The sequence below is a fragment of the Chanodichthys erythropterus genome, chromosome 15, assembly GCF_024489055.1.
Source record: "Chanodichthys erythropterus isolate Z2021 chromosome 15, ASM2448905v1, whole genome shotgun sequence".
NCBI lineage: Eukaryota > Metazoa > Chordata > Actinopteri > Cypriniformes > Xenocyprididae > Chanodichthys > Chanodichthys erythropterus.
Window position 1 is genome coordinate 3634291 of NC_090235.1, and position 132505 is coordinate 3766795.

At 36.1% G+C, this 132505-nt stretch overlaps 4 protein-coding genes across 16 annotated transcripts; 3 read left to right on the plus strand and 1 right to left on the minus strand.

The window, feature by feature from the left end:
* Nucleotides 1–3228: 3228 nt before the first annotated feature.
* si:dkey-240h12.4 (death-associated protein kinase 2) lies at nucleotides 3229–28326 on the plus strand. The gene is made up of 12 exons (XM_067411371.1): nucleotides 3229–3336; nucleotides 8191–8359; nucleotides 9458–9679; nucleotides 10140–10278; nucleotides 10790–10919; nucleotides 16919–16967; nucleotides 17924–17950; nucleotides 22170–22322; nucleotides 23049–23094; nucleotides 23210–23299; nucleotides 24045–24131; nucleotides 25127–28326. The coding sequence occupies exons 2-12, from the start codon at nucleotides 8298–8300 to the stop codon at nucleotides 25205–25207; spliced, it is 1086 nt and encodes a 361-aa protein (XP_067267472.1). The 5' UTR covers nucleotides 3229–3336; nucleotides 8191–8297; the 3' UTR covers nucleotides 25208–28326.
* Nucleotides 28327–28879: 553 nt separating this feature from the next.
* On the plus strand, nucleotides 28880–98847 carry arhgef2a (Rho guanine nucleotide exchange factor (GEF) 2a). 3 transcript variants are annotated; one of them, XM_067411368.1, is made up of 29 exons: nucleotides 28880–29109; nucleotides 41548–41610; nucleotides 41725–41930; nucleotides 43002–43176; nucleotides 44072–44177; nucleotides 44626–44665; nucleotides 44753–44894; nucleotides 45634–45666; nucleotides 61442–61604; nucleotides 70431–70498; nucleotides 70676–70739; nucleotides 71297–71426; nucleotides 71893–72002; nucleotides 73116–73259; nucleotides 73926–74176; nucleotides 74604–74729; nucleotides 77725–77842; nucleotides 78036–78284; nucleotides 78437–78513; nucleotides 81717–81892; nucleotides 83923–83990; nucleotides 84360–84548; nucleotides 86010–86108; nucleotides 86213–86262; nucleotides 86680–86721; nucleotides 88878–88928; nucleotides 89053–89364; nucleotides 95144–95339; nucleotides 97482–98847. In XM_067411368.1, exons 2-29 carry the CDS (start codon nucleotides 41575–41577, stop codon nucleotides 97550–97552), a joined length of 3492 nt encoding a protein of 1163 aa, XP_067267469.1. In that variant the 5' UTR covers nucleotides 28880–29109; nucleotides 41548–41574; the 3' UTR covers nucleotides 97553–98847. The 3 variants fall into 3 exon arrangements, with proteins under 3 accessions (XP_067267469.1, XP_067267470.1, XP_067267471.1); XM_067411369.1 differs by lacking the exon at nucleotides 45634–45666; XM_067411370.1 differs by lacking the exons at nucleotides 28880–29109; nucleotides 41548–41610; nucleotides 41725–41930; ... (3 more) ...; nucleotides 44753–44894; nucleotides 45634–45666 and adding an exon at nucleotides 56982–57280 and having other exon boundaries at nucleotides 97482–98842.
* A 4009-nt stretch (nucleotides 98848–102856) lies between these two features.
* Nucleotides 102857–124738, plus strand: tpm3 (tropomyosin 3). 11 transcript variants are annotated; one of them, XM_067361403.1, is made up of 10 exons: nucleotides 102857–103101; nucleotides 104383–104508; nucleotides 113785–113918; nucleotides 114023–114140; nucleotides 115073–115143; nucleotides 117123–117198; nucleotides 118879–118941; nucleotides 119309–119378; nucleotides 119628–119706; nucleotides 120612–123403. In XM_067361403.1, the coding sequence occupies exons 1-10, from the start codon at nucleotides 102988–102990 to the stop codon at nucleotides 120613–120615; spliced, it is 855 nt and encodes a 284-aa protein (XP_067217504.1). In that variant the 5' UTR covers nucleotides 102857–102987; the 3' UTR covers nucleotides 120616–123403. The 11 variants fall into 11 exon arrangements, with proteins under 11 accessions (XP_067217504.1, XP_067217501.1, XP_067217500.1 ...); XM_067361400.1 differs by lacking the exon at nucleotides 117123–117198 and adding an exon at nucleotides 115520–115595 and having other exon boundaries at nucleotides 120612–123399; XM_067361399.1 differs by lacking the exons at nucleotides 117123–117198; nucleotides 119628–119706; nucleotides 120612–123403 and adding exons at nucleotides 115520–115595; nucleotides 123413–124738.
* A 1732-nt stretch (nucleotides 124739–126470) lies between these two features.
* msmp2 (microseminoprotein, prostate associated 2) lies at nucleotides 126471–127082 on the minus strand. The gene is made up of 3 exons (XM_067410932.1): nucleotides 126974–127082; nucleotides 126723–126831; nucleotides 126471–126648 (listed from the first exon to the last, which is right to left on the minus strand). Exons 1-3 carry the CDS (start codon nucleotides 127080–127082, stop codon nucleotides 126471–126473), a joined length of 396 nt encoding a protein of 131 aa, XP_067267033.1.
* Nucleotides 127083–132505: the final 5423 nt, after the last annotated feature.

Genomic DNA, 132505 nt, shown 5'->3' on the forward strand with positions numbered 1-132505 from the left:
TGCCATGTTTCAGAGGCGCGCGTCTGACTGTTTCTATAGAAACCGGTACTTCTAACGGCTGCCGCAGTGACGCGATGACTTTACCTTATCTTAGAAGGCGGGACTTATTCCGCCATATTGCGCGTTACACTCTCTCCCATTCAAAACAATACGAGTGACACGTCTTGTGTTATTCTATAGTCTTTGGCGATACACAGAACCATTGGGTGAAGCGGTCATAGCCGTGTTTTATCATAAATAAAACACAGCTATTGACTAATCAGAATCAAGAACAGGAACTAACCATTTTATAAAGTTACTTACACAATGTGTGTCTGATATAAATAAAGCGTGTCATCTAATTATTATGGAAAGTATTGTTATTGCTGCTTCTATGTACATCAGTGTGTATTTTACAAACTCTAAATGTATTGTTTTGTTAGTACTTATGTGTATTTAAATGTCTGAAACCTAAAATAAACATTATAGTTGAAAACACTGCATATTTGTGATATATGAAAAGCGCAGAGTCTCTGGTTTAGCGACAGCCAAAGCGCGCAAGCACATTTGAATTTGGCAGTTGATCATGTGGTGTACTGAATGTTCTAATCACACCGGCGTGATCATACGCGTCAAAGGGTTAATTACATGTAAAACTTCAAATAGTTACTATAATTTATTCCAGCTTTACTTATACATTGAATACAGTAGCCTACTGATTTTATGAACTTACCTAGTTTTGTTGGTTGTTGAGCCTTTCTATCCTAAATGTTTATGACAAGGCTACGTCACGCCCCGCCACATTTAAAAGAAAATCGATACTTTAAACATACTGTACAAGACATGAGATGTGTGACAGCTAGCTAGGTGTGTGACATGAGGAAATGGCTAGCATCAATTACTTTGGAAGCCTATAGCACTGACTCCGCCGATTATATTAAGAAATTAACTCTCAGTAATGGTGAGACATTGCCCCCTATTTGTGCGTGCATCTCTGTCATGACATTGCACAGAAACACGTCTATAGTGATACAAAACTATAAGCTTATCTACCTCAAGAATCGCACAGTTACTACCTGGCTGGTGAGTCATTGTGGGTTTTATTTCTTTTGCGGTTGTAGGCTGTAAGGACCTTTTGAAATAACTGAAAACATTTGGCAAGGTGATATGGAACCAGGCCCGGCGCCACGAGGGGGCAAAAGAGGGCATTGCCCCTTCAGATCTGATTTGTGCCCCGTCAGTTTCAATTCATGCCCCTTCTCCCCCAAAACGCGATCGATTTTAACCCTTTAATGTGTACAATCACATTTTCAACCACATAATGTTTATTTGAGATTTCAGAAATTTAACAGACATTAGGCTATATATAAAAAAGACATTTATAGTTTGTTAAATGCAAATTCCATACACTGATATGGAAGCTGCAATAATCCTTTAAATTATAATTTGATTAAGTTTTTTTATTCATATCAGATACTCTACATTGCGTATGAAACAATAATGTTTACTCTCTTCTCCCAGTTCACCAGCCACTTATGTTTAGCCTATTTCGGGAAAAATGGATGCATTTATGTGATGTCCGACAGAGATGTTTTATCATGATCATAATGGTGTTTAAACAACAAAACACATTCGCTTCCACATATTTGACAATCGGAATATATCTCATAATTCATGATATAGTTAACAATTTTTTAATATTTTGAAAAAAAAAAAAACGAAATAAATGTGATACCTGTCATAGTGTGGCTGCATAATGCATCACCAAGGGACATTCAAAAATGCTTAACGTGAAAAACCCTAAACGTGGCTTAATGTACTAAGACAGATTAAAAGACCAAACTCAGAAAACATCATACTAATAAACCATATTACTGTACAGCAAAGCAGACAAGCCCAGAATATGAACAAAATGCGTTTAATTACATGTTGTGTTTTCCTCCCATAGAAAACCGTTAGGCTATAAAGATGTCGCTTAATGTAGCCTAAGTGATATTAAAAGATCAAATTCTGCACAAATCAATTTTTATGTATATTATTCTATTTTACTATTCTAGTATAGTATTTCTTTATGGGAGGAAAACGCTAATTAATGTGTAGCTAGTTAAACGTGTTGCGTTCATATTCTGGGCTCATCTGCTTTTCTGTTTGTAGTATGCTTTATTAGTATGGTGCTTACTAAGTTTGGTTTGTTAAAATAACACTGTCTTAGTAAATTAAGCCACGAGAATGTCCCGTCGGGGAATTTAAAATAATGTTCTAAAATAATGGTGGCCTTAAAGGGATAGTTCACCCAAAAATGAAAATTTGATGTTTATCTGCTTACCCCCAGCGCTTCCAAGATGTAGGTGACTTTGTTTGTTTCTTCATTAGAACACAAATGATGATTTTTAACTCCAGCCGTTGCCGTCTGTCAGTCAAATAATGCGAGTGTATGGGAACTTCTACTATAAGAGTAAATAAAACTTGCACAGACAAGTCAAAATTAAACCCTGCTGCTCGTGACGACACATTGATGTCCTAAGACACGAAACGATCGGTTTGTGCGATAAACCGAACAGTATTTATATCATTTTTTAACTCTAATACACCACTATGTCTAACTGCATTCAACATTCACTTAGTAAGGTCTGATCGCGCTCTGACAACGGCAGTGATGTCTAGCACTCATTGAAGTATATGCGTGAAACATCACTGCCGCTGTCAGAGCGCGATCAGACCTTACTAACGAGTGCTGAAAGCAGTTGGACATAGTGGTATATTAGAGTTAAAAAATGATATAAATACTGTTCGGTTTCTCGCACAAACCGATAGCTTCGTGTCTTAGGACATCAATGTGTCGTCATGAGCCGCAGGATTTAATTTGGACTTGTCTGTGCAAGTTTTATTTACTCTAGTTCCCATCCACTCGCAATATTTGACTGACAGACGGCAACGGTTGGAGTTAAAAATCATCATTTGTGTTCTACTGAAGAAACAAAGTCACCTACATCTTGGATGCGCTGGGGGTAAGCAGATAAACATCAAATTTTCATTTTTGGGTGAACTATCCCTTTAAAAGAAAACTTACGCATGGGGCTAATCAATAATATAGAACCCCCCTCCCCACAATATTGTATTGTTTACTAGAAATTCAATTAAGTCAGTTATATAATAAATCAGTAACATAAATACAGATGGTAACTTAGTGTAGAACGATAGTGTTAAAATGGCTTGCCACATTCGGGCACTGCACTAACATGGTCAACACGAGCGTTTCCTTATTTCAGTACGAGCGCTTCTGCAGCGAGTGGAGCTCCAGAGGAAATACCGTCCGTGAAATAGACACGACACTTCTTTTTGACGGATCTGTGCCAGGTATGTCACATAAATCGACCATTTCGTCTGGTTACAAGGGATTTGATATGGAATAGGCTGTCCTAAATGGAAGCAATTAAGGAGATAGGCTATAAATTAAAAAAAAAATGTACGTATGTCGCATTGTATGATAGAAGTTTTACTAATAAAGAAATTGACATTAATTTAATCTTTGCATCGTTATCGTGACAGACTTTCAGGGGCGTAGGTGAGGGTCTCAGAAACATCGCAGTGGAATATTGAACACGACGCACTAGAATGAGACACGAACAAGTTTCCACACGCAGGTTTTGGTCGTGTTCAGCACAGAGTTGACAGGAGACGTTCTTACTAATGTTTATAACGTAATATTTGTAAAATTATTGTGTGATATCTTTTCATTCCGTGTGGAATTTTCTGTTATCGTCAAACCAAAGCAAACTAACACTTTGAACATTCTTTTTCCCCCCTCATTCACATTCACTTTCAAAATTTGTCAAGACCAGTTCTATGAAAAAACCCATATGCGAGTTTCAAAACTTGAAGCTGACTTTCACTGACTTTACTGTGTTGTTCAAAATGAATAGCAAAAGTAACTCAGCTTGTTAAACAACTAGTTGTAATATCTTGGTGGTTATCACCTGGATCTAACTAGCAGGGGCTGGCTAGAAACCCTCCCAGACCCTGAGGGTAATCAGTTATACCTGATCTTCCTTCTGGATTTAGGGGAGGGGGGAACAGAAATAAGAGTTTGTCTTGACCATATTTGGTTTACAGCACATTGATTTAGCTAAACACTCCATTAAAGTGGGTGGTTCTTGGTTACATGTGTAATTTTGTCCTCAAACTGTAAAACATGTTGTCAGGTAACCTAAAATCTAAATTATCTGGTTTTATTCAAGTCAGAATAGTTGTTTGCCAGAGGGGTTGGGGGGTTCCTGGAAGCTTGTGTGATAGTTTAATTTCGTTTCATTCCCAGAATATAACATTTCTCTTTTTCCATTATATATTTATTTATTTCATAATTTTCTGTTGTTGTTTTCCTCCTGTATTCGTTATTGTAGGGAAGAACCTCAAGCTCTGGGATTTTGATCCTAATCAAGAATGAGATCGTTATTTTGTTTGTTTTATGGCTGGAGATCTGATCCTAGATTCAGCAGGCAGTTTCCAAGTCTTTGAATTGCTCTTCAAGTTCTTTCTTTGATCTTGCATAGAATAGAATGAAAGCATGCTCATGCTCAAATTTCAGGATTCACACACAAACCCGCAGGCTGTCAGTCACACATTACACTCAGATGAGTTTGCAAAAGAAAGTAGCTAACGTAAGGTGAGGGAAGATAAGCTGTATCCGTACATAGTTTTAAAGCTAAAATGTTGCGAAATGCAGTAATGATGCAAACATTGCCTTCTAGCTAAAGCTGGAACTAATTGCTCAGCCTAGTTTTGAGTGTGTAATTTGACACAGCTGAGTGACTGTTGCTCCAATGAAGTAAAAGGGGAGTTTTTTTGTTTTGCAATGAACACTATTGTTCTGCTCTGTGGCTGGTATGTTACTGTAGGAAGCTGAAGTGAGATGGGTGGGGTGTTATTTTGGAAAAGAACTGTTTGATGCAGCCTTTCCATTTCTGTTCCATTCCCTCTAAACAGAATTGACATGCACTTTAAACAATGCAATTAACATGCGCTCTAGACATGCTTGGAATGCCCAGTGTGCTTTGTAAACTTCAGTTTGGCACACAGAAAGTGCTGTTGGCCATATAATCACAGAACAATGCTATATTCAGGAACACAAGATCATGTGCGTTGTGATTGCAAGGGTATGTAGAGTGTTTTCTCTAGAATCTAATGTTTTAATGTCTTTAATGTTATGTAAAATAACTTTTTTCAAAAGACACTCCCTTTCTTTTTTTGTTCTTTTTTTCTACTTCTAAGCAGTGAACTGTGTTAGGGTGTTCTGGATGGTTGCTAGAGCATTGGGTGTTCTTGGTTGTTGCCAAGATGGCACTGCTATATGGTTTCCAGGGTGTTTTAAGTTTGTTGCTAGGGCATTTCAAGGAGGTTGTGAGGGCATTGCTAGGTGGTTGCTAGGCTGTTCTGGGCTGTTGCAAGTGCATTGCTATATGGTTGGTAGAGTATTCTGGGTGGTTACTAGTGCATTGCTAGGGTATTCTTGGTTGTTTCAGGGCATTGCTAGGTGGTTGCTAGGGTGTTCTGAGTTGTTTCAATTCAAGGGCATTGCTGTATGTTTATTAGGGTAATTTGGGGGGTTACTAGGGATTGCTAGGGTGTTCCTGTTTGTTGCCAGGGCATTGCTATTGGCGCTTTTTGGTTCGGCAGTTTACTTTTCCACTGCAGATTAGTACCCAGCGGTTTAGTACCGCTTCAAAGTGGGTGGGATTAGAGATATAGTTGTGCCACCTTTACTGCCGTGGATCCACTCCTTGGCAACTAACGAGATTGCACATCATCTACTAACCACGATACAGCTATTTTTTTTTCAAGTTGCCCACGACAGTCGTTTAAAGCAAGTCATTTAAAAAAAGTAGTTTTTAAAAGTCGCACAAACAAATGATACTGCGGTGGCTGTTACTGACTATTTTTAATCTAGCGGCTTTGGTGTCTCGTGTTTCAAATCCAATGACACTGGTAGTGATGATTCTCTCTGACCAATCAGTGATCTGCAGTGTTTAAACGTCACATTTGGTATCGGTACGGCACACTCCACCTCCACCGAGGTGGTACTATTTAAGCGAGCCATACCATTCCATACCGAGCTGTCCAATGCAGTGGAAAAGTGCCAAAAAGTGAGACGTACCGAACCGTACCATGCAGTGGAAAAGCACCATATGTGAATGTAAGGGTGCTAGGGAGTTGTTGGTTTGTCAAGGCATTGCTATATGATGTTGATCCTGGAGCAATCAACCAATCAGATTTGACAGTTTTTGTCAAGTTTAGGCATACAAAAAGGGTTAGGGGCTTCTTGTTCACCTATCATTTCCCTTTGATTTTAGGAAAAAGTTATGGGTAAGGTTAGGCTTAGGGGCAGTGATGGGGTTAGGACTACATTTTTGGACAGGAATGTTGTTCCATGATCAACAAAAGATGTAGCTTGGAAAAATCACAGCAACAGTTCTGGGTGTCTGTTAAGAGTAAAGTTTAGTATTTTAGATTTGGGGTTTGTTAAATAAAATACGAGGAATAATAATAGCGATGCTCCTCTCAGAGTATTTTAGTTGGGGATGTACCAAAATTTCGGGTATCAACCGAAAAAGCCATTTAATTAGCGTTTCTTCAGTATCTATTTTGTGCGCACAACGTGGATAAGCTACAGTAGTTAATCGAGACAGCTAACTATAGGGCTGGGTTGACAGTATTATTTTCTCGATTTGAATCGGTAATGGTATGGATTCTTAAATTTAAAATCTTTTAGTCTGTGCTATTTTCTGTTGATACGAATGAGAACTTTACAAAATATTTGTAGCATGCCTGCCATCCAATAGTCGCAAAAAGCTTTGTAGATACTTTGTTACTTTTAATATGAAGCAAAGACTCATCTCAGCTGTTTCACCCGGAGAAAGACGTCAATAAAATAGCTTGTAGGCTATATAGTGTCACTTAGCCTAACATTACATTTACATCAAGAAAGCTATATTCAGAGTCCATAAACTCATTAGCATAACATATTCATTGTACTTTTACTTAATCTTTTATGTCTTCATTTTTTAATGTATGTTTTAATAAATCTGTCATGAAAACAAGTTATTACAGTTTATTGTTGTTTAAATGATTATATTTCACCAAAAAACTGGAGTAGAAACAATGCTGTTATTAAAATGTTGATATAAAAACTGCCTTATGTGCAATTTAAATGTTTGTACAACTCAGTTTTAGCTATTTTAGTGTTGATTATTTAGTATGTTCGATTAAATGATTATTAATTTAATATTTATTTTCAGTTTTCTGTCAAGTGCATTCTGAAGTTTCGGTTTCGATGGTTAATTTTCAGTTCTGTGCATCCCATATTTTCATGTTTGAATTAGTGACATGATAGATTTCTCCAGCTTGTATTCAAATCAGATGAACTGCCATTTGCAGTTGCACTCAATGCATTCACATCACATTTACATTATTTAGCTTATGCAAATAAACACAACCACATCGGCTGTGTTCATGAAATGTGAAATCATAAGTCTCCAGTATCACTCCATTTAGATTTATTACTCACATTTTCTCATCTCAAATGGATAAATGATAGATTATATGGATCGACAGGCAGTATGATAGAAATGCCAAAATAATACTTTGTGTATCTTGTCACTCCATAAATAATCTTTCTCCTCTCAAGTCCTCCTCATTCGTTTTCTCATTTCTTCCTCCCCTAGTAACTAACTGTGTTAGCCATTGAAACTAATTACACAACAACTGAATGTGGGAAAGGGTCTCATTATTTAAGAATGTGTTAAGATATCCATGACTGAGGTCTTTTAGGAAGTCTCTCACAGTATGTTTATACTCTGTATTGCACATTGTGACCTACACTTGGCCAAAGTTTAAAGGACTGGTTTGTTTACTTGTGACCGACTTGCCTAGAGCATTTAGTGCGACATTCTTTCTCATGTATGTAGTGCTGACATATCAAAGGGGTTTGGATTCCAGATGTTTACCATTTAGGGACTCGTAAATAATTTCCAGATATCTCTCCCTTTCTGTTCCCAGCTAGTTCTGCTGTGCTGTCAGAGCAGCCTTTAAAGTCATCAGATACTTGCCAAATGATTGTGCAAGTTTAGTTAAATGCTGAAGGAAATATATTCAGCAGGTTTGGAGATTTTTTATGGAACAGATATAAACCACTAACTACCATCCTCTGTGTTTCAGATATGGATCAAAAGCTAAACTCAGTATGAGCAATATACAGTAGCCCATAGCTTTCCTTTGGACATTCACAGACAGAGGACAACGAAGAGAGAGACAGAGAAAGCAGCATGGCTGTCTTCAAGCTGGATAATGTTGAAGACCTTTATGAAATTGGAAATGTTTTGGGAAGGTAAAGAGATGTAAAACAATTCATTTTTTCCTCTGCTATATTATTTTTCCTTAAAGAAAATATGACAGTATCATGGTATATACTGGCGTTCAAAAGTTTAAAGTCATTAAATTATTATTACTAATATTTAGTTAACACTTTTAATCAGCACTGAGACATTAAATTGATCAAAAGTAATAGTAAACACTTTTACATCGCTACAAAACAGTTGCATTTTAAAATGCTGTTTTGTTTTAATGTTCTACTTATCAAAGAATCCTAAAAAAGCAGCTCAACTTATGATTGATAACAATAAATATTTGTTGAGCAGCAAATCAGCATATTAGAATGATTTCTGAAGGGTCATGTGACACTGAAGACTGGAGTAATGGCTGCGGAAAATTCAGATTTGCCATCACAGGAATAAATTCCATTATAAAATATTTAAATTTTAATAATATTTCACAAAATTACTCTGTTTACTCAATTAAATGCAGCCTTGGTGAGCATAAGATTAACATTAAAAAAAATCGTATAGATCCAAACTTTAGAATGGTAGTATTTATCATAATATAGCCTACAAATAATATTATATAAAAGTATTACGATCATATACATTGGTCTTCAAATAGTATAGTTTCCAATATATCCATTTAATAATTATAAATCTACAAAAAAATAATGTAAGGTTCATTTATTTATTTTTTAAAGTGGTTTTAATTGGTTAATTATTACATTAATATGTAAATAAATTATTATTAGGCTGAGAAAAAGTAAAGAATCTAAAATAAATATAATTAAAATAATTTACAGTGCCATCTATATTAATAATTTTACTATATTATAATATACAGCTGGTGCACTAGGCATACATTGTACTGTTATGATTATCTCTTTTGACTAATAAACTATGTAATAGTTTAGTTTAAGTTTATCTACAACCCTAAACAAACACACCTGAACCAGCTAATCAAGTCCTTCTGGATTGCATGAAAATCACAAGCTGAAGCAGGTTTGATATAGAGTTTGCAGGGCAGTGGGCCTCCAGGTGCAGGGTTGAAGCCCTTTGGCCTTGTTCTTATCACTCATCTCTGTTCATTCTCTCTCTCGCCGTCCCAGTGGTCACTTCGGGCAGGTGCGTGAAGTGCGGGAGCGGGCTACTGGCGCTCAGTGGGCGGGGAAGTTTCTGAAGCTGAAGCGAGGTGTAGGAAGCAGGCTGGGCCTGGAGAGAAAGAGTGTGGAGAAGGAGGTGGAGATCCTACAGGGCCTTCAACATCAAAACATCATGGCTCTCAAAGATGTTTTCGAGAGCAGGGCAGAGGTGGTCCTCATCGTTGAGCTGTGAGTATATGTGTATGTCTGAGGTACACAAAATAAAAAAGAGAAAAGATGGAGGAGGCTTTTTTATATAGAAAACAATAGAAAGTGATAATATGATAAATATTATTTTAAAAAATGTCCATCGTATTTTAGAGTAAAATCAAAAGTAAGAAATGAAATATATATTTTGCATTAAGGAAATGTCTGTTTTTTTTTTTGTTTTTTTGTTTTTTTTACCTCTTTTTATATTGTGAAATTCTTTTCAGGACAATTAAATCAATTTACCCTCCACCAAAGGTGGATATTTTTATTAAAATAAATAAAATTATTAATAGCATAAATTAAATTAAATTACAATTAAACCTTACATTTTTAAATAATACAATAAAATATTTTTTTGCATTACACCAATGATGATGACCTGTGGTTCTTGTTGGCCTTATCTTTTTTTTTCTTTTTTCTTTTTTTTTTATATATATAGCATAAAGGGTGGAGAACTCTTTGATTTCATTGCTGAGAAAGAAAACCTCACCGAGACGGAGGCCATTGAGTTTATGAAGCAGATCCTGGAAGGTGTCCGCTACATGCACCAAAAGAACGTTGGCCATTTTGACCTGAAGGTAGGAAGGAAGCCCAGGTCTATGGAAAACTCTTAACTAAATAAGTCCGAAAAGTGAACCGTTCAACCACATGAACAGTTTCAAATGGCCTTCAAAAGTTAATTTTAACTCAGCAAGCATGTCACTTCCTATAAAGATTTCAACATGGCAATGAGGAAGTAGACTGTGTACCTTTCTCTCCAAAACTGTCACCTCTGACCAAATTTAGACACTTCCTGATGAAATATTGACACTTCAAGCACAACCGTATTTATATTTTGATTATGTGTACATTGTGAAAATATCTGTAATATTTATTTATATCTGTGTCTATATCAAACTTTACTGAGATTCTCAAAGAACTCACATCAGAATTTAACTGAACTAAAACCTGCATAGAAAAACTACGTTAGGGTTAGATGAATTACAACACAAGTTAAATTAAATTACACATATATTTTACAATAAAAATCAATAAACGTTGTGTGAGTGAGACTAAAGACATATTTTTATCTTCCTTTTTGTTCTTCAGCCGGAGAACATCATGTTGTCGGACAAGCACGCACCCAAGCCAGACATCAAGATCATTGATTTTGGCATGGCTCATCGCTTCATTCAAGGAGAAGAGTATAAGAGTTTAGGTGGAACCCCTCAGTATATAGGTGAGTGGCTCAGTCTGTTTGCTTTTGACTTCAAGTAAATGTGTGTATGTAAAGGCCATAAAACTACGTAAATATGCAAATGCAGACCTGAAAGCTTGTCCAATACCACAAGCATGAGATATGCACTACAATTTAAAAATTCAAAAGTTTGGGGTCGGTAAGACTTTAATGTTTTTGAAAGAAGTCTCTTATGCTCACCAAGGCTATATTTATTTGATCCAAAATACAGTATAAATAGTAATATTGTGAAATATCATTACAATTTTATAATATGTTAAATAAATGCTGCTGTTAAAGGTGCCCTAGAATTGAAAATTGAATTTACCTCGGCGTAGTTAAATAATTAGAGTTCTGTACATGGAAATGACATACAGAGAGGCCTCCTTATGTAAATTAGATTTTTGCAAAAGACCTCTGAAGAACAGGCGAATCTCAACATAACACCGACTGTGATGCAACAGTCGGAATCATTAATATGTACGACCCCAATATTTGCATATGCCAGCCCATGTTCAAGGCATTACACAAGGGCAGTATTAATGTCTGGAGCTGCACAGCCGAATCATCAGACATTATGCAGGTAAGCAAGCAAGGACAATAGCGAAAAATGGCAGATGGAGCGATAATAACTGACATGATCCATGATATCATGATATTTTTAGTGATATTTGTAAATTATCTTTCTAAATGTACTGTTAAATGTGGTAAAAGATACCATTGTTTCTTACTGTATTCACGGAGACAAGAACCATGTCGTTACTTTCATTATTAAACACTTGCAGTCTGTATAATTCAGAAGCACAACTTCATTCTTTATAAATCTCTCCAACAGTGTCTAATGTTAGCTTTAGCCCGTTAGTTTGAGCACAGTCTCAAACTCATTCAGAATCAAATGTAAACATCCAAATAAATACTATTACATGATCTGATATGCTGCATGACGAACACTTTGTAATGATCCATTTTGAGGGTTATATTAGCTGTGTGAACTTTGATTATGCAATGTATTATAGAGTTGCAAGCTTGGGGCGGGGAGCGCAAGCATTTAAAGGCGACGCACAAAATCGGCGCATTTCTAATTATGCCCCAAAATAGGCAGTTAAAAAATTTAATAATAAAAAATCTATGGGGTATTTTGAGCTGAAACTTCACAGACACATTCAGGGAACACCTTACACTTATATTACATCTTAATTCCCAAAGGGTTCTAGGGCACAAAGGTAGGGTAGGCAGTTTTGAAGAGGCTAGCAATAGCAAGCTAGCTTTGAAAGCATAATATCCCACCCTTCATTCAGAGCATCTCCAAAGCCACGCCTCCTCCAAAAAACATGAACGCGCACAGTCAGAGCAGAGTCTTCAAAGTGCCATGAGAAATGGTGTTGGTAGAGGGTTGAACACAACAGTCTCAGATTACCTCATGTTTTGGTGTTGTTTGTTCAAGATAAGTTGACAAGGCAGGTAGGACATCCTATCATAGGATTGGACAAACTTTTTATGGTCTTGAGACTTCCATAGAATGAATGAATGAAAAAAAAAAAAAAAAAAAAAAAAATATATATATATATATATATATATATATATATATATATATATATATATATATATATATATATATATATATATATATATATATATATTTATATGTATATATATATTTTTGCTGTCAATCGATTAAAAAAATTAACTAGAATAATCACATATTGTTTTCTGTGATCAATAGTGATTAATTGCAAATTAAAAACACTTACGTTTTTTAATATATTTTATAATGTAATAATTTCACAGTTAATCTCCAAACTAATGTAGAAACATAAAGACAGTATATTTTAAATACTTGTTTAATGACATCTTTTTATGAATGAAGGCCAGTATCACTGATATTAATACTGCTACTGATGGATGAAATTGTTTCCCCCCCCCAATTTTAATATGAATTATAGCCATTCAACATTACAGTATAATTGAAAGCTATTCTTTTTTTTCTTCACATAAACTCATAAATATCATATTTACCTGTGCCCTTTCTACCTGTCTAACAGATAAATATACTGAAATTGAATAAAGTTACCAAACAGTCTTTTGGTGTGCTTGAATGGTTTCAAAGCATTTGCATGAATAAGAGAGTGATCATATAGTTTAACACTAGCCAAAGGATGACAGAAAACAGATGCTACGTTAATTGCAATATTAAATATTTTTAATACGTTAAACTGGAACAAATTAATCGCATGTGTTTACGTAGTAACGTTGACAGCACTATTATATTATATTATATTATATTTAGGCCACTTTAAATATTTATTGCTATCACGATGTGAATAGACGTTCAACCAGTATAACAAAAAGTGGTTCTGGAAAAAAAAAAATGCCAACACTACCTTTAATAAAAAGTTAAAAAGAGCAGAATTTATTTTAGTCTTTTTTGTCAATTTAATGCATCTTTGCTGTAATTGAATTTATTATGTTCTTTAAAAATATAAAATCTTACTGACCTGAAATATTTGAACAGCATTGTATACTTAATGTTCATATATGGCGGTAAAAAAACCTCTGTCATCGAGGGGGTGATAAGAGTTACCTTCAGATGTCTGTGCTGTTAAACCAGTTTTGTTATTATTTAAGCAGCTAACAATAAATGTGTCAACAGCTGAGTGTGTGTTTTTGTAACTGTTCAAGCTAATAGCATCTGCATTTATATAACTGCGTACAGTATTTTTTTTGGTTTGCATCTGCTCAAGTGCGTGTTTGACTCAACACTTGCCTCTGTCTCTGTATGTGTGATGTTCCTGCCTTTAGCAATATGCACAAATTTTAGTTCTTGCCATCTCCATGGAGACGATCTAACTTCAGATGGCAGCACTGCGTCAGTTCAGCTAAAAAATGAGTGGTCAGGAACAGAAATAACTATTGTGAGATCACAAATGTGATCTCACTGCTGATGTACTGCAGAAATGTCCTTGAGTGATCTAACAGCTCATCAGTTCTGTTAAACACAATGTGTCTGAAGAAAACATACTGACATAACATTCTTTGTTTGGCCTGCTACTCTTACCTGTGCTCTTTTAAATATCGTCCTTGACATGAACATATATTTTTTCTGTGTACTCTCTAACTGTGTTCTTCAGGAGACTAGAGACCAATATTATTTTTACAACCAATACAAATAGGGGTTATTTTTAATACTGACATGCAGAACAGATTTTAATTTCTGGCACAATAATAAATAGCCAAATCGTTAGATTTTAACAGTAAAATTGAATTATAAATAATGTATTCAATAAATAAATGTGATTAATATATTATTACTAGCTGTTGTCAGATAGAAAAACACTTTATATAAATAGATTTTTAATATGCATAATTAATATGAATATTAAATTTATTCAATAAATAAATGTATTTAATATATTATTAAATATAATATTTTTACTAGCTGCTGTCAGATAGAAATACACTTTATATAAATAGATGTTTTAATATGCATAATTAATATGAATAATAAATAATACATTATATATAATTTATTCAATAAATAAATGTAATTAATATATTATTAAATAATAATTTTACAAGCTGTTGTCAGGTAGAAATACACTTTATATAAATAGATGTTTTTTTAAAAATATGCATAATATGAATATGAAATAATACATTATTTATAATTTAGTAGATATATTTAATAAATTAATTATGAATGTAAATATTATAAATATCTTGAATTATAAATAATGTATTCAATAAATAAATGTGATTAATATATTATTAAATAATTATATTTTTACTAGCTGTTGTCAGATAGAAAAACACTTTATATAAATAGATTTTTAATATGCATAATTCATATGAATATTAAATTTATTCAATAAATAAATGTATTTAATATATTATTAAATAATCATATTTTTACTAGCTGTTGTCAGATAGAAAAACACTTTATATAAATAGATGTTTTAATATGCATAATTAATATGAATAATAAATAATAAATTATAAATAATTTATTCAATAAATAAATGTAATTAATATATTATTAAATATAACATTTTATATTCTAGCTGTTGCAATAAAAAATACACTTTATATAAATGCATAATTAATATGAATAATAAATAATACATTATATATAATTTATTCAATAAATACATATAATTAATATATTATTAAATAATAATAATATTTTTACAAGATGTTGTCAGATAGAAATACACTTTATATAAATAGATTTTTTTTTTTTAAATATGCCTAATATGAATATTAAATAATACATTATTTATAATTTAGTAGATATATTTAATAAATGAATTATGAATGTAAATGTAAGTAGAAGACTGTGAATATTGGTATTGGGCAAAGCAAGTATAATTTTTTCTCCACATGAGCCTAAGCAAAAGTAGAATGCTACTTGATATTAAAGGAACACTCCACTTTTTTTGAAAATAGGCTCATTTTCCAGCTCCCCTAGAGTTAAACAGTTGAGTTTTACCATTTTCAAATCCATTCAGCCAATCTCCGGTTCTGGCGGTACCACTTTTAGCATAGCTTAGCATAGTTCATTGAATCTGATTAGACCGTTAGCATAGCGCTTAAAAATGACCAAAGAGTTTTGATATTTTTCCTATTTAAAACTTGACAAATAAATCGTGTACTAAGACCGACGGAAAATAAAAAGTTGCGATTTTCTAGGCTGATATGGCTAGGAACTATACTCTCATTCAGGCGTAATAATCAAGGAACTTTGCTGCCGTTCCATGGCTGCAGCAGTGCAATGATATTATGCAGCGCCCGTGAGCCCCTGCTTGCACAGGGAACGTGCCTTGCAACCATGGAGACGTTTGTGAGAGACGCTGCGTAATATCATTGCACTGCTGCAGCCATGATACGGCAGCAAAGTTCCTTGATTATTACGCCTGAATGAGAGTATAGTTCCTAGCCATATCAGCCTAGAAAATCGCAACTTTTCATTTTCTGTCAGTCTTAGTACACGATTTAACTACAGAACAGTCAAGTTTTAAATAGGAAAAATATCAAAATTCTTTGGTCATTTTTAAGCGCGATGCTAACGGTCTAATCATATTCAATGAACTATGCTAAGCTATGCTAAAAGTGGTACCGCCAGAACCGGAGATCGGCTAAAACTCAACTGTTTAACTCTAGGGGAGCTGGAAAATGAGCCTATTTTCAAAAAAAGTGGAGTGTTCCTTTAAGCTGTTCCCTTTTGTTCAAAGTGACTAGCACTTTACTTATCATGAGGACATCCTTTGTGAACAACTAGAGGTTAAGTGTTTTCTAAGCACATATAGTGATTGGCTGAATTGTGATCTCAATAACTCACCAGTTCCTGAGTCTGCCCTACTTATGGCTGACCTATCCTCAGTGATTAAGTTAACACCACCACTTTGTCATTTAAAAAAAAAAAAAAAAAAAACACTTTAATTTGATAGACTAATAGGTTTATCCACCCAAAAATTAAAATCATTCATTTACTCATCATTTACTCACCCTCATGTCATTCCAAACCTTTTGTCTTTTTGCGTGTCCTTTTTGGGTTGAACTATTAAGTCATTTTCAGTCACAAAACAATTAGAGATTACACCTTCATCTCTGAAAATGCTAACTAAGGCAGTCTGTTTGTTAGTCTGCTACTTCAAACCAACAAAAAACAACCCTGCAGATTTTCTGTCAATGTAAAGTGAAGCTTTGTTCATATGAAACTCAGTAGGGAACAGAGCACAATCTACTGTGGTTCATGTGAGGACATGAACATGTGCTGTTGATCTCAAAGAATGCACTTAATGGTATGAAGTTTTTTTGAGTTTGACTTCTCAAAAATGCTTGCTTCTGTCTGGCGAAAGCTCTCTCAAACTTATGATTAATGTCATAAAATGAGATAAGTGCGCTGTTGCAACTGAAAAAATGCTGAGGGCTTTACGAGAGTTGGAAAGTTTTATTTTAACTTTACATTATTTTTCTCCTGACTTAAATCTTTCCTTTTTTCTCAGGCCCTGAGATCATCAACTACGAGCCTCTCAGTACAGCATCAGATATGTGGTAAGTCTTACCTGCTTAAATTAGTAACAAACACTCAAACGTTCATGCAAATATAAGGTTAGTGTGCATAAGGGAGTTTTTAGGCATGCTCAAACTTGATTCGCCTTCTGCAGATATCCCCATGTGCTTGTTTAAGTGTGTGCACCTGTCTCAGCGTGCATATATATTTGTACATGCGACTGAATATGGATGTCATGTGTGAAACATTGTCAGGAGGCAAACTATTTTGGCTTTTGACAGAACGCAGTAGCTATCATCTGCTGTGCCAAAGACAACAACTCATGTCTGGTTAGCATAATATGTGTTCGGTTTACATCTTAATCATTCCTGAAGCTCAACTGGTAGAGCATGGCACAAACAAAGCTGGGGTCATGGGTTCAGTTTCCAGAAAACACTTGAAAAAAAAAGTCACTTGACATATAAAAGAAAATATTAGATAAATAGTGAATTTCTACATCAAAATGTAAACTCTGTGAATTATATTTTATTTATTTTAATAAATATATATTTATTTTATTAATTAAATGATATATATGAAATGGCTTAAAAATATGTTTATTTTGGATATAATAGTTAATAGTTGTGTATAGTTGTATATAAACATTTTTATTTTAATATGTTTAAAAAAATATATATGTAAAATAGTTAATAATAATAGTAATATGTTTATTTTTTATACCGCCTTTCAAGAACCTAAGGTCGCTTCACAAAATTAATACAATCAATTGACAAACTAAATATAACAGACAGTCAGAAGGGACATTCAGAAGAACAGAAGTTTACAACAAATAACTACAGATAATTAACATATAATAAAAATGAATAAATAAAATTAAAATAGTTTTATTATGTTACTAATATTTATTTTTGGTTTGCATGTCGAATAGATCAGACTTCTATACACAGGCTTTAAGATTCATAATGATGATTAATCATGCTCTTGTGATGTTTTTCAGGAGTATTGGTGTCATCACCTACATTCTGTAAGTAGTCTTTTATTGTTCATCATCATATGACAACACTCCCGACAGCCAAATCCTTTATGAATCATTCTGCAAAAAGTCTGTTCCAGATATTCAGATTTTCAGAACTGGGACATAAATTACCTCTGAAATAAAGCCTCCCTTTGACAAGCAATGTGCTTTCTTGAGTTTATAGGTCAGGTCCCATGGGATGAGATCAGTTATGTCAGAAATGAAGCACACCAGATATGGAGTAGATAACCAACTGAATGCTTAGTAATAGCCTTCGGCTTTAAAGGATTAGTGCACTCCAGAATTCAGAATTCCTGAAATTTTACTTGCCCCCATGTCATCCAAGATGTTCATGTCTTTCTTTTTTTAAATCAAAAAGAAATTAAGGTTTTTGAGAAAAACATTCCAGGATTTTTCTACATATAGTGGACTTCACCAGGGACCAATGGGTTGAAGGTCCAAATTGCATTTTCATTGGAGCTTCAAAGGGCTCTACACGATCCCAGATGAGGAATAATGAGGAGTCTTATCTAGAGAAACAATAATTTTCTTAAAAAAATATGTACGTTTTAACCAGAAATGCTCGTCTTGCACTGCTCTGTGATGCACCACGCATTACGTAATCATGTTGGAAAGGTCACGCGTGACGTAGGCGGAAGTACTGTGGTAGTGCAAAAAACTCATTTTCTCCCCGAACTTCAAAATCTTCTGACATTGTTGTTTTACCCTTTTTGTAAAGGCAATTTGACGTTCACTTCGTAAATACTGTAAAAAAAAATTGTTGTATCAACTTAAAAAATAAGTGTTCATTCTGCCTTAAAATTTAAGTTTAGTCAACTCAAATATCCACTTAGTACAGCTTCGCATTTCAAGTTGACTTGTTGACAAGTTGACAACTTTCTCAGTTGGACACACCAGGACGTGATTTAGTCACACCTTTTTTTTTTTTTTTTTTTGCCACAACATGGGATTAATCAATGCATGCTGATGAATAGTTGTCTTAATCTGCATACCCTAGTTTTGCACTGATGTAAAAAGACTGACAGTGACATGAGACCTCATGTTGGCAAAATGTTTTAATCTTTTAACTATCAAATCAAAAAACTATTGGTCAAAAACAGAACGGTCTGACTTTATATTTGTGAAATTATATGCTACACAAAAAAAGCATGAAACAAAAACAGCAGACAGGATGAATGTGATGCAAATTCACTCTCTGACAGCAGGTGGCGCTTATGGAAGAGCAGTGATACAGCGTTTACTTGGTTACTGCTGTAAACAAAGCAGCACTGCGTGACTAAATAGCTACTTTAATTGGAGGTAAGACAAAAATAAAATGCCACTGCCATCGAAACTTTTCTGAAGACAGCAAGTTCCCTTCAGAGATATATTCATATAACCCCTCACTATTTACCTTTACCACTGTCCCAGTAGCTCCTGAAAATAACAGAAAAATAAATACAAAAAATACAGTACAGACACTGGAGAAATGTAATGTATTTTTGTACTCATATTTCTGTTATTTTCGGGGGCTACTGGAACAGTGATAAAGATCTACCAGTCAATCGTGACTAGTTGGCTCGTCCTTTCCACCAACATCCTTGACTTCCAAACTTTGCTTTTTAAAGTATTCAGCTATTGACCTTTTCATTTTAATATGGCTTATTTCCTAAATTTGCTGAATTCCTAATTGGCGCATTTCATCATCAGCGTGTACATTCGCTCTCTAGCGGTTAATAAATTGAACTGCATGTGTCTTGCGGAAAAACATTGTAGCCGGAGCAACCTCTTTCTGTTTATGTCTATGACGAGTCATGCAGGTACTGGCCTACTTCGCAGTGGTGCCGACCAGACCACTGTAAATAGTCCGAATATAAACACTTATTATAGGCATACCATAGTGATTCAGGATAAGACAAAATTCCGGTTTGGAAAATGGATTCATGATCTACTCGTTCATTATATATTACTTTTGTTCATTTTGAACACAAAAAGTTAGGGATTGCTGCATTTAAACTGCAATTTGGACCTTCAAATCGCTTGTAGCCATTGAAGTCCACTATAGAAAATACTGAAATGCTTTCCTCAAAAACCTTAAAGGTGCTCTATGTAAGAATGACAGCTAGTGGTTGAAATGGGTACTGCAGTCCAAATTCAAAATATTGTTTGCTCCGCCCCCTCCTCCTCACACTCGACTCTCTCGCGGGTCGCCAGTTTGAAGACACGCAACAGGAGCAAGCTCAATTGACATTGGAAGGCGATGAGACTTACTGTAAGATAATTAGTTGATTTATTGACAATTCGCTGCATTAGTTTTCCGCCAACATGCTGTCTTGCACAGACCAAACAAAAACAGAAATTCCAACACAAACGCAAATTTCAAATTAAAATAACTGGCTGTAGCAATGGTTTTCAGAGAAACAAGTATGTGAACTCAGCATGTTTAATAAATATCTGCAAACATGGTATTTTTATGCTTTAGAACAGTCAAAAACTTACATAGCACCTTTAATTTTTTTCAACTGAAGAAAGAAAGACATAAACATCTTGGGTGACATGGGGGTAGGTAAATTATCAGGAAATTCATTCTGGAGTGAACTAATCCTTTAAGCGGGAATAAAGCAGTTGATCTTAAAGATGGTGTGCGTAATTTTCCCCTCTCGCAGATTATCGTGGAGAGATATGTCAGGAATAATGCCTGTAGAAACTATTGTATTTTGATGGAAACTATAGACCATTTCAAACACGTAAACAACAAACGCATTGTATGACTAGTCTTGAAGTATTCCAGTGGTGCCATTTTTAAATCTTAGATCTGATATGTGCATAATTTTAAGTCAAGTGATAATGGAACACTCAAGGGGTTTAGAAAAACAATTGAAAATAAACAATGATGTGGAATTACCGTATCCTTTAAATTTTCAGAAGGTTAGTTCCGGGCCTGGGGAGCATCCAACCATAGAGCAACATAGACCTAATTTTAATTTTGATGTTCTTAAAGGATTAGTTCACTTCTGAATGAAAATTTCCTGATAATTTACTCACCCCCGTCATCCAAGATGTTCATGTCTTTCTTTCTTCAGTGGAAAAGAAATTAAGGTTTTTGAGGAAAACATACCAGGATTTTTCTCCATATTCACGAGTTTGTGTGCCCATATAATCTTAGCTTAAGTGGTAAACAGATTTGGCTTGCTGTCTGCTATAGAGGGGCTCGGAAAGAATATCCTACTCGAGCTCCGATTAACCCCCTATAACAGGCAAAAATAAGTACAAAAGGAGGAGAAGGGGAGGAGGAGGGATGCCAAAAGAACTAACAACGGGAAGAGGTAAGATGCTGGTTTAATACCTCGGTATTAATTGGAAGATTAGATGGGCGTACTCCTCCCGAAATTACGTTTATTAACTTCACTAGTAGATTTCAGTGAGGTTCACCGGGTTGAAGGTCCAGATTGCAGTTTCAGTGTTGCTTCAAAGGGCTCTACACAATGCCAGACTAGGAATAAGCATCTTATCTAGCAAAACAATATGTCATTTTCTAAAAAAAAAAATAATAATTTATATACTTTTTAACCACAAATGCTCATCTTGCACTAGCTCTGTGATCTGCATGCATGATGTAATCACGTTACAAAGGAGGTCATGCGTGACGTAGGCGGAAGTACCGATCCAGTGTCTACAAAGCGGATGTGCAAAGATTAAGCCAAAAGTCAATATCGGACGATTTTGAATTTAGAGGATAAAATTAGATTAAGGTTTTCGCCCTACTTCCGCCCACTGACCTTTCAACATATTGCGTGGCGCAATGCATGAACATCTTGGATGACATGGGGTTGAGTAAATTATCAGGAAATTTTAATTCAGAATTGAACTAATCCTTTAATAGCGGGTTTAAATCAATTATCGCAATTCCACTGTGCATTGAGTGCCTCCTGCTGATCCAGTAGCTTTATTAACATGGCATCTAATGCACAGAAGCCATTGGCATTGGCATTGACATCCAGTTGTCATTGGCATGTGCCAGTGGAAAGTGGCATATGCGACTAAACAAATATATCAAATATGCCTTAAACTGACGAATAGCCATTGAAATGGTCTATATTTGTCATAATACATTTTTTATGAAGGACTTAGTGTATATCTGCAGTATTTACCCCCTCTCTCAGTTCTCTAGGCAAACATTTGCTCCCAAGTTAAAACATTTGTTATTCATGTATATTTATGCCATCAGTTTGAGTGGCCTGTCACCATTCCAAGGGGAGACAGATGAAGAGACGCTGAGGAACATTGTGGCAATGAACTATGAGTTTGAACCTCACCACTTCAGCCAAACCAGCAACATGGCCAAAGACTTCATCCAGAAATTACTAGTTAAAGACCAGAGGTAACAAGAATTACAGTCATTATATTTGAATCATTGGGATTATCTATCTATCTATCTATCTATCTATCTATCTATCTATCTATCTATCTATCTATCTATCTATCTATCTATCTATCTATCTATCTATCTATCTATCTATCTATCTATCTATCTATCTATCTATCTATCTATCTATCTATCTATCTATCTATCTATCTATCTATCTATCTATCTATCTATCTAATCTATCTATCTATCTATCTGGTTGAGATTTCAAGCTGCGATTTTAATCTTTAAAGGGATAGTTCACCCAAAAATGTAAATTATGTTAAAATTTACTCACCCTCAAGTTGTTCCAAACCTGTATACATTTCTTTGTTTACAGTTAAATTACAGTAATGTATACATTTCTTTGTTCTGCTGAACACAAAGGAAGATATTTTGAAAAATGTTTGTAACCAAGCAGACCTTGGCCCCTATTGACTACCATAGTAGGAAAAAAAATACTATGGTAGTCAATGGGGGACGAGATCTGCTTGGTTACAAACATTTTTCCAAATATCTTCTTTTGTGTTCAGCAGAACACAAAAGAAATTTGTACAGGTTTGGAACAACTTGGGTGAGTAAATTAGTGAAAAAAAATTCATTTTTGGGTGAACTATCCCTTTAACTATCTAAATCTTTTGTCGAATTAATACTTTTTAAGGGTTAAATATTGTTATTTGACTTCTGTGCATTTGTATTTAGTGAAAGAATGACAGCAGAAGAGTGTCTCATTCATCCCTGGATTAAGGTGAGATGCATAAACTTTCCTCTCTTCTCTTTTCTCTATTTTCTGGCATAACTATTTGTCATTTTCTCAGAAGGATTATTTCATTAACTGTTTTCCAAATCCGTTTCTCTTTTAGCCTCTCAATAGAACTCAGATAGCCAACAGGAACCGCTCCTCCATCAACATGAAAAACTTTAAGAAGTTCAATGCAAGGAGGAAATGGAAGGTTGGTGTTTGTTTGTTAAACAGCATTGCTGTGGGTTTTGTCTACATGGTCAGAGAAACACGCTATTGGCTGGAGTTTGTAGACTGTTGTCACCCGCAGACCAACTTTCTTTGCTACTCGTGTGTCTCACTGCATGCTTTGTCTTTCATGTCTTTCTGTCTCCCTCAGTGAATCTCTGTCCCTCCTGTACTGATGAACATCTAGTATCATTCTTCATATCAGCCTTTAATTTCCAAATTCAGTGATTTTACATTTAATTAGCAGCCATGTTTTTACATAATGTGAGTCTTTCTTGATGATGCACACTCTTTTTATTTGCTTTGATGCCAATGGTAGCATGTCACTACCATGGTGTTTTTTGTTTTTGTTTTTGTTTTTTTTTGTTTTTTTATTAAACATATATAAAATAATTTGTAAAGGAATTCATGTAACAACAGTTGTTGTCATGACGAGGGGCTCTTAAGCTCTAAAAAAGCACCGTAAAAATGCCTGTGAAAACGGTTGCTTTAAATGTCTGGTTGCTAACACTAACTTAGCTGACTCAAATGACTTCTCTGACCTAACAGACCAATGAGTAAAGAGAGACACCTGCTGTTCAGTAGAAAACTCTTGAGTCATTTTGTTACTCTGTCATAATGCATATTTGTTGCTCTTTTTCTTTGATTGTGACAAATATTTTGTGGAAATACACTGTAATATTTATTAACTATGCGAATGTTGTTGATTTTTTCATCTGACACTATAGATGTCCTTTAACATGGTTTCGGCTTGTAATCGGTTTTGTCGACTGCAGTTACTGTGTAAGGCCCGTGGTCCGGAGCAACAAGAACTGGTAAGAATCTCATGCAAACAGGTTCATATTTCCACCAAACATACTTTTTAATTTTAGTTAAATAATTAAGCGGGTAAATAAAATAAAACCCATCTTTGTACCTTTTTTGTGACATTTTTTAAGAATAGTTAAAGGGTTAGTTCACCCAAAAATGAAAATTCTGTCATTTATTACTTACCCTCATGCCATTCCACACCTGTAAGACCTTCGTTCATCTTCGGAACACAAATTAAGATATTTTAGTTGAAATCCGATGACTCCGTGAGGCCTCCATAGGAAGCAATGACACTTCCTCTCTCAAGATCCATAAAGGTACTAAAAACATATTTAAATCGGTTCATGTGAGTACAGTGGCTCAATATTAATATTATAAAGCGACAAGAATATTTTTGGAGTGCCAAAAAAAACTAAATAACGACTTATTTAGTGATGGCCGATTTCAAAACAATGCTTCAGGAAGCATCGGAACATAAATTAATCAGTGTATCGAATCTGCTGCCATCGGATTTCAACTAAAATATCTTAATTTGTGTTCCGAAGATTAACGAAGGTCTTACGGGTGTGGAACGGCATGAGGGTAAGTAATAAATGAAATACTTTTCATTTTTGGGTGAACTAACCCTTTTTGTATGTTCTTCAAGCATCTTAGAGATGTTGCCATAGTTCTTCTGGATTTAGTGTGTCTCATTTTGTTCTGTTGTCAGACTCCTTGTGCATACAAAAATCCCACTTTGTGGATTATTACAATTAATGGCAAAAGGAATGTTTGGAAATGTAACCTGATATTTCCTAGTGACACAATACAGCAAAAGATATAAATAGCTGGCTTATTTTTGTGAAAATACTAACGTGCCTAAGACTTTCACCTAGTACTGCACATGAAAATGAAATATAACACAATAATAATATTATTTAAAGAGAGAGAAATAAGAGGAAGATGTGTTTAATTCTTATAAATAATACAATGCTTAATTTTCCTGGTGTTTTCCAATCAGAGAGACTGTGAGAGCGATCAGGAGGACACAGGCACAAAACCTGCGTCCCTCTTACGCAGACGTCTTAGTAGCAGTTCATAAATCTCACTGGTAGAGGGAGTCTAAATCCACAAGCATCTCCCTGTATCGAGGCGGCAGCGCTCATTCAATCTGCAGTACTTCATAGTGCCAAGATGCCAAGAGGGGGAGACAGAGGCCGCAATCCACAGGATCTCTTCTCTCATTCAAAGGCCTTGAACCTCAGTGCATGTGATTGCCCAACCACCAGCTACACATCCAGTTACAATGGATGACATAATCTGAAAGATGGACGGGGCCATGAGATCATTGTGGTTTTCTATACTAATATGCAAGCATGTTCATAGAGTTCTACCTCTGACAGACTGAGTGTGATTCATTTACCTGAAGTGCTGTTGACAGGAGGGTCAGGTGTCTTGAAGGAGGTTCCTACAACATTACGTTTACCTTTAACAATTTTTTTTTAACTTCAGATTTATTTCAGTGGGATTGCAAAGTTACTATAGGGACCATTTATGTAGTTAAGCTATATATACTACAGTTCAAAAGATTTGGGATCTTTTTTTTTTTTTAATTATTGCTTTTATTCATCAAGGATGGATTAAATTTAAGTGACAGTAAAGAGTTTTATATTGTTACAAAAATATAAATGCTGTTATTTGGAATTTTCTGTTCATCAAATAATCCTGTAAAAATGTCTCACAGTTTCCACAAAAATATTAAAGGAATAGTTCATCCAAAAATGAAAGTTCTGTCATCATTTACTCACCTTCAAGTTGTTCCAAACCAGTATTCACATTCTGAAGAAAGTTTGTAACCAGGCTGATTTGGGCCACCATTGACTTCCATAGAAGGAAAAAAAACACAAAACTATAGAAAGTCAATGGTGGCCCAAAGCAGCCGGGTTACAAACTTTCTTCAAAATATCTTTGTTTGTTTTCAACAGAACAAAGAAATGTATACAGGTTTGGAACAACTTGAGGGTGAGTAAATGATGACAGAATTTTCATTTTTGAGTGAACTATCCCTTTAAGAAGCTCAACTGTTTTCAACATTGATAATAATAAGAAATGTTTCTTGAGCAGCAAATCAGCATTTTAGAATCATTTCTAAAGGATCATGTGACACTGAAGACTGGAATAATGATGCTGAATATTCAGCTTTGCCATCATAGGAATAAATTATATTTATTAGACAAAACATCAAAATGGAAAAGTATTATTTTAAATTGTAATAATATTTAAGAATTGTATTTTGTGTTTTTACAGTCTTGGTGAGCATAAGAGACAAAAAAAAAAAAAAAAATCTTGCTGATCCCAAATTTTGAACAGTAGTGTGTGTATGTGTGTTTATATATATATATATATATATACATACATACATACATACATACATACATACATACACACACACACACACACACACACACACACACACACACACACACACAGTCCCGTTTATACCTGGTATTAACATTCATTCAGCAACTTGCAGTTCTAAAAGAAGGTTTATGATTTCATGTACATCACTTACTATGTCATTGTGTTACTGCATGTTAATAAAGCACAGCATGTTTAAAAAAAAAAGAAAAAAGCACAAAAAAATGATGCCGATTACATGGACTTTAAGCTAACCAGATTTATTTTTATAACAATTATTACTCATTTTAGTGGGGCAAAATTAATTTTGAATTTTAAACCCTTGTTTAAGCACAATGATGGTAGACAGGCGAGTAGACGATCCTTTTAACGTTTACACTACAAATGCAACATGGTCACGTGTGTTTCTGACTACCTCTGAATATGGCTTGAGTGAGTGAACCGATCATGAAACCTTTTGCACATCATTTAGTACAGACCAACCAAGATGGATCTTAAAACCAGGTGTAAACGAGATCATAGTTTACTGTACTTAAAGACAAACAAACAAACCAAATTTTAAGAGAGGACTTTTGGGCTGAGTGCCTTAACCTACATATCTTCTGAAAAACTATTCTAAACCAATACATGTTCTCCTGTCCTGAATTAGACTTCCAGAGACCAAACCGTATTCCCTATATTGATACCATATTGTTGAGATTCAACCAGCTGCCTTTTTTCTTCACATGGCTGAAATATTGCATGAGTGCTGGCTGACGAGTGTAATACCTAGTAGGCATCTTCAGTACGGTCATCTCTGAGCAATGATGGTATTAATTTATGACATGAACAGATATATACAGCTGTTATAAAATGTGTTTGACATGTAAAGCAGTTAACAACTTTACAACTTATTGACTTTACTCACTGAGTGTGATCAACAGAGATTTCATGTGAAGAGCCACTTTAAATGTACTTGAATTGCGTCATGCGGTGTTGAGCTTTATGAAACGCTTATTCTAGACACTAATTGTTGCCTTTACTGTCATTCTCAAGAAACTATATTTATATAGATATAACTAACTATAAACTATATATAAGTTAATTGTTGATAGTGCTTAACTAATATTTTTAATTTGTATGTGTATATATATATATATATATATATATATATATATATATATATATATATATATATACACACACACACACACACACATATGCACACATTAGTCTATTTCAAAGGTCTTCCTTGTAGATAAAATCAATGTTCAGTTTGAGAAGTCTTCCATTATCCAGACATTAGCTACAACACTTTACCCTCTTACACTCTTGCCTATAGAACTTGTCATGTGAATATCGCACAAATTAATATTATATATTGCTGTCATGATTTATTTTGTAAACTATACCTGACTTGCAATGAATGTTACCGTGTCTTCTGTTATCTAACTTTTGCCTGGGTGTTGTAATTCCTGTAATATTATGTAACATCACAGTTTAATGTATCAAATATTTCAACAGACCACTGTTTGTATCAGTAACATTTAGTTTTTTTGTTTTTTTTTTGTTATGTTTATTTATGTTTTTAAATGGAGCATGTCAGATTAGCGAGTGTGATTTTTGTTTTCTCTATGTATCAAATTTTCTTATGCAGTATTTGTGTGTTTCGTTTGCTTGTGTATTTGCAAATGTATAATGATTTGGTGTGTGTTTAGTTTTTTATATAATTTGATACTATTGTCTTAGCTATAAAAAAATGTCAGTGAGTAATTTGGTGCATGCGTTTTTTCCTATACAATTTTAATGTATGTCCTGGTTTGTTTTGATACTGCTATGTGTAAATTAAAAGCAGTTTGTCCTTTAATTTAATGTCTGATCAAATTTGTTGCACATATCAGGGTTTCCATCATCATGAAAAGCCAGGAAATATCGGGGAATTTCAAAAGTGTGATTTCCAGGGCTGGGAAATCTAATAAATTGACAAAACATAACATAAAATACGAATGCTATAGCATGATAGTATTCCATCACTGTGCCTAACCCGAAATCTTACCCTAAACATACCCTTAACCTCTTTATATGTAACATTATCCCTAAAATCAAGTTTTGACCCTCAAACAGGCTTTTAAAGGTGTATCAGAAAGTGAGGACCGGCCAAAATGTCCTCACTTAACTATCTTTGTCCTCTCAAACCGGTCATTACAAAGTTGTAGACTACAAATAGGGTACACACACCCACACACACGCGCGAGTGGAGTGTGTTTTCTAAATTATATGGCCATAAATACAGTCCTGCTACAGCACACCTGGACCTGTGACCTCGTCACGGATGTGGGCGCGGCGACGGCGCCACGGTCAGAGGCCGCGAGAGCGAGCACAGTTACTCCCGGCGAACGAGGATATGATGATGTACTTTACCGGAGTTTGTCCGGGAATTTCATGATTAAAAACGTCTCGGAAACCATTTTGTCAACGCCGCTTAGATAAAATGAGCACACAAAGAGGATTTTAAAGGTTTTTGAAGAGGAAGTAAACATCGAGGAGCGTCTGGGTGAAATTGAAAGACGTTAGGATATAATATAAACAGAACATCACAGCAGACAGGTAAGTTATTAAAGTTTATTAAGTGGGACTACTCAATGACTGTCTGGTACAGTTAAACAATCACATTGTAAAGAGCAAATAAGTAACAGCAGAACACAGGCTAACTAACGTTAACTCTTTTAAGTGCAATTACTTCTTCTTCACTTCTTCTACTTTACCAAAATTAATGAAAAGACACGAAAATGTACATTTCCTGCAGTATAGCCTACAGTTTTCTTTTTTAATAGTTCGGAGAACAAAAATGTTTAATAATCCCTTACGTTTGTTGAATAGTTAATTATGCGTGTGCATGTGTGCGCATAACCAGTTCTGTATTCTTTCTGTAAACAATGACGGCAGTTACGAGTGAAGAAAAGGATTAGGAGAATGAAATTCTATTTGGATGTTGAGAATGTGTAATTGAGTGTGCGAAAGAAAGCTTTTTGTGTCTGGCCCTATATCTGTAATCTCCAGGGGCCCCTGTGCTACCTGAGACCTTTGTGAGGGCCTGCTGGTTTTCTTGCCTATGGAGTCCTGTTTAAAAACATGACTTCATGGAGAGAGAATGAGAAAAGAGGACTGAACTAGGGAAAGCAGAGGTTAGGGGTGAAATTGACACAGAAAAGATCATGAACTAAGCAGGATCAGGATCTTTTTGCTTTGGAGATGGTGACAGATGAAAGTGTAACATATATTAAAAAGACAAACATCACTTTCTAAAAGAATGCATAGGCAAACTCTTAAATTAATACTCATATATAGCGTATAAAGATAAAATAATTTTTATTTAAATGTCATTTGAGATTATAAGCCATTTAATTTTATTTATCCATTATTATTTTTTTTATATGTATTATTATTATTTATTTTGTGTTTGTTATCTTTAAAAAAAGTAAAGTAACTTAAAAGGAGACAGAGCAGTAAATGGCAATGAAATGACATTTAAGGCAATAAGAAAATGGGAAATGATGAGCAGAGGTCAGTGAACCCAATGAATGTGTGTGGCCTGACTGAGTCTCAAGTGTGTTATTGGTGCAGTTGTTGTTGACGGCGTCATTATGTGGGGGAGTACCGTAGAAGTCAGCGTATCATAAACACTGCTGCAAATATGACCAGAATGCTTGCTTGGAAGTCACACAGTTCCACTTCATTGTGCTTAAAGATCTGGGGCCGGATGCATAAACTGCTAAGACTAGTCTTACAAGTTAGTCATCAATTTTTTTTTAAGACTATTCATAACTTAGATAAAAATGTAGATTGGCCTAATTTGATACTGAAAAGTAGGACTGACTGCATCTTGACTAACTGCTAGTGTGTCTAGTGTAGATCTTAACAAAATGGCTATGTTTACGCAGATTCTCAGAAACAGTTGATCTGCTTGTGAATACATTGATTTCTGATCTTTTGAGGTGAGGTCATTTCCTTTGATAAATATCAGTGCTTTTGATCTTTTGACCTTTTAAAGTTTCTTGAACTAATGCCTTTACAATGAATCTTGAGATTATTTGAATATGACACTTTATATATTTGAGAACTTGAAGTGCTTTTCATCAGTTGATCTTGAATTGTTCAAAGTCAGGAAACCCCTTAACCTTGGCAAACAGAAATCTAGTCATTAGTAAGTGCTATTCAGAGCTCTGTATTACTTAGAACCCCCTCTGAGACTACATGTGGCCTTCTTCTCAGCGAATAATAAAAGGAAGAGGAGATAAATAGAGTTAAGGGTGACAAAGGGAAGGGGGTGGTGGGCATGTTTATAGTCACTTGGTGACTGACAGCACACAAGCTGGCGAGGGGGGGTAGACATCTTCAGAGAAATGGAAGTAAAGGCCTTAATGTACTTTAAGCGAAATAAAAGAATGAACTGATGTGATGCCATTTAGAACAATAATAGGCCAAAATGAAGTTCATTTCCGGAGTTAGAAGTTCCGAAAAAGTTAGTTTTGGCTGGTAAACACCTTCCAACTACTAGTCTGTGGTGTACACATGTACGTAACAGGTAGGTGATGTGCTATGAGTCTCCACCTTCTTTGATGTGGACATCTTCTCTGTTTCATTCCTTCTGTTCAGTCCATTAAGGTCAGATGCGAGTAAAAACATAGCTGCTTTAGTAGAAATTGAAGTTGTATTTTATTTGACACTGTGACACTGACATTGTTTTTTATGTTTAATTCTGTGTAGCGCTGCTTCCTTTAGCAAAATATTTTAACGGTACACAAAACTCAGGGTTCGGTACGTACCTCAGTTTTGAAGTTACGGTTCGGTATGGGTTCGGTAGTGTTTTACTAAACAAATTGTGTCTGTCTTTATAAATAAATTAAATTATAACTAAAAGTTTCTTAAGGGATAAAAACAATTAGCAAATGACTGCTAATGCTATAAACTGTATAGGGAGCCCTTACTTGATCATTACTATAATATTAATAGTTAACAACAGAGCCCAAACTATTTCCTAAATTCAACTGCTATTTATTTTTAGATATAGCCTAATAATTAACTAATCAACACTCCAATGACAAATTGCATGCAAACATGCACATAAGGCAGTTTTTGCAATAACTTCTAAATTTAATTATAAAATTACATTTTTACTCCTATTAGTTGTTGAAATATAATAATTTATACACAGTGGCTGTCATTTTCATGACAGATGTATTTAAACGTACATCAAATAATCAAGACATCACTAACAGTTTAAGTAAAATATAATTAATAGTGCAAATATTAAGCGAAAGAGTTCATTTCTCTGGCGAACTAAGAATCTTTGGACACTGAATGGTTTTTCTGAGGTAAATGCCACATAACATTATTTACAAGCTGTTTTATTGATTTCTGCTGTTGAAACACTTGAGCGATTACGCGAGATATGATCAGATTTTCATTCATGTTTATTCTGTAACTAGTACTGAAGAGGAAGGGATGATTGCTTTCACTTGAGCTCCGTGCCGTCGCTTGAACTGAGGCGCCTATACTGAGATCTGTCACGCCACATTATAGAGCATTAAAACAGCATTTTCTGTTTGATGCAGGTCACTATTCACTGTCATGATGTGGACAATAGGGCTGGGGCTAGGCATGTGACGGTGTCAAATTTTCATGTTGCGATTAATTGCTGAAGCTTTTATCACAGTATACGGTTTTATCACTATATTGAAATAAGTTGCAAAAAAAAAAGTGTTGTCATAGTATATCGTGATATATCGTATTACCGGATAGCGGCACATGTCTAGCTGGGACAATATAACTATGCATCGCAAATCAAGAAATGATTCTGTATCAATGCTGATTTTTTCAGGATATATCGTGATTCTCTCTTGAATTGATTCTGAGCTTAGTTTTTAACAGCAGATGGCACTGCATTAGGGCTGCAACGATTAATCACGATTAATCGTTTGCAAAATAAAAGTCTGTGTTTACGTAATATATATGTGTGTGTTCTGTGTATAATAATTATGTATATATAAATACACACACATATAGGTATAAAGTTTAGAAATATATGCATGTATTATAAATATATATATTTATATATATTTTATATTACATATAAACATAAATATTTTGTATATAAATATAAAATTTTTCTTAAATATATACATGAATGTGTGTGTATTTATATATACATAATTATTATACACAGAACACACACATACAGCTATGGAAAAAATTAAGAGACCACTTAACATTGATTTCTGAACTTGGAGTGGTCTCTTAATTTTTTCCATAGCTGTATATATTACGTAAACACAGACTTTTATTTTGCAAACGATTAATCGCGATTAATCGTTGCAGCCCTACACTGCATACTTTAGAAACAGCCATAATCCTTACACATACCTCTTGAACCTTCTATAAAATAATCATTCATAAAGTTCAAAAAGGTTGACGCGAATTACAAGGGTGTTTTCAGTGGGCTGTTTACATTAACTTCACATCCTAAAAGCATTCTGAGGTGCAAGTACATTCTCAGATTCAGTCGAACGCTCTTCAGCACTCTTCTTTGTGAGCTTTTGAGCATGCGGTTAAAAAACTGGTGTAGAGCGCCATCTGCTGTTAAAAACTAAGCTCAGAATCAATTCAAGAGAGAATCGCGATGTATTCGGAAAATATCGGAATATCGATCTACGAATTGCGATATTTGTCACAGCCCTAATGGACGTGCGTAAGTGTTTTTTTTTTTTATTTATTTTTTTTTTATCCTTTTTGTGTTCTGAAAAAGAGAGAAGGGCATCCAGCATACAACAACCCCAGAGTGAGTAAATAATCACTTTTTATTTTAGACTGAACATTTTTAAAGGTGCCCTCGAATTAAAAATTGAATTTATCTTGGCATAGTTAAATAACAATAGTTCAGTACATGGAAATTACATACAGTGAGTCTCAAACTCCATTGTTTCCTCCTTCTTATATAAATCTCATTTGTTTAAAAGACCTCCGAAGAACAGGCGAATCTCAACACAACACCGACTATTACATAACAGTCGGGGTGTACGCCCCCAATATTTGCATATGCCAGCCCATGTTCCCAACATTATGAAAGGCATTAGACAAGGGCAGCCAGTATTAACGTCTGGATCTGCACAGCTGAATCATCAGACTAGGTAAGCAAGCAAGAACTTAGCCTCAAACTCATTCAGAATCAAATGTAAACAATATAACAGTATATAATACTGACTACATAATCCAACGCATGCATGCCGCATGCATGCCGAACACTTTGTAAAGATCCATTTGAGGGTTATATTAGCTGTGTAAACTTTGTTTATGCACTGTTCAAGGCAAGCGCGAGCTCCGTGGGCGGAGAGCATGAGAATTAAAGTGGCAGCAGCATAAATCGGCTCATATTTAATGATGCCCCAAAATGGGCAGTTAAAAAAATTAATTAAAAAAAATCCATGGGGTATTTTGTGCTGAAACTTCACAGACACATTCTGGGGACACCTTAGACTTATATTACATCTTGTAAAAAAACATTTGATGGCACCTTTAAAAACATCTCCTATTGTGTTCCACAGAAGAAAGTCATACAGGTTTGGAACAATATGAATGAGTAAAACATTACAATTGTAATTTAAGTGAACTGTCATTTTAAAATATTTTGTGTCGGTGCATTGGCTTCTTTGATGGCCTAATTCATAAAATTAGTCCTGCAGACTGACTATAATTTTCTATTTACCAGGCGACCACAACCAGTTGCAAAATTTCCCTCACTTTGATTCGGTTGTAAAATGAAGTCATCAGATTATATTTCTCTGCAGTACAATTCAAAGGCTCTGTTGAAATGTCAAAAGTGCAGTTGCCTTGGTTTTGGATGCTAATTCTGGTGACAGCTTTCAGGTGAGTCATGAACTGAGCGCAGTGTGCCAGTGATGCACCTTCAATCACCACTGATTCGACTCACACACACATGCGTATGTATACACACTCGCACACAGCTGCACGACCTGTAGTTCACCCTGACTCACTGCACACATCCTTTCTCCCATTGTCCAGCATGTTTGCTCTTTGGGAGAGGGACCTAGTGTGAACATGACATCAGTGGATTCTGAAAGAAGGGAGGGGAATATAAAAACATAGGCTGTAAGAAAATCGCAGGACATTTAAAAGAAAGCTTGGACAGAAAGTTGCTGCCTTTGAGCCATCAAAACAAAATGTTGTGTGATTCATAGAAAGTAATGAACAATACAAGCTTTGTCAAGCGGTTGTACTAGAAGCAGGTTTTACCTTGCATGTAGGTTTTTTTTTACTTTTGACCTTTTGGCAACAATACTACAGTTGAAAACTTTTAATGTTTTACACTCACCGGCCACTTTATTAGGTACAGCTTGCTAGTACCGAGTTGGACCCCCTTTTGACTTGTCTTAATTCTACGTGTTATAGATTCAACAAGGTGCTGGAAACATTACTCAGCGAATTTGGTCCATATTGACATGATAGCATCACGTATTTGCTGTGAAGTTTCAGCTCAAAATACCCCACAGAGCATTTAATATAGCATGTCAAATTTGCCCCGATTTGGGTGTGAGCAAAGACACAACAATTTTTAAATGACGGCATGGCAACAACACTCTACTACAACAACTCTTCCTCTTCTCTAAAGCATCCCAACATGGCCTCGCCTCTTTGTTGCGTGTTCTCGGGGGCAGGGTTTATGTACATTTTAGGGTTTGTGATGTCCTTAAACAGAGAATTCTTTAAAAGAAAAATATCTCCCTTTGCATTAAACTTTTAGCGTCCTACATTTGCAGACGTTGTTTTACACTACATTACACACTAACTAAAGTTAGTAAAAAAGTGAAATCGTAAACAACCATTCACACTTCGCACAGTCTGGTGCGATTGCTCTGTTAGTGCGGTTCATTTGAACATGTGAACGCTGCCGTCTGAACCCTGGTGCGCACCAAACAAGCGGACCCAGACCGCTGAAAAGATGGATCTCGGTCTGCTTCCAAACGAACTCTGCTGCGGTTCGAATGATATATGAACGCAACACGGACCAAAAACATGTAAAAGAACCAAAAACAGGAAGATGAAACCCTAGAAAGGACAGAATCCTCACGCATATCGTTTTTTCACATCGCAAGTTTGTCCATCACAGGCATCAGATGCGTGTCTCCTCTCAGCAGATCGTTTATTTCACGAGTTCACACTTACAAAGAAGTCAGGTAAATAAATTGGTAAACGTATTTGGCGTTCTGTCCGGGGAGAGGGCTCCGAGCTCGGTAATCGGCCCGAACACAGAGTAACCAAGAGAGTGTGAGGAGACGGGGTGGTGGAGGGATTCTGGAAACTGTCGAGGATCCTTGGGTGAGTTTTGACTGCGATTATATACAGGCCTGAACTCATGCCGATTGGGTAGATACGTTGATTACAGATTGTTGACAGCTGGTTGAGATGACGTAATCATTAAGATGACGTAATGATTGGGTAGATTATTTGACTTGTTCCTCCTGAACTACGTTAATAAAACATAATGTGTGTGACAGAGGGATTCTCGCCGCTGTTTTGACTCCTTTACACATTTTTATATTTATATACATTATAAACATGTTTAGATCAATTTTAATGCATCCTTGCTGAATAAATGTTTTTTTTTTTTATTGTATAATATAACCAAATGTTTTTTGTCAGCAACCCCCCACAATCTAAATCATATGAATCTATTTTAATTTTTTTTTCTAAAAGTCATAAGTTAATATTCCATCCCAAACATGTTTTTTTTGTTATCGTTTTTTTAAAGCATCCCAGCTAGCACAGCAATGTTGGCTTAACCAGTGGTGTACCTGAGGCAGATTTGTTTATTTGTCCAATGGCAGATGGACAGAGTGATTCGGTCTTTTTTTTTCCATTCCATTGCAGTGTTAGAGCTGCAGAAATCACCTCACCTTTAAAGACATCAGATATGTTCAATAAAAAAAACCTCCATCCATTTCCACGCCTCTGTTGAGCAATGAAACTGGCTTTAATTTGATCTATTCATTGTTTGGGGTTAGACTCTTAAGTTAGGGTGGATACAGACAGAGGAAGAGAAAGAAGGTCAAAAGTATGCAATAACGAATAAATATATCAGTGAGAGGAGTGGAAAAGAGGCCCAAGAGCGGTGGAGGAGTGAAAGACTGAGAAGGAGGGGTAAGAGGGTGTATAAAAGACAGTTGCTGTTCTCGTGTGTCTGGAGGAAAAAAAATGTGCTGGCTGCCTTCACAGTGACAAAACGTGATTATGTTATCATCAGTAATCTTGTGATGATCTTGTGGAATTTTAAATGTTATGACAACTGAGTCGAGCAGATTCCACAGAGAGTCCAAAATGTACTTTTTGCCACACCCAAAGGTGAAAATTTAGCAGCCAAAATATCAGCTATAAAAGTATATTTTTTGCATTATTTTATTATTAATATATCTATTAGTTCTTATAACCAATGTAATCAGTGATTTCGCCCTTGCATTGTGACTCCGGATGAGAAAAAAACCTTTAGGCATCCTATGTAAACTTTAGATTTTTCACTAATATTTTCAGATCTAGCCTATTCATTGAATCAGTTGATTCAAAAATGAATGATTCATTTAAGAATCAAATTGATTTTGGTTTTTTAGTTGAACTCCTTGACTCACGGTGCGTTCCAAATGGGATATATCACCCTCCGAAGGGCAATTTGGAGTGAAAACAATCATGGCCACCAAACCAAAGTGCTCTTCAAAGGGCCCTTCGGAATGAAGGATTACGAAGGGTATAACTGACGGACATATAACTGGGTACAGGAGAGCCAAAACACGCTACTATACATAAATTTTGTTATCATTTTAGTGGTATTTGTATTGGAAACCCTGACTTGTTCAGAAAGGGAAATGGTAACCACTAATGAACATACAGTAAGGTAAAAATGTGGTGGACTCTTGGCAAATGAAATGAATACATTAGGCCAATAAAACAAACAAATAAGTTTATTAAATATGCATGACAAAATGTGCATGAGAACAAATAATTTAGAACTACATGACATGAATTATGCATAGGCAAAATGTATTCATTTAAAACCAATTGCTTATAAAGTAATATCCATTGGCTGTGGTGCGATAAACCAAAAATAAATAAATAAACTAACGTTAAACAAAGGCACAGCTTCCACAATCTACTCATCGTTCAGAGGGAGTTTTTTTGACCCATGCACCCTTCATCCCTTCGAAGCTCTCACTCTAGGTAAACCCTTTGAAGGGATTAGGGCATAGGGATGAGCCCTTCCGAATGGAACGCAGGGTCAATTACATGCAACTAACCCAAACAAAACCCTGTTCCTAACCCTACATTTAGTAAATTAATATTACACAATATGTATAATTGCACTGTAACTAACAAGGACACCTTAAAATAAAGTCTAACAAAGATTGTCGGTGAATTACGAATTAAAATCAGTCTATTTCATCACATAGACTTTAGAAGGCTATAAAGCCCATTTGTCATATGGAGCACTTTTAAGATGCTTTTATGGTGCTTTTGTTTCCTTTTTGAAGTTTGATCAATCGTGTCCCCATTCATTGTAACTGCCTACTTTGTTTTCCAATGTTTAAAAAAAAAACGCTGTGAGTAAATTACATGATTTTAATATTTGGGTGAGCTATGCCTTTTAAAAAAAATTGTGATGGTAGAAATGTACTGTTTAAGAACAAAGATGCGTAATTGATTAGCATTACACATAGTGCCACAACAGTTTTGTTGCTAGGAAACAAAATCATGAACTTCGATCGCAACAATCTCAACCTCTACATTCTCTTTATATAATATAATGATAATAATAATAATCCTTACATTTATATAGCGCCTTTCTGGGCACTCAAAGCGCTTTACATATTGAAGGGGGAATCTCCTCAACCACCACTGTAGAAATTATTTCTACAGTCAGTTTAATTTCTCTCATTGTACGTGCTTGCATACACAAAGGTGTGGAACAGAAGTAATGACAACCTTATCTTGACCTGTTGGCAGACCGTGTCTTTATGGCGTGTACATTCATAGACTAATTATGTGCAGAACATTACTAACTTTTAATGTGTGTTGCAAACTGGAATACTAGAGAGACTGAAACCATTATTCATAAGAGGAAATGCTTTTATATAGGCCTATGTGTGCTTCACAATGCATTCCTGATAGAATGGAAATAAAGAAAAGGATGGAAGAACAACTTCAGACGGTTTCAAAACAGTGTTATGTAATATGAGATAACCAGACCGAGGGGAAGAGGGAGGTAAAATAAGAGATAAACAGTGAAAACATGAACGAAAGCTGTTTCCACGTCATCACTTACTTTCCATAAACTCCCTGGGATTGGAATTAAAACACTGTGAGGTTACGACACATTTTTACTAAAAGTGCAATGACCCCGAAAGCTTTTATAATTGGATGAATTCTGTCATATGCTGGACTTTTAATGCAGCTGTAAACTGAACTGTGATGTAATAACAGATAACAAGCTTATTTACACATCCTACAGTTGTTACACATCCTAGCAATACATCTAATTAACTGGATGTATAGAAGTCAGAAAAATTTGATATGACTGCATAAACCTGATCAGGGCTGTCCTTAGGGTGGTGAAACTGGTGTGACCGCACTAGCCCGCGCTTTAGGGACCCACCCCTCCAGAATGCGTTTGCAAATGGACCGACCGAGGGGGGGCCGCTTCCTCTAACTCGCATTGGGCCCTGCCCTATGCTTGGGACGGCCCTGAACCTGACTACATTTAACAAAACGAGCACATCAGTTTCTGCCATGGAAAAAAAACAACAACAACATAATTGCAACTTTTTATCTCACAATGCGAATTTATATCTCACAATTCTGAGAAAAAAAGTCCGAAATTCCTTGTGAGGGGGAAAAAAGACTGCCTTTATTTTGTCTGAATTGCGAGTTTATATCTTGCTATTCTGACACTTATTTAGTGGTGGAAACAAGCTGATACAGGAGAGAACTGAGGCATAGCTAGAGATTTTTGACTTGGCCTGAAAAGAGCTACCTAGCAACCATCCAACACACCTTGGCAACCAGATAACAGTGTGTTTAAAAAAACAAACAATGTTCACACACTTTTGTGTGCACACTTTTGTAACCATATAATTTCCTGGCAACCATTCATAGCATTGTGCTAGCAAGTTTTGCACCACTCACATTTTCTTCAATGTAATAATGTTGTTATTAATTACTTATATAATTTACTGTACATGTACATCACAGGTATATCAGTGTTGGGGAAGCTACTGTGAAATTATAGCGTGTTAAACTCCAAAGACTGTTAAACTTCTAGTCACCTGAATGCATTGTAAAATTGGTATTATTTTAAATTAAATGCCTAATGGTTTCTTAAATTGTATTACTTTTGATATTCACTTTATTCTCGCCATGAAGATAGCCTTGCTGCTGACATGGCATTAAAAAAAATGGTTCGGATCTGTAGCAGATGTATTGGATATGACTTTTTTTTTGTTATGTTTGTTTGTTTTTTCAACTATTTTACCCAAGCACATTCTTAAAGAATTACTTCACTTCAGAATTAAAATTTCGGCCCCATGTCATTCAAGATGTTTATGTCTTTCATCAGTCAAAAAGAAATTATGCTTTTTGAGGAAACATTCCAGGATTTTTTTCCATATAGTGGACTTCAACATTTACCAACAGGTTGAAGATCCAAATTGTTGTTTCTGTGCAGCTTCAAAGGGCTCTACACTATCCCATATGACGATTAAGGGTCTTATCTAGCTAAATGATTGGTCATTTTCTAAAAAAACCCCCCAAAATGATATACCTTTTAAACACAAATGCTCATCTTGCACTATCTCTGTGATGCACCATACATAATGCAATCACTTTGGAAAGGTAGGCAGAAGTACCGCGGTAGGACGAAAAAATCTCATGTTCTCCAACTTCAAAATCGTCCAACATCATTGTTTTAGCTTCTTTTTTTTTTCTTTTTTTTTTGCAAAGGCCGTTTGGCCAACATGTCCTCCAACCAATACGCCCATATAGGTCATTTGTCACTTCCCTGAAATACGACCCATAGGAGCGTTTGGTAAAGTTGCGCCCCTATCGACAACAGGACACTTTCATTTTAATGCATTGTACCATTTTATCTACGTCATATTTCGGGTTTCGCATAGCTCAAATTATAGAGCATTGCAATATGCAACAATATTCAGTCATGTGATCGTGGGTTCGATTCCAGGGAACGCACATGCTCATAGAGTGTATATGCACTATAAATCACTAAGGGTAGGTTTAGGGATGGGGTAGGTGTAGGTTTAGTCATTAATAAAAAATGAGTTTTGCTAAATGCAAATAGGACAAATGGTGTAAAAAGTCCACACATTGCATTTAAATGAACACATATTAATTGGTAATGACAGTCATACGTTATTTCATGGCAACAGACTTAACACGACACTGTCATTATTTTTACACCAGCTAGAGGGCGCATGACTAAAACGTAAATATAGATCGTAATAATGTGCTTGAAAAAACTATCTATAGGGTCTTTTTTTTGGAGTCTGGTTTGACTTAGTTTTTGCACGTTCGCTTTGTAAACACTTGCTCGGTACTTCCCCTACGTCACACGTGACTTTTCCAGCATAATTACGTAGTGCATGGTGCATGGCAGAGCAGTGCAAGATGAGATTTTGTGGTTAAAACGTTTTTTTTTTTTTTTTTAAGAAAATGACTGATTGTTTCGCTAGATAAGATCCTTATTCCTCGTTTGGGATCGTGTAGAGCCCTTTGAAGTTGGTAGCTGTAGAAGTCCACTATATGGAGAAAAATCCTGGAATGTTTTCCTCAAAAACCTTAATTTCTTTTCGACTGAAGAAAGAAAGACATAAACTTCTTGGATGACATGGGTGTGAATAAATGATCAGGAAATTTTAATTCTGAAGTGAACTAATCCTTTAAGGAATAGTAATGTCATATTTTGATCTGTAGGGGGAGCAGTGAAGCTATAATCTGAGTATGGGCCCTGAGGAGCTGCCTGACCTTATGGACACGGTAGGAAATTGTGTTTCTGTGTGAGGAAAGAACTGTGTATGTTAACATGAATTGTTCAAATGAACACTTTACAACACAAACTCATTTGTTCATTTTCTTACTCATTACACTCAGATGTCGAGAACTCCTCCTCCCTCTCCTCGTCCTTCATGTTCTTCATTCTCACCTCCTCACTGCTCTCCACCAATCTCTACTTGTCCTCCGGCCGTGACCTTACGCTCCCCTGCTACTCGTCACCTGACTCAGATCGACCCCTGGAGGAGACACAGCTGGGAACCTGGAGCCGTGGCACAGGGATATCCACCTAATGACACGCGCAGGTGAAAACACATTTACCTCTGTGGCACTTCAGTACTTCAAAATGCTCCAAGTGAACTCTGCCTGAATTGAGAAAAAAAAAAAAAAACAGTTCTTTAAACCAAAATATTTAATATTACCATGATAGTTGTGGTCTTTTTTTCCTTCTTTTTTTTTTGAGAACTATGGTTGTATTATAGTTTTTATCTTTAGTAATGTATTTGTTGTTGCAATAGTCCATGTACAGCACTTTGGGGTGCACTAGCTGTATCAGAAATGTGCTTTATAAATGAACTTTAAGTTATCGGACTAACTTAGTGGACAATTTGAATATAATCCAAATTGTATAAACATATTCTGTCTCTCTCTCACGCACACACACACGCGCACACACGTGGTTTACGGGAACTCTCCATAGGCGTAAGTTACTGTACTGCATAATACTGCACAAACTGTGTTTTCTATTCTTTTAGACTATCCCATCCATAAACCTACCCATCAGGAAGTGTCCTCATAAACCATGTTTACGTTGTAGTACCCATGTCATTATATACATTTGTGTCCTCATAAACCATATATACAAGAACACACACACAAACACAGAGACACACACACGCATTCGTCCAGAACTGTGCTGATATAGGGCCTCTACTGTGTCTCTCTGTGGACTATTATTGTGAGATCACTACCAGCCAGTGCCAATGTATTCAGTGAGGAGACAGAGACTCACACACACACAGACATGCATGGGTCTCTCCGGTAGGGAGCTAACATTACACTGCAGTTTGGGTCGTTTTCTGGTTAGTGTAACTGACTTAAAATCAACCCAAGGAAGAGAAACAAGTGAGATTGAAGCTTTTAAAACTTTAATGTATTGAGTTTGTATATATGTGTGTGCGTTTACATAAGTATGTGTATGTTTGTTTATGTTATTGCAGATGTACTGTGGAAGTTATAATTTGTGGTTGCTCTGTAAAGATACTTATCAGACTACAAAAACAAATCTGACCTACAATTACTTGCCAAGAGTTATTGTATCATGTCATGCAATAACAATGTATGTGAATTTAGTGTTGATTCTGTCTCTTTTTCAGTGTGAGTTTAGAAGATCTGGACCCAGATGAGATGTCTTTAGTGCTGAACGGTGCACTGAGGTCAAAGAGAGCCCGTGAAGTCCATCGCAGGTCTATCACTCAAGCCTCCCTGACGTCACTTACAGAGGAGGAAGTTGGTGCAGAGTATCAGGAACATCATCGATCAGTGCTGGAGGTTAGAACATGCGCACACAACTAATGAGCTGTATTGCTGTGTGTACATGAAACTTCTAAGGCAGCATCCTTGCTGAAACTGCAAACCCCATAGACAATATAAATATACATAAATGTACATTTTTTCTTTTGACTTTCAGAGATCAAGGTTCAGCACCTCATTTCACTGATCATATTTTGAAAAAGGGAAAAAAACTAACAAATTTAAAGAGTTTCAGACTGTATTTTATGTATATTTCTTAAGCAAAATAAAATAACGCTGCTGACGCATTTGGATTTACAGTAGATGGCAATAAATTCGACCCATATTTATTTACATTATCAAACCAATATGTCAGAGGTTATTTTATGCAGGTTATGAAGTGTTTTAGGTTCTTCTCATCATGTAAGTGCATGTTATCACTTCGAGAAAACCAATGACAAAAAGAGAAAATGAAAAATATTTATAGATGATTGTACTAATATAATGCGGTATGAACCATTTATGTTAAATATGGTCTGAAAAATCTATAGCTAGGTTTGGAAATTTTAGTCTAGAAAAGTAGGGAATTTTGAAATGAAAAAAAAAAAACGTGTAGTCCTGAATGACTGCTGAAAATTCAACTTTTTTTCTTTTAATACATTTTTTTGATAGCAAAGTTATTTTTAACTTTTAATAATGTTTCACAATATTATGTTTTTGCTGTATTTTGATCAAATAAATGCAGCATTAGAGACTTCTTTTTAAAAAACATTAAAAAATCTTACCGACCCCAGTTTTTTGATCGATAGTGCATATGAAATATTTTTATTTTTTATTTAGGCAAGTCTGTTAACTAGTATGTTTTTGTTTGTTTGTTTGTTTGTTTGTTTGTTTGTTTGTTTGTTTTTTCATTCTTTCTAAAACTTTGTCTCAGGAGCAGTCAAATCAGATGCATGGCTGCAGTGTCTCCGCCCCCAGCCTGTGTATGATGCAACAGATGCCTAAGAGCTCCGCCCCTCGTCCACGCTCCTACTGCCATGGTCAGTTAAGTGTGTTTGGGATTTTCCATTCATAAGAACTCATTTAAATGAAATTATGAATTCTTTTTGTTGTTAAAGTTTTATTATATACACTACTGTTCAAAAGTTTGGGGTCAGTAAGGTTTTTTTTTGTAAGAAATAAATTCTTACTGTTTTACTGTATTTTTGACCAAATAAATGCAGCCGTGGTGAGGATAAGAGACTTCTTTCAAAAACATTAAAATTCTTACCAACTCCAAACACTTGAATAGTAGTGTACTTTTCCCTGTTTCTTTAAAATAAAAAGTGTTATAATATTTTTATATTCACTGTTTTTGACTCTTTATTTCTGCCTTGTTCTGAAACTGAAACTAACGGTGAGATGACGGCATTACATCATGTGCTTGTTCAAGTTTTATTTCCTTAAATTAATGAGAACCTTTTTCTTGTCTTGTTCGATGTGATCTAGAGAGTGTTTCGTACCACCAGATTGGAGGTTCATCTCACAGGTGTGTGTTTTAATCAGGCAATGCCTTTTGACATATTGTAAATATCTATACTTTTAATGCAACCATTTCACCTTTTTTCTGGTACAGTATAGACAGTGAGTATGCTGCTCTGGGCTGGGATATAGAAAGAGGACAAATAAAGGCTGAGGGGGATGAAAGCAAAGACGCATCAGGAAATCCCCTGGGACGAACGCTGAGCTTCCTACGCAAGATGACCGCAATTCGCAAGGTATGGGCCCAGCTTTCTTTGTCAGAAAGCAAATCAGTTGACGTTAATTATGATTTCTGCTGGGTGGTTGTGTTAATCTTTCATCAGAAGTGAAGTGTTACCAGTTGCATGCAGCATTTTATTGCAGTGGAACCAGACGGTGTTATTTCAGTCCAACAGAGGGCAGAGTGAGACAGTCGTGCTTATTAGAGAGCTTGATAATTGACATCAAACCTTGTGTGTCCCTTCTCCACTCGTTTTGTCTAACATTTCAGTTTCTGCCTTTATTATTAGTTCTTGTTCTAATGATAAACAGTTTAAACTTTCATTTAGCTCTCAGTTTTAATTCCACAGCTCTGTTTATGCTCAGAATGAGACTCCAGCTTGCCATGAATCATAAGAACCTGGCAAATGCTGACTCACTGTTGCTAACTTAGAAGCCAGCTCCAAAATTGATAAGAAACTGCCACAGATTTTACAGGTTTAATGTCTTATCAAAACCATAATAATTTCTTTTATTAAATTCAAAAATGTTTCAAAACATTTTTTTTTTAAAGTAAATCAGAAAGTCCCAGCGATTTGATGAGGATGCGATGGCATGCAATTGTCTCGCTTTTTTGTGTTTGATAGACAGCCTTTCTTCCTTGGAGCACAAAAGATATTTTGAAGAATCTTGGTAACCATTTTGGTTACCATTGACTTTCATTGTATGGACAAAAACTCAGATGTTACTCAAAATATCTTCTGTTATGTTCTACAGAAGAAAGAACGTCAGGTTTGGAAAGACATGAGGGTGAGTAAATTATGACTTTTTTCATTTTTGGGTGAATTATCCCTTTAAGTTTCAGTTAGTTCAAGCAATCCATTGGCTGGTGTAGGAAACGTCGGGAAACCCATATGGCTGAATGAAAAAGCAGCTTTTGTAGTTTTAAGGATGGATAGAGGTCAAAACATTATCTTTGACCCAGTTTACTATGACACACGAGGAAGCAGGATTTTATGGTTGAGTGATGACAGGTCTGAAGATGACATTGTTTTTGAGTCAGTATCACAGTGAAAACAGCCCTTGTTTGCTCATATTAGGGTTAGTCATGTTCTTGGACTGTCAAATCTGTAGAAGTCTGTTTCAGAGTAAAAATAATGTCAATTAGGAGAATGTTTACAGTGAGACAAAGTTTACAATGAGATATGATTTTTTTTTTAACTACACTAGCCTTCAAAACTGAGCATGTTCACATTTATTTGAGCAAAAATACTGTAAAAACTAATATGGTATATATATATATATATATATATATATATATATATATATATATATATATATAAAATTTATTTTTTTTTTTCAGCATCTTTACTTTAGTCTTCAGTGTCACATGATCCTTCAGATATCATTCTAATTCTAATGCAAGAAACATTTATGACGTTTGAAAACCATTGATCTTATTTTTTATTTTTTTTTTGTGGAAACTGGGATTCTTTGATGAATAGTTTAAAAGAACATAATTTATTTGAAACACATTTTTGTAACAGTGTGAAAGTCTTTGCTGTCACTTTTGATCATTTAATGTGTCCTTGTTGGAAAAGTTTTAATTTCTTAAAAAAAAATCTTACATAGATATAAATATAAATTATATAAAGTAATTAATATAAACATCTTATTATTATATTTTAATCTACATCCCATTGTAAACCTAAATTACTATTATTATTATTATTATTATTATTAGGGGCCAAGCACCGAAGGTGCTTAGGCACCTATTGTTATTGTTGGCGTTCCGTACGCTTATTATTCTTCTTCTTCCGTTTCTTCTTCCGCTCTTGAAGTCTATGGCAGCCCATAGAACCGCTTGCGGGAAAGTTGTGAAATTTGGCACACTGTTAGAGGACAGTCTGACCTTTGTCCATAGCAAATTTGGAGTCTCTAACTCAATCCCTCTAGCGCCACCAGCTGTCCAAAGTTGCACTTATGTTTATGTTAATAACTTTTGAACCATAAGGGCTAGAAACAAATATCCCTTTTCCTCTGATTCCTTAGGTCAAGTCGAATTGATTGCACCCTATGACGTCATTTTCCGTCATGAAAATTTTTCCGCCATTTTGAATTTTCTGAAAAACCTACTTTTTCGAACTCCTCCTAGGCCGTTACTCCGATTTTCAAAAAAATGGAACCAGATCATCTTCAGACCATGCTGACAAAAAGTTATGGAATTCAAGTTGATTCCTCAAACCGCTTTCGAAAAACATGTGAACGAATTGTACGTAGTGCTTGCGAAAATAGACATAAGGCTGTATCTCCGCAACGCTTTATCGTATTCAGACCAAACTTGGTACATGTCATCACAAGCATGACCTGAGGCAACATGCATCGTTTCGGCGCAGTGCCACCTAGTGGTGCGGAGATATGAAAAATGGATATTTTTGCTTATAACTTCTGATGGGTTTGTCAAAAAAACAAAAATTTGGACTCGTTGGATTCGGGGCATCATGCCGAGTCGAATGATATCCAATTTTTCCATATTGGCCGTTTTAGCTGTCGGCCATTTTGAATTTTGTGCTAAAATGCTGTATTTTACAAACGCATTAGCGTATCGTTATGAAACTCGGTATGGGTCATCAGAACAATGCCCTGAAGCAGCCTGAGAAGTTTCGGACCAGCGCCACCTTGTGGTCAAAAGTTATAACAAAATTTACAAAAATGCTAATAACTTTTGTCTATATTAACCAATTGTAATGAAACTGGTCTCAGTAGATTCCTTGGGTCATGCTGAGAACAAAGATATCAAATTTGCCATAGTCAGCTGAAATTCCTGTCCGCCATATTGTTTTACTTTAAAAACCTACTTTTTCGAACTCCTCCTAGACCGTTGCTCCGATTTTCACCAAAATTGAACCGTATCATCTTCAGACCATGCCGACAAAAAGTTATGGATTTCAAGTTGATAAGTCAAACCGTTTTCGTATACCAGAGCAAAACATTTGAGATATGATGCAAAAATGACTCTTGAAGCTGTATCTCTGCAATGTTTTATCATATTCAGACCAAACTTGGTACGTGTCATCACAAGCATGACCTGAGGCATCATACAGTGTTTCGGCGCAGCGCCACCTACTGGAGTGGAGATATGAATAATGGCTATTTTTGCTTATAACTTCTGATGGGTTTGACCAAAATTCATAAATTTGGTATGGTTCATCAGGACAATGCCCTGAAGGAGCCTGAGAAGTTTCGGACCAGCACCACCTTGTGGTCAAAAGTTATAACAAAATTTACAAGGCATGATGCAAAAACGACTCTTGACGCTGTATCTCTTCAGTGCTTTGACATATTGACACCAAACTTTGCAAGTGTTATTGTCACCTCACTCTGACCATACGACAACAATTTGGACACAGCGCCACCTATTGGTCGAAAGTGATGAAACAGTAAATCCTCATTTTTGATCATTTTTCAGCTCTTTTACCTAAAATGATCTTAATAGGTCTTTAATTGCTCACTGCTGCTGTTGGTCTGATGCTCACAGCCATGTTGGCTGGCTTCTTGTGCTGTTTTTGTGCTTGGCCCCGTAATTGCTGCTTGCAGCTATATTTATTATTCTTCTTCTTCTTCCGCTCTTGAAGTCTATGGCAGCCCATAGAACCGCTTGCGGGAAAGTTGTGAAATTTGGCACACAGTCAGGGGACAGTCAGACCTTTGTCCATAGCAAATTTGGAGTCTCTAACTCAATCCCTCTAGCGCCACCAGCTGTCCAAAGTTGCACTTATGTTTATGTTAATAACTTTTGAACCATAAGGGCTAGAAACACAATTCTTTTTTCCTCTTATTCCTTGGCTCAAGACGAATCGAACGCACCCTATGACGTCATTTTCCGTCATGAAAATTTTTCCGCCATTTTGAATTTTCTGAAAAACTTACTTTTTCGAACTCCTCCTAGGCCGTTACTCCGATTTTCATGAAAATTGAATCAGATCATCTTCAGACCATGCTGACAAAAAGTTATGGAATTCAAGTTGATTCCTCAAACCGTTTTCGAAAAACTAACGAACTAATTGTACGTAGTGCTTGCGAAAACAGAAGTAAGGCTGTATCTCCGCAACGCTTTATCGTATTCAGACCAAACTTGGTACATGTCATCACAAGCATGACCTGAGGTACCATGCAGTGTTTCGGCGCAGCGCCACCTACTGGTGCGGAGATATGAAAAATGGGTATTTTTGCTTATAACTTCTGATGGGTTTGTCCAAAAATCATAAATTTGGTCTCGTTGGATTTGGGGAATCATGCCGAGTCGACTGATATCCAATTTTCCCAATTCGGCCATTTTGGCCGTCGGCCATTTTGAATTTTGTGCTAAAATGCTGTATTTTACGAACGCATTAACGTATCTTTACAAAACTTGGTATGGGTCATCAGCACAATGCCCTGAAGGAGCCTGAGAAGTTTCGGCACAGCGCCGCCTTGTGGTCAAAAGTTATAACAAAATTTACAAAAATGCTAATAACTTTTGACTGTATTCACCAATTGTAATGAAACTGGTCTCAGTAGATTCCTTGGGTCATGCTGAGAACAAAGATATCAAATTTGCCATAGTCAGCTAAACTTCCTGTCCGCCATATTGTTTTTCTTTAAAAACCTACTTTTTCGAACTCCTCCTAGACCGTTGCTCCGATTTTCACCAAAATTGAACCGTGTCATCGTCAGACCATGCCGACAAAAAGTTATGGATTTCAAGTCGATAAGTCAAAATGTTTTCGTATACCAGAGCAACGAATTTGAGGCATGATGCAAAAACTACTCTTGAAGCTGTATCTCTGCAATGCTTTATCATATTCAGATCAAACTTGGTACGTGTAATCACAATCATGACCTGAGGCATCATACAGTGTTTCGGCGCAGCGCCACCTACTGGAGTGGAGATATTAAAAATGCCATTTTTGCTTATAACTTCTGATGGGTTTGACCAAAATTCATAAATTTGGTATGGGTCATCAGGACAATGCACTGAAGGAGCCTGAGAAGTTTCGGACCAGAGCCACCTTGTGGTCAAAAGATATAACAAAATTGACAAAAATGCTAATAACTTTTTTTCTAATTGCTCTCTACTGCTGTTGGTCTGATGCTCCCAGCCATGTTGGCTTGCTTCTTGTGCCATTTTTGTGCTTGGCCCCGTAATTGCTGCTTGCAGCTATATTTATTATTATTATTGTTGTTGGTAATAAAGTCACAATTGGAGAAAAGGAACACAGTTACCTTTATTTATTTATTTATTTATTTATTTATTATTTTTAATTTTAAGCAGATAACACATAAACCTTCCCATGTTCCAGTTCAATATAATGTGTCATTCATCACATACACCCTGTTATCATTAAAACCCATACTCTTATCATTATAGCTAAAGGTCTGTTTGAATTGCGGGCCTTTCCATGACATCATACCACTAAAAATCACACACACACACGTTCTGTGTGGATCTTGAGGGAGCTTCGACAGAATTGGCGCTCATGATTACTCGTCCACTTTAGGGAGTATGATTTTAGTGCCAGGCCTGCAGGCTCCAACACAAACAGTCCAGCAAAAGAAGGAGGAGTTTTATGAGGCAGGCACTTTCTTTATAAAGCAAGCTAGACTCTTCACTTAAATAGTCTTTTTCTTTTCCTCGACTTTTTAAAACCCTAATTGCCACATTATTCTGTCTGAGGTTTTGTTGAATGCTCTTCTGCTATGCATTTTTTACCATTTGATTATAACACAACCATATGATCAGCTGGGAAGCACAGACTGATGTTCATGTGACTAAACTTCCTTGGAAAACACTTTCTGCTTCTCGCTCTAAGTTCCAGACGCTTACATACGCTTACCCACACAATTACACACGGGTCCAGTCAGCTGTTTGGAGCCTGATCTGAACCCATATACACACAAGGAAGGAGCTTGTGAGAGGACAGACCACGGGCACTATCTTAAAGCAGCATGACTGTTTGTTTTTAACTCTGTCAGCCTTTGGGAATTAATTATTTACCAGTGAGTGGGAACAATTTGGACATAGGCTTCAAAGACTATTTAATTACACCAAGTTGATTACGTGGGAAGAAAAAGTAACCCTTACAAAAAGTACCATGGTGTTACTACGGTTTTGTGGGTGTAGTAGAACATTTTCCTTGATTTAACAAAAACTTTCAAAATGCTTTCCACTATTTGTCAGATTGTATGGACTGTAAACCTTTTAGCTTTTGAGGTTTTTACATTTTAAAAAATTTCAGACAAGACTTTGCCAAGCCAACATAAATGTCCTGACAATCTTTAAGTTATTATTTGTAGTGAAACCTGTGCAGCGAATATAAATGAAGTAATCATAAAACACCATGGTATAGTGAAGTTCCATCTTATTTAGTGGTACCACCACAGTACAGGGGTTTGTGTGTGTGTGTGTGTGTGTGTGTGTGTGTGTGTGTGTGTGTGTGTGTGTGTGTGTGTGTGTGTGTGTGTGTGTGTGTGTGTGTGTGTGTGTGTGTGTGTGTGTGTGTGTGTGTGTGTGTGTGTGTGTGTGTGTGTGTGTGTGTGCACGGCGTGTATGTACAATGATTATTAGCTGAAAAGTAAACAGTCTGGCAGAATCATCTCGTCGTCTGGCCTGTTTCCTCCTGCCATTATCTTTAACTCTCAGATGTCCCCTCTGTTTTCTTTGTATCTCTCAGTTGCTTTTTTTCCCCCACCACTCTCTTTATAAGCTAGTACTCTTTCTCTATTCTGCGCCACTTTTTATTTAAGTCTTAGAAGATAAACTTTGTGCATTACACATTACAGAGTTCCTTTCTTACCAGAATTACATAAAATACATTTCATCAGATGGAAAATACCCAGAGAATGCAGATGGACACATGTGCTTGGAGTATTACAGTATTTTTTTTTACTGGCAGTCATTTTTACAGCAACTGTGTCCCCCCCCTAACTGTCGACCATTTTCTGGGCTGTTTACTCCAACTTTTTGGGAGGCTCATAGTCACAGAGGGGCCCACAGGGTGGAGCACAGGGCATTTTTTAGGGTTATAAAGCCTTTGCACTGATTTGGCAATCCCACCACAAGAGAAAACATCTGTGAGACATGTGTCAGCGAGAGCCCCTCCCACACCTCCACTCACAGAGTGGAATCTGAGTTATTTTGAAATGGAAAAATGAATGAGAAATAAGGGAATGCAATATTAGATAAGGTTATCTAGTGTTATTATTGATTAATGAGTATGTGTGAAAAATGAAAAACAATCTGACTTTTGAATGATATATATATATAAATTATATATATATATATATATATATATATATATATATATAATATTTATTTATTTATGTATTTGTTTTTTTAATTTTTTTATTCAGCAAAACAAGCATTCAACTGATCATCTAAAGTGAAAGTAAAGACATGTATAATGTATGAAATGCATAATTTTTCACAGTTATAATGAAATACAAGATTTGTATTTCAAATAAATGCTGAACTTTCTATTCATCAAAGAATCTTGAAAAAGTTTATTGCATTTCAACATTGATAATAATTAAGAAATATTTCTTGAGCAGCAAATCGGCATATTAGAATGATTTCTGAAGGATCATGTGATAGTGAAGACTGGACTAATGATGCTGAAAATTCACTGGAATAAATGATGTTTAAAAATAGATTAAAAATATAAAGTTGTAGTATAATATATTATATATATATATATATATATATATATATATATATTATATATATATATATATATATATATATATATTTATTATTAAACCAAACCAAGGCCCTTGTTGCAAGTACATTCAAAATGCAACAAGAACAAAATAAATTGATAAAAATCATCCATTTTATGTATTTTAAATCGTTTTTCCCCACATTTTTTACTAACTAAACAAGAAAAATGTATTGTTTAAATATTAAAATATTTAAGCAAGTTTAAACATTTAAATTATTATATATTGGCCTGTATAAAATCACAAACATATCATGATTGTTCAATATGTCACGCATGTTTGTGAGAGACAGACTTTTTTGTTTTTGTTTAACTCCTCCCTAAACTCTATGATTGATGCTGCATCTCACTTAGACAAAATTAGAAATACACTCATGAATACAAATGTGCACACACACACATTCACCTTAAGGCATCACATTGTGTTGTGTGACACAGTCTGTGCTGAATGACAGGCCTCGTGAGCTTCAGCCTCCAGAACCTGGTCATTATCTCTGCAGACACACACACACACACACATACAGTCCTCACTAGAACTCCTACTGTCATATACACACACAGAAAACCACATTTTCTCGTCTGCCGCAGAAAGCAGTGCCTCCTCTATAGAGTGGTAACCCACAGCAACGCTCCCTCTCTCTCTCTTTCATTCTCTCTCTCTTTCTATCCATCTATTTCAGTGTGGAGTCATGGCCACAGCTAACACCCACTATCATTGTAACTACCAGCTTCAGTGTAATGCAAATTGTGATACAAAATGCGCATAACACATAGATGAGCTCTGTTTCTTAGACAGCATAAAAGGTTAGATCAATCTATGACGAAGGAACTTTTTAACTCTTAGATCAGGAGACCTACAAATCTTGATTTGTTTAATTATCAACTATGTCTTGGATGTTTCTTCCAAAGTAGGATCAAATTAATCAAGTTAATTCTTGGCACAAACTATAAAATGAATGTCTATAGCATCCCTGACTTAATTTGGCTTTTGAAGAATTTGATTAGAAATATTTCAGTTCATATTGATTTTGCAGACTTTGTGACTTTTGAGTTTGAGACCGTTTGAAACTTCTAGATCTCTTCGGCCATGTACACACTGCAGCTAAATTTGATGCTCAGTTTACCATTTTTGTGCCTAATTCTGTTCTGCACATGTTCAGTAAAACATAAATCTTCTGAGATAAATGAATGATGAATAACAAGATCAGCCTATTTGATCTGCAGTCGGTGTACTCGTTGAACCGGCACTGATTATGAAGTGGCATCTCGCTTATTAGCATTTGTTAGCATAGCTTGCAGCAGATCACATCAGCAGTATCCAGGCACAGAGGCAGCCCTCTAATACTCAGTGAAGAGAAGAGTATTCATCATTATTGATTCGGTCAGGAGTGCTGCAGGGGCTGAAATCCGACTGCTAATAAACTGGTCCCATGCCACAGATTTGTTATTACCAACACAAGGAAGAAAGATTGTGTGCATGAAATTAAAGAAATCGTGAGTAAGAGGGAGAACAAGTGTTGAAACACTTATGTGGAAGTCCGCCCACAGTGCAATCTGTCCTTCCTTGGAGACACAGTGAACCAAAGAGAGAGAAGGACTGAGAGAGAGAGAGAATGGTGGTTCACTATTTAAAGTTGAAGAGCTGGTGGATTTCACAGAAAGAGCCGCCATATACTCATTTTCTACTGTAATAGTGATGGTGACTGGTGGAGGGGATGGCTTTCTGAGAGACAAACAATGACGTAACTGACTGTTTTACTACAGTCGCACCAAACAAGGTTTTTGTTTGAGTCCTACTATTTACTATCAAGTAATTTAATAAAACATACAAGTATATAGTGGGATATATTAGGCAGCAAGTGAACATTTTGTCCAAGCAGGAAAAAAGGGCAAGCGTAAGGATTTGAGCGAGTTTGACAAGAGACAAATTGTGGGCATGTTTTCGTTTACATCACGTGGATGCCCAGGTGCCTGTGCGTCGCTTACCTGGGGAACACATGGCACCAGGATGCACTATGGGAAGAAGGCAAGCCGGCGGAGGCAGTGTGATGCTTTGGGCAATGTTCTGCTGGGAAACCTTGGGTCCTGCCATCCATGTGGATGTTACTTTGACACATACCACCTACCTAAGCATTGTTGCAGACCATGTACACCCTTTCTTGGAAACAGTATTCCCTGGTGGCTGTGGCCTCTTTCAGCAGGATAATGCACCCTACCATAAAGCAAAAATGGTTCAGGAATGGTTTGAGGAGCACAACAATGAGTTTGATGTGTTGACTTGGCCTCCAAATTCCCCAGATCCAATCCAATCAAGCATCTGTGGGATGTGCTGAACAAACAAGTCCGATCCATGGAGGCCCCACCTTGCAACTTAAAGGATCTGCTGCTAACATGTTGGTGCCAGATACCACAGCACACCTTCAGGGCTCGAGTGGAGTCCATGCCTCGACAGGTCAGGGCTGTTTTGGCAGCAAAAGGGGCACCAACATGATATTAGGAAGGTGGTCATTATAATGTTATGCCTGATTGGTGTATTTATTTATATATATATATATATATATATATATTACACACACACACATACGCTGGAGTATTTGTGTATTCACTAGGGGTCAAAGGTTTGAAATAATTAAGACTTTTAATGTCTTTTAAAAGAAGTCTCTGCATTTAGAAGATATATATATATATATATATATATATATATATATATATATATATATATTATATACATATTCTAATATTCTAATATGCTGATTTGTGGCTCAAGAAAAATGTCTTATTATTCTCAATGTTGAAATCTGCCTCATATTTTTGTTGAACCTGTGATACACTACCATTTAAAAGTTTGAGGTAAGTAAAATTATTAATTTTATTCAACAAGGATGCATTAAATTGATTCAAGTGACAGTTAAGACATGTCTTATACATTTCTATTTCAAATAACTTCTGGAGTTTTTTTATTCATCAAAGAATCCTGAAAAAAAAAAAATTATATTATATTTTTAAAAAATTAAGACCGGAGTAATGGCTGCTGAAAATTCAGCTTTGCCATCTCAGAAATAAATCTTCGCTTTAAATTTTATTCTCCAACTCCCAATCTCTGCTCGTATAACTCTGGTCCTTCATTTGTTCCACAACCAGATTATGTAGACCAGATTATGTAAGTCTGAGCTACAGTCAGTATTGTTTGACGAATCCAAAATGACTAGATGGGACTGTACATCTGTTGAAAGATTTGACCTGCTTTAATCTTGCTTTAATCTGCTGAGAGATTTAAACCATGCAACATATTTAAAAAAGAACAAAGAAAACACAGGAGCAGCCAGTCTCTTGCACGCTTGTATGAATGTGCCTATATAAACTGAAAACCTTGCCGCCCACTGTAAACTTTCCAGGCTCCCCTCATAACCCAGCCAAAGTCTAAATACACTGTTGGCATGGCGACAGATGTGGCCAAAGCAGAAAAAAAGAATCTCCCCTCCTCTCCCCTCGGCTCTGTTCCCAAAAGAAAACGTCCACCATTTTCTGCTTTTACACAGAGGTAATCACTGCAGAGGTGCGTGCAGAGCCACTAAAATACTGCAGCATTTAGAAATGGATATATGATTTCAAAGTTATAGGTTGCAACTAAATGTCAATTTGCATAATAAATTAACTCTAATTCTGTGTATCTCGTTTCATTTTCATTTAAGCTGGTATGATTTTACTCATGGGTGCTTTTTGCCGGCATACGCAGACCACAATGTTTCCGAACATTAGTGTTAGTTCCTTCTAGATCTCTCTGAGAAATGCTGAATAGGTGTTGGTGCTAAAGTTGACGTCATTGTTTGAAAGAGTTCAGCCACAGGGTTTGAGAGTCTCCATTGCTGTTGTTTATAGCAGCAGCATTACATCATGGTAGCATTTGACTATTGTACTTAATAGACAGTAGTTTTTTATTATTATTATTATTTTACATATGATATCAGATAAGCATTATGAATACATTTTATAATATGTAATATGCCTTCAGTATGCTTTCAGAAAGGTAACACAGATGTCATTTTTACAGTTTGACATTACAGGACTTGTGCTTAAGGGGTTTGGCTTTAATATATTTTTCTGGATGAATGTAACAAACATTTAGAAAGAGAGAGAGACGTTTACTTCTTGAATTGAATAAAAAAGTAATATTTTTAGTTTAGAAATATTTACAATATGCTCTTTTTCTATTAACCATGTTTTAAATTAACCATGTGCAATTATTATTATGTTATGCTCATATAAGCGTTATAGAATTACAGTGAGAGTGTTTTAATAAGGGTAGAGGCGGTCTGGGATAGTCATTTTGCGCTTCCTGAACGAGGCAACACCGTTTCACTGAAGGGGAGGAGAGAAAGAGCGAAAGAGAGAGATTGAGAGTGAGGGAGGGAGAGGAACAACGTATTTCTCTCAAAGTTATAGCGCTGCGCTGCTCTGTCAATGTCTTCTGCTTATTAAAACGCTGCTATTACACATACACGGAACCTTAAGGAACTTTTATATCTTAATTAATGGGATATACATGTGATTTTGCCGTAAGAGGATTCGTTTTTCTTTGTGGTAAAGACGTTTAAAATATCGCAATGTCTCGAGTAGCGGATCTGTCGAAACTTCGCCAGGAAAGGATGAGAGAGATCAGTCAGCGGGTAAGTACAGCGACGCGTGTTTTAACCAGCTTATCGCAAGAATTAAAACAATTCTGACGCTGTGTTTGAATTGTCCACTTAATATTTGTTCGTCGTGGTTCATAAGGGATTATAGAAATATTAGGTTTTGAAAAGTATGCTTTAAGTCAGTTCATTTCAGTTCAATCCAACTTTATTTTTATTTTCATAATACACTACTTCAGAAAAACAGTGTGTTTGTGACAATAAAAATGCGTCAGTTATTAACCTAGAGGTTGGATATAAACGTAGGCAAGGAAATACAGTCATTTGCACTTAAATTGCTGCTATCCTCTTCCTTATCGTTATAGAATGAGGGTTAAAGGGCCAGACGGACTAAAATGTTAATGTTGCTGTTGTTTGACAGTGAATAATGCTTTCCAGGACTGTAAGTTTATGGCTTTCATGCAGTGTGATGTCATCTTTGGTATGATTCAAAAGCAGCACAGAAGCTGCATATACCAGGTACATTACACAGGAATTACAGTTGTTGAAAGTAATGTTATGAAATTAATGTCTTCATTGTGAGATATAGAAACATGCATATGAAATTAAACATGAGCAATTATAAAGTTTAAGGCTGTTCTGATGCTGCATTTCAGCAAAGCAGTGTCACTGTGGTCTTTAATGAGGGTTGAGGTGGATCAGAGCTGCATACTTTAATGTGGCATTTCATATTTACACAGAATTTGGAGCCAGCACAGAGCCTGCTCAGAGCAGTTTTAACTCTGCTGTGTAAAGACACCTTGATTAAGAGGTTGTATGCTTGTTTTTGGCACTGTATATGCACCTTTTTTTGTCCAGTTATTAGCTTCAGTATGAGTTTGAGTTGTGTAGGTGTTACTGAGTGGGAATGTTGAACAACAGACTGTGTGTGTGCGTTCAAGAGAAAGAGCCAAAAGAGAGGTTGCCATAGAAATCGCACTCAGTTAAAGCATCAATTCCAGGTTCAGGTCCGAAGGCAAGATTTTTTTAAATAGCGAGATGCTTTTTTGCTTACACACATGCACACAACATCTCACCACCTCTTCTTCTATTAAATGGTGATGTCCAAGGTTAGACATGAGTTTGAGCAATTTAAATGTAAGCGAGAGCAGCTGCTAAGTTGCCAAGCCCTTGTATTTACCCTGTTCTGCAGAGATAAATTGATATAATCGTCTGATCTTGGTCAATTTTTGGCCATTACTAATGCCCACTTTGGAGGAGCGTTGACAACCTGCTACATTTAAACAGTACCACAATTCATGAAATTGTAAAAATACCAAAATGGGAATTATATCGGCATTGGCTATTGAAAGAATGGATATCGGTCGACTGCTACGGTCCTGGTCGCTGTAGTGTAAATTGCTTTCGTATGAAAATGTTTGCAAAGAATGTCAATGTCAACTAATCAGTCATGGTTCCCCATAGGCCAGCTATATCCAGGCCATCAGGCCACAGCAGGCTGAACTAAATCTGGAGCTGGGACTATTCAAACTGGAGCACCAACGTTAAGTCCTGCCAATCTCAGCCTATTTCCTTGACGGGAGATGACGCCAAACTTTAGACAAGCTCGCTGAACCTAGACAACAATGTGCTCGGGGCACATAGCACTCATGTTTTTGTACAGAAAGTTTGATTCAATGTCAACTTTTAAGTGAATTATGACCACCGAGGTTGTTTTCATTTTGCAGGCACAGCGACTTTTCATTAGCCTGACATTATTTTTTATAAACACAGACTTGGAAATGTTGGCTGCTCCTAGTTTGTGCCTCTGTAGTTTGTAATATGTGGAGTCATACTCAAGTTTAGTTGTAAAACAGTGTCACTTTTTCAAACCCCACCCTGGCCACATGCTTTGTTCTCAGATTTAGCATAAACTATTGCAACTTCCCAAATCTGCAGAGATGACCGCACATACACGTACCAAACAATGCCGAGGCATCCTGGAAGTTCTGGTTATGGACAAACTAGGTAAATTTAGATTTTGTAATTTAATAGCAATATCCTACAGGTATTTGGACAGCTACAAACTAATACACTAAGCGGTTTTTATAAAACATTATCTGTTGCTTACTTCCAACACATGTCCGTGTTCCTATGGCAACCTTTACTCATGCCTCCTGCAGATTAGAAAGAGGAAGTGCTCTCTCATTATTTCCTGCTTTGCATGTCAACAGAGAGGCCGATTATTAGAATAAGCAGACTTATTCTGGACCTTAGCGTCCAGAATAAGTCTGCTTATTGGACCTTAGCATCTCTATTTTCAGAGGTGAAAAAATATGAGACATCTTATAAAAATTATAAAATATAAAAGTCATTTAAAAAGGGATACAGACCTTCTAGACATTAGATATGGTTATTGTTCAGCTGAATCTTTATTCTGAAATATCTTAAGATTTCTGTTCACATTTCATGTCTGGATGTTTATTTTTATCTTTCCTTCATTTTCCAGTTAACTCATCATAAATATGTATAAAAGAGGAAGATTTTCAGCTTGGGCCAAGTAGAGCTTCTAGTAAAATGCTGACTAGCATATTTACCAACACCAGTGGTCAAAGCTTTTAGAATCGAGAACAATGACTCCAGAAGTACACAGCTTAGTTTACAGAGTTGCACTGTTAATTGTGCAAAATGGATGCCTGGACTTATTCAGTTTACCTCATTTAAAGCTGCAGTGTCTTTTCGAATTATAAATGCTATATAATTACTCTGGAGCCAATGGAAAATGATTTAATGACAATGCTGATTGGTCGATGGCACCACAAGAACATACACAGTCTTAAATTCTAGCAAATATCCTGTCAGCGAATGAGCTGTGACGTCTAAGGCAGCAGACAGGAAAATATAAATTGTAAATATTTAATAATAATATGGAGGATGTTTTGCTAGTTACCGCTCTAAGTGTAAAATGGCTTAGATGGTTTGCTGAAAATAGTCTAGTCAGCAGAGTGAGCAAAGATGGCAGCTTGTATAGCTTTCTCCAGGTATTATATACCTTTTTGGTTCTAAAACAAACTAAAATGAGTAAAAAATATTTTTCTGTAATTGAAATAAAGCTGAAATAAAATATTTGAATGGAAAAACATATAAAATTAAAAATGTTGCCATGGCAAATAAATTAGATACATATAAGTTGAAGTACTTAAATTACTAAAACTGAAATAAAAAATAAATTAAAGCCAAATAAAAAAAATACTAAAACTTAAAAAATTAAAATGAAAACTAAAAATATTAAAATCAATGCTAACATAAAATATTATGCATGTGCATAATATCACTGTTTTCACAAATTCACATGCACTTTGAAACCCGTTTTCAAAAGTTTGCATTTTCAGGGCCCCAAATGAACGGATAAAACGCATAAACGGTTTCCCGTTTTTGGTTGAAAACTGTCAACGGCCCCATAGATTTTTTTTTAAAAAGACTTTCCACTAACATGCAATACCTGTCTCCACTAGTAAGCTCAACCCACATCAGTTAGCCTATTAGTAGATTGTCAAAAAAAGACCCTGAGAGGGTCAAAGAGAGGACAAAATTATATGAAAAAAAAAATGAAAAAAAAAAAATGATCAAACTAGGCATGCCCATAACAAAGACAAACAAATAGACGAAGTTACTGTATCAGAAATGAGATCCATTGTTTGCTTAACCCACATGAGTGAATTTTTATAGTGGAGAGCCGATGGGCTTCATTTGTCTTTCCCCTGAAGGCTGATAAGTAAAGATTAGCTTTTTCAATGAAAAACAGTTCACAGGCATGAATGTGCTTGTATGTGTTTTCGTGATGAAATCTTTTACCAAGGAATACAGACCTTCTAGACATTCAATATGGCCATTGTTTGGCTTATTTCTTCCGAAATTGTGTTGCAAGTTCTCTTTTGAGTTCCCTGTTTGTGAACTCGGTCTGTACCAGTTCGGTAGTTGAATCGGTTACACAATAGAAACTGAGCTGCAATAGCGTCATCATTGTCTTTTTTGTGAGTGTTGATTGTTTGATTGTCCTGTGACCAGCTCAAAGTTTTGTTGTTTTTTTTGTTTTTTTTTACAAGACAATGATTCTAGGCTAATTTTACTCTGGTGGAGATTATTTAAATGTATCGTACACATATATTATGATACCATGCATGATTAATTTATTCTGAGTTTTTGTGTTCTGATTAGAATAAGGAGAAGGAGCGCATGAGGGAGCGGGAGAGAGAAGCCAGGGAGCGAGAGGCTCGCTACAGTAATGGCCACCTCTTCAACTCTCTCACCGTGTCTGGAACCACACTCTGCTCAGCCTGCAACAAGAGCATCACCGCTAAGGAGGCCCTCAGTTGCCCGAGTGAGTCACACAGACACACACATATACATCGCACTCAAAACCCACCAACTTTACTAGTAAAAATATTTAAAAATAATGGATTGCAGATAAATACAACGTTTTGTAGTTGTAGATGACATTTTGTAAACTCAATTTTAATCATTTCTGTGGAAAATATTAGTGGTGTTTGTTGTTCAACTCAATAATTGAATGTTCTGTATGGTTGCCTGGGTGTTGCTAGAGCGACATGAGTTGACATGTTGCCATGTAGTTGCTAGGATGTTCTTGGTGGTTTTAGCATGTTGCTATGTAGTTACTAGGGTGTTCTGGGTTGTTTTAGCATGTTTCTATGCTGTTGCTAGGGTGTTGATATGTCTGGCACAAATCTAAAGGCTCAGATATACTCACGGCGAACAAACCCTTCTTTTTCGTTCTTTATTTGGGGTAAAAAGAAGTTTGAAATGCGTGAGCAGTGGTATATTGTTATTGAACATCCCATACTCCACCCATACTGCTGAGAGCAGCGTTTAGATAAATATGTAAATATGTGCTGCATGCTTTCCTCCAAATAACAAAATAAACACAAAACAAAAATAACAGTGGTGAGAAAAAAGCAGTTAATAAAGCATGTGATCATAGCGACGTGGATATGTTTGCACCAGCTCTGCAATTCAGCACTCCATAAAGCCGTGTCACGTTTATTTATATAGCACTTTATACAATCGATTGCTTTAAAGCAAGCAGTTTTACAGTATTAACCAAAAAAAAACAGTGACCGTGTTGCTTTCAATTCGAATTACAACTTCATTTTCTACTATAAAGTAGCTCTCCAGTGTGTTCGTGTTTTTACTGGCATCTGACCTCGACTGACTGAACAGAAGAAATGATTTGGAGAAGATTTCCATGTCAAAGAAGGCGGAGCCTCATAGCAGACCTACCTGTTACGTAATTGACACAGACCAAACTTCGTTTTGGCCTGGATTTGTTCAAAATGGTGTCACACCAGTTCGTTCTTAAATTTAACTTGAAGTGATGAGTATCTGGGCCTTAAGGAGACGACTCACAAGTCTCTTGGATATTCTGGTTTCTTTCCCTTCTTGAATGCAAATCTTTTGGATATTTTCTTTAATTTTGTCATTTAAACACTAAACAGCATACCTTTTCCAGTCAAGTCGATGGAATATTCTGGATGGTTGTCAGGGTGTTGCTAGGGCGACGTGAGTTTATTTAACCTGTTTTGTATGTGGTTACTAAGATGTTTTGGATGGTTTCAACATGTTGCTTTGCATTTGCTAGGGTTTTGCCAGTCAATCCTCAAGCATCTATGATATTAAGGATTCCGTTCTCTCTTCAACGCCAATCTATTGGATATGTTTATTCATTTTATCATCAAGACAAAAGTAATAGCATACCTCTCCCAAACAAGGGTATGTTTATTCATCACACTGATAGGATGGTTTTTGCAATGCAGTTGCTAGGATGTTCTGGGTAGTTTTTGCATATTTCTATGCTGTTGATAGTTCTGAAGTGTAAAAAGCCAGTTACCAAGTTTATAGGATATTCTAGTTTTTGACCCTCAAATGCATTTCTATTGGATTTTTCCCTAATTCTATCATCAAAATGCTTAGAACAGCATACAGAAGAAGTAGATGTTTGTTCAGTAACACGATAGGATGTTGTGGATGGTTACCAGGGTGATGCTATGCATTTGCTAAGGTGTTCTGGGTGGTTTTAGCATGTTGATATGCAGTTACTAAAGACCCTGATACAATTCGAGTGAAATCAAAGAATCTGGCGGAAACGAAGTTCATTTCTGGAGTTCGAAACAACTTGCCAAAGTGAACTTCCCAGAAAAGTTCGCCCTGGCAGGTAAACACCTTCGAACTACCATTAGTGCATGGCGATTACGTAATAGGTAGGTGTGCTCTGAGGCTCTGCATTCTTTGATGTGAAAATCTTCCCCAGTTCATTTCTTCTGTTCAGTCCCTCGAGGATGGACGTTTGCGCTTAAACTCACCGGAGAGCCACTTTATAGTTGAAAATGAAGTTGTAATTCTAATTGAAAGAGACAGTGACACTGTTTTTTCCAGGTTTAATTCTGTAAAGCTGCTTTTAAACAATATATTGGAATAATCCTGACATGTCTTGACTGGAATGCCGAATTGCAGAGCTTGTGTAAACATTCACATAGCTATGATCAGATCCTTTCTTAAAGGGTTGGTTCACCCAAAAATGAAAAAAATGTATCCCATAATTTACTCAACCTCAAGCCATCCTAGGTGTATATGACTTTCTTCTTTCAGTCAAACACAATCAGAGCTATATTATATTAACATTATAAAGCTGGGAAGAGCCAGAATATTTTTAATATAACTCAGATTGTGAATTATATACACCTAGGATGGCTTGAGGGTGAGTAAATTATAGGATGATTTTCATTTTTGGGTGTACTAACCCTTTAACTACTGTTTTCTCATAACTGTCATTTTTGTTGTGTGTTTATTTTGTTGTTGAAAGGAAAGTATGCAGCACATATTAACAAATTAATCTAAACCGCACAGCATATGGTATGTTGGCTAACAGTATACCGCTGCTTACGTATTTTGAACTTTTTACCCCAAAGCGAAGAAAGAAAAACAACTATATCAGGGCCTTTAGATGTACTGGGTGACTTAATTATGTTGCTATGCGGTTGCTAGGATGTTGACAGACCTGGTGCAAGTCTAAAGAGCCGATTTCCAAGTCTCTATGATAATCTAGTTTCTTTTCCTTCAAAACAAATATATCTGATTATTTTTCAATACTTTCATCATCCACCTGATGAAATTCTTATCAAAACAAGTCAAAGCACTTAACAGCTTACCTCTTCCAAACAAGCCAATTGATTGAATGTATATTTCATGCAGGTCAGACACATGAATTATTCATTAACTTTGTACTGATGTTTAATACTTGTCATTAAGGGTTGTTCAGATTCCTAACCGTAAGTATGATAAGTGGTAATTGTGATTAGACACTAATGATTATGAGTACAGTATAAAAGCATTACCATTCTTAATGTTTGCTTGCGTCCTCTGTTGATGAAAACCCCAAGAATAAAAGTTTCTGACGAAATACTAGGAGGAGCTTATTTGTGATCCTGCCAATCACAGCGCAGAGGCTATAAAAACAGCTGCTTACCTCAGTTTTTCCGATGATTTTTCCTGCTTTCTTCCCCCATCTCAACTCCCCCGCTTTTTTTCCATGATTGTCTCCAGGACTTTGAGCTCAAGACGAACATCATGTATAAGCCTCTTTATTACTTACAAGCCACACCTGTCTACTCACATCCCTCTTTGACATTACATCTATGTGCAGTCCTGAACTGCTGTTTTGAGTCTTATTATGTGGTGAAGTGGAGAGTAGGTGGAATATTTTTAGTGGCTGGTCTACTGCGGCATGCCAAGATAACACACACACACACACACATCTTAAAGTTGGAGGTCTGGATAGTTTGTTCTACAGAGAGAGCCCTGCGATGGAAAGTGTTTTCACCACATCCATGTTATATAATATATATATATATATATATAAAATATGTGTGTGTGTGTGTATTAAAATTCATGATGAAATGCACAAATGCCATTTCACCACAGTTATCCACACACATACCAGAACATGAACATGACGTGTAGCTAAGTACAGTGTCCCATACTCGGAATTTGTGCTCTGCATTTCCACCATCCAGACTACACACGTGGTAGTATGTTTTTAAGGGGGAAGTACTTCATTTTTATTACGCGCTATATATATATGTATATATATATATATATATATATGTATATATATACACTAGGGGTTGACTAGTTGAATCTAATGCTCTGCTGTGACACTTTAAAGGTGCCTTAGAACTTTGTTTTACAAGATGTAATATAAGTCTAAGGTGTCCCCTGAATGTGTCTGTGAAGTTTCAGCTCAAAATACCCCATAGATTTTTTTTTATTCATTTTTTTAACTGCCTGTTTTGGGGCATAATTAGAAATGGGCCGATTCAGGGTGTGTGGCCCTTTAACTCTCATGCTCCACACCCCCAAGATCTCGCGCTTGCCTTAAACAACATTAGAAAAAAGTTCACACAGCTAATATAACCCTCAAAATGGATCTTTATAAAGTGTTTGTCATGCAGCATGTCTAATCGCATAAGTACAGTGTTTATTTTGATGTTTACATTTGATTCTGAATGAATTTGAGGCTGTGCTCCGTGGCTAACGGCTAATGCTACACTGTTGGAGAGATTTATAAAGAATGAAGTTGTGTTTATGAATTATACAGACTGCAAGTGTTTAAAAATTAAAATAGCGACGGTTCTTGTCTCAGTGAATACAGTAAGAAAGATGGTAACTTTAACCACATTTAACAGTACATTAGCAACATGCTAACGAAACATTTAGAAAGACAATTTACAAATATCACTAAAAATATGATGATATCATGAATCATGTCAGTTATTATTGCTCCATCTGCTCCATTTGCTATTGTTCTTGCTTGCTTACCTAGTCTGTTGATTCAGCTGTGCACATCCAGACATTAATACTGGCTGCCCTTGTGTAATGCCTCAATCATGGACTGGCATATGCAAATATTGGGGGGCGTACACCCCGACTTTTATGTAACAGTTGGTGTTATGTTGAGAGTCGCCTGTTCTTCTGAGGTCTTTTAAACAAATGAGATTTATATAAGAAGGAGAAAAATCAAGAAGGAGGAAAGTTTGAGACTCACTGTATGTCGTTTCCATGTAATGAACTCTTGTTATTTAACTATGCCGACGTAAATTCAATTTTTGAATCTAGGGCACCTTTAAGCTTGATGTCAACTAGTCGCTGATCATGCGATTTTGACACTAATGACATAGCTGCCTGGCAGAAGACATCAGGCAGAAGACCTTCTGACTTAATGTGCTATATCTTTTCTAACTGATCGGACCTAAGGTTTTCTTCTAAATTACGATCAAAACTCCAAAAAATCCCATAGATTTGCATTAGCTTTAATACTAATCCTGTCCTAAAGAGGAGGCCACAGGATAAGAAATCTTTCAAGTCCATTTTCACGCCCTGTTTCCATCAGTTAAAATGACAAATAAATGCATACATGCAGAGCGCTCCACAGGTTGTTTGTTTATGACATCTGGATATTCTATATTTATCAGGTGAATGCATGTTTTATACAGTTTATTGTACAGGCAAGTTAATCGCCATTCTAAACTAATATGCTGACGCACACACATACAGACAGTAGCTTGCACATCACGTGCAGATTGTGCGCAGACAGAAACATTCAGTAGCGCAGAAAATTACTGTCAGCACTTTTCTGTAATTTATCAATAAAATAGCTTATAAATTCACAGCTTCACTATCAGTAGAGAGGCACTGCACATGGCTCTCTCACTAATGCATTCAAATAAATATAATCTAAATAATGACCCTAGACAAAATAACTTATAAAAATAAGCTGTTATGTAGGATCAAAAGCCTTGTATTTTTATTTTATTTAATTCTTTATTTGACAGGGACAATGGACAATAAAAGAGTACTGCCCCAGAATTAGCTACAGAGCTAAATTTCATCTGCTGTCCCTGTAGGTAGCGTTGTGTCAAATGCCGCAACTTCTAGTTTCTCAAACAAACATCAAAGATTGTTCTCATACTTTAGTCTCTAGTTGCAAATTGTGGCATGTTGCAACGCATTACCATTTCTTATGTTTTTATTACTAAACGTTATCAGTGATTAGTCAACGTCGACTCAACTTTAATCACATAACAGTCAACTTAAAAAAATAGGAGGTCGTTCAACCCCTAATATATACACATACTGATTTTAAAATGCATGATAAAATGACACAAATGGCATTTTACAGACACTTTTACTCATTCTTAAAGCAATGTTCCTGGTTTAGTACAAGCTTTATCGACTGACAGTGTTTGTGGCATAATTTTGATTACCACAGAAGATAATTTTCAGTTAAAAACACTGTGGTTAAACAGGGTGATGCACTTCAGTGGTTTAAAATCAGTCAAGGGTTGAGCTGTAAAGCTAAAAAAAAAGTATTTTTGCATTAAATTTTGAGAGTGTGTATTTAACCACTTAATTCTGTTAACCATATCTGATTTTAGCTGCTATTTATAAAAGCTTGAGAAACAAGTCAAAATGAATATGCTACAAATGCAGTCGATACAATTTAACTTGCAGTGAACCTGAACAATTCCTTTAAACACATTTACATGTGAATTCTGGCACACTCTCACACCCTTTCCTGTTTTGCTGTGCTCATCTTTCAATTCTGGTTCTCTGTTTTGCTATTGTTTCAGCGTCTTCCTTATTTTGTCATCAAGATCAGATTTAAAGACCAGACATTACGAGCCACTCACAGATGAGCAGCTTTGTGCTCGGCTGCTTTGGTCTGGGCTCTGGTATTGATTGCTCTCTCTCTCTCTTGCTGTGTATGTACCGAGGCTGGAACTGCATGTTCATCACCCACACAGGCTCTTAGTGCAAAGGCCTTACGAACCAAATACCTTTGAGTGGGAGATCAGATTTACACTTTACAGATTTGCACGTATCAGCACTGCATGTACAGTATAGAGGTGTGAATCTTCTCTTGCCTCATGATTCGTTTCGATTCAGAGGGTCATGATTCAATTATAAAATGATTCTCGGCGCATCACGATGCATCTTATCCTCCAATTATTTTATTATTAATAATTACTATATTAATCATCACATTTTGTTATTTTATCATTGTTATTAAAAATAAGAACAAAGATGCAAATATAAGAAACAAAATTAAATTAACAGTAATTTCACATCTAATCAGAAGCATTCAATTAAGAAAAACAAATAATCAAATACAAAAATAATCACAGCATATTCTTTACTGTATGTATTCATTACAAATTAATTTATTATTATTATTAAGCTACATAAGTAGTTCAGTCAAGAGCAGTGAATGATTCCCTTTTCTCTTTTATTGTTTGATTAACATTAACACAGGTTTATTATATTAGGACCTAATGCAAGGTTATTTAATGTTACACATTAGATGTTTTTTCCCTAACTGTTAATCAAACGTTCACTTAAGACATAACAGATTATGTTTGCGTGAATATTTGCAAAGACAGATATTTTGATATAGGCCTACTGTAATTGTGTGTATCTGACCGTTCAAGCGCATTACGCTGCTAAATAGAACGATTATGTTCCACCGCTCTAATAAGATCTTGTTCAAAAACAGCTGGACAGAACGCAACAGAATGCAGAAGTATCAATGCGTTTTATTCTGATACGCCTTTTTAAAAAAACACTGCTAATGTGAGACACATGCATGCATACAGATGTCTTTTGCAGTTGCACTAAGGCTGTAGCGGAAATTAAAAGGGCATGAATTTCATATTGCAAATCGTCTAGCATTTATTTGAAATAGAAATCTTTTAAAACATCATAAATGTTTTTACTGTTACTTTTGATCAAGGTTTTAAGGTTACAGACCCCAAAACTTTTGGATAAGAAAGCTAGTGTATGTACTTATATAATATATTTATATTATTATATTATTTTTATTTTATTTATTTATTTATTTGGTAACACTTTAGTATGGGGAACACATGTTAACTATTAATTAAATATTATTATGACTTTTCCCTCAATAAACTCCTTATAGTTGTTGTAGTGGTTAAGTTCAGGTATTGGGTAGGATTAAGGGACGTAGAATATGGACATGCAGGATAAGGCATTGCTTTATAAGTACTAATAAACAGCCAATAAGCAGGCTAATAAGCAACTATTTAAAAGTGATAATTGTTCTCCATACTGAAGTGTTACCATATTTTTTTTTATTTAAAGAAAAAAATCATAATCAAGATTTCTTTAATTCTCCTAGACAGCAATGAGACTAAATTGAGAGCAAAATGAGACCTTAAGTGAAGTCTTCTTTTTAGAATTGTCATAGTGATCTCAACACTGTGTTCAGATTTGCCAAGACACCATATTTGCATTCGGTCATTTTCCAAAATGGACTCAAACGTTACTTACTATACAGTTTGTCTCATTTGTGTCTGTTTTTTAAATAAATTGTTCCTCTACAGTTACATTTCTGAGATGCACTTTTACTTAAATTGGGTGATTTAGACTCGTGTAGGTGTGTTTTGTGGGTAATCGGGCCAGGGAAACCCCACCGGAGCCCCCGTCCCTCTTCCTTCCCAGCCACCCTCAAAACAGGAAGCAAAGCCGTTCTGAAACAATAGGGGTTCAGAGACAAAAGCAATACAGCGTAACCAGAGAAAATGTTCAGGGACTAGTAGCATGCTGTAAAGGAGATCTAGAACAAGCATTTTAACACAGACATGGACAGAGGTCAAGAGGCAGAGAAAGAGAGGAGAAAAATGGGTATGGTACTGAGATTTACTTAATTATTTACTGTAATATTGTAGAGAGGAAAAAGAAAAAGAGGTTAGAGTACGGGAATAAAAGGGGAATAACTTGGGGAATTTAATTTTTTTTTTTTCATTGTTTCCGTATCCATTGTAAGCTGTTTGCTGTGTTTGAGAACTCTGTGGTTGGTTTTCTAATTGGTTTAAGCTAAAGAATCATCTTAGACCAACAACAAACCAGCTACTAGTCAAGAATGTTTCTGGAACATAGTGGTATGTCAAGCAGCTCAAGATTAAGAGTTATTGCAATCCCATAACAGAAAGAAAGTAAATAAAATTCTGTTACGTAATAAATGTGACGATCACAATCATCACATTTAAATGTGATTGTATGAAGATTATACTATGTGCGATAAAATGGTTTTCCTGTCTGTTCTTTTTTTCAGCTTGTAACGTCACCATCCACAACCGCTGCAGGGACACGCTACCAAACTGTGTCAAAATGAAACAAAAGGTGGGATATTAGTGCACACATGTGTCACATGGGTTACATGGACCACTGACATGCAGACACTGGCTTTGATTCATGGTAGGATGCAGAAGAAATGTATCTAAATTGGGTCATTTTTTAATGTGGTTTATGCATAATATTTAGTCTAAAAATGTCATCTGTCTGTATGTGACACAATAGCAACAGAAAATGGCGCTGATGAGGAACAATTCAGCCTATCAGAATGTGACCCTGAGGAATAAAGGTGAGGAAACAAGTGCGTTTTTACATCTGGTGTTAACATCTGATTCAATTACAAGTGGCATGCGTGTCCTGTGACAAATTTGATTAGATATCATTGAGGGCATCATGTGATCTTGATTCCCCAAAACTGATTAAGACCCAGCTAACAGAGACATTCTGGCAAGGTTCTCTCAGAGTTATCAACAAGTGTTCTTTCAGTAATTTTAATAGAATGTTTGTTCAAAGTGATCTGGACTTTAAGTGTTCGCAAAATGTTAGCACAAAAACGTTTTTTAAACATTCAAAGAACATTCAATGTTATAAACTGGAATGTTCCCTTAACATTCAAATAACCAAGAAAAAAAAAATGTTTTAAACGTTTGAAAAACTGGATGTTTTGAACGTTCAGGGATCCTTTAGAAAAACGTTTCCAATATCTTAATAGGAACATTAGCAAAACGTTCTTAGAACATATTTTTGTTAGCTGGGTATCAGGAGTAAATGGGGTCTACCTTTCTTTTTTTCTTTTTTTTTAAGTCTAAACACGACATTGCTCTCTCTTTTTCTGCCTCTCTGAAGCCCATTTAAAGGAAAGGCCGAGCTCTGCCATTTACCCCTCAGACAGTCTTCGTCAGTCACTACTCGGATCGCGTCGCGGCCGGTCTTCCCTCTTGCTTTCCAAGAGCGTCTCCACCAATAACATTGCAGGGTGAGTGACAGAAATGACAGAGATGCATAAAATTGGCTCTTGCCTGTAAAATAGTTTAGAAATACTGTAAAACATGCAATCACATCAATATTTTGTCGTGAAATATCTATAAAGAGTCACGCAGTTCTCATTGCTGTGTAATTTTTATCTTTTTGTGTTTTTGTGTATGTGTGTGTGTGTGTGTCTATGTCTGCTTTAGTTTAATGTAAGCAGTTTTGTTCGAATGTTATTTATTAGTCATTATATTCACTTTACTTTATATTTTATTTATTAAGTCATTTAATATATTTTTATTTTAAATTTGTTATTTGTATTTTCTGTTTCTGTGGTGATTATTATGCCTGCCTCACATTTTGTTGTTGTTGTTGTTGTTGTTTTCTTTCTTTTTTTTTCTTTTGCATGTGATTGCATGCATATTTGTACATGTGTATGCATGCGTATGGCCCATCTGTGCATGTGCGTGTAGGACTCTGAATGATGACTATCCTCTGGGGCTGCGCAGGATATTGTCTCAATCCACAGACTCACTCAACTTTAAAAGCAGGACCATGTCCATGGAGTCACTCAATGATGAGGGTGAGACACACACAGCTACAAACACTTAAAAATAGTAGACATACGATAAAAAAGGCCGCATTTCCACTACATGGTTTAAGTGACCCAATTACGTTTTTTTTCCTCCAATGTGACACAGATCTGATATGATCCACGAACGTGTAAGCAGGGAAAAAACATTCTCAGATCAATCTCAGGCCTCATTTAAATTTGGAAATTAATCTGATATGAATCGGATACGTGCATTTGCGTCTGCCGTGCATATTTCCATCAATGCAAGTTATACGTCATTGAAAAAGTGACAATGGCGACAACTCAGGTGGACACCAACTGCGATCACATGACTCTTTTCAATTCTGCAATGGAGGTTTAAGGTGTGCTGACCTTTAAAGATGGTGCAGAAAGCTTGTATCATTGTGTCTACGAATTTTTGCAAATTGCACCGTTTTTACTTCCTTTTCAGACTAAGCTTTTCCGGGTCAGTACGTTGGGTTGTTTCTCCAAGTGTATAGTGTAAATACAGATGTCAGATATGGGTCACTTTTAAAAGATGCAAATTGGTCATCAAAAATCAGATATAGTCAACAAATCAGAATTGGGCATGAAGACCTGCAGTGTAAATGCAGCCATTGCAGTCAGTAATTTTTTTTTTTTTTAAAGAAATTAATACTTTTATTCAGCAAGGATTCTTTAAATTGATCAAAAGTGACTGTAAAAACATTTATAATGTTACAAAAGATTTATATTTCAAATAAATGCTGTTCTCATAAAAGAATCCTGAATCAGAGTTTCCACAGATAAATTAAGCAGCACAATATTTTCAACATTGATAATAAGAAATGTTTCAACAAATCAGCGTATTAAGATGATTTCTGAAGAATCGTGTGACTGGAGAAATGGTTGTTGAAAATTCAGATTTGACATCACATGAATAAATTACATTTAAAAATATATTTATTAATTAAAATAAAGCAGTAGTGTACCTTTTACCTCATGAAAAAAAAAAAAAATATCATGATGAAACACTTTATTTAGGCCTATATATTTTTAATCCCCCCAAATTCCATGTTTGGCCAACCTGTTTTCCTGCAAACTGAAGGTATAATATAGAAATTGTATTTCTTTTGCTTTTAGGAGAGGGCTACTTCAACTCTCTGCTGGAAGATCTAGAGTTTGAAGGCCGGGATTTTGAAGCAGATTCCTGGAGCATGGCGGTAGATTCCACTTACTTGCAGACCCACCGTAAAGATGTTATCAAGAGACAGGACGTCATCTATGGTTAGAAAAAAAACACAGATCTAAGTCTTGAATTGAAGTATGTTTATGACTGTAAATTGGCCTTTGACTTTGAAATCCAATTAAACACTTTTCCGGTGCTTTTCCAGACATTGTATTTGTTTATTTGCAAATGAAAACAAACAGATTGAACATCTAGTCCTCTTGGCCTCAAATTGTACTCCATTAATGTCTTTTTTTTTTAAATATACATTTTAATTCTGTCCAATAACAATATAAATAGCCTATATTAAAATTCTATACAAATTTTTCAAAATTGCTAAAAAGAAACAACAAAAAAACAAAATAATTTTTAATGCTACAAGTGAATTTAACCACTACAGCATTACATTGTAAAATGTGAAAAATGGACATTCACTTTAAGATTTGAAATGATGATTGTTTTTTAAGATTAACTTTAAGTAAGTGTTAGATGACTAGAAAGATAATCTAAATGTAAAAATTCAAGAAATTAGCAAATGCTGAGCATTCAATACCAAAGTACACAAGATTGTAACATATGGAATAAACAGTACTTCAAAACCTCACTTCATTGTTTTCATTCACATCAAATTTAGTATGGTATCTACCCTCAATAAGGGCAGTGGGATACAAAAAAACCTTTTAAATGTTGCTTTTTAGACCTCAACCTCTTTGATATAATTTCAGAGCTGATCCAGACGGAGCTCCATCACGTTCGAACCCTGCGGATCATGGAGGGCGTGTTCAGGCGCGGTATGCTGGAGGAGGTGCAGCTGGAGCCGGGGGTCGTGCATGCACTGTTTCCCTGCCTGGAGCGCCTGTTGACGCTGCACACGCACTTCCTCACACAGCTCCTCGACCGGCGCGTTCACAGCCTGCAACCCGAAAGCACAAACAATTTCACCATCACTCAGATCAGCGATGTGCTAATAAAACAGGTAGGAGTGCATTTGCGAGTTTAGGTGGGCGGAATGGGTACATTTTTCCAGCCTTAAGTGATTTTCGATTACCATATCTGTTTTGATTTGAGTTTAAAATGTGTCAATAATTAGAGCTGTCAATTTAATGCATTAATGTAAAAAATGAACACAATTATGCAATAGTGTCACATTTTAAAAATGTTTTTAAAACTAATTTAACTTAAAACAGTATGTTAAAAATCCTTATATAAATTCATTTCATGAGTTTGGAGGAGAAAAGAATGACGTCTTGTAGAGGGCGTGAAAAGTCAAAAAAGAAAGAAAGAAAGCGCAACAAATGGAAATCAAAACGCCATTCTCTGAGTGTATGAGAGTGGGAGGCTGAAAGCTTTCAAGTTTCAAGGAACAAAATGTTCATAGTGCACTGTTTGTGTGTGTATGTCAGTTCTCAGGTCAGTTGGCAGATGAGATGCTGAAGACGTACTCTGAGTTCTGCAGTCGTCATATAAAGGCTGTCAAACTCTACAAAGAGCTGCTGGCCAGAGACAAGAGACTTCAGCTCTTTATACGGGTAAGAACAAGAATGACCAACGAGGGTGTTTGTCCATGTGCGTTATGTGTTTGCATAACCGGGTCAGGTGTTGTCTCGTGTGTTTCAAGTGGGAGGATAGAGTGGTACTGAGTGATGAATGATGGTGGGCGGGTACATTAATGCATTAAATGCCTGCAGACTCTCATAGATGTGTGAATCATCAGATTTTCAGGTATCATGATTGTGTTCAGTTCTTTCTTTCTTTATTTTAGTTCATAGTATAGGACAGTCACGATAACAAAACGAGTGAAATTTCACGATTATCAATAGGTTGTTTGCAATCACGTGGTTCTGGTGACGCGCAAAATACCAGTGGAGGGCAAGCAGTGAAAATTAGAATGGAAGAGATGGAGAAAAGTCCTTTCTGTGCTGGTTTAGAAAAGTATAAACAGAAAATCACAACATATGTTGGACGTCATCCTTATGTTATGAAGAGGAGCGACTTTTCCACTGAATTGAAAGACTTGATTGCCATCAAGGAGGTAGATATAAAGGATGTAAAGCTGCCATCACGCCGTGTTCAGTTCTAGTCTGGGTTTGTTTATATCGCGCTGCCTTTCTACTAGTGAAGTTAGGGCAGTATTTTGATTTTCTGTCGTGATTGTGGAAAATGTCGCCATTGTAGCTCATTATTCTGAATCGAGAATTGCAACAGGAGCTCACATCATCGTTCAAAGAAAAAACTGGACGGTGTAATACAATTGTTGCCTTTTATACGTGTAAAAACACGCTAAGGGAAGCAGGTTGAGGAGGTGACGGAGAGACGCTGTATATCTAATCTAATACTGTCACTGATTTAACCCACTCCCTATCACTCAATAAAATAATCATATAGCTGAGTGTTATTGAAAGTTTTGTCTTTGTTGTTGAATCGACTTCTGTCAGCTTGTCAAACATTTATTTATTTGGACATTTTCTACCATATGATGGCTGAAGCAGCAGCGCATGACACTGTTCTCATGGTAACCAGATCAACATTGTGAACGGAATACTAAAAAACTGAAGTGAAAACACCAAATTATCATTCAATGGGATAAAATAGCTTCTCTTCCCTGCAAACGATAGCATGAAGAATGTGGATATTTAACCAAGTCAAAAACAAATAAGGTAAGCAGGTATCCATATTCATTTCAGTATCAGCAGACGCAAAACGCTAATAAAGGCGACAACTTTAAAAGGTAAAAAACGATATAAGTTATAAAAAATGGTAAAAGTTATGTAAACGATATAAACCCCTTCTGGGTTCTCGATTTTATCAATTTGAGCAACCATAAACGACGCAAAACATACGAATTTTGAGTTTTAAAAAATTTTCCTATATAGAAAAATCACTCCCTGCCCTCCAGACTCATTCGCGCTGCTGCTGTGACGTCATGTGCAAACAACCTATTACCACAGTAATACTAATATGCTAATGAATGCACTTCTTTATTTAATAAGTTAAATCTATCTGTCTGTCTGTCTGTCATCAAAGGCAATTTTCATGGCAAGCTTTAAAAAAAAAAAGTAACTGATGAAATGAAAATGTATACTATATTATATATTGTGTAATAATTATAATATTATTATTATAAGTATTTGTGTATTTATTTATTTATTGCTATATTAGCATCATAGTCTATTTTCATGGCAAGATTTTAAAACAACATACTGGCTGAAATGAAAAAATATACTATATTATACGGTCTAAATAAATATAAAATAAACACTATAAATTAAATTTGTTTTAAGTGCTATTCACTTTTTGAAAGTTTTCAAGTATTTTAACTAGGGGTGTTAAGTGATTAATTTTTAATCAAATTAATTACATGATGTGGTAATCAGTTAATCTAATTAATTGCACATCAAATTCGGCTGAGAAATTACCCCAAAAGTTAATTTAAAGTAATTCTTGTGTTAAATGACAAAAGCATTAAATAGACATTACAAAAATAAGCTTTAGAAAAATAAAAATTATTTGATTCAGCATAGAATATATTAAACATAAACTTTTAGGCTTTAATGGCCATGAGGGTGAGTAAATGTTGACAGAATTTTTGGGTGAATTATACCTTTAAAGTTTTTTTTGTTTGTTTCGCTGTACCACCCGCAGTACACATACCTTTCAAAAGAGACCAAAACCATGCATATACTCCAAATGGTTCAAGAACAGCTTGAAACTTACTTTAGGTATGCCTTTTTTTTTATGCGTTTTAGGCAAATTTTACAAGAATGCTAAGGGGTTAATGTGGAAATATGAAATAATTATTCATTTTTTTAATGAAATGCTAAATAAGAAACTAAAGCCGCCAGTAGGTGGCGGTAAATGTCTAAATGAGTAAGTCATTGAGTCATTCATTCATTCGATTCGTTCAAACAGCTGATTCAGGAATGAAGTAAATGGCTCTCTTTATGAATGAGCCATTGAATCATTGGTTCACCCGATTGATTCGCTCAAAATGCGGATTCATTCTGAAATGAAACACTGCTGTGTGTTACTCGGAGACATACAACAATTTTGCTTTGGATTTATAGATAATATTTTCGTTGACAAAATTGAGCAAAAGCAGACAATATTGTGTAAAATATAACACTAAAATATAACACAATATTAACTTCTTCTTTATTGAACTGTTCAATATGAAATCAATATCACATTTGAAATCAATATCAAAAACATCTCTCGTCTGATATTACATAACTAAATCTTGATATAAATATGGGGCATTTTTGCCCTAAAATCTTGAATTTTAGGGGCATTCTAACTGCATTTTATAGGCTACTTAAATTAATTCTAGCTCATTAGACATGACATTATGGTGCTTGTCTTAAACCAGTTTCCTTATGAGGTGTCGATACACATCTGGCTGACTAGACAGTGAGGCAGCATGGCAGCTGCTGTGGGTTTTGAATGCAGTTTTAGAGAGTGTGTATATAAATACAGTACACAGAGGCAGAAATGGTTAATAGTCACTGTTGTTCTGTGTCCTCTCAGAGGGTGAGTCGGGGTCCTCTACTGCGTCGTCACGGGTTCCAGGAGTGCATCCTGTTGGTCACTCAGCGCATCACTAAATACCCTGTCCTGGTGCAACGTATCTATGACAACACCAAAGGTGAGATGTGGGTGTATGTCGCCAATGTCAATATTAACTATTTTTAAACAGCTTCTCTCCTCCACCCTTCTCCATCTGTCTATAAACTACTCTGTTCTTCTGTTCTTTTCAAGTATCATAATGGTGACATAATGGTCACATTTTAGGGGTTATGGACATTTTAATGGACTGATTATTGTGTGTAACAATGCAGACAATCCAGAGGAAGCTTCAGGTCTGTCACAGGCACTGACTTGTATACGGGAGCTGCTCAGTTCGGTGGACCAGCAGGTGTTGGAGCTAGAAAGGACACATCGTCTGCAAGAGATCCGCTCCCGGGTTGACCCGCGGGCTGAGGCCAAACTCCGCTCTGGAGCCCTGTTCAGACCGGCCGAACTGCTCCGGAGGCAGCTGATACATGAAGGCACGCTGCTCTGGAAAACGCCCAGTTCTCGGCTTAAAGGTACAGAAGACTGTGGCTGGTTATGAGGAAGTGTAATGTGATGTGTCATTGTAAGATGGAAATAGATAGACACGCTATTGTATTCGCTTACATGTACTTGTGCTTGTGGGTGTTTTAATGTACTGTATTTCCCTTTTTTCTTTAATTTGTAGATGTTCAGGTTCTGTTGATGACTGACATTCTAGTATTCTTGCAAGAGAAAGATCAACGGTACATCTTTGCCAGTTTGGTAAGTTACTTTACTTGCTAAGCTACGTATCCTTATCGCTAGTGCTTATACCAAGGGTTGGGGTCTTTTAAGTATTAAAGGGGTCATATGATGCTATTTTAAAGTTCATTATTTTGTTTATTGGATGTAATGGAATAGGTTAGCATACTTTAATGTTCAAAAAACAATTGATTTTCCACATAATGTACATTATAACAGCACCTCTATTCCCAGTCTGTCTTGAAAAAAACGGTTTCAACAAAGCCCCTCCTTCCGAAAAGACAGAAGCGCTCTGATTGTTGTACTCTCCCAAGTTCTCCTCCATAAATTCCCTTTACACAGGCTAACTTTTGGGTTGTACTGCTCAGGAACAACATTATAAATTGTCATATATAATTTTGTCAATTTTTGGAAGACCAAATGAAGGGATTTTGCTTTTACATCCAAACATACGGCGATTCCACGACATGTACATATTATACATATTGTATAATAATTTAGCTCTACATTTGAATATTCTATTTAACTCTTTACTCTTATTGTACTCGTTCATTCGGTTCTCGCACAGGATCCTCGCACTGGCCATTCATTAATTATGCAGGCCCACGATCACAAACCCGCCAGTCTTGGTCACTAGACAGAGGTAATTGACTATACCGTTTAGAAGGCCACTTTCATGATTGCTCTGTCTAAAGTATTTGTTTAGTCCCCATAGATCTGTATACACTTGAATTAAAGTAACACTATCTCTAGTCAGAGGTCATAACCACTACTACAGATAAGCTGACCAATATTACTTCTCTCATAGTAGCTTTGGTTTGGTTATGCCATGGTTTCCCATGTACACTTAGCTAGAGTAATATTACATTAAACAGAGGTAAGGCTCACCCTATTTAGGTTGGTCTATCAACATTTTGTTGTCCTAAACGGAAATTCCCTTTTTAGCCTTTACAGTCTAAGTACACTTGAACTAATGCCAAGCGTTAGTCGGAGCTCTAAAATCACAGTTGGTGTGCCCTACTCACCACTCAAAATTGGACTTTAGTCCATTACTGACCTGACGCAGATTTGCGGTAACAATGGATACATCGTAATCTACTGAAGTCAATAATTTCAGAGTAAATCAGAATAAAATCAAATGTGACAATTTATTAGTCAGGTAAATGTATCATGCCAATTACATAATCAATTCAAAGATAATCAATACAAAACATCAAATGCTCAGAAATAGAGTAAGATGCATACCTGACATTAGATGAACACTCAGCAATGTGGGCTCATCTGAATACAGAAATTGCCCAGAGCCTTCTGCAACATTTCTTTAAATACTCAGACAAAGACAAAACATACCCCAATGTGGGGCATGAACTTATAATCAGAATTTGCATTGACAAGGGTCACAGACCTAAGGAGTTCGCAGCTTGTTGTGGAACAGGAGGTAGTTTGGATGAAGGACCCTGGGAAAGGGGTACACCCACAGTTACAACCAAAGTATCTCTAAACTCTTCAAATCTTGAATACCTTTGGTTTGCTTCCATGTAGACGAGATTGTATCAGTTGCACTGAGAACTGGTACCAAACATGTATAGCATTCTGTGATTGTTCACATTAAACCATATAGATTTTGGGTGAATTTCAGGTCATTTCTGCATGTAGAGAGAAGAGATGAGGGAAGAGGGGGTGAAGAAAAGGAAATGTAGATTAAGGCAGATGTGAGGTGTGATTGACTCAGTGTGATTGTGTCTCGGATGGGGATGTTAACTTTGCAAGAGAGAGTCCAGATGTTATTTCCTTTGTTTTCTCAAAGATGTATGTAGCTTGAGTTCAGCAGGTGGATTGATTGGTCCAGGTTTTCTACCTGTGGTTGAGCACAGCATGTGCGTACAGTTCATAGTCAATCTGGGCCTTTGCGACTTGTTCAGTTAGCATGTCATTCCTTCATGGAGAAACATCTGCTTCTGTGGCACTTTTCCTAAGACGATAATCTGACCCTCCTTGACCAATCCTGTCATCTCCAATGGTATGGTTGTCTGGGCAGACTTCAATAGGTGAAGGGGTTCTCCTTTGTTACACACTGCTTTGTGTGAGACACCTGAAAGACATCTTAATGGCCACTTAATGACTGAACATTTATGAACGTAATGAACTCAAAACCGTAAGGAAATGCATAAGAACACAGAATGCAACAAAACAAAAACATAAAGTTGGTTCATGTCAGCAAGTGCGATTGGTACATCTGGTCTAAAGTGTTTTTCAAGGTCATGTATGGTAGGGTGGTCCCATTTAACATCAGATTCTTCACTACCACTGTGATGGAGTTTAGTGGAATTTAAGTATCCTTGGTCTGAATTTCCCAAATGAAATGTAGCAAAAAGTCAGTATAAAGGCCAGAACACACCAAGCTGATGCAAACGAACTAGTGGCGACAAAAGCAGACTGTGGGGTTGGCTCACGTCACGTCAGTTCTGCGCCAGCGTGAGATGAAATGCCTTTCCGAAACAGCAGGCGGCAGTAGCTAAACAGCCAATCAGAATGATCAGATGGCCTGACGAACCGACGAGCTCCAATGCCGATTCAACATTTCGAATCGGCCGAAAAAAGGCAGACGGGGATCAACTTTAGCCGACGGTGCGGAACACACTGAGAAAACTTAGTCAGGCCGACGAACAAAAACTGCTCGACGCCCGACCATCAGCTTGGTGTGTTCCTGCCTTAACTTTAATTTAAGTAGATGGTATGCATCAATAAACCACATAATAACAATAATAATATTCAAAAACAATTATGAAGGTATACATATAATACTCACTGTGTTTGTTCAGGAATACTCCTAGGTGCAAGCCACCTATGCAGAAGTGACTTGGAACATGCTTAGTCATACAAGAATGGAGATTGTCTATTCCTTGCAACATTTTGGTGTGTTTGTGCTGTATGTCATGCTGGCTAAGTCATAGTCGATGGCGTGGTCAAATTATAAATTTTGTAGTTGATTGATTGAAGTACCTGCACTCCAGATCTATCCGTTTTGATAATGTTTTTTGTTATCAGTGATATGTTGGGAAATCAGGGGCCCTCTGGTTTTGATTTCAGGGGGACTTTAAAGGTTTTCATGTAACTCGTCCTATGATACCTCAAATTGTGAGACCCAAGAGGAATTCGCTATTACTTTTCTAAGTGATTCATTTGTATAACAACTATATCTCTTTTCTTCTCATTCTCTGTAGGATAAGTCTGCTGTAGTGTCACTGCAGAGTCTGTTGGTCCGAGACATAGCCAACCAGGAGCGAGGGTTGTTCCTGATCAGCAGTGAGTCCAGTCCACCTGAGATGTACGAGCTCTACGCAGCCTCTAAAGATGACAGAAACACTTGGATACGGCTCATACAACAAACCATCAGCAGGTACATACATGTAAACACTCTCTTTAAGGCCCCAGTATACTTCAAACGAAATCGAAGAACGAACTGATGTGACGTCATTTTGAACAAAATCAGGCCAAAACGAAGTTCGTTTTGTGTTCTTTTTTGAAGTTCGAAACGGCTTGCCAAAGTGAACTTTCAGGAAACGTTCACTCCAGCAGCAAAACACCTTCGTACTACCATTGGTCAGTGACGATAACATAATAGGAGGTGTGCGCTGAGGCTCCGCCTTCACACGCATGGGCACGTCTCTGATTCATTTCGTGTATTTGAATTCGTCGAGGTATGAGCTCCGTGGGTGAAAACATGAAAACACTGGATAGCCACTTTATAGTGCATGAAGTTGTGCTTGTAAAAAAATGAGGCACTAACACTGTTTTCATGTTTGATACTGTTAAGCTGCTTGATTTTAAGCAATCTATTGAATAAAGTGCTATATGAAGACGTGACGTGACGTGACGTGACGTGACGTGATGTGACTGGAGTGCTACTTTGCAGAGCTAGTGCTAACATACCCATGCTGTTATGGTCAGACCAGACTCTTTTCTTATGCTGTCTATAAAATTGTTTGCCGTTCGCTCATTTTTGTTGTGTTTATTTTGTTACTGAGAAGAAAGTGCATGGCACATATTTACATATTCATCTAAATGTTGATTTCAGCAGTGTGGGCGGCGTCAGATGTTCGTTTACATCGCTGGTCACGCATTTTCGAACTTCGATTTACTAAACGAAGAACGAAAAAGAACTTCGTTTGAAGTATACCGGAGCCTTTACAGTCCGCACTGCACTTAAAGTTACCATTTAACATTTTTAAGGACCTCTCTCTTTGGAGTGGAATTAGAAAATCACATGAAAGCACTTTCTTTTAAATTCAGGACACTGGAGTGGGACATTTTGAAGGGATATGTCAGTTCTGTGGGAAGCCTGAGTTTCCAGTAGCTTTTGTTTACATTATAACCCTGCAAAACCAAACTTGACAGCCTGCTTTATAGATCAGGGGTTTCATTTCATTTCATTCAGTGATGCTAAGGACCCCCACATGCTACGATCCACTTACAAAGGAACCCCTTCCTAAAATAAAAAGGGAGCTACATATAAAAAATGTATTTATTTATTTATTTATTATTAAAGGCAACAAATTCAGTAAATATTAACATTTATTTATTTATTTATTTATTTATTTATTTATTTATTTATTTATTTATTTATTCCTCATAATTATAAATTAAATAATATAAAATTATTATTATTATTATTATTATTATACACACTACTACTACTACTACTAATAATAATAATAATAATAATAATAGTATATTTTCTAATATTTATACTTATTCATAATAATAATAATAGTTATTATTATTATTATTTGTTTTTATTTTATTACTTAATTTTATTACTTAAAGATAATTCTCAACTACACTAAACAAAGACGATACTGGACAAATTAACTGAGGAAACTCGAGGCTTAAATACATGGGGAGAGTAAACAAGATAAAACATAACAGAACTAATTAACAACCAAGGAAACTAACTAAGGAACACAGGCAAACCAGAACAGGGAAAACTGTTTTTATATAAATATTTATTATTAGATTTTTTTACTGTTTTTAATAAACTGTTTTGCTGGCTTTCCAGCACCCTCTTGCTGCCCCCCCCCGGGAACTCCCCGAAGTACAGTTTTAAAAACCCCTGCTATACACAATGGCAACAGAAACCACTTTCAAAATGAATAAATTCTCACCACTTCCTTGAAAAGAAAAAACTAGCAAACAATGTACAAGCATTAGCACAATATTTTCATTTTAGATAGTATTTTATTGGACAAAAAATATATATTTGGTCCATTTTCCCAGAAGACAAAGGCTGTACATTTAACATTTTTATACTTGTTAAAAGTGGGGAAACTAGCATAAAGATGACTTCAATGCTAATGGACATCAGCTAACCATTTAAAATTACCATTTCTAATTGTCATTTTTCTTTACCATCATTGTTTTGTCACACAGCTGTCCATCAAGAGAAGAATTCCCTCTCATAGAAACAGAAGACAAGGCCCTTCTGCGGAGACTTAAAGGTTTGCTTTAAACATTAACACACACACATATTCACACTCCCAACACTGGAGCAAACACTTTCTCTTTTTTTTTTTTATATTTTTTATTAATCACTACAGTTGCGTTAAGCATTGAAGGACTGAAAGAAGCAGAAAATTGTTTTTAAAAGCTCTTCTTTCACCTATCTGTCCAATCAATTGGTTGCCTGTCACAAGACTTTTTCTGAAAATGAACGTCTATTTAGTAAAAAAAAAAAAAAAAAAATGTGGTCATGACATCTTTACACAGAATTTGAAAGTGGAACAAGGCCACTATTTTGACAGCTGATGTTGATATTTTACTGTACTGATCTTTAATCAGCACTTTAATCTTCATGCTCTCTGTTTCAGCTGATATCCAGCAGAAGGACAGGGAGGTGTTAGAGCTGCTTCAGGAGCGGGTCACCCTGTTCTCTGACTTGGCGGAGGTCATGGGAGGTTACGAAGTCATGCTGCCGTCCTGTTCCAGGAACCTGTTCAGAGCCGAGTCTTCTCAGGCACTGCGCGGAGAACAGCTGCTCACACAGGCCATCACTGAGGGTAAGACAGACAGGATGTTACATTCGTGGCTAAAACAGGGTGTTCCACCTGCATAAGGCTTGTTTCACTCTCTAGTGCGTATTTATTTCACTGCCCATATGTGACCCCGCCTGTGAAATCCCTGCTAAAGTCACATAATCTAATTATGTGATTAAGAGCGTCAAAGTAGTCATAGCCATAAAATCGATAAAAAAAGGTAAAGTGTGTATTGCTGTAAATGGGATTTTTGAGTACTCGCATTTTAATTTATAACATGATAAATACTGTAATTAATTATTTATTGACACTACATTTTATTATTTTGTGCAAAAAAGTACTGGAAGTTGGCTTCCTAAACATTGATTTCGATCGTCTCTGGTTTTACTTTCGGCACAGAAACACCTGCTGATTTAAAACCCCCTAACAAGTGAAGATTCACACCTCTAGTGATGACTATTAACTGTATACAAAGTTTGAGTCTGACCTGTTAACTTGGTAGGGTTTTTTTGTGTGTGTATGTGTGTGTTTGTGTCACACCCGGGTGTGCAGTATTTTATAAGAATTCATCGTCAATTATTCCGCTTATACTACGGTTACAACACCTAAAGACACTGTTACGATATTGTATTTTAAGACATTTCTCAGGTTTTTGTCCTTAAAACACTCTTTTGTGTGGGACTAATTTCTTACGAATCTCATCCCAAGCCTCCGTTGCTAATTCCAAAACGTCATTTCAGAACAAGTAACGGAGGCTTGAGCCTTGATAGCAAAACCTTGAGCCTTATTGACAAAGTTGAGAGAGAGAGAATAAGCATATGTGAGTTAGCCTACCTGAGTCTGTGCATCTGTCTCTACTAATAGCGAATCTATAAGTTTATCTACCTCAAGAACCATACAGTTATTACCTCGCTGGTGAGAAAAGTCATGTAATTCGTCAGAGCAGCACTGACAAAACGTTTTTGTGCATGTGTGTCCGTACTATACAGTACGTGTGTACGTTTGAAAGAGAAAGAGAGAGCAGGAGAAAGTATGCGCTTTCAGGACACAATAAAATGTATTTTGTGGCAAAAACCATGACTATAATTTGTTGTTTTCATCCTGTTGTTTACTATATTTATTTGCTTGGTCAGTGTCATTGTGGGTTTTGGTTGTTTTGCGGTTTTAGGCTGTAAGACCTATTGAAATAACTGAAAACATTTGGCGAAGTGATATGGAACTGCAATGCGACTGCTAGAACTACTTTAGCCATGCGTTTCCCTGAAAATAATAGCAAGCATTCAATAATTGCTAGCATTCAAGCATTCAACAGCCCCATAGTATAAAATACTCTGCACTTTCTTTTTGTAAAAGTAGAAAAAGTTTTTTTTTTTTTTTTTTTCCTATTTTGAAAAGTTCACCAATCATTTTAGATAAATGCTTTGAGCTCATGCTTCATAATATCTTGTAAAATGTCATGATGGACCTTTCTTTCTCTTTCTGCAGTGGACAGATTGACAGAGCTGATTTTAGGAACCAATTTTGAGGTTTCTCTGCCCTGCAGTTCCAACGGTCATCACAACCACACTGGAGTGCTAGTAATCAGTAGGTGTCAAAAACAAAACATGCTATATGTAAATATATGTGCCTTTAGTGTGTCTGAAAATACACCCATTTATCTGACCATTGTGCTTCCTCCATTCTTCCAGATGGACAGGAGGTATTAGTCAATGGCTCTCAGGAGAACCAAGCTGCTCAGGTACACAAGACATTATTTTGTAAGAAAATATGCTTGATCTATGTTAGTGAGATGTTCATTATCACCTCCTCTGGCATCCACATTCGCCTGCGTCAAATATGTTTCATGAAATGTAATAATTATGTACATAATAAGATGGTTCGATGCTATTACTGTGTTTTTATGTAATGCTGAAAAAAATTAGTCATTTTCCGAGCCCATCTGAAACTCGCAGGTTTCCATAGCAACCTGAATCTACCAAAAACTCTCCATCACGACTCACCACTGGTGCTTGAAAGCTGCGCTTTATCTCCCTTTTCATCGACACATAGCAAGACAGTGCTTTTCAATGTGTGCTGACAAATTAAAGCTCTTGAATGAAACTGCTGGTTCAGAATTATGATTGTGTGAATAATACAAAAAATTGTTTCTGTACAGGATGGCAATGGAAATCAAATGGAGGACAAGACTCCAAGTGAGGTACTGACATTTAGTTCAAGACTGAGCTTAATATGTGCTATCTATGGATGTGCTGATTACATTTCTGGGCTGAAAATATAACTGATTGTTTTACTTTTTGCATTTGAACTCTTTAAAGGTGCCCTAGAACTTTTTTTAAAAGAAGTAATATAAGTCTAAGGTGTCCCCTGAATGTGTCTGAAGTTTCAGCTCAAAATACCCCATAGATTTTTTTTTTATTCTTTTTTTTTTAACTGCCTATTTTGGGGCATAATTAGAAATGAGCCGATTCAGGGTGTGTGGCCCTTTAAATCTCGAGCTCCACGGCCACGGAGCTTGCGCTTGCCTTAAACAACATAAAAAAAGTTCAAACTGCTAATATAACCCTCAAAATGGATCTTTACAAAGTGTTCGTCATGCAGCATGTCTAATCGCATAAGTACAGTGATTATTTTGATGTTTACATTGATTCTGAAGGAGTTTTAAGCTATGCTCTGTGGCTAACGGCTAATGGTAACGTTACACTGTTGGAGAGATTTATAAAGAATGAAGTTGTGTTTATGAATTATACAGACTGCAAGTGTTTAAAAATGAAAATAGCGACGACTCTTGTCTCCGTGAATACAGTAAGAAACGATGGTAACTTTAACCACATTTACAGTACATTAGCAACATGCTAACAGAACATTTAGAAAGACAATTTACAAATATCACTAAAAATATCATGATATCATGGATCATGTCAGTTATTATTGCTCCATCTGCCATTTTTTGCTATTGTCCTTGCTTGCTTACCTAGTCTGATGATTCAGCTGTGCACATCCAGACGTCCTGCCCTTGTCTAATGCCTTTCATAATGTTGGGAACATGGGCTGGCATATGCAAATATTGGGGACGTACACCCCAACTGTTACGTAACAGTCGGTGTTATGTTGAGATTCGCCTGTTCGTCAGAGGTCTTTTAAACTAATGAGATTTATATAAGAAGGAGGAAACAATGGAGTTTGAGACTCACTGTACTGTATGTCATTTCCATGTACTGAACTCTTGTTATTTAACTATGCCAAGGTAAATTCAATTTTTGAATCTAGGGCACCTTTAAACTAGAGTGACTAGCAAACTGACTACTGCTTTTTATTTTACTGACAAATTAGAAGATCAAAGGTTTGGGATCAGTAACTTAAAAAAACAGTAATACTTTTATTCAGTAAGAATGAATTAAATTGATCAAAAGAAATTTACAATGTTAAAAAAGATTTCAAATTTGGATCTTTTCATCAAAGAATCCTGAAAAAATGGTATCACAGTTTCCACAAAAATAATAAGCTTTAAAACATTGATAATAAGAATAAAGTATCTTGAGCCGAAAATCAGCATATTAGAATTATTTCTGAATGATCATGTGACGCTGAAGACTGGAGTAATGACTGCTGAAAATTCAGCTTTTCCAACACAGGAATAAATTACATATTAAAATAGTTGGCGCTGATAGCCTTGTGGTCAGTGCACTGACATGTGGCGTTGTTGTGCTTCAGGCAACCCGAGTTTGAGTCCCGGCTCGGGGACCTTTCCTGATCTCCCGCTCCCACCTCACTTCCTGTCCACTCTATACTATCCTATCACAATAAAAGGCAAAAATCTGTCATTTTAAATCATAATACTATTTCACAATATTACTGAATGCATAGAATGCAGAGATCTCAAACATGCTTTTAAAAGCTAAATTACTTGAAACAGCATCTTGAAAATGCAGAATTCATTGCAAAAAATGCTAAAAATAAATACATAGACCACAGAAAAAATGTGAGAATGTGTACTGTTTGAACGGCCCAGAAGTCATATTGTTGTTTATAGCAGATAATCATAATAAAAATGAGTCCAAATCAATATAACACAGACTTCGGAACTTGAAATCTTGAAAATCACCTAATGATGCATGAGACTGGTTACATCTAAAAAATGCACATAAAAACAAACTAATAGTCCATAACAAATGATTAGGTGAAATTGGCTGCAATTCCATTATTGGTACAAATGATTTTTGAATTAATTTTCCCAGTTATCTCCTGCATCATAAGCCTCCTATAAATATTACAAGGACACCCAATCTTCTAGGCTTATATAGACTAGTGTCAATACATTGATATGATGCATCAGAGATGTGTTTTGTGTTTCAGGAGGTGTCGCAGAGGCTGGTGAATCTCAGTGCTCAGTTACACGCTCTGCAGGTATGTGCGCATTGCAAAATACATTCATCAAATCTTCTAAGCACTTGCATACAAACAGGATCTGAAATAAACTTAATGTGAATAAAATGGCGAAATATAAAATTTAAAAAATGTGCTCTCCTAGGGTGTGGTGATCCGACAGGACTCCATCTTAGAGCTTTGTCTACGAGAGAGCCCTATCTCCCCGGCCACCCCAGGGGCTCGTACAGTTCGCTCTTTGTCCCGGGATAGTGCAAGTGACATGGGTTCACTGGGTGAGCTGGCCCTGCTGCAACGGCAGCACAGTCTGCTGCAGGAGGAGCTCGGACGCCTCAGGGGAGCTGAGGGCAAACTCAGGGACAGCGAGAGGGCAAGAGCCCAGCTGGAGAAACAGCTCAGGGATCTTAAGACCCATAGCGCCACTCTAGGGAATGGAGCTGGAACTACAGGATCACAGGTGAGTTCATTTTAGAGTATAAGTCTAAAACGGATTTAAAAAAATGTTTTTTACATTTTCAACTTTCTTTAGTATGTAATTTTGCAGTTTGAGCATGAAAAAGGTCTGCAAGGTTACTAAGTCCATTCCAAAGAGAGTTATTCTCTATATCAGTAGTCACTTTTTCTGAACTCCCTGAAACACCTCTGTTGTTCCTCGATTTCCGGGAACGTACACGTCACAATATCCCTCATTCAAATAATTCCTGCCCAAAGCATACGCAAAAAAGGGACGAGGCCTGGTTGAGTTGTGTTAGTAGTGTGTTACGACCAGTGATGGGAATAACGGCGTTATAAATAACACGCGTTACTAACGCAGTTACTTTTTCCAGTAACGAGTAATCAAACAAATTACTTTTTCTCCCGTTACAACGCCGTTAGCGTTACTGACAAAAAAATGCCGCGTTACTATAGTTGAGCTCACCGAAGCGGTTTTCATCCGAGTAAGCTCTCTCTTAGCCATAGGACCTGCAAAGTTTTTTTTCTCTGGTGTGTGCTGCGGCTACACAGATATAAATTTAAACTGATAATAATGTATGATGCGCTGTGTATGTGTGTGTCAGAGCATGCGCAAAGCGCAAGCTCAAACCAGAATACCCTTTTTGTTGCTTGATCGAAATGTGAAATGAGTTTTTTTTTCTAGTCTACTAGTAGTTGTTCATTTAAGCTATTAGTTGACTAATCACATTTATATTAATTTAATTTCTTAAATACTGGAGAGAATAAACCATAAGGAGCGTTTACATAATATATAGCACTCAAGGGCACGCATAATTGCCATAAAGAACCGGCAAAAGTAATGATTATGAGTGTGACAAAAACAGCAAGGAGACATTTTAATTGTTTATTAATAAAGTAATGTTTTCTGAATCAGTGTCGGCTGCAAAGATGAAGTTGACATTGCTGATTCTCATTGCTGATCATCTGCTCATATGGACGCGCTTAGAGAGATAACGCACATTTCATTCGGATTAGGCTACATAATCAGAGTAGCCTCTTTCTTTTCGTGTTTAATTACTTCATTTTTGTTAAAGTAGATATTTCAAGCATTCTATAGATATATTTCTCATGTCTGCGAGGCAAGCAGCCTCTGAGTTTCGGTTCATTTAGCCTGTAAGACGCGCTCCAGTTCACGAGCCAGTGATCGCGCCCGCGCCTCCATGTCATTATTTTGTTGTCTGCTATATTTGCTTGTTATATATTAAATCCAAGCAATTGGTTGATGAAACATTGATTAAAATTAAGATACAATTTTTACAAAACGAAATTCACTTTAAAGAGAGGCTTTTTATAAAACAAAACTTAATGAAGTGTCTGACCCACTCCATGTCTCCCGATATATTTGCGCATCTTATGATGCATCTTACTCACGCTGTTCACTTTTCATAATCGAATAAATGGATTTAAAACATAACATAGGACTACTTAAACATAAATATAAAACTACGTTTTCTTTAATGGCTACCAACAGAAATTTCATGTCGTGAGCAAGAGCGGATCATGAGTCAGGAGTCGCATCAAGAATAATTTATTCTCAGACTTATATGTAATATTGGGGGCATTCAATTTATTTGGCATATTTTTTTTTTAAGTAACACAATAGTTACTTTCCCTGGTAATTAGTTACTTTTATAATGATTGTTACAGCCACTGCCATAACACAAAAGAGGGATAACACAACGGCTCGATCAAAAGGGGAATTTATTAATGAAACGAAATATAACAACAAGTGGGAGAAATTAGACAGGAAAAATAAAAGGGATAAACACAAGAAGAGAGCGCAGCTCCGGCTCGGGACGGCCGCTCAAGTTCCGCCCCCGAAGTGTGGAAACTTGACTTCCTTTAAGCACGCGTAAATAGTCCACAGGTGTAAAGGATCTGCAGAATCAGGACAGAGGTAAATCATGCTTTTCCTGCGTCCTGCCCCTAGAGGGCAGGCAAATACGTAAATACACATGCATGTAACACCTTCATCCCCGAAAGGAAAAACCATCACCACAAGAAAGTGCATCTATTAAAAGACACCTTTCCAAAAACATACGTTACCCACAGGCCTATCCGATCCGGGATAGTGCGTCAGCGACCACGTTGTCCCGACCTCTGACATGTTTAATGTCAAGGTCGTATGGCTGCAGATATAAACTCCAGCGCATGAGACGCTGATTAAAATTGCGCATGGAGTTCAAAAAAGTAAGCGGATTATGATCACAATACACAAGGATCGAATAACCGCTGGACAAATACACCTCGAAATGTTGAATCGCAAGAACTAATGCTAATGCCTCCTTTTCAATAGTAGAATACTTTAGCTGTGCAGCATTAAACTTTTTAGAAAAGTAACACACTGGGTGTTCCACATCATCAGCACCCTTCTGCTGGAGGACAGCTCCCGCCCCAACATCGCTAGCATCCACCACGACACTGAACTGTTGTGAATGGTCAGGTGCGGCCAACACTGGGGATGAAATCAACAGAGATTTAACATTTTCAAACGCACACTGGCATGCATCAGACCACTCAAACCGAACTTTAGGACTCAGCAAGTTGGTGAGAGGAGAAACCACAGTTGCAAAGTTTCTGCAAAACGAACGATAGTAACCCACCATTCCTAAAAAACGTCTCAATTGCTTACGATCCGTTGGAGGTGGAAAGTCACAAATGGCCGCAACCTTTACAGCCACTGGCCGTACTTGACACCAATTCTGATTGCAAATGAATTCTGTGTAACGGAACCTCCTTAACTCCCATTTCAATACCTCGGACTAGAGCAGCACTACCCGTGGCAGTCTCCTGTGACAACGGCAAAATCCTCCCTCCAAAATAAAAGAAAGACTGGCCCCCGTATCCCGAAGAATACGAACAGGTACAGGCTTACACAAACTGGGAATAAACACAGTTCCACAATGCAGGAAAGGTCCATAACCAGTTTTAGGGAGACAGGCATCACCACCAGACTCAGGCGTAATGCAGTCAAATTTCGAACTGGAATCAACGGAGATCAAACCAACAGATTTTGTATAAAACTTCTTTTTAAGAACAGGGCAGTTTGCAATTAAATGACCAGAGGCCTTACAATAAAAGCAATATCACCATTCGAAACAGTAGGCTTACCATTAAACGATCTGCGAGGCGACACAACAGGTGGATCAACAGGAACTTTATCTCGTGGTTTTTAAACATCCTTAAACGTGATTTTATGCGTTAAAACGAAGTCATCGGCCAGAGTAGCAGCCTTGTGGAGCCTATCTACTTTTTGTTCGTTTTCATAAGTAGCAAGGGCGGAAGGTACACAACTCTTAAATTCCTCTATAAGGATTAATTGTCTAACCTGCTCTCTACTCTCGGCTTTTTGAGACGCGCACCAACGATCAAACAAAATTTCCTTTTCACGCGCAAACTCAACATAAGTCTGATTCGAAAGTTTCGTGTATTGTCTAAATCGCTGTCTATATGCTTCCGGGACTAACTCGTAGGCTTTTAATATAGCAGCTTTAACAATCGTATAATCAGCAGATTCTTCAATGGACAACGAAGCATAAACCTCCTGCGCCTTACCGGTTATCACGCATTGCAAGAGCAAAGACCAAACATTTTCAGGCCACCTTAATGAAGCTGCAACCCTCTCGAAATGACAAAAATACTTCTCAACGTCCTTCTCACAAAAAGGAGGGACCATCCTCCGATTTCGGCCGACATCAAAATCATCAGAGGCAGCGTGAGCAGCCTTAGAGCTCATCTCTAACTCCATTCGTTTCAGAGCAAACTGATGATCAAGTTCACGCTTTCGCAGCTCTAATTTACTATTCTCTAACTCCAATTCTTTTTCTTTAATTGCCAACTCTCTCAATCGAATAGCATTCTCACTTACTGAAGGATCAGCCACTTCCTCCACAACACTGACGTTTTCTAATGGCATTTGTAAAACGCCTAACTCCACCAGACAGCCTTTAAGGACGTTTCGCAAAGTTTCCTTCAAAGTCTTATACCTAGGAGCGATTTCAATTTTATAAGACTCTGCAATTTGCAATAACTGCTCTTTTGTGCACGATAAAAGCAGTTCTTCAGAAGGAGACTCCCGAAATATATCAACTACCGAAGTCATTTCGACACATGTAGGCTACTCACCAAAAATAACGAAAATAATGGTTTCAACACAACTGACAACAAAATACTCATGAAACCACTAAGTCGTTTTCACAAATCCTAAATTTTACCTGCCAAAACTAAAGAAAACAAAGTGAATTTGGCCGCTACACGAAGTTACCACGAATGATACGAATTAAGAATAAACTTCACTTACTGATTTAAATTTACGAAGTGAATAACCAAAAGCGATCCCACAACACGTATTTACCCCATTTAACATCAGATTAATTCCCTAGTCTTCAGTGGCGTTAGGGGCTCGAGGCCACTTTAAACGCTGAAATCATGAACACCTGCACACCGATCCCATTAACAAGATCAGCTGCCGGTGAACTGAAGCGTGCCTCCACTCCGAATAACCACTAAAAATAAAAAAGGCAAAATAACAAAGTGGCAGGTTCAAACCTACCCGACGACTACTGAATAAATAGGGCAAATACTCACCTGGGACGCTCGTAGCTACTCACAACCAAAAAAATAAATCAAACAAACACGACGAAAACACGGCCATACACATTTTCTTTCCTCCCACACTAAACAGCTGAGAAGAAAAAAAAAGAAAAACAAACGATGGACGAGCCCCCAATTATGTTACAGCCACTGCCATAACACAAAAGAGGGATAACACAACGGCTCGATCAAAAGGGGAATTTATTATTGAAACGAAATATAACAACAAGTGGGAGAAATTAGACAGGAAAAATAAAAGGGATAAACACAAGAAGAGAGCGCAGCTCCGGCTCGGGACGGCCGCTCAAGTTCCGCCCCCGAAGTGTGGAAACTTGACTTCCTTTAAGCACGCGTAAATAGTCCACAGGTGTAAAGGATCTGCAGAATCAGGACAGAGGTAAATCATGCTTTTCCTGCCCCTAGAGGGCAGGCAAATACGTAAATACACATGCATGTAACAATGATGTAACTCAGTTACTAACTCTGTTACTATTTGTGAGAAGTAATTAGTAACTATAACTAATTACTTTTTTAAAGTAACGTGCCCAACACTGGTTACGACTCACAGTTATGGTAAGGGACGTGATATTTCTGAAACACGCTGGAAGCGGTTGACCAATAACAACACACTGGTCCAGTCAACCAATCGCTTTTGGGAAAGCTTATGCTGCCTTTGATAATTTGATAATTCCCACTTCTGAAGTCGTGATTATGAGCTCATCGCATTCAAGTTTTGAAATGGTAGGGTGTTCATGTGCAATTTTTACCTAGGAAACCTGTATTTATGCTAATTTTGAGCACATAAAGGCACCATTAATAGAGACTGGAACTAAACATATTGTTACTGACAGCCTGGGAAAAGAGGTGCTGCAACAGTGTAAAATATTTTTTAAAATAAGGTGTTTTTTCAACTTTCAAGCATGAAAGCCTATTCTTTTAGACCCCAAAAACAAAATCAAGACTTTGTAAAAGGGCATAATATGGCCTCTTTAAATAAATCACCCAGAATAACACTTTTGATGTTATCGCAAGCAGGGTGCAAGCGATGCACTTTAGTATGTGCCATGAGTTGTTTGATCAAAGTATATAAGAGCTACAATGTAGTAGCTCACAAATGTCTCATTCGCTTCTCATCTCCTCACTTTAAGGCGCCACCAACTCGCAGAGAGAGTGATACTGACCCCAACACTGACACCCCATTGGCTAGCCAGGAATCGATGGACCAATCCGACGGCCTGCAGGAATGCAGTGATGTGGAAGTGGACGTGATATCTGATGATGATGATGACGGTGATGACGATGAGGTGGATTCGAGGGTGTCACCTCGTTCAGAAAGCCCCAGAGGTCTGTAGAAATGACACAGAATGACATTATATATGTATATTTATAATATTTGTTATAATAAAGATATATCTAGTTGTTTTACAAAAATCTTTATTATATATTTTTAATTAATATAATAATATTATATATATATATATATATATTTATTTATATGGATTTAAAATTTATATAATAAAATAATAATGTAGTATTGTTAAATATTATTATATAGCTATATAAATCAGTAAATAAATGTATATTAAATATTGATTTAGGTTTAAATTAATATTTAGGAAAAAATACTGGCGAAATTATACAAGAGACTGTTTGCCAGGAAGTTGTTGGCTTTGATCTCCTTCTATATAAAATGATTACATATTTATCAGACCGTCTGTGTGGATGCACTTCACCCAGAATCCTGTAAACTTTAGCCCTTTGTAACACTAACAGCAGCCTACACATGATTATGCAACCAATGTACACAACAAACACATGTTGAATTTAGCACATCAAACATTCCACACACACACAAAGGTACACAAACTTACAATATGCACACTAAACTCTGACAGACTGGAGAATCTCCTTCGACTAAATTTGAAGAAAAAAGAAAGAAAGAAGAAGCACATTTAGGTGGATTACTAATGTATAAGCTTGTGTGTTATAGGTGGATAATGGCAATAAATTGCAGGTTGAACGTCTCTCCCAGACCTTTACTGTGTCATTCACAATGAACATACCTTATGTACATACACTTATACACTCAGAAGTTTTGAATTTTAAAGCCCCTTGAAATTATATAATCACAGTCTTGAGGTGTGTTTGAAATGGCATACTACTGAAAGAGTTTAGCATACAGTATTTTAAGAAATTAATATTTGTATTTATTTCTTAATTACTTTTGAGGACATTAAATTGATCAAATATGACAGTAAAGACTTAAATTGTTACAAACAATTTATATTTAAAATAAATACTGTTTATTTGAACTTTCTATTTATCAAAGTATGCTGAAAAAAAATGTATCATGGTTTCCATAAAAATGAGCAGCACAACTGTTTTCAACATTGATTAAAAATAAGAAGAAATGTTTCATGAGCACCAAATCAGCATATTAGAATGATTTCTTTGCCATCATAGGAATAAATTACATTTTAAAATAAATCAAAATAGAAAAGTTATTTTAAATTATAATAATATTTGTATTAATTGTATTTTTGACCAAATTAATGCAGCCTTGGTGAGCATAAGATACTTATTTCAAAAACATTAAAACATTTTAATGACCCCAAATTTAAATTTCAAAATTTTCATTTTAATTTTCATTAAATTTAATAATAATAATAGTCATTAAATTACAAGAAAAAAGTCGCTAAATTACGAGAACAAATTTGTTCTCGTAATTTAGCGACTTTTTTCTCATAATTTAATGAATTTATTCTCAACATTTTATCTTGATTTTTTTCTTGAAATTTAAAGATTTTTTTTTTCTCGTAATTTAATACGTTTATTCTCAACATTTTATCGAGCTTTTTCTCGAAATTTAACAAGTTTTTTCTCATAATTTAACAAGTTTATTCTCAACATTTTATTTCGGCTTTTTTCTCGAAATTTAACAACTTTAATCTCGAGATGGTTTTATTTTTTTATTATTGCTTGACCCTAATCCTCTTCAATAGGATTGCTTTAGATCTTGGTCTTTATTTGCAGCAATTTACTGACCTCACTGACTGAATTGAGAAAATGCACTTGTCATAAAATTATCTGACCAACCATAAAATTGCGTTTTGTGTTATTTTTTCAATGAAATACATGAAAGGTGTTTTCTATTCCATATTTGCACTAAGGGTTTGGTTATCGGCCTTATATTACAATTTTGTGTATTACGTTGCAGTTCCAAAAGGTTACTGGTTAACTGTCCAGTAAAACTTTCCAAAGGCAAATTTAATCTACATTTGGTTTATCAAGTTTTAATTTTGGACTCTTACGTAGTTTATATCAAGCATATGTACTGTATAGTCAAGAAGCAGTTCATTTCATCCAGATAATCTGGTAAAATTCAGTCAAAAACATAAACTTAAAACTTAATGTCTTAATATGGTTTTATTTTGTACATTTTTACTTAATTGATTTTTTTTTTTTTCTGCCTTTCATCATCTACAGATCTGCAAGACATTCCTGAAGAGAGCGAGTCCGCGACAGACCCCCGGGACCGTGAGGTCTCACACTGCTAATATTTTTTTCGATTCTCAACCCAAGACTGGCCTGGAACAGACTATAGACTCCATGAGCAGGTCTTCCTCTGAACAGGGAAGAATCTTACATAGTTTATGAATATTCATTTCATTATATACATACAGTATTTAGTTGTATCCAGTAACTTTGCTTACAGCTTCTGTGTGGCCGTTTATGACATGTTAATATTCAACATGTCTTCTTGGAATCCAATCATATGGCTTTTGACATCCACGGAACAATAAGGATATGCCAAAGCACCGTGATGGAGATGAAGTCATGCAAATAATGGGACTTTGCACTTGACAGTGGGATGAAACAGTTGTCTTAAGATTCTGAAAGTATAAACCAAACATAACTGATCCAGCTCAAGGGTATCGGCAGAATCCGTCCAGATTTATGTACTGTTTGTGAGATACTCATCGCAGTGCTTTGTACCGATGCTGGAGCACGCAAAACTTATTTTTTTCTTTAAGTGTAATGTTCTTGTTTGTGAGAGGTCATTGTAAAGAAATGTCTCTTTCTTGAGCTTTATTTTAAATTTATTTATTTTCCTTTATTTTGAATGGAAAGAAATTCTTTTAAGCATGTTGAAGCAGTTAGAAAGAAGCCATAACTTGAAATATACCAACATAATATACTGGGACCAAAACTACTGGCTCTATAACAAAATGACTATTTCAGAGACTTGAGGGCTTTTTTATGAAGGAATTATATTGCATTTTATAGCAATATATAGGAATATATTTACATCTATAGCAATGATCTTAATAAACCCAGGAAGGTTATTATGATAAGAGTATTGTGACATTATAAATGGTTCCTCAACCCACAGTGTGTGTTAACGGGGAATACTTTGTAAATATAAAATTTATTGACTAAAATAGATCAAATCACCAAAATCTGCCAGTAACCAACAACATTTGATGTGTCTTAACTACAGTTTTGCTTATGTTTTGATTTTGTTCAAGAATGTGTGTGTTTTGTTTTTGTTTGTTTTTTTTGCAATTACTTGACTATGTGCCAAAATTTGCTTGGCTGAATATTGCTGAAATATATGCTTTTATTTTAGTCAGTTCAACATTTCAGGAAGCAATGTCTTAGAAATTACTGTAGGATGATATTCTTCATGTTTTGAAGTAACTATAAGAAAACATAGGATTTACTGAAGTCACATAAAAATGTTTGTATGGAAAATGACAGAAACATTGTTGAAATGTTCACAGTGTTTCAGATATATTGAAGTGGATGAAATAAAAACTGTTGGTATACAACATCATCAGGATTGCTTTATTTTTTCTCTTTAATTTGTATGTGAATAAATCAATGTGAAAAGTGTGATACAATTACAGTAATATTAATATTGAAGTCCTCTAAAGTTACAACCCGAATTTTGTAAAAGTTGGGACGTTTTTTAAATTTGAATAAAATGAAAACTAATAGACGCTCACATGAGCCAATATTTTATTCACAATAGAACATAGATAACAGAACAAATGTTTAAACAGAAATTTTACAATTTGATGCACAAAATGAATTCAAATATTTCAAATTTGATGCCTGCTGCGGTCTCAAAGTAGTTGGGACTGGGGCATGTTTACCATGATGTAGCATATCCTCTTCTTTTCAAAACAGTTTGAAGACTTATGATCATCAATTTTATGAGTTTCTGGAGTTTTGGTGTCAGAATTTGGTCCCATTCTTGCCTGATATAGGTTTCCAGCTGCTGAAGAGTTCGTGGTCGTCTTTTGTTTAATGATGCGCCAAATGTTCTGTGTTGGTGAAAGATCTGGACTGCAGGCAGGCCAATTCAGCACCCGGACTCTTCTACGACGAAGCCATGCTGTTGTAACAGCTGCAGTATGTGGTTTTGCATTGTCCTGCTGTAATACACAAGGCCTTCCCTGAAATAGACGTCATCTAGAGGGGAGCATATGTTGCTCTAAAACCTTTATATACCTTTCAGCATTCATAGTGCCTTCCAAAACATGCAAGCTGTCCATACCGTATGCGCTTATGCACCCCCATACCATCAGAGATGCTGGCTTTTGAACTGAACACTGATGACACACTGTAAGGTCTCCCTCCTCTTTAGCCCAGCAAACATGGCGTCCATGATTTCAACAAGAATGTCAAATTTGGACTCGTCTGACCATAGAACACTTTTCCAATTTGAAACAGTCCATTTTAAATGAGCCTTGGCCCACAGGACACAACAGCACTTCTGGACCATGTTCGCATGTGGCTTGCTTTTTGCATGATAGAGCTTTAGTTGGCATCTGCAGATGGCACGGCGGATTGTGTTTACTGAAAGTGGTTTCTGGAAGTATTCCAGGGCCCATATGGTAATATCATTGACACAATCATGCCGATGAGTGATCCAGTGACATCTGAGGGCCTGAAGACCATGGGCATCCAATAAAGATCTTGGCCTTGTCCCTTACGCACAGAGATTTCTCGTTTCTCTGTAGATGATGAGATTTGCAAAGCCTTTGCAATTTGACATTGAGGAACATTGTTTTTCACAATCTTTTTATGCATTCTTTCACAGCTCTGCCCATCTTTACTTCTGAGAGACTCTGCCTCTCTTAGACATCCCTTTTTATAGCTAATCATGTTACAGACCTGATATCAATTAACTTAATTAGTTGCTAGATGTTCTCCCAGCTGAATCTTTTCAAAATGTCTTGCTTTTTCAGCCATTTGTTGCCCCCGTGCCAACTTTTTTGAGACCTGTATCAGGCATTAAATTTGAAATGAGCTCATTTAGTGGATGAAAGTGTAAAATTTCTCAGTTTAAACATTTATTGTGTTAACTTATCTATGTTCTATTGTGAATAAAATATTGGCTCATGTGATTTAAAAATGTCTTTTAGTTTTCATTTTATTCAAATTTAAAAAAAAAAAAAAAAAAAACTCCCAACATTTCTGGAATGCGGGTTGTATTCTCTCTACAACCTAATCTCATGAGATGTATCTATTTTACATTTTGGTGAATTGTCGGTGAGTTTGTATGTATTCATACAATTTGATTTGTATAAAAACATATTAAGTGGATATAGAATACTGTTGATAAACAACATCATCTGGATTGGTTTATTATCTTTAATTTGTATAAGTAAATCTAAGTGAAAATGTAATAAAGTTACTGTAATATTAATACTGAAGTCCAGTGTTGGGGAAAATTTACTTTTAAAAGTAGTGTGGTACAATATTTCATTACTTCCTAAAAAAGGAATTGTAATTGCATTACATGACTTTTTATGGAAAGTAAGAGAATGTGTTGTTTGTATGAAATTCTTAGAATCGGCTTTGGGGTGGGGTTTGTACCACGATTGACCAATCAAAATGGAGTGTTCCAAAGATCTGTTTAATATTTCGACAATCGCACATATGTTTCTATCCTTTTTATTTGTAAATAACAATAACGATGATATTAATAATACATTTCAAGATCCATCGAAATCCAGATCTTTGTCCCTGGATAGCAGCTAATCCATAAAACAATGTCAGCCAAGAGACGAATATTAATAGCTTGGTTGCACAGGCAGCATAGCTGGCATTCAGACATAGACACACACACATATATACTACCTCATCCATCACTTCACTGTCCTAATCCAAAATAGTGTGTTAGAAGAACAATTAAATCCATCAAACAAAAGGGAGCACATAAAAGAAAGTGGCTAGCTCTGTTTTACAGTGCAAAAGTTACTTTACTGCAGGAATTATGTAATACATTAAGGAGCCTAGATTTATGATAAAGCATTGACTTGTGTAAACGTTCCATTTGTGCATAGTACAAAATATTTTTTCTTCCTTTCTGAATGCCCTTGAATGATAAGTAAGTCTAAATACGGATACATTTTATGTTTTATTTGTTCTTAAACAATGAGTTTTAACTTTAGCCTGGCCGTCTGACTAAAAATAGTCTGGTCACCCATAACCCGACACCATCATTGTCCCTTCACATCAGCAAGCGCTTAGTGAGACACACAGTTTAAGACGCACATGAATGACTCATTTTCTAATGCTATTCACTGCGCTTTCATATTTGTATATCACTAATCTTAAGGTACTTCTAAAGAGAATGCGGAATAGATGAATTATGAGAATATCACTATTTATACACTACTAGTTAAAATTTTTATATTAAGGTTCATTTTTAATGCAAGTTTAGTTTTTTTTTTTGCTTAGCATTTTTGATCCCAACATAATTCCCATGTTACTTCCATTTTTATTTCATACACTGTAAAAATTATTTCTATGATTTGTCATCACAGCATTTTTTCTTTTGTCAAATCAATTTAGATAATTGCTGTGGTTCAGATAACATAATATTTTTCATTTCTGTTGATTAAACTAATCAACTTCAATGAACTCAAAATTTTAAGTTAAACCAACAATTCTTTTTTACAGTGTAGTTTTAATGACTTTACTAATTCTAAAATGTGTAAAAGCATAATTATAAAGGTGTCCTTTTCACTGATAAATTATGTGTATAAATTATTAGTCACTTGATTTATATTGTACAATTTGTGATATACAACAGTATGAAAGCTTAGAAAGTAAAAAAACATAAATACTATAATGATAATAATAAAATACTAAAATAATATTAATAAAATAAGCTCTTTGCTCTATGAATAAATACAGATATAGAGAGATAAATCATCTAGATGGCCATGTGTTTGGAAATGGTGCATACTAAAGCACTGGTGGCAATCTTGCCACATCAAGTGTGCTTCCCCAAAGCCTTGTTATACGTGGTCAGGCAAGATAATGATAGAACAGTGTCTCACATTAGGAAAAAGGCTGTAAAGTGATCATTGTGGTGACTGACGAGCCATAAAGGGAACGGTGCAGCTGGGACGCTAGTAATGTAACACACACACACACCTGTGCCTGTCACAAACACAGCGGCTTTGTCTTATTATAGCTGGACCTCAGCTCTGTCCATTGGTGTCCATTCTTTTTGTCTTTGTAATATCTTCCAGCTCTTTCTTCCACAATAGGATAATCTAGTAACAGAAAAGAAGTATAAAAACAATGTGAATGAAAAGTAGGAATTTATGGTTGTTGACGCTTTTAAAAAAAGTGTTAAATTGAATTAGAGATGATACGATGCTGAAATCCAATGTAACATCACTACAACATGGCCTCATCAGACACCAAAAAGGACTTATGACTGTATTAGGTGAGCTATAATGAGTGAGTGGGTGGAGTTTAATAGAAAATGGGCGTGGCACGATGCCTACAGATATAAATGCCCTCCCACTATCCCTGGCTGAGTTTGGTCTCTCTCCACTTTGCTCCCTCTCTCTCTCTCCACGTTCCTCACTTGACCAGCTCCTATTCCTAAACCACTAGCCCTCATCTACTGCACTGCCACTTTCTTTTTCTCGTACCGTGAGCCCTACTCACCGACACCAAGATGGAGGCCATCAAGAAGAAGATGATGATGCTCAAGCTGGATAAGGAGAACGCTCTGGACCAGGCCGAGCAGGCGGAGACCGACAGGAAAGCAGCAGAGGACAGAAGCAAACAGGTTAGGTGGATGGGAAAAGGTTAAGGTTGTGATAACTAAAACTGATCTTGACTTAATGGTTGGAGTTAGAGAGCTTTAATTTGTGTTCAGATGTTTAGAGAGAGTTTTTAATCATTATTTTTATATACATTTTGATTTGTTTAGCATTTTTTTGATCCCAACATAATTCCCATATTACTTACATTTGTATTACTTTATAGTTTTAATATAAAGATGTGTAGGAATGTGGAAAAAATGTGTAAAATCGTAATTATAAAGTCCTTTGTGTATTAATAGTGTATTAATTACATTTGGTAGCATTATTTTATTATACAATATGTGATGTACAATAGGGTAAAGTGTAAGGTAAGGTAAATTGAATAAGCAATAATAATAACAATAACGAAAATAAGCTGAATGTTTAATAATTTAAAGTGATAGTTCAACAAAAAAAATGAAAATCATGTCATCATTTACTCACCTTAAGTTGTTCCAAAGCTGTATGAGTTTCTTTCCTCTGTTGAACACAAAAGAACATATTTTGAAGAATGTTGGTAACCAAACAGTTGATATAGCCATTTACTTCCATAGTATGGAAAAATGGAGGTTCATTTTTGGGTAAACTATCCCTTTTGAAGAATTGGTAACTGAAAACCCATATTGTTGGACCTCTAATTTGAATTTTAAGGGGTTTGGAGTGTTTATGGCCTGTTGAAAGAAACACTGTTGACACTTAAAGCATCATAGGCCCACTTCTCCACTTATTAAACATTTTCATTCTGGACCAAACCAGTTCATCTGAAGATGAGACAAAGATTAGCAAAATCCACAATCTGGATCATTTTACAATATTTAAATGTGTTAATAATATAACGCACCTGGCCAATGCTGACAACTGTCCAAACAGCCCTTCTGGAAAAAGAGCGCCCAGCACCAAGGCTTGATTTGTCAAGTCTGAGATACTGATCCCAACATTAAGTAGCAGTTGCAAGGCTGTCACTGGAAGAATGCAGGGTGGGTAAACAGAGTCTTAGCAAGAGATGGAGAAGGGAGTTGTGGGTAGGGCTGAGGATGTGTGAAAGATTAGGGTTGCCTATGAGGGTACTTAAATTGACGTTAGGACAAAATATGGCTTTTATCACCAGAAGAAGGTGGGCAAAACGACACCGGAAAGTGTCGCTTTGTGCAAACTTGAGGTAGAAGTGATTGTGTGAAGATGTATTGTTGTGGATGATTTCATACAATGTCCTCCCTCCCTTTCCATCTCTTCCACTCTCATATTCCTTTGTTTCTTTCTCCCAGCATGAGGATGAGCTGATTCAGATGCAGAAGAAACTGAAGGGAACTGAAGATGAGTTGGATAAATACTCAGAGGCCCTGAAGGACGCCCAGGAGAAACTGGAGATATCTGAGAAGAAGGCTGCGGATGTGAGTGATTGATGATTCCGAAGCACCAAATCACACCCAAACACAAATGCAACCCTTAAAACTTCATCCCGGGATTCTCGTTGGCCCGCCCCTCCATTCCTCTCATTCTCTCCATTCACTCCTCCACAGCTGACACTGTCAATACCCCCCTTTTTTTTTGACTGTGATGTCAACCAGCCAGACTCCAACTTCTCCCCTTAAATGTGCTCATACTCTAGGCATTTATATGCATTGCATAAATATGCATTTAAAACAATAATTGCAAAAGGTGTTCAGATAGTTTTTAGAGGTGGCTTCAATGCAGTCCAATAACTGGCCTTTATCTGTTAAACATCAATAGCCTACTAAACAAAGAAAACATATTTCTTTTTTTCTTTTTCTCTTTTAATGTAAAACACAAGTGTATCTTTAATTACACGTCAGTAATTACACTGATTGAAGTCTAAAAAAGAACCCGCTCATGGGAGTCTGTCCCTATCCCAAATGGCTCTTAGTCCTCTTAGTCCACACTCTCATGACATAACGCCACTTTGACTGTCGGGAAGTCTGCTGCAGAGCTTGCTTCAGTGTGGGCTCGGCAGAAGTGCGCATCTAGAGCGCATAATGGCGCAAGGGGGGCGCTCGTGAACACCCTTCTGAAAGCTAAAATGATGAATGGGACACCCTACGGAAGGGATCTCCAAACTCAGTCCTTGAGGGCCACTGTCCTACAGAGTTTAGCTCCAACTTGCCTCAACACACCTGACTGAAAGTTTCTAGTATGCCTAATTAGACCTTGATTAGCTGGTTCAGGTGTGTTTAATTGGGGTTGGAGCTAAACTCCATTTGTTCCGGAATCGAATTACACTTGTCGCACTGTAAGTTGTTGATTCACCAAAAAGAACCATTTCATAAGAATCATTTGTTGGAGAATCAGACTAGGCCAGACTGGTCACACTGCATGTTGTCGATTCACTAACAAGAACCTGCTAATGAGGTTTGGGAACACACTTGTGGTGTCGGTTGTTTTACTCTGTATTCAGTAGCGATGTTGTTGCACCACTAAATATTAGCTTTGGAATCTCCGTCAGAATATTCGGTATTCCATCTACATCAGCGAACAAATGCACTTTTAAGAATCGTTAACCGAACAGCATTTAGTTTTTTTTTTTTTATGGAACTGGTTAATTCTGAATCAAAATAGGTTCTTGGTTCCCAACCCATCCCTAACTTACACAAGGTGACAAAAAGTGTGGGTGATATTGTGTGTACTCGTGCCTGCCTCAGTGAGAAAATTACTACCGTGAGACTGCTGATTTAGCAGCAGGGCCGTAAATCAGGGTTTGTGAGAAGAACACAGTGAACATAAGAAAGAACATTCCAGGCATGACCAGACCTTTAGTAGCATTATTAGTCTTACATTAGTCACGTCTGGAGTGTTTTTCAGCGTGGACTTTAAAATTGACAACTATTTAGAAATGCTTTCATATGTACATCTCATATACACCTCAAGAATTAATTTATTTCAAATGAGAAAAGGGCAAATTATTGTTAATCGCCATTGTGTAACTTGACTCCCCCTTTGACAGCTAAACTAAGGCTGTGCTGTCACGGTCAACCCTGTTACAGCAAGTATGTCTATTATTGCCTGTCATTGTCCCTTTGTTCTGGGCTCCGGATATAGCAGACACACCTGTTGTCATAAAGTCTGGCCTTCATAAGATGTTCCTCATGGACTGAATACCTCAGGCTTTGAAGGTTGTGTGTGAGTGGAAGGGAGAATGGTATGAAGATATTGTGTTCTTTTTTATCTAGAATGAAAGAATAAGGACATAGTACATGTCCTTTAATTCAGCCTAAAGTAGTTGAGCTGGTCTGTTAGGTGGTTTTAAAGAGGTTTTGGGCACTTTTCAGCTAGATAAACAGTTTTCTGACCATCTAAACCAACTGAAAACCAGCTTGACAGGCTGTAAGACCACCTCTGACCTTAGAGACAGAAGGAGAGCAGAAAAAGACCTACACATTTCATGGCAGTACCGTAGGGAGAAAGCTGTTATGTAATGTTGTAATATGAGGAGGATTTATTGTTTTGAATCTGGCATCCCCTAATCAGAAAAGCATCATGAGACAGTAGCTCCAAACAGACAGTGAGTGTGGGTTGCCTCCATTACAGCTGTCGCTTTCAAGTCTATTTTCATCTCAACCTTGAGTCAAAACTTTACCACCAAGCTATCACTTACCTTGCTACCCCACACAGTTAAAAAAAAGAGTTTAGCCGTAAACCCGTCTGGATTTAATGGTAATTTAGAGTCAATTAGTCACTCATCGTCATGCAGTGCGAGCTTGACAGACAGGCCGACCACACAGTGATCCGGTTTGAATCTGGGGGTGGACCCTTAAATAGAGCTCGGAGCAAGCAGACCAACAGTGCAGTTATGGAGAAATTGTGAGGGGTTGAGTAGGTGCAACCTTTGTACAAAACTGAGAACTGAAATAGTGTAGACCTGAAAAAAAATGTTGAACTGAAATAGTAAGAAGGGTGTCATAGTTTCTGCTTGATTAAGTATGTCAGCTGCTGCAGGTGGTGTGCTAGAGCAAGTGAGCATGTGTTTATGTTAGTGTGTCTTGGAGGTCAGAATGTCAAACCATGCACCTCGTCACCTATAACCTATAATGTCAACAGGCCATTAGAGACATAAGCTGCAGTTTTCCATCAGACCAGACAAGCAGACACATGTATAATCTCTGCTCTCAGCAAGAGTAAATGCTCAGTCCAGTCACTTTTACCTCTGCTGTTTTTTTTCGAAATTTCTACTCATCAAAGAATCCTAAAAAATGCATCAAGTTTTCCACAAAAAATATTAAAGGAACACTCCACTTTTTTTGAAAATATGCTCATTTTCCAACTCCCCTAGAATTAAACAGTTGAGTTTTACCATTTTCGAATCCATTCAGCCGATCTATTTAGCATAGCTTAGCATAGTTCATTGAATCTGATTAGACCGTTAGCATCTCGCTCAAAAATGACCAAAGAGTTTTGATATTTTTCCTATTTAAAACTTGACTCTTCTGTAATTACACTGTGTACTAAGACTGAAGGAAAATGAAAAGTTGTGATTTTCTAGGCTGATATGGCTAGGAACTATACTCTCATTCCGGTGTAATAATCAAGGAACTTTACTGCCGTACCATGGGTGCAGTAGGCCAATCACAATAGACGGGGCATTCAGACCAAACAGAGCAGAAGAGGCTTTTGGAAAGGAGGGTTTTAGAGAGACATCTTCAAACAAACCATTTTGGAGTGTTTTTTTTTTTTTTTTTTTTACCTTAAATGCGTGTAAACCTAGACCTCCAAAACAAAATGAGTAGCCTTTAAAATTGCATAATAGGGGCCCTTGAAGCAGCACAACTGTTTTTAACGTTGATAATAATAAGAAATGTTTCCTGAGCTGCAAATCAGCATGTTAAATGATTTCTGAAGGATCATGTGACACTGAAAACTGGAGTAATGATGCTGAAAATTCAGCTTTGCCATCACAGGAATAAAGTACATTTTAAAATAAATTAAAATAGAAAAGTTATTTTAAATTGTAATAAAATTCCACAATATTATTATTTTTATTTATTGTATTTTTGATCAAATATATGTAGCCTGGAGAGCATAATATAATATAAAAATATTAAATTTTATATAAATAATATTTTTATTTAAAATAATTTATAGCTGAGAATATGATTCTATGAGTGGGGCTCCGCAACAACTGTTGTGACAATTAAGTCTATCTAGATCATCTGGCGCCATCATCTGGCGAGATGATGGCAACATATGACAAAGGGGCCTGTCCCAAGTTATGTATGGAGTTTGGAACATGTTCCATACTGGTGAAGGGAGGCAGGAAGGGTGAGACAGGAAATGATAATGCAACATGATTGTGCGGTGCTCATCTACAGCAGAATGATTCAGGATCAGTCAGCATTGCTTTACCTTTAACATTGTTTTGAGGTTAAACACCATATAAGGTCCACCAATAAAACATTTTTTGTGGTAAAAATTACAACATCAGCATATAAAAACCATACCCTTAGGCATACAGTGTTTAGGACATAGTTACGGATACCAGAAAGATTGCACATTGTACACCACAGAAAGAGAACAGACAGCATTACGAATCTTGTTTGGGTTTGCCCAGACCTGTAAATTCAGTTTGTTCACTGGATTCTTTTTATGACCTCATGCAATACAGTGGGTAAATTCTATAATGGAATCTCTTGAAAGTCTTAAATCCAAATCCCAATGTCAGGCTATTTCATCTAACTGAAATATACAATTACACATTAATCAAATCTCTCAATTTCATTAAGGATTCTGCGAAGAATGTTATATAATGTAAAAAAAAAAACCCTGCTCTTATTAACTTTAACACAACTAAACTGAACACAACTCAGCATTATATATATATATATATATATATAATGCTGAAAATTATTCAGACACTAGATATAATTTTTTAGATGTTTTTTTTTAGTGGGTGCAGGACACTATAGTTAATTTATGTAAGTAAGGATAGCAAAATAAAGTAAACTGTGACATATTATACCCAAAAATTCTTCATACAGTGGACTACCAGTAAAATTTATAAAAATTTGGGACCAAACATTATTCAGAAACTTTGACCTGACCATGTTTTGCTTAAGTGTTATCTGATATAATTAAGATTTTTTTTTCTGACACAGTTTAACTGAGATCTTGTAATAGTTTATTACCATTTTTTAAACTATAGTGAATAAAATGTAATAATGAATGAAATGTTCAAGTTTGTAATAAATTTTGGTTTGACTAATATATATATATATATATTAGTGGTGGGCATATATTAATTTTTTTAATCTAGATTAATCTCACTGTAATCTTGGAATTAATCTAGATTAAAATGGCTCATTTGAATTCTGCCGAAGACATTCAGAATATGTGAGCTACCCAAATAATGACTAAAAGTAATCCGCCATTTTGTCTGACAAAGCAGTCAGGAGTTAGAAGATTAACCACGGTGGAGTTAAACTTGAAAAAATTGTGTATATTGACATCTTTCCGCGTTTGAAACAACATTGATTCTCATGTTCATTCATGTTTATTTGATGCTATAAATGGACTCGTAGTAAGAGATGATCGGTTTACGAGCCTCTTGAGCTGAGGCGCTACAGCAATCTGTCACGACACATTAAAGAGCAACAAAACGGTTTTTATTGTTTGAATTTCTTTAAAAAAACTACACAGTTTAAAGCTGGGACTTTGTTTAATATCATAAGTAACCTGCTTTGTCTTGTCTGTCGAAGTGTTGTCAGTGTCCTCTTTGCTCCGTGATGTGTGTGGCCTGACAGCGCCACGGCTTGTCGGACAAAGCAACAGTAACTAAGGGGGGCGGGTCTTTGCGAAGGGTCAATTCAGCTAGGTATACATCCACGCTAAAATACCAAGGTGAAAGTCATCATAGCTTGCGTAGTATAGACTCACAACCCAACTTTGAGAATAGATTAACGGCGATATATTGTTTTTATCGCCCCATTAAGAGTCTCACGTTAACGCAGCACGTTAACACCGATAACGGCCCACCACTAATATATATAATTGACTGTGGTTTTTGCCATTATTCAGACTCCACTAAGAAACTGAATCAGAGTTTGTTCACGCGAAAGTGCTGATGATTACTGCGGAGTCATCAATGGAATTACAACACTCCTTTTTCTCGTTTACAGCCGATATGCCAGACATAATTTAACTCAGTGGTTCTGAAGAATTCTGAAGTGAGCCAGACCAAAATAAATCATTTTATTCGACAAAAACAACTTAATTACTTAATGTGGTTCAGATAACATAATATTTTGAGTTTCTGTTGATTATTATGTCAAATTTTTAATTTCAGTGTACTCAAAATTTTAAAACAATCAGGTAACTTACTTTTTTTTAAGTTAAACCAACAATTATTTGTTTACAGTGCAGTCAAGCCCTGGATACATGATTCAGTAAAACAGCAGAAAATCCAAAAATAAATGCGGAAAACAGCCTCTGCGTCAAACACTGTGCTTAAATTCAAAATCGCTCGTGGAGCGGATGACAGTATATATCGGAACTGCAATTTTATTTTTGTATTTTCAAAATAAACTATATTAAAATTAGCATAGCAGAAAGTAGCATCACTGATGATTTGGTCATCAAGGAGAACGACCAGGAATGTTGTCCAGGGCCCCATAACAAAGGGGAACCACTAAAATCATATTCACTCTGCTGAGTGAATGTCCAAGAGTTAAATCCCTTTTTTTGCCTCTCAAAATGTCTAACTGATCACAATAGCCTAAAAGTTTCCCATTGATCTACAAGCACATTCCTGATTTAAGGAGTGGCCTGTCTGGAATGCCAATGATTTATTTGTTCAACTACGTCATTTACCTGGCAGGACACGTGTAAAACAAGGGGTGGCTCTTCCGTAAGAATTACACAGGTCGTGCAAAAAACTGCTGACCGGAGATCAACCGTAAACGCGTTCCGCTGAGACTTGACTCTGCGCCGCCGCTGATTCAGGATCAGTTACGCCTCATTCTCAGCCCTTAAACCGTTGGGGACAGGGTGGGGTAATCCGGAAGTGGGGCGAAAAAAAGGAAGAGTTTAGGCAACTGAACAAATTGGGTGAAGAGAAAGCAAGGGGAGGGAAAAAGACTTCATGACATTAAAACTCATTCATTAAATCGAATGAGAAACCGAACGACTGCTTGAACATCAAAACGCTCGCTCGAGCTAAATTCAACTTTAAAAGTCTCTGGCGGAGATAATCTATCTCGTTCCTGTTATTTTTTTTTATATATATACAAACACTATTATTTTGTAACTTACAAGATTAAAGAAAGCGAGGCTCCGATCTAAAAGACAAGCGCGTGAACCATCTGATCCTCACGTTACTTCCACTCGCTCTGCGTTTGACTTGTTGGCGGGGCGTTGGTGCCTTGGACTTTTTTTTTTCCTCCTTCTCTTCTTCGCGGCTCGGTCCACTACGCTGCTCGATTGGAAGCTGATTTATTCGACCACACTACAGCTAAAGTAATACATTAAAATGGCCGGATCCAACAGCATCGATGCAGTTAAGAGAAAAATCAAAGTTTTACAACAGCAGGCAGATGAGGCAGAAGAAAGAGCCGAGATTTTGCAGAGACAGGTCGAAGAAGAGAAGCGTGCCAGAGAGCAGGTAAGTGTATCATTGTAACAATAGCGATGCCCTTTTTCACGTTAAAGCGTCGCATTTCTCCGTACAATCGTTATTTTGTATCACATGTGTTTGTGCGGTGGTCGTTCGCTTTTACATTCACACCCAGATTCAACGCCCTATACTAAGAATTTGTGTTTGTATCTCTATAAAACTTATTTCCAGAACTAATAAATATCGAGTATGCACTTAGCACAACGATATGTTCATTCTAAACCGTAAAGTCTTAGAAAATATGGGCCGGTTAGATGGTTATTGCAAAACCTACAAGCTAATGCGTACATTGACTCATCTTCATTGATGATTTTCATTTGTGCTTGGGTTTATAGTTCATAAGATGAATGCAAAACCCAAAGCGATGTATATTGGTATATATAGATACAAAAATCGTGCGATGACATGTCATTTGTGTGCTTAGATGTGCTAACCTCAGATGGTTTTTAGCTCATCCTCTTAGTCTCACATTGTTGGATTTTTGCGGGTGAGGCCTAAAGGAAGTAACAGAATAGTTTCGCTGAATCACTCATATTGAGAAATTTTCTAAAAACAGAAGCGTACATTTGTGTAATTCTGTGTTCAAATAGTGCTTTTCACGACATTGGTGCGTTATAATTCGAGCACATTATCATCTGGGTCATCAGGTGCTCATCTCGGCACTTTGAGTTGTTCACGCATGTCACTTGGGCTTTTAGCAGCTTATTTGAACCTTTGGCAGCTTTTGACCGTTTTAATTGAATAAGACACTCGTTTTGGTTTGAATTTTTTAGCTTGTAGTCGCTAATAACTCAACCATGCCTTTCGTCTCTTTGGTATTGCGTGAGATGAACTCACCCTGCAGACTTTAGATTCCTCAGTCCTTATTAGGAGCGAAACTCCAGTGTTAGTTAGCGGTGTCGTCATATCCGGAAGCCGTGCACGAGCGTTGTTTCTCAGCTGACGGGGCGCAGGACGCGCGGCAGCTAACCTGCTTTTAGGCCTGGTGCCAATGAGTAAAACTTTGTCATCTTAGACAGTTGATATCACTGTATAAACGATGTTAATTTTCAATATTTTTAAATTTGAATTTATTTCAGTAAACTTGCTGAAGTGCCCCTCCCACACCTCATGAATGAATCGTTCCCTTACAAAAAAATTTTACCTCAGGAATCCTCGTTTCTGACACCATACTGGTAGTTATATCAAATATTGTTGCGAGGATGAAACTGATAACATTGTAAGTGCTGGTTTTATCTTTAAAAAAAATCTTAAAACATTATGAAATCTTAGCTTAACTGTTTGAAAAAGTTTAGCTACATATTAACTAGATATGGCCGTGGACCCAAAGTGCCTCAGTACACGGCAAGAGCCCATTCCCATGATATTTATGATTGTTACATGGTTGCTAGGGTGTTGTGGCAGGTTGCTAAGGCGTGGTTAGGAAGTTGCAATGATCTCGTGAATAACTGCTTGTTGTATGAATCAATATAACCCACTAATAAGTCTCCACAATATTTGTATCCAGAGATGTCCATTTTCTTTTTTTCCATTGGATTTTCGCCAATGTTTTCATGTACTTGGTGAACACCGAAAAGCCAATTAGTCCGAAAAGCTATGTGATTTGAGGCATCATTCATGTCTGTAGCTCTAACAGCGCAACAAGTTCCACGATGAAATGTTGTCTGGAAGAAGGATTTAAATAATAACCCAGCCTTAGTCAGAGCAATATTAATAGTGCCGCCTTGCTAAAATAATTTTAGTCATTGTGTACACTCACTCTTCACATAATAATTGCCCTTTGCAAACATACTGGTGCCACTCTTCTCAAGCAGAAGCTCCCAAATGATTCTACCACATGAGTGTTTTCCATTGTCTCATTGGTTCCATTTTCCAATTTGGTCTCCATGTTTGTTGGCAAGTCATCTTGGTCCTTCCAGATTATCCAAGTGTTTTCCCATGCTCCTGTTCCTTATCTCGCATCACTTCACGATCCCGTTCTACCCTGAAGTTCAGTGGAATAGTGTGTCTGCTTTAATCTCATGTTGTTTTTGTCATGTTTGCCTTATAGGCTGAGGCAGAAGTGGCTTCTCTGAACAGGCGTATCCAACTCGTTGAGGAAGAGTTGGATCGTGCTCAGGAGAGACTGGCCACAGCCCTGCAGAAGCTGGAGGAAGCTGAGAAGGCCGCAGATGAGAGCGAGAGGTACGTGCTTTAACATATGTACTCATTCTGAGTGATGTTATTTCTACATTCATCCCACCCTAACTTGCCCTACTTCCGTTTAATTTGCTCTCTCTATGGAATAGAGGGATGAAGGTGATTGAGAACAGGGCTCTGAAGGATGAGGAGAAGATGGAGCTCCAGGAGATCCAGCTTAAGGAGGCCAAGCACATTGCTGAGGAGGCCGACCGCAAATATGAGGAGGTAATATCATGGTGTTATTTTAGTATTATTTGTATACTATTATAGTATTTATTAATATTTTGAAATGGCTTTTAATTTCATATTTCCTTTTTATTTTAATTTTAGTGTTTGTTTGCTTTTTGTCATTAATATATATATTTTTTTAATTTCAATTTGGTTTTAGTAATTATAGTACTTAATTTTTTTTTTTTTTTTCATTTAATTGCCAAGACAGCATTATTTTCATTTATTTCAATGAATAAAACTACTTTTTAATAGTTGTAGCTTTATTTATTGATGAGAAGTCGAAATTAATAACTGTTTTGGGGAAAGTTACTTTTAAAAGTAGTGCATTACAATACTGTGTTACTCCTTGAAAAGTAACTTATTGCATTACTTAGTTACTTTTTATGGAAAGTAATGCGTTACATTACTTTTGCATTACTTTTTCTCATCTTTGCTGAGCAATTTTGTTTTGTTTTATTTCAAAGTTCTATTTTTGCAAATGTAAAGGCCCTTTCCTAATTAAAGGGAAATGAATAAGCCTCAGGCTGAAGGAAATGCAAATTCATGCCTGTACAGTAAATGGTGCAGTTCAAAGTATCAAGCCTTTCTGGATTAAAGAACAATAGATTGCAGGAGAAGAAAATGAGTAAATGCATCTCGCCATCTCTCAACATGGCGACAGGAGAGCTATCAGTCAATATATGGGGAAAAAAGTAACTTTTGTTACTTATTTGAAAATGTAACTCAGATATTTTGTTGTAAATGTAAAAGTAATGTGTTACATTACTAGATACTTGAAAAAAGTAATCTGATTACATAACTCACGTTTCTTGGAATGAGTTACCCCCAACAGCGATTAATAGTGCGTAAATATGTTTTCCAAGTACCGATTTGTCTTGTAAAGTAAAATAAATTCCATAATCAGTTAGTATTGATGTGTGTTACAGGTGGCACGTAAGCTGGTGATCGTTGAGGGAGAGTTGGAGCGTACGGAGGAGAGAGCAGAGCTTGCTGAGAGGTTAATCTCAGTTTCAAAATCAAAACATACACATAATCCTTGAACACATTTACAGTACAGACCACACAAACTGTCCTCTTTAGCTCATCTTTTTTTTAGTGTCCATTTAGTCTAAAACTCAAATTCATTGTTCTCTCAGCGTGAGAAAATGCCTCATTTTGCATGACAATAGGAATGCTCTATCATAACCATAATCCTCCTTTGTGTGTGTGTGAGAGAGAGAGAGAGAGTGTGAGTGTGTGTGTGTGTGTGTGTATGAGTGATTTCATTGGCTTGAATCCATCTTAAATTCATATGTCCCCTCCCTTCTCATTTGTGTTTGGGCATGTGTGACCTTTGACCTGACATACCTTCCCCTCCCCACTCAAACTAACAGCCATGTCAAGCAGTTGGAGGAGGAGCTGAGAGCTCTTGACCAGACACTGAAGAGTCTGCAGGCCTCAGATGAGAAGGTATATATCCTAATTGCTAAATTCTGTTTGTGTCGGATGGTATGTGGCCGCTTATGTGTTTGTTGGAGACGTGGGGTGTACAGACATTTGGAGAATGTTGCCCTCTAGCTGGATCTGGATTTTGTATACTTGAGTGAAAGTGTGCAAGTGAACTAGCAAGATAGTCACCAATGACAGAAAAAAACAACAAAAAAAAAGGACTCCTCCCTCCAGCACTTTTTTTTTTTTTTTTTTTTTTTTTAATCTGTGCTTCTACTGTTTTACCTGGTTTGTCTTTCCACCCTATCCTTTCATCTTTCCACCTTCCTTCCTCTCATCTAACCATCCACTTCCAGGTATCCTCCTTTTGTAAACCGCATGAGTCGTATTTATTCAAGTGGCATGATGTGCATGCTCATGTAACACGCTTCAGTCGCTGTGCTTTTTTGTCTCATCTGTCTAAATCCAAAGCGTACCTGTTCATGTTCCACAAAAACTGCTTAAAACAGCTCATGGCAACTTTCAGTTTTAGAATCACGCTAGTTTTGCTTCCTTGACACACACAAATCTGCTCACAACAGCCACACAGTACTCAAAGTATAATTTGAGGGTTTAATAGATATTCCTTATGTTTATGTATGTTAAAAACCAAGCACTTTTGGCACAGACGACAACACAAACTTTACTACATTTAAAGGGATGGTGCATGCATTAATGAAAATTGTTTATGTACTCATGTTGTTTGAAATTTTATGATTTTATATCTTCTACAGAAGATATTTAGCAGATTTTCCTGTTTTCATACAATGACGGTGAAAGCTAATGTGCGTCATCAAGCTCCAAAAATGACCATAATAACAGTTAATACAGTGTACGCAGTATTTATTTTAATCTTCTGAAGCCATAACATAGCTTTGACTGAGGAACAGCATTTAAATTATTTGTCGTTTGCCACACAAATATTTTTATTTATAGAACATATACTTCTGTTCAAATGTTTGGGAATGGTAGGATTTAAAAAAAAAAATTTTTTTTTTTTTTTTTTAATGGTCTCATGTTCACATAACATGCATTTATTTGATTAATAAATTAATATTGAGAAAAATATTTATATTAATGCCGTTTGTAAATGGTCTACTGTCATTTTTGACCAATTTAATGCATCCTTGCTGAATAAAAGTGTGTATAATTTTATATCACACACACAATTTTTTTAATTTTATAATTTATTTTTGGTCATTTTTGGAGCTCCTTAGTCACCTTCTTTGTATGGTCATGTGCAAGCAGGTCTGCAAAGTATTTTTGTGTTTTCAGAAGAAAGTCATACTGATTTTAAATGACATGAGGCCGCTTAAACAATGACAATTTTTTATTTGAGTGAACTGTCCCTCGCAAAACAATCATTTAAGGCCTCTCTTACGGTTCATGTGTTTAACTTCATCTCTATTACTCTGCCACTTCTGCTGGCTTGTCTTCATGTCTTCCCTTTGCCCTGTGCCCCTTTCTTTTCTGCTTCCTCCAAAATCAAAACGGCTGCTCTGTATATAGCAAATGCGCTGAGCTGGAGGAGGAGCTGAAAAATGTCACCAACAATCTTAAGAGTTTGGAGGCCCAGGCTGAGAAGGTAGGGTGTGTGTGTGTGTGTGCGCGCGTGTTTTATTCTGCACGATCTCTGACTGGTTGCAGTGTTCATCCCTTTTTTAACTCTCAAAGGATCTCTGATTCAATCCCCACAAATGTGCCTTGCAAATTGCCTTCCAGGCAATCAAATTTAGGCTCTCTAATTACCAAACCAGTGATCTATCCGCTCGTGAATAACATGAGCTCTCTCATTTCCAAGTGGCCTTTTGCCTGATGTACGGCTGTATATCATCACGCATAGCAAAAGGCCACAAATGTCAGACCAGATTATAGTGGTAGACCATTACATCAAGAGAAAGTTGTAATTGACCACTGGGACGAAGTGAAGACCCCTCCTCATTTTCCATATCAATCTCAACGTGATGGGATGTTATTTAGCATGCCTAAAGGACTTTTGCATAATGAAATGAATGAAGCGTCACCATTTTGGTGCCTGATAGAATCAAGCGCAACCGGTCCCGGATGCCTTGACTAATTAAGCAGAAGTAACGCTAATAAATGCTGTGTTGCATGAGATCTCATGACAGAGAAGCACATTTGCATGTGATTTGGTAGCATGCTGTGTGGTACAGTACTGTAGCATTTTAGGTGGAATGCTATTATTGGAACCCATTTATTTCCCTAATGAAATCTATTGTTTACTGCACATTTATGGTTTAACTGTTTTGAATACAGTGCATGAAGTATTTCTTTATTGGTGTATATATATATATATATATATATATAAAAAATGTATTAGTGCTATAATAAAACAATTACTTGCGATTAATCGCATGCAAAATAAAAGTTTGTTTACAATATATTTTTGTGTGTAATGCTTATATTATGTATATAAATATGCACTTATATTTTTAAGTATTTACGTGTGTGTATGTTTATATTTATATATAATTAATATATAGTTGTTTTTTTGGGTAAATATATACATGCATGTGTATATTTATACATGTGTGTGTTGATATACATAATGAAAATACACAGTATACACATGTATATTATGTAAACAAACTTTTATTTTGAATGAATAATTTTGTTTTTATAGCATATTTCAAAGTGAATATTTAGCACTTTTTATATAGTTTGCTATATTCCGTAGATTCACTTGTAATGACCTGTACTAAATGACATGGGGGGGGGGGGGGGAAAAATATATATATATATATATATATATTTTATAATATATAAATATATGTATTATATGTTCACATTTTTTTTTTTTTTCACCTGTCTTTGTGAATCTCTCCTTGAAAATCTAAAGTATAGCGGTTTTTCCCTTTCTGTCATACCTGGTGTTTTGTTGATGTTGCAGCTGCATTCCTGCGCACATGTCCTGATCTGTTTAAAACTTTGGCAGAACACAGCGGCAATATCAGCCATCATGTCACAAGCCTTGCACAACAGCAGCAGGCCAGGGCTCAGCCGGCCTACATAGAAACTTTGAGGAAAAGGGGGGGGAAACACGCCCACATGATGTCAAGCATAGACAGCTGTGCTACTTTTCTCTGTTGTAGAAACATGTCAGCGCTAAAGTGTTATAAAATTGGTTGTCTGTTTAAAGTGTGCCAAACCCAAAATACTAAACTCATAGGTTGTTTGTGCATGCTGAGTTGTAAGATTCTCACAAGACCCCACCCCAACTCATATTTCTTCTTTTTCCCTGCAGTATTCCCAGAAGGAAGACAAGTATGAGGAAGAAATCAAGATCCTCACTGATAAGCTGAAGGAGGTGAGAGAACTTCACATGGAAGATTTGGCTTCTATTAGGGCTGCCAATTTAATGTCAACTTGAGGTTAAATTTATATTTAAATGTTTTCCTCATTTGGCACTATAAATATTTCTTTCTGTTCCTTGTGTCTGCTATAGAATAGTCAGTTGAAACCTAGAGAGAGAACTTACTAATCATTTTATTGGTCACTTTGAATAAAAGCATCAGTTAAATGTAAATGAAATTGCAAAAATCTTAGTTGCATATTATTTTGCTTTCTGGTTTTGAAATGAGATTGTTTTTTAATTAATGAAAATATATTGGTTTTAGTTAAGAGTTAGTTAATATATTGGTTTAGTAAAAGATAATACCCCTGTTCTCTGCTAGGCTGAGACCCGTGCTGAGTTTGCTGAAAGGTCTGTGGCCAAACTGGAGAAAACCATTGATGACTTGGAAGGTATGATTGCGTCATTCTCTTTTACCATCCATTCCATCCATTAGCTATAATATGATCCTGTTTTTTTTATTTTATACCCATCGTACTCTTTTCATAGCATTCTCACTGTCCTTTTCCTGTCTTTTTACATTCATAATCTTTATTTGCCGTTTTTTTTTCCTACTTTCTTTATCTTTCCTTCATACGCTCTCCCTCTTCTGACCTTTTCCTTCCTCTCTGCTCTGTCTTTCTCTTTTTGTGTATGAACAGATGAGCTTTACGCTCAGAAACTCAAGTATAAGGCCATTAGTGAGGAGCTGGATCATGCTCTCAACGACATGACCTCTATGTAAATATTGGCCTGTGCATGTGTGTGAAACTCTACTTATGGTTTGCTTTTTGTAGAGCGATTGAGTTTTGCTGCAATGGCAGATTTGAGTCTCGTGACCGAGCTGGTTAACTAACCTTGAGCTTCATAACCTCCGATCATATACTTTTTACTATACAGTATAAAGCTCAGCCGCAAGGAGTTAATCGTTGACCAGAGCCGTCATTTCACCGATTCTTTTGAACTGCTGCTTTATACGAGTTTGTGTGAATGGTGTCATGATGTCAATTACTATAGTGTGTTTCTAACTTGTACGCATTTGTCAAGTAACTAATATGCTAACTATGAAATGATTTCATATTTAACTACAGTTAAGGGGGACATTCTGCAATTTTAGTAGTCCATTTGAACTGCGAAAAGACGTTTTAGTTTACTATTTTCTACCCTCCATTAAACAGGCCAAATTTGCTGTGCCTTTAAGAGTTTATGTAAATGGCGTCTGTTTTGAACATGGTTACTTGTTAAACAAGTAAAATAAGTACTTGTTAAATAGTGCTGCTTTGCAAAATGTGAGTGGTCGTATGTTAATGTGCTGCTAAAAGTTTGACCTAGTAACCGTGTCTCATTAATGGCTTGTTTTAAAGCTTACTTTCTATAAATGGGCTTTTTGGATTGGAAGGACGTCATGTTGTAGACCTGAATAACCCTGATTTCCATGATATGTCCCCTTTAAAGCTCTCATTTACATAAGGATTGTATCCTGAAATTACTATTTTTTTCAGCTAGTTTGTTTTGGAGGTGTGGCTTCTATTGATGTAGGTTTTAACACTTGTTCTTAACTGCTTGCATGTTAAATATGCGACTTTCCTCATTCTGACATGTAGAAATATTCTCATGAGGTATTTACGGTTGGTGTCTGTTTACAGATAAAGAGTTTCTGGACTTTTCTGTGGCTGACTGTGACTTCAAGAAATTCTTCTTCGTCTTCTCTGACTGTCAATATTTGTTGCATATTTCTTCTCTGATCTTTTGTGTACACTTCCCTTTTCATGTATTTTTCCATGTGCTTGTTTCTGTAGTCTGTTTCTCTATTTAAGCCCTGTTCTGTTTCTGCATTCTCTGAATTTCTGTTCTTTAGATATTCATTTTCTGCCCCAACATCTTCCTCTTATCTGCATCTGCCTGTATTCAGAGACTTGTGGTGTTCTTTTGTCCTTGGTTTTGCTCTCTCTTGTGGCCTTTGCTGTATTTTTCATGCCTTGTGTACATGTTTATTGAAGGGAGGAAAAAAAAGCTCTGCTCTTTTGAATGTCTGCTTGTGTCTCTTTATTGCAATGTGCTGTTAGGCAACCAAGCATTTGCCAATTTTAGATTGCACATGAACAATATCTTATGGTTGAAAGATAAAAGCTTGGATAAATTCTCTTTAACTGATTGATTAGTCATGTGTTTGAGCCGAGTTAAGATTATCTCTGCTGCATAAGGCCACAGACTTGAAGGTCTGAAATTAAGCTTAAAAATATCTAAAAGGAATTGTGATTTACCATAAATTTTACGTATAATTTACCATCATATCCAAGCCAACTGGAGGAGAGTTTACATGCACAATCTTAAACCATGATTATGCTTATTTTTACTTTTTAAATATGGTTTTCTTGCAGTAAAGGTATAGTTCAGCCAAAAAATGAAAATTCTGTCATTTAGTCACACTCAAGTTGTTCCAAACCTGTATGAATTTCTTTCTTCTGCCCCAACCCAATATTATGGATTGGCCATATTCTTCAAAATATCTCTCTTGTTCAGCAGAAGAAAGACATTCATACAGGTTTGGAACAACTTGAGGATGAGTAAATGATGTGATCGTCTACATATGCTTATCATAACAGTTGTGCTGGGATCTAGGGTTTATTATAGATTACAAATGGTAGTGCGCCAGGAAACTGGCTCTTCTTTTGGCTTGAAATAGATTCTTGCTAGCCATTCAGATCAGTTTCGTTTTTCCAAAAAGGAAACTTCCCATTTGAAATGGAAGCTGGCTGCCAAGATGGCTGAACATCTGTAATGTGATTGTTGTGGAAGGATGAATAAATGTTTAAGGGAGATTTTAGCCATTTGCTTGAATCTTGATTGCTTGAATCTTGAATCAATAGCCTCGTCAAAAGTTACTTCAGAAAAACAAGTACTTGTATTTCTGACGTTCTAATGAAGGGCCTCATGCCATTGAGCAAAATGAAAAGGCTTTCATTCAGCTGTACATTCTCTGAAAATTGGTTTATCATTTAGTTATTTTTACCCCAGTGCTGTGGCAAAAGCAAAGCATTGACTTGCCAGTGTTGCGCAATTTTAACACTGTGGGATACAAACCCAACATAGTTTAGGTGAATGTCATCTACAGTATCTTATATCATAAATTTGAGCTGTCACAAGTAGGATTTATTAAAGGTGCTGTATGTAATACTTAAGTAAAAAAAAATACTATTAAATGTTTGCAGAGATTTAGGAAATATGCTAATTAAACACTTATTTCCCTGAAAAACAATACTACAGCCAGTTATTCTACTTTGAAATGTGCCTGAATGTCTGTTTTTGTTTTGGTCCGTGTGATCCTACCCACTGCCAATTTACCCAATAGTATTACAACACCCAGAGTCGCCAGTTGGAGGAATATGCAGCCTATTGCAGTCATGGAAGCCAACAAACTAACTGTGTCAGAGACCACAGATTCTACCTGACCTAAAAAAAAAACATTGCAAACATATACATTAGATCAACTTGCAGTGTAAGGCTCGTCACTTTCCATTGTCAGTTGCGCTAGTTCCTGTTGCATGTCCTCAATGTGGCAACCCGCGTGAGTGTATAGTCCAATATTTTGAATTTTGACAGCTAGCAGCTGAAATGAGTACTGCAGTCCATATTACATACTGCACCTTTAAACCTAAAATGTTATGCTAATGTAATTAATTGAAGATACACAGGGCAACTATTTGAGCAATGCTGCTTGGGCTCTTTCCAACTGAGAATGGGCAGCAAATTTCGATCTAAAGTATCCAGATAGAAATTTGTTGTCGTTTCTCAATGGGAAAGTGCCCAAGCAACATTGCTCAGAACATTGCCCTGTGTATCATCACCTTTTAGTAGCTTAAAATTGGCATGAAACAAGTTTACCCTATACAAAAAAACACCCTAATCTTTTTTTCCAAATTAATGTTATTGATCTTATTTTATTTTTTTACATTTTGACCTTGTAATTCTTAATCAAAATGTCATAACTCTTCCGGACGGTGCACTTCTCCAATCATCATTTAGTCTGCTTAAACCCCACCCCTTTCTTACAATTGATTGCACAGCTTGCATTTAGATCTGCCTCCATCCAATCAACAACTGATGAATTGAACCAAGTCCCCACCCTAATTTTTTTTTTCTCCTTCGATAATCTGCTTCACTGGGGTGCACTTTACAACATTTAATGTTACGCCATTGGTGAACAGTTTTATAGTTGTTTAGAAAGCCATCTACAATGGTACTTCAGGGATTCAAGGAGGTCTTCACTTTAAACCAATATTTAGTACCAATAACCTGTATCTGAAGAACCTATAATATAACATCAAGAACCAAATCAAACCTGTATTTAATAATAAATCATGTACAATGTTGTATTACTATTCAATTTTGCAGTTTTTCACTTTTTGCTTTCCTTTGGGATTTTTTTTTTTTTTTTTCATTGCAGAGAAACTGAGAGATGCTAAAGAGGAGAACGTCAAGATCCATGCCACTTTGGACCAGACCCTGAGCGAGCTCAATAGTTTCTAAGACCTGGAGCAACAGCAAAAAAAGCCGCCCCTTCCCTTCCTGACACCCTCATCTCATTTGGCTTCTTTGTCTCTGCACATCTGATTCTGCTGTTTTTCTGATCCCCTGTTCTCTCGTTCTACTGGAGGACGGGCTCACCAAGCCAACCAGCAAAAATGTGGTGCCTCTCGATGGTTTGAAAAGTACTTTAATGTTTCTGGAGCACTTATTAAGCTTCACTGCTCATCTCCTCAGAAAATCCCAAGTGATTTCAGAAACAATCTACTATAGTGTTCCTAAAGTGTCAAATGTTGTATGCTAGCCCTGGGGTAGCATTTTTTTGGGGAGGGTTTGGTCCATGATCAGAGCTTCACGATTGTGGCAAGTTTTTCCACATATCAGCCAAAACTTTCAATTATTTTTCTGGAGGGTGATTTACTTAACATTTTGTGCCATAAAAGCCTTCTAGGCAGTCTAATGCTTGGCTTTAGATCACTCTACAGCCATTTTTCCTGTTGATCATGTGACACAGGATGTTTTTGCTGGTCTTGTTGGTGCCTGATCCACTTCTCTCCTCTTACCTCTTCATACTCTTCTCATCCTGCACAAGTTTCTGCTGCCTGTTTGTTGGCGTCACAGGTTTTGGGACCAAAACCACATCATGTGGTCTGTAACAGTATGCACAACCATGCCGTGAGGGCCATTGTTTTTTTTTTTGTTGTTTTTTATTAAAGGCATTTGCTTCCATTTTGGAGTTTTGAGTAATATATGTATTCATTGTTTGGGTTTAATCCCCCTTCATTTTAACACAAAACTTTTGGCAAACCACTATATGAAACTCTGCACTGTTATGGGCTTATTGTGGACATCTTTTGAGCAGAGGAGGCCAAGTCATAATTCCTTCATTCACTCTGGTGGCCTGTTTTGTTCTTTTTCTTTTTTTATTTGTTTGCTTTAAAGAGCCATATTCTACCCAGGGAAGAAAGGGTGAAGATTACGTTTTTTTTTTTTAACCGTGGGTTCCAAGAAGTGGCACTGCCAGATTCGAAAGGTCCAAAAGCCGTGCAGATCTAAATATGTATTATGAACACAGTAAATGGGAGCAAAAAGTAACACTTAATAGTATAAAGATTAAAAATGGGTGAACACATAGTTTTAACTGGAAAGAGCCCACAATGATGTGTAATCACTTTGTTACTGTCTATATCTTGTGTAATGATACCTAAATTCTTTTTTTAAATAAAGACCATGATTTTTACTGTCACTGAACTGGATCCGGGTCTCTTCTGATTTTCTTGCGCATTCAGAAGGTTGTTGAAATTTAATTTGGCAATTACCTGTAGTGTGGTTTCTAGAAGCATACTAAATGTTCACAAACGGTTATTGATATTTATTTAGAGACGATGTCAGTCTCGAGTCTAGATGGACATCAGTACTGTTTGTCATTGGCAAAAACATTTTCAGTTATGATATACATACATGGATTTAAAACAATTAAGACGAAAAATAAAGAATGTCTAGGATAAAAAAAAAATATATAAATATTTAACTTTAAATACTTAAAGGGTTAGTTCACCCAAAAATGAAAATTCTGTCATTTATTACGCACCCTCATGCCGTTCCACACCCGTAAGACTTTCATTAATCTTCGGAACACAAATTAAGATATTTTAGTTGAAATCCGATGTCTCCATGAGGCCTGCATAGGGAACAATGACACTTCCTCTCTCAAGATCCACAAAGGTACTAAAAACATTTAAATTGGTTCATGTGAGTACAGTGGCTCAATATTAATATTATAAAACGACGAGAATATTTTTGGTGCGCAAAAAAAATACAAAAATAACGACTTATTTAGTGATGGCCGATTTCAAAACACTGCTTCATGAAGCATCGGAGCATAAATGAATCAGTGTATCGAATCATGATTCAGATCGCACGTCAAACTGCCAACGGCTGAAATCACGTGACTTTGGCGCTCCGAACAGCTGATTCGATACACTGATTCATTTATGCTCCGATGCTTCCTGAAGCAGTGTTTTGAAATCAGCCATCACTATATAATTGTTTTTGTTTTTTTGGTGTACCAAAAATATTCTAGTCGCTTTATAATGTTAATATTGAACCACTGTACTCGAATGAACTGATTTAAATGTTTTTATTATCTTTATGGATCTTGAGAGAGGAAATGTCCATTGCTCCCTATACAGGCCTCAAGGAGCCATCAGACTTAAACTAAAATATCTTAATTTGTGTTCTGAAGATTAATGAAGATCTTACGGGTGTGGAACGGCATGAGGGTGCGTAATAAATGACAGAATTTTCATTTTGGAACTAAACCTTTAAGACCCCAACTGCATGTCTATAGAGTAGTTTAATTGTTTCAAATGTTTGAAAGTGTCATTACAGTACAGTACTGTTCAAATTCTGTTCTTTTGAACATTCAAATCATTAAATAATCATGACAAAAGTGTCATAAATAAAGCAACACAACTATTTTAAACACATAATAATAAGGAATGTTTATTGAGCACCAAATCAGCATATCAGAATGATTTCTGAAGTATCATGTGACACTGAAGACTGAAGTAATGATGCTGAAAATACAGCTAAATAAAATTCAATAATTTACATTTTAAAATATATGAAAATAACTTTTGAACAGTATTTGTATACATGGCAAACCTGATGTATGTGTGTGATATATAAATAATGTTTTGCATTTGTGAATTCAAGGGAAAGTTAACCCAAAAATGTAAATTCTGAAAGAAAAAAAAGTTATTCCAAACCTGTATGAATTTCTTTTTTCCTCTTTGGAAGAATATGGGTAACCAAACAGTTGATGGGCCCCATTGACATATATTAAGGAAGTCAATGGGGCCCATCAACTGTTTGGTTACCCATATTTTTCCAAATATCTCCTTTTGTGTTCAGTAGAGGAAAGAAATTCATAATAATTTATTTTTTGGGTGAACTATCCCTGTCAGTATTGCAGCCTAGTAGAGTGGGTCGTTTTCTGATTTCCACAGCGGTCCTTCTCCCGCTCGAAAGCGGTTCTTCCCCCCAAATAGACAGGGGAGTTTATGGTTGGCCTTCATCACCACAGCAACAGTGCAGGAATCTGGTTTTCTAACGGCCTCGCACCAGGGCGGGTAATCGACTGGCTGCCTTCCACTAGAGGACAGCAGAGAACAATGAGCTTCAACACCAGCTGCTTGTAGTCATGCAAGTATGCTTTTGAAACTTACAGTTCACAGCAGCCCACTCCAAAAGGCTCGAAACACACACACTGGAAACATTCGTCATTTAACCAGGCCTCGCCGATGTCGAAAACACGGCCTTTGTGTTCACAGCTGGCTGCAGTGCAAGTACAGATAATTTGACGTACACTCAAACTACTTTTTATTGTTGGAACTTGGAATGAAACCATTTTTACAGTATTTTCAAAGATCTGTGTTTATCTGAGCCTTGTTCCTTTGTATTTTTTCGTCTAGTTTACCTTTGGCGTTGAAGTAGCATTCTCCACTGCTGGATACTCCATGACAGAGCTGGAGGATGTTCACCAAGCAAAACACAGCTAGTAAAACGTTCATCTCGCGTGTCTGCATGTCTAGAATGAAAAATGGAGGGTAAATGAGCGAATGAACATTTAATTTGAATGATAGGATTCAGTTACTGTGAGCTACAGATGATATCTTTGCAATTATAAGCATATGCAATTAAAAGCACATCAAAATAATTATGTCGTTTTCTAGTCCACTAATAATAAAGGATACTGTAAGAATACAGAGACAGAGAGTGCTTGTATCACTCTTGAAAAATTATTTTATTAAAAAAATTGTGTGTGCTTGTTGAAAAAAAAAAAACATTTGGTTTTGTTAGTGATTTCAAAGATTAATTGAGCATATGCAGTGCAGAATAACCCATTACAGGACCATTAAAGTTAAAGGATTCACTTTCAAATAAAAATTTCCTGATAATTTACTCACCCCCATGTCATCCAAGATATCCATGTCCTTCTTTCTTCAGTCAAAAAGAAATTAAGGTTTTTGATCAAAACATTCCATTTTTCTCCTTATAGTGGACTTCAATGGCCTCCAAACGGTTGAAGGTCAAAATAACTGTTTCATTGCAGATGCTTACGCTAAATGTCCTATGCTTTCCCTATTCAACTTACGGAACAAACATGGCGCCAGTTCTGTTTTTTCCATAAGTTTAATAGGGAAGGTGTAGCACATTTGGCATAAGCTTTTTGAAGAATACAGAATCACATTCTGGTGGAAGCACTTTTGTGTCTATAAAGCATATACATTTTCATATTTTTTTTTTTTAAGAAAATGACAGATCGTTTCACTAGATAAGACCTTTATGCCTCGTCTGGTTTTGTTTAAAGCCCTTTGAAGCTGCACTGAAACTTTAATTTTGACCTTCAACCGTTTGGTGCCCATTGAATTCCACTATATGGAGAAAAATCCTGGAATGTTTTCATCAAAAACCTTAATTTCTTTTCGACTCAAGAAAGAAGGACATGGACATCTTAGATGACATGGGGGTGAGTAAATTATCAGGATTTTTTTTTTATCTGAAAGTAGAGTAATCCTTTAAAGTACATGTTATCAGAATGTCAGATCATATTATTACTTTATTACTATTGAATGGTGGATAATAATAGTATGCTACAAGATGCTAACAAGAAAACATCAAATAGAGAGAAAGGGGATTGTCTAAAATTCCTCGAAAATATTGCATTGCATATTACCTTTTCTCATCTTTTTCTTACCAATTTTGCAGCATTTGGCATACAATGTGCCATATAGCTGTGTGTTTGTAATACATTACTAATATTATAATGCGCCAGCTATAGCATTACATGTATTGTAATTGTGTTGTCTTTTATTATTTGTTTAATTTCCCCCCTTTTTTTTGTTATGCATTTTATGCAGAATAATTGTATCTTTTATCATCAAGTAGGTTTCATTTTTAATCTTTTGTTATACTGATTATGGTATTTTTACTTGTTTTCATTTAAGCACTTTGTGGTTATTGTAATACTTTTTTTATTTTAAAGACTTTGAACTGTATTCTTTGTATGAAAGGTGCTATAAAGTTTATTATTATTATTATTTAACATGTTATCTTAATAATGACTTTTAAAAGTTGATTAGATCTTTAGCATTACATTTTTAAAGAGGTATACAATCAGTTTCTTACCTTATGAGATTCTTCCCTTTCCCCTCTGTTCGTGTTTCCTTCCCGGTGTTTTCTTTCAGGATGGGTGTTCTTGTGTTCTCCCTGATGCTCAGACACACAGCAGCTTTATATACCTGCATCTCTCTCCTCTCATCTTCACCTCTCCCCCTGCTCTGTCATCTATGTTTATCCTCACTCTATTCTTTCTCTCTTTTCTTTCTTTCTGTGCAAACAGAATGTTTTACTGCTGATAAGAGGGGTGAGCCTAAATCGCCTAAATGACTATTCTCATGTAAAGTTTTCTTATGTTATGTTATGTTTTCATTTTACATTTTTATTTTATATTTTATTTTTTATATTATATTATATTATTTTTGCAACCACTATTGGAAAAAATGTAATTATGAGTTTTTATTTTATTTACTTCTATTAGTTTATATTACTTACTTTATTACTTTATATAAGTCTTGTTATTAGTTTATATTACTTACTTTATTACTTTATATAAGTCTTGTTATATTATATTTATATTATTTTTGCAACTACTATTGGCAAAAAATTTGATACATTATGAGTTTTTATTTTACTTATATAAGTCTTGTTATATTATATTATATTATATTATATTATATTATATTATATTATATTACTTTTGCAACCAGTATTGGGCAAAAAATGTTTTAAAAAATTAAAAAATTATATTTTATATATTATATTATATTATAGGTTGTGTTTTTATTTTATTTACTAATAGAAGTGTTGTTATATTATAATATATTATATTATATTATATTAATTATTTTGACAACCATAATTGGCAACCATAAACTCAATCAAAAACATTGTGTTTATAATTTACATTTATAGTTATAGTATACATTTTTATTTTTCAATTATTTATTGCTTTTTCAGTGGTTACATAATTGTACCAATACAAGACAGGTGTCTGCTTCTGGTTTGTAGTTACCTCATACTTTACCTTTTCAAAGGTCAAAGGTCACATTAGAACTTTTAGATGTTGATGATATTTGACTTCACATCGGAGAGGTCACCTACTGGATTGTTTATATCATCAGGGTTGACGTCACTGACATTGTCCTAGTCTGCACGTGTGTGTGTGTGTGTGTTAAACAGCGTCCATACACACGGTATTGCCTCTGCATGTGCACAGATAAAACGTTGTGTGTTCTATACATATGACATTCACATACATGCAAACATGCCTGCGGAATATTTGACGTCACTGATTGCTCTTGCAACCTGAGTCAATGTATTTTGTTGTCATTCATTAGTGATTATGGAAATCTGTTACAGTCTTTCGGCATGTTTATTGTTGTAGCATTGAGATGTAGATAAACTCATTAGTTCAGGGGCCGCAGATATGAAAGTGTAAAGAGATGTTTGGGAAGACAAGATTGTGTTTGTCCAATTGTCTTTTATTGTCTGTCTTGTCTCAGTCTTTACAGCACTGCTAATGCAAACACACCTGCTGCACAGTATTGTTGTACACACACATACATACACGTTGGGTTTTCATGTTTTATGGGGACTTTACATAGACATAATGTTTTTTATACTTTACACACAACATATTCTATCCCCTTACCCTAAACTTAACCATCACAGAAAGAAAATTTGTATTATTTATAAACTGTTTTCCTCACAGGGACTAAAAAAATGTCCCCAAAAGGTCAATGACTATTACTATCTTTGTGGGGACTCACGCCACAAACTCTTTATGCAAATGGTAAGTATAAGTATAACAATGTTAGTGTACTCTAGATTTATTCCTAAAACCTAAACCTAAAAGGGGTGATTTTTTTTAATGTAAAATGTATTCTTTTTTTTTAATAACATACATTAATGTTTAAATGAATCAGTGATTCGGAGCGTCAAAGTCACATGATTTGAGCAGTTTGGCATTTTCGATCCGAATCACTGATTCGAAACAAAAGATTCAAAGCAATGTTTTGAAATCGGCCATCACTAGATATTAGGGGTGTGCAGGGGCGTAAATCGCGGGGGGGACGGGGGGGACATGACCCCCCCTATCTGAGTGCTGTCCCCCCCAAAAAATATAATTAAAAACCACTCTAAGTATTGTAAATAAATGATATATCCTTAAAATAATTGTGTAAGAAGCAAAGCAATACAAACGCAAACAGGCGTTTTAAGTTTAGAAACATTTTGAGTCACCCCTCCCTTGCCTCACAGTGGTTTGGTCCACCGCGCACGTCACACTCGTGCGTGTAGAAATCCGGCGGCGCCGGCGGGAGAGAAGACAGACGGTAGTTGAGAGGAGCTCTAGTAAGTAGGCTGTTTAGGCTATTTTATTCAAACATATCGGATGAAGTGGTTATTTTTGCTTTAATGCTGACGACGCTGAGTAATTAGTCATAACAAAAAAAAGCAAGATGATAACATGATTTTTTTTTCCGTGAGTCCGCTATTTGGTTTCAGGCTTTCGAGGAGTGCACATGTGTATGCAAAGCCTACAAAATCTTATCAATTGACAAACTAAAAATAAGTCGACAGAGCCCTCTGCTATGAACACTAAAATGCAGATCAAAATCATTCTAGATGCTGGCAGTGTGCAAAGCTAACTTACATCTGATAACAAAGTCTTTCTGTAGGCCTAAAGGAGAGCATATCAATACAAAATACAGGGTATTGTCCTTTGGACAAGTAAATTGGTCACTTGTCCGACCAAAAAAGTTGTCTGGAAAAAATTTGATGTTTTTTTGGTGTAAATATAATTTATTCTGAAGCTATATTCTCAACAGTGTTCCGTCAGCTTTTGCATATTTATATCTGCATATTTGTGATATTTACCCCAAGGGCATTTTTTCCCCTAATCTTATTACATGCTTCATCTTTTATTTCATTTTTTTTTTTTACATTTGATCAATAAATTCAATAAGAAAAATAAAGCAGGACTGTTATGAATCAAATTAAATAATTTACACTGAAAAATTACAACTGCATTAAATAATGTTATGATATTCTTTAAATATTTTTGAATATAAAAATAAGAAATGTTGGGAAAATTTAAACATGAAACTGAACTGGCAGTAGGTGGTGGCAAAAGACTGTCCTAGTCATTCATTCAAACGACTGATTCATTCAAGAATGAGGCAGGTGTTTTGGAATAGGCAATTACTGATTCTTGACTCAACCGATTCGTTCAAAACGCTGAATCATTCATTAATAAAATATTTATTATTAAATATTTATATTATCCATTATCAATCGCCACTTACACTAAATGTAATAGAATCATGCTTGCGTTTTGGTGACTCCCTAACTATTTTTGTTATTGTTGTTTTAATCAGGACAAGTAAAGCTCTCTTTCTCTTGCCCCTTCAAAAAATTAAGCGTTAATGTCGAGCCCCGGACGGCCCCGGCCCAATTTAACCCCTGCATATATCCTTTATAAGTAAAATTTTGGCTGTATTATTTGTGTCCCCTTCAAAAATTGCTCTTGAGAAATGTTATGTTTATTGTCCCCCCCTACTGTCCGATGAAATTTACGCCCCTGGGGGTGTGACGAGACAGGTATCTCACGCGACGAAACGAGACTCGAGATTGATTTTTACACACTATTTTTAAGAAATCCTCAATGGCGAAATACATGACTGGAAAGATATTCTGACTGCAGGTGTATTTGAAATGTTTTAACTAATCATCTTGTAATGAATGTCATTTCAGTTCTACTTTCTGAGTATGAATTAGCACATGTATTATGAGCTTCTCATGACACGAGATCTCGTCACCCCAACTAGATATAATTGAAAAGTCGTTATTTACTTTTTTTGGTGCACAAAAAGTTTTCTTGTCGCTT

What these genes read in the sequence shown, in the direction of transcription:
- si:dkey-240h12.4 (XM_067411371.1), top strand. Translation starts at nt 8,298, where the DNA reads ATGGCTGTCTTCAAGCTGGATAATGTTGAAGACCTTTATGAAATTGGA. An exon ending in AGTACAGCATCAGATATGTG is followed by an intron (nt 16,968 to 17,923) that starts GTAAGTCTTACC and finishes GATGTTTTTCAG; the next exon opens with GAGTATTGGTGTCATCACCT. An exon ending in GTCCGGAGCAACAAGAACTG is followed by an intron (nt 24,132 to 25,126) that starts GTAAGAATCTCA and finishes TTTTCCAATCAG; the next exon opens with AGAGACTGTGAGAGCGATCA.
- msmp2 (XM_067410932.1), bottom strand. Translation starts at nt 127,082, where the DNA reads ATGCAGACACGCGAGATGAACGTTTTACTAGCTGTGTTTTGCTTGGTG. An exon ending in ATGCTACTTCAACGCCAAAG is followed by an intron (nt 126,832 to 126,973) that starts GTAAACTAGACG and finishes CTTGCACTGCAG; the next exon opens with CCAGCTGTGAACACAAAGGC. An exon ending in GGAGTGGGCTGCTGTGAACT is followed by an intron (nt 126,649 to 126,722) that starts GTAAGTTTCAAA and finishes GCTGTCCTCTAG; the next exon opens with TGGAAGGCAGCCAGTCGATT.
- tpm3 (XM_067361399.1), top strand. Translation starts at nt 102,988, where the DNA reads ATGGAGGCCATCAAGAAGAAGATGATGATGCTCAAGCTGGATAAGGAG. An exon ending in CCGACCGCAAATATGAGGAG is followed by an intron (nt 114,141 to 115,072) that starts GTAATATCATGG and finishes TGTGTGTTACAG; the next exon opens with GTGGCACGTAAGCTGGTGAT. An exon ending in TCACTGATAAGCTGAAGGAG is followed by an intron (nt 118,942 to 119,308) that starts GTGAGAGAACTT and finishes GTTCTCTGCTAG; the next exon opens with GCTGAGACCCGTGCTGAGTT.
- arhgef2a (XM_067411368.1), top strand. Translation starts at nt 41,575, where the DNA reads ATGGGCCCTGAGGAGCTGCCTGACCTTATGGACACG. An exon ending in AGGTTTGGAAAGACATGAGG is followed by an intron (nt 45,667 to 61,441) that starts GTGAGTAAATTA and finishes TGTTCTGATTAG; the next exon opens with AATAAGGAGAAGGAGCGCAT. An exon ending in TCGTTCAGAAAGCCCCAGAG is followed by an intron (nt 95,340 to 97,481) that starts GTCTGTAGAAAT and finishes CATCATCTACAG; the next exon opens with ATCTGCAAGACATTCCTGAA.